The sequence below is a fragment of the Oreochromis niloticus genome, linkage group LG8, assembly GCF_001858045.2.
Source record: "Oreochromis niloticus isolate F11D_XX linkage group LG8, O_niloticus_UMD_NMBU, whole genome shotgun sequence".
In the NCBI taxonomy this organism is placed as follows: Eukaryota; Metazoa; Chordata; class Actinopteri; order Cichliformes; family Cichlidae; genus Oreochromis; species Oreochromis niloticus.
The window spans coordinates 20,638,787-20,746,327 of NC_031973.2; the positions used below are offsets into that span (position 1 = coordinate 20,638,787).

The window sequence follows — 107,541 nt, forward strand, 5'->3', positions numbered from 1 at the left end:
ATGTGCTTTACACTACAAGTCGTGTCCAAATATTTACATATATCCATTTTATTCTATGAATTTAAGCTTCTTTGTCTTCCTTTTTCTACACCTACAGCCAAATAATCTAACAGGCATGTCTTCCGGACTTTGAGCAGCACATGGAGAGGCCTTTTCTGTACACAAAGGCTGACATTTGACAGGTAAATTTAGACCCACGAACGTCTTGATATGATGCACCAGTGCTAAGCCCTGCTTTATGTATAACTTTATCATCAAAACATACTAAACACCATAATATGAGTTCGTTTAATATATACGCAGTCAGTTCACAAGTGTGTGTGCGTTTCCACATGTTTATTTACCACATTCATTGTCAGGGGAGGAATGCTACAGACGAGAAACCACAGACCAACATAGTGAAAAGACACATTAAGTTGTGATGCCTTTAAAATAAAAAAAGGTGTTTTTAAAACAATTTGTGCACACAGACATTAATAGAAAACATCTTTAATCCCTGGAAGTGGAAGTTGGGATCAGAAGACTCCAGATGTGGGAAAGTGACCAAAGGACCTGAATCCTTGAACTTTTTTCATCTGAAAACTCAGGATAGGACCATGGATTGGAATTCTGGGGAAAAGAATAAACAAATAAAAGAATACTCAGAATTAATCATAGCTCTGCATGTGCCATGTGACAAAAATCAAGAAAACAAGCAAATTTAAACCTTGTGTCAATTCCCTCCAGGATTAGGGAAGAGCTGGTAAATAAAAAATAAACACAGACTAAAGCCGTCCATTTTGGATTGCCTAAATCCTTTATCCTATTATCTAAGACAACTCTTTTGTTTGCAAGTGGATAATGGATAAAACTGGGGCAAATGATCCAGCATTAGCAGACGATGACCTCAACATGTGTGGTTCACACATGGCATAATGGTTAAATAAGAATCAGAAAATACACCAATGAAACATTCCCAGGATTTCAACATTATAGAAAAACAATACCTTCTCTCACCTCATAGATGTATAGTGCATTTAAGGTTTTCTGATGGTAACTTCTTTGTGAAAGATTTTTCCCCCCCACTAAATCTCATAAATCACCCAGTGCGTCTCTTTTGGCACAGCCTGTGTTGGTTCATTTCCACCAGCTGAGACTTAATCCAACTAATAAGATCATTTCTGCCCACATGCTGATTTTTGTGTGAGAAACCAGATACCAACCCTCTACTCCAATTTTGCCATCGCTGTCATCATCAGCTGCTGAGATGAAGCTCTTGGTTTCTGCGTCAGTCAGTGTCCGTGCACTGGGGATAAACCGCTGCAGAAAAAACCTAAACGCACACACAAAGATGATATTTATCCATGACTGATATTTATGGTTGACAATATACGGCATGTTTTAAAAAAAACCCATAAAATAATAAGAACACGGAGAAAGACACCACTTCCTAAATTGGACTGCACAAGTCAAACCCAGCTCTTGTCAAAAAAAGGATGAACTGTGTAACAGAAATGAAATAAAAACACCACTCACAGTGGATTACTGCGAGACAGCTTAACGTTCATCACAGTAATAGAGTACTACTGTGTAATTTAATGTACCACGCCTCCTTCTTTCTTTTTTTCTTTCTATCAGAGAAATACGAGATGGATTCACATTAAATATGAAGCCACACCGCACTGCGTCAGTTAGTTGACGAAGTAAATCCAGGTAAAGGAACAAAAGTGCATATTGAAAAGAAAAGACTAAGATTCAGCGCCTGTGGGAGAGCAGACACCCCGTATCCTTTTACGCACTTGAGCTCAGAGTGCTCGATGTAGCCGCTGTTGTCCTCGTCGAGGATCTGGAACACATCTTTGACCTCCTTGGGTGTCTTTGAGGACAGGCCGCACAGCTTAAAGAACTTCTTGTAGCAGAAAGTGTCCGGAGCTGAAAGCATATAAATGTTGAAAAAAAGAGAAACAAATACAGAAACAGAGCTGACCCGTGAGGTTCCCCGGGCTGGGAGGTGATGTGGAGATTAAAACGGCATGTGGCTGCAGCGAGGGAGGGAGGGATTTTCCTCTTTGTTTTTCTTTTTCTTTTTTTAAACTTTTAAAGCCAGCAGTCCCACAAAAAAACAAAAAACAAAAAAAAAACCCAGAAAAGATTATTAAAACTCCTTTTTTAAAATTCCGTTTTAAAGCGGGTGCGACTTCAGTAGCGAGGACACTGTACAATATTGAAAAGCTGTGGAGAAGATTATGCACCTTTCTGCAAAAACAAAAACAAAAACTCGACTACAGCAACCGTTTATTCGGCATTTTATGTATTTTATGTTCCATATAAGTCATACAATCGTCATAATTGATCATATTTAGTTACTAGGGCAATGTGTGGTGCAGTGTGCATGAGTTGACATCCTACCTTCACAGTCCTTGATGGCATTTTGGATGTCGTCAGCTGAAAGAATGGATGTGAGTGACATGTTGGTCCTGCAAAATAGAAGAAAAGTCTTTAAGAAACACACACAGGTCTTTATTTTTCTTTTTTCTAATTATCTTCACCTACATTTGGCTGTGTGATATCCTCTCAGCCCACTTTTGTATCACACTGGATTACCTTTTTTAATATCTGTAGTGGTATCTAGGTTAATATCATCATCCCATAAGACCTCAGGTTATGAGTTTTTGATGAGTGGGTTTTATGTGTTTTATGTACAATCTCTATTTTACAAAAAACCCCAAACATATTTTCTGTCTTATCGTTTATGCCAGGTTAATTGTGCTTTTTGATTGGATCTCCCCTGCGAGCTTGTTAATCGGCTTTTTTTGCCTTGTTTGAAGTGCTTAATTGGCTCTGTGCAAAAATAATTGGCACTTAGGGACTTTACAAGAAAAAAAAATCAACAGAGGGAGGGAAGGAGTAAAATTTGTGATACTTAAACTTCCATTGCAGAATGAATAAAAAAGAGAACTAGGAAAAGTTAAAACACCCTCTCCTGAGCGCTCGACAACTTGCTGTCTTTAAACAAAAAATAAACGTAGATGAAAAATGATCTGCAAGTTTTTATCAGGTTGTTTTAGGGGAATTGGTTGAAAGCTTGAGCAGAAACAGCCCGAACCTGTATTTTGGTCACCTTTCTGTCAGGTTTGGAGGATTTAACACAATAAAGCAGTGCTAGACGAATCTAAAACTTTGGTCACGTCCCTGAAAAAGTAACCCAAATAGTCTAAAGGCTGTGCCACTGCACCAACAGACCACACCAGACAGATACCACACCTGTCCACACCTGTACTGAGAGTTTACCTGTGCAGCTGTGGGCTACTCACCGCAGTTGCCTCGGTCCGGGTCCAAAAGCAGCAGCAGCAGCAGATAAGACTCTTTGGTGGCTGCCGACAGCTGGCTCTGCCTTATATACGACGAGTGCGATGCTTGAGTTTCCAATCTGTCCGAGGATCAAATTCTCCCGCAGCCAGCCGCCTCCGTCTCGTGTTCCTCACCCGCTCACCTGTCCAATTAACCTTTACGGTTTATATCCGCTGCACATTCTCCTACTCTCTCTCCCTTTCCCCCCTACTCTTATGACAGCGTGTGGTTTTCGTCCAATCAACTTTCTCCCCCCTGTGTTACACTGCTCTCCCTCTCTCCCCCCTCCCTTACATTTTCCCCATCCCATCTCGTCTCTTCTCTCTCTCTCTCTCTCTCTCTCCCTGCAGGTGCATTTGAAACCTTATAAGTATCCAAAAACAGTCTGGCATCATTTCTCTGTTTTGTTTTGTTTTTTTTTAAATAAAGAATCTCTTTGATTTGGATGACTCAAGCAGGTCGTAATTTATTAGAAATACCCCATTACGCATGCTCCGATAGTAAGAATTCAGAAGTCAAAACCTCAGTGTTTGCTGTAATTGACCCATCAACCTGCCTAACAAGTTAAAATGAAGATTACAAGTTTCTTTAGTGAGAATTGAGATACATGCATATGATTTGTTGCTGTCAGAGGTTTTGAAGCTCACACTCATGCACCTGTGCTAAAAGGTGAGAGGCTGGGTGGGGCCTGTGCTGAAGAGGCTGCTGGCAGCCTGCCACTCTAAACTGATGAATTTGTTTCCTGCAAAGGGGAAGCCTTTCAAACCATCTGACGCAGCAACGTCTCTGGTGAATCCAGTCAGCACTAATGGCTTTAGGAGAGAGGGGGAACGGGTGCTTTCTGTAACTAGAACCAGGGGGAATAAATCTAATTATTTTTTCAAACTTTCATTTGCTGCAAACCTCTGACTTAACACTTTGCAAGTAACAGCATTTTCATCAGTCTCACCTACTTGTTACACAAAAAGATTAACTATTTACCCCAAGAGTAACTCCAAAACACCACCTCTTTATCTCCAAGCCTCCAAGTTAGCAACTTTAGCCATGAAGCATCTGAAAGGCCTCTTTTTATTCATTTATTTTAAATGGCGACACCTTGTGGTTGCTTACTATTATTGAGATTATTAATCAAGTTTTGTTGTTGTTGTTGTTGTTGTTTTTTGTTTGTTTTTCCCCTTTGAAAGGGAGGTGGAATTTAAGCATTACCAGATACTGTAAGAGATAAGAGCTGGATTATGTAGGGCAGGAGTCAGGTGTGTGTCAGCGTATTTGTGGATCTAGATTAAGAGGTTATGTCAGTCTCATGTCAGCACAGCTGGATGTTACTTGTAATGCATTAATAGTGCAAAAGTCAATTAAAAAAAAAAAATGCGTTTATGCAACCAAAACAGGACCTTACACCTCACACAAATAAAAAACTGAGCGCATCGCAGTGGAAAATTTTGCATATATGTGCACTCAACTGGTCTGCTGCTACAGGCTTGTTTGGTCTGATATAACTACAGGCACTCAATAAAAAATAGATAATTTTGAGTAAAATACTGAAATAAAAAGGTTTGTTTATTCAAATAATGACTCATGATTTAAAGTCAGTTTGCGCATTGATATTTTTCAAGTGTTTTAGGGGGGTTTATTTCTGAATATTGCATATCATATCACTTCCATGAATTGTTCACAGAAGATACACGCTGTTGCAGATGTGCTTTAAACCTGCATTCTTCTGGATGTACAAGAGAAAATGCCCCTTCTTTTATGGTCTTAGCAACTGATTCAATAAAAGAACTACATGTTACAATCCCTCGTAACCCAGCCATCACCTCTTCAACGTTTGGCTCCAAAACCTGAGACGATGATGCAAAATTCTGAACTCATGACTTCAATACAGGACTTTACAAACCCATGGGGGTGACATCATGGTGGGTATGCTCATCATTTATACAGAGTCAATTACCTGTCTGTGTGACATTCCCCTACTAGTTTGGCATTTTAGTTAAAAGTTTAGCATACACCTTTTTTCTTAACCTCTTGTCCAATTTCAGGCACATCTGAGTCAGATTACCTAAAGAGCCGATTCACAGGCAGTGGGTGAATTGATAGGTGGGTGGGTGGATGTTAGATGCAGAAGTTTTCTCATGCATTTTAAAGAATGTTTTTGATTTTTTTTTTTTTTTAAAAAAGAAGCTATCATTGATTTACTACTTCACAACTGAATAGCAAAGAACAGGGTCAGACTTGTGTTACTGAAAAAAGAACCTTTATTGTTTTCTCATCGTCCGTCCGTTTGCCCTAAAAGTGCATCATCACTGATCTCACAGAAAGCAGAAGTCACATAGTAAAACGACGACAGAAGTGAGAGAGAGAGAGAGAAAGACACTAGTCAACCACGCTATACACTTAGTTGGTTACATTCATCGTGGACAGCATTGGGGTCTGCACTGCCAGAGAAAGAAAGAGAGGGAGCAGTTTGTCCATGGTCAGGGGTGAAAGGCTGAGTGTATAAAAGTGGTGTGGAGAACTGAAGAGAGAGAGAGAGAGAGTGAATGGGAAGAGGAGAAGAAGAGAGGAAAAGGATGTCTTGATTCAAGTTGTTCCTTTAGAGTTGTGAAGTCAGTCAGTTGGTCAGTTCATTCATTTAAGACTTGACCAAGGCAGCGAACTCTGCAGGGGGAGAAAGAAAGAAAGAAAGAAGGTTATTGTTTTGCTTTTGTTGGATGGCCTTTACATTGTTCTTCTGGAGGTAAAGATTTCCTCACCATCAACTCCGATCTTGCCATCGCCATCAGAGTCACCGGCCTTAAGAAATGTCTTTGTCTCAGCATCAGTCAGAGCTCTGGCACTGGCAGAGAAGTTCTGCAGGAACAGCCTGGAGAGGGTAATCAGAGACAAATGATGAGCATGCTTTTTTTTTCTTTTTAAAAGAGAAGCCTCTCTTTGAACAGTTGTTTTCTGGGATCACAGTGAATATTTTGTGCTAAACCGATCATCTTTCAAAAAGCATGCTAAATATCTCTAACTGAATCCTTCTATTGGATGCCGAGGTTTTTGGGCTTTGTCATGAAAAAAATGTAGGCAGGCTACAATCCCCATGCTTTGTCCTCTGTTCTACGTCACCCTACAGCGAGAGGCGCTGAAGGAGAGAACTGGTATTGAGTTACAGTCTAGGAGAACACCCAGTAGCCCGAGCTTCTCAGATGCTTTTGGGCCTCTGACATCATTCTGAATTCACTGTGAGCCAGAGAAAGATGATCCCCGTGCTTTGAGGAGCTTGTGGGTGAAATTTAAGAGAGGGTGCCTACTTCAGCTCATCCTCCTCAATGAAGCCACTCTTGTCCTGGTCAATGACGGCAAAGGCCTTCTTGATGTCATCGGCGGACTTGCCTGCCAGGCCGACCTTAGCAAAGAAGTCCTTGTGCTTGAAGGAGTCGGCAGCTGTGAAAAGATGGACAGGGGGAGGTTATAGCACAGACACAGGCTGTGGTGTGTTTTGCAGAGGCTGTCGTTTCTGCATGTAAGGCCTGGCATTTGGTTGCATCCACTTTCCCTTCCTGACCATCACTCAGCTTTTATTCTAACGTGCAGGTCAGCTTTTCTTACAGTAGCTGCACTGGTGCATGCTTTATGCTGAGACATACAGCCATTTAAAGCTCTCTTTACTACTGGTAGACACCTGAGATTTTTTTTTAGAATATTTTGCAACTGGATGCAACGTTTTTGCAGTCACAGTTTGGCTGTTGTCTAGGCTTTCCCTAGGTTAAAATGCTACGAGTTTCATCATGGGGTTTACCTTGGCAAGCTGCAAGGGCTGCAGTGATGTCAGCGTCGGTCAGAATTCCGGCGAATGCCATTTTTAACTGAGGGAGGAGAGAAGAGGACAAGTCATCGGTTAGTCAGTCAGGCTGTGGGAAAATCTGACACGATGAAGCAGCTTTACTCTCAATCTAAGGCCACCTTTTAACTTCCCTCAGTGCACTTTGTGGTGCACTGCTCAGAGTTACAGGGCTTCATGCAATACTCATTATGCCATGCAGTATAATTCACAGTCCCTCTCTGTGAGTCTTCCAAGCCACAAAAGGTAGTCCAATTTCTCCAAAATAAAGCCTTCCAAAAGGCAAAAGATTAAATCTCCTTTGCATCTGTAGTTGAATTTTTTTTTCTCTTTCTCCATTTGGTTCCTCTGTTAGTCCAAAGCTGAAATCTGGCCTTGTGATGTTCAAAATCTGGACATGATTTATATCCCATTGCATGAAGAAGTAGAAGCCCTGTAACTCTCTGAGTCAGGAAGTGGACTTGCCTACAGGTCTGCAACTCTTCAGTGAAACTCACCTTGGGGTCTGGCTAAGACTAGAGTGGATTCGCTCAGATGAATCTGCTGACTGCAGTAAAGCCCCCAGCGACTCTCACCAGCTTATATACCTTGTCTCACCCGAAATATGATGCATAGGCTGTGTAACAGACACTGTGTGCAAAGCAGTCAGTCAAAAAATGTGTCCAGTAGACAGAGCTGTTCTATTTATATGTACATAAATGAAGATGCTTAAATGGTAGGCTAAGCGTAGGCCTATGTGAAAGTGCTTGATATTGCATAAGGCTAATAATATATGTTGCTGATTTGGTTGAAACATACTCTGCAGCCTGTTAAAGTGTGCAGAACACCTCGGAGTGAAAGCTGGGGTAAACTTTTATATTATCTTTGACAGCCAGAAAGACTTATTCCAAGTCAACTGTGCTTAATACTGTTATTTTTTTTTTTTGCCTGGGTGTTTATGTAATTTCACTTGTTGACTGTACATTAATGAATGTAGTTTCAAACGCTGTTTTTTAATCATGTTTAAATGATAAATGCATTAATGTGAAAAAGCGTTGTTTTGATTATGAAGTCTTTAAATGACCTTAAATAGCTATCTTCGCCAGCTTTGGTTCTAAATAACCTCCAGAAGAGTCCCTTTAATAAAGCAATGTATAAATAAACACTCAGTACATTTTGCTAATATTCTCTCTGTGCTTTTACACCATCATTGCCGATCACGGTTTGGTTGAAACGGCGCTTGTGCGTAACTGGCGTGCGTAAAACGTCTGCGATGACTTTGCTGGCGTTCCAATGTCAGAACAGGCTGGTTGGTCTGATTGATCACTGCAGGTAGGGACGTTGTAGTCGAAAAGGTACGTAAGTTAAAACACTACGTTCAAAATGTGAACATTCATTTCTTTATTTGTTCTTTGGATTTTTAGGCCACAACAGCGGAATGCATTTAACACTTTTCCCTATTCCAGCTGTTCTTAGCTTAACATAATGGCAGCATTGTGAACACTAGGCTGATTAGCTATTATGCTACTATATTATGGAGAAAAACATTGTCCTACTTATCTATTCCCTTGATAAAAAAAAACAATTATGTGTGTATGATTATTATACGACTTATTAAAAATATATAAATCTACATCAAACTTATGGACTACGGTTTCTATGAGTCTTTATGATTTCTATCTTCCTAATTCGTATGTATGTTTATGCACATTGTGCCCCATTTTTGAAGTTTTATCCATTTTTATTGCTGTGAATGCGTAGAGGGGACTTGTATATAATAGCAATACTTTACTGAAACAATATTATGATAATTTCCCACGTCAAACTGTGAGTTATAGTCTTAGGACTAGGAAGACGTTTATATGAAGTGGGGAGCTCCAGGGATTAATTGAAACGCTTTAATTTAATAGTACATCACCACTATCATCATGTACCTACATACAGCCACCGGCTCTCATGCCAGAACTTATTTCTGGACCTCTTACATCCATTCAAACCATTTCTCCATATGGCGATGAAACTATTTGTAGTGCTATTTGGGGACACGCTGAAAGCTGATACCCACGGTATCATCGGACCCATTATCATCATCATCATCCTTTTAACTAATCCAGTTTGGCACCGGGTGGTTGCATAATGACACCGAGTTCTCACGCACTATCAAAACAAATGACAATTAAACGGGGATAGTCCGGGGGACTTTCCTTATCATGTTTGCTTTTTTTAGGGTAGCCAGGTGTTATGCCCTTATTCTACATCAGGTGGCAGTATTGAGATGGTGAGGGGTTTTATTGAAATACCAGCAGAATTGAATTGTGTGTACAAATCATAACAGAATCTATATTAAATATATTTAATTTCAAGCTCTGGACACGTAATAAGTTGTTAGTTTAGCTGCTGCTACAGTTCTCCACAAGTCTTTCACAGAAATGGTTTCAGGCATATGTTGTCCCAGAAGCCACAAATTGTACTTAAAATGTGTTTCACTGGGCTTTTTCTTTACTTTAAATCTTCTTAAAAGCTCTGTAAAACTAGTCTTTGGCGTTTAACATCTGCTGTGGTCAAATGAGGTCTCTCACCTCAAACGACTCAGCCATAGATACTGTAACTATTTCTGCCCTTCTTCAATATCAGGGTTAAATTACAAATATCTCACAGCAGGAATGAAACCCATCAAGCAAGGCCATGAACGCCTGTAATCTGAAGCAGCAACGGATGATCCTGGGACGTCTTCTGAAATGTACATTTCAGAAAATCATGTGAAACGGGTTTAGGGCGCAGCAGATATTTTGCCTTCTGTGTGCAGAAGAGTGCACGTATTGAATCAATATCTCCACCTGAGAGTAGAAGGTTGCTCTTTGGTGCTGCAGCAGAAATAGAAGTGACCCTTGTTTCCTGTCGCTCTGTCCTCTGCCAGGCACGTGAGTGACTCGCCATCTGGGAGAAAGTTGCAAATAAATGTGCATCATTGACAGAACTCCTGTAAATGCGTCGGATCAGAAATTTAATCCCGTCGCAGAGTTTCTCTGCTGGGTCACCGCAGGTACTCCGAAGCTCTGCCAGACACCCAGTCCCCCAAAGCACAGAGCCACTTTCCTGTTTGCCAGAGATCAGTTGCATGAGCCAACTGTGCCCTGCTTGTGCACCCCTGGTGCAATTTGCACCAATAAGCATTTTTAGTCTGTAGTGTTTAGAAGTAAGATACAAAAAAAAAAAAAGAAGAAGAAGAAAGAAAGTTGGACTGGTATTGATCCAGCCTATCTAGCCCTGGTGTCTTACTACTGCAGTGAAACAGTTTGGTGGAAATGTAATGCAAAAAAAAATCTTCACTATGAACAAAAGTTTAGTGAAATTTTCTATCTCTAACTTTTTAAAAGTGCAATTTTATTTATTTTTTAATTATTTTATTTTCTTTAGTCATGTGTCTGTGATTACACTTATTAAACAGCACTATCATGAAACAGTCACTTCAGTCAGCCCCAGCATGCTGGTGCTTATCTATTAAAGCATCCACAAAACACTGGTATATCTTACTTCCATTATCCACGATTAATGAGTAATTTACTAACAGCTGATGAACATTTTGCTGTTACTTACAAATAAATGCAGGACTTTTAGTGGTAATGCACCATTTTACACTACTATTTATACTCTTAACAATCTGAATTCCTTTTGGTGATAATGTAGTTAGCTTTTTTGTCCAGCATTCATCTATAAAGACAGTAAGAAAAAGAACCAAATAGATGTGATATGCTTTGGAAACTGTTTTCTAACTGAAGCTGGTTGCATGCTGGATGAATATCTTTTAATGTTAAAGTTAAACTTTAAGTGAAAATTAAACTGCACGATCCCCTCCTTAATTGTTAATATTCTCCACAGACAGTGTTGGGAAGGTTACTTTTAAAATGTATTCCATTACAGAATACTGAATACATGGCCCAAAATGTATTCTGTAACGTATTCCGTTACGTTACTCAATGAGAGTAACGTATTCTGAATACTTTGGATTACTTAATATATTATCGTGCTGTTTACAACTACGTGAATGTACTATTGCTGTGATTTATTACTGTTACTGAAGGTCCGCGGCTCCGAACAGTAGTAAAGGGACCTCGGGCTAATACAGTGGGTTCCGTGTCGGGCTGGTAGCCGAAAAATAGCTTTACTTTGTTGTCTGGGTCAACTTTGCTTGCCAGAGACAGAGAGAGGCGTTGAAAGGCTGCTCCAACGGAACTTATTTTTTCCGGAGGAAAACACGAACACAGTGTACAATTGAGTCTTAATAGCTTACTTAATAGCTTACTAGCTTACGCCCCACAGCTTACTTACTGTGGGGCGATCGTGGCTCAAGAGTTGGGAGTTCGCCTTGTAATCGGAAGGTTGCCGGTTCGAGCCCCAGCTTGGAGAGTCTCGGTTGTTGTGTCCTTGGGCAAGACACTTCACCCGTTGCCTACTGGTGGTGGTCAGAGGGCCCGGTGGCGTCAGTGTTCGGCAGCCTCGCCTCTGTCAGTGCGCCCCAGGGTGGCTGTGGCTGGACGATCTGATATCCTCGTGTTGGCGTTGTTCCCACATCATCATAATTAATGTTGTTCCAGGGTCCACATTACAAGTAACCAATCACCTTCTTGTGACGTCATACTTTTGCGACTTCGAAAAATACCCGCCTTAAAAAAAACAAATGTTCTTCGGGAAACCGCCTTTTGTCCGCCGATCCAGCAATTTCAATTCCTCTCAAGATACTTTTCTTTAATAAACGGTAAGCATAATACATATGTTTTCCTTGAAATGGATAGCTGTTTGTTTGCTAGTGATAGGCTACTTGCGAACCAGTGTTCTCCAGACAGAGAATTGCGTGTCAATGTATTATGATTTGTTATGAAAGTACAGGTGAATATAGCTCTCCCGTCAATATATTATGATATATAATAAATGTACAGGTGAATATAGCTGTCATAACAATGTCAGGCAAAATTGCAGTAGCTTCCCTGATCATTTTACAAACATAAGTGAAGAGAATTTGAACTAAAAGGCCTAGACTAATGGTTGTGTGCTGAATCTATGAATCAAACTATCACCTGGAAACATAATTAACTGGTCCATAGCCGTGAAACTGGACATGAGTTCTTGATTCTATGGAGATTAACAGTAATCCAGAAATTTACAAATTTGTCCTGGGCCATCGTGTAAATGTTGTCCCTGGGACATCGTGTTAAAGTTGTCCCTGGGCCATCGTGTAAATGTTGTCCCTGGGACATCGTGTTAAAGTTGTCCCTGGGACATCGTGTAAATGTTGTCCCTGGGACATCGTGTAAATGTTGTCCCTGGGACATCGTGTTAAAGTTGTCCCTGGGACATCGTGTAAATGTTGTCCCTGGGACATCGTGTTAATGTTGCCAGAGACATACCATATGAAAGTTTAGCCTCTTTTAGCCCCTGTTTGTTTTATATTAAAAGTCGCAGAAGTATGACGCCACAAGAAGGTGATTGGTCACTTGCAATGTTGAACCTGGAACAACATTTATTATGATGATGTGGGAACAACGCCAACACGAGGAAATCAGATCGTCCGGCTGTGGCTACTATGTAGCTTGCCATCACCAGTGTGTGAATGTGTGTGTGAATGGGTGGATGTCTGGATATGTAAAGCGCTTTGGGGTCCTTAGGGACTAGTAAAGTGCTATATAAATACAGGCCATTTACCATTTACTTACAAATGGGCTCGTCAGGCACTCTTCTTGGCTGCAGTGGTGATTATTATATTTACATGCTTCCAGCTCCCGTTTTTGCTCCGTGACAGCTCGGACTTTTCCTTTCTCTCCCTCCCTCGCTCACAGACACATAACGTGTATGGTAGTCCATTCTCCCTGCAGCACGGACTACACTGCCCATGAGGCTACATTCTTTAGGGCCATGCCTGTAGCATTCTGCCTTTTAGCTTAGCACAACAACAACAACAACAACAACAAAAAAGCGCTCTCTCACCCAGGAAACACGCAGAGAGAGAGCGCTTCACCCTGTAACCATGGCAACCGTAACGCTGCTGCCTGGAACAACAGAACATAGCTGTCAAACTAACCCAAATAATCCTGACCCGCGACAATATGAAACAGGAAAGTACCGCCGTGTAATCCATTTATTTCAACAAAGTAACTGTATTCTGAATACCACCTTTTTAAACGGTAACTGTAACGGAATACAGTTACTCATATTTTGTATTCTAAATACGTAACGGCGGTACATGTATTCCGTTACTCCCCAACACTGTCCACAGATACTAAAGACCCAGTGTAGGAATGAATGCATGCAGTCGGTCTGTTAAAATGAGAAGGAGTTATAGCCTTGTGCTGCATTAGCTGTACAAGACTGTAAACTGTAAAGGCAGAAGAAACCATTCCTTCTAATGGCTCATCTGTAGTCTTGATGAATTTTTTTGCATCTATCTCAGTAAATAGCAAATCAATCAATCACCTCTTTAAAATGATTTCAAGGAACACGGGATAAAAACTGAACACACGGAATCTAAATGTAAACATATTCACACCAGTTACTGCGCATGGAGTGTTAAACTGGGGCGACTTCATTTGCAGACTGGAAAATTGCACATGCCGTTAAGTGGAGAGTCAAAAGTCTCCTGTGCACCGCCATCCCCCCCAACCCCCCTTGGCTAGCCTGGATGTGACCCAGTGCTCAATATAACATCAAAACAGGAGGTGTATAACTACTCATCTGTGTCTCTCACTGGGCAGTAAAAGTCACACCATGAAGAAACATATATTCTAGCAGGGACACATAGCAGAGAGGCGAGATCTAACTTGGGGTTTACTGTAATGCTTTTATTGCTTTCATTTAAAAGTAAAACATACTTTAAAAAAATAAGAAAAAATTACCCCAGGATCATCCCCACGCAGTAAATCATTCAGATCTTGTGCAGACTTGAACAGAACTCTGAAAATTAAAAATATTAGATGAAGACACCAGCTACATTTTAGCTTTGCAAAGTAAAAGACAGTGTAAGGATGACAGAGCACTGACAAGAGACCATGTTATAGCTGATGATTGCCACTGATACCAGCACCAGCTGGTTTAGTGACAGTAAAATCACTGTTAGTTATGATTAATATTGCTTTCTCTGAGCAGTGCACCACATAGTAGCTTTTAGACCATTTCCATTTGATTTGGTATTTATCTGGGATTTAAAAGGACAACAGACATAATCAGGAAATGATTTTTCTTTGCAATCAATGATGAGTGAACTTTATTATTTTCATAAACAAAGAAACCACAAAAAAAAAACCAACCAAAAAAACCAAACATTTGAAATGATTTTTGTTTTTTCAGAATAAGACCTGACCACAAGGCTGGCGAATAAATATAATGGTATAATATAAATTAGAATTGAATTATATAATAAACCTATTTTTAAAGCTGTTCCTACTGTTTTCTATGGGAGTGCTTGTCTTCATTTCAATAAGGAGGGATCATTAATGATGGAACTGAACATGATTTATTAATATACAGAATTCAGTTTGAGGTATTTGGTGGTGAGAGTCTGATGGCCCGTCACAGAACGAAATCCCAGCAGTGATAGGGATTATGGTAGGACCCCCTGGAGTCTAGATGAAGATGAAAGCTTAAATGGAGCCTGAATGATGAGCGAGAGGCGATGATGGGGAGGAGGTGGGTTGCATGAAGGCATCTGCAAGTCTAATAGATAGACTAATGTGCAGTGAGATAAAGTACACAGAATCACAGCTGATTGTCCTGAAGAAGGCTGGCAAAAAGCTGATTGGACGAGACTAGTGATGTCACAATCAGCTTTACTCCGTGGGAAAGTGGAAGTATGTCAAGCTTAGAATAGACAGCAACACCTGGGAAGCAGACAGATGTGTGACTAAGGCATCAAATCAAATACACATGCCTGAAAAAGCACAAAAATAAAAATGCGAACTCTTAATCTTCGGTTTGTTGTGCTCAGACACACTGACCTTCCCAGCCGATCTCACCGTCACCATCCAAGTCTCCCTCCAGGAGGAAAGCTCTGGTGTCGGCTGGGGTCAGAGGTCTTGCTCCTTCACAGAAGTTCTCCAAGAAGAGCCTGACTGAGAGCAGTGCAGTGACAAGTGAACATCAAACACAGAAACAAGAGCCAAAACGAACAACACATTAAAAGTGTCCTGGCAAAAGGTGATTTTACATATCAGATCAGAATGTTTTCTGTGGATGTTACTCAACTGTAACTCATCCTGTTCTATGTAGCCACTTTTGTCCTGCTCCAAAAAACCTTAAAGACACAATCGATCTCTCTCTTTTCGGATAAACTCACTGTTTTGATAAAATTCTTTACACCAAAGGAATCTGATCAGATCAACTCAGATGAAATGATGATACAGACTGGGTGACAGCAGACCTTTTGTCCTATGGCAAACAGGAAGTATTCACACCCTACTACTTACACTACTATTTACTCAAGTTCACAAGTGCTCATTGGAGAAGTGATGTCTGGTGCAAAATTTGAACACTGATGGTCGAAAAGAAACAGCTGGTGACAGTGAACAAGCTTCAACCCACCCTAAATGTCAGAAACCACCAATTTCTGTCTGTCCACTGTCACCTGCAGCTGACCCCATCACTGACCCCATCACTGTGTGCGTGCGAAAGGGAGATTTTTTACCATCATACAGCTGTGTTTTCTTTCTCCAGGGGTCACTGTGGAAAAAAAAAGAGACTTAAACAGACCCCCAGCAGGTAGAGCGTCTGTGTAAACAAAACAGCAGTCAGTGAGGTTATATTCGGTGCATCTGGAGGGAATCTGGCCGGCCTGCATTTCCTCTTCACTCGTGTTTCCAGCCACAGCCACAGTTGCTGCCTGCTTGTGGTTGTCCCTGGCAGGGCTTCCGCATGCTGTAAACATCCTGTTATTATGGAGTCTGTCACTTTCAGGCTCTGCTCCATGGAGCTGTCTCCGCTCACAGCCACACTGTTTCCAGCAATACTACATTTAGCATTTAGAAAATGAGGAACATACAATAGACATTCATACTAGACTTACAGTTAATATAATTGCATGTAGTTTTGTATGGATCGCGGTGCCTTTTCTCACAAGCTTGGAGAAGTATGCCCCAAAAAGTTGGGCATATTTGGATAATTGAGCATACATTGGAGAAGTATGGTATGTGTTTCAGAAATTCTAGCATATATACTGACACGTCACATGAACGTTTTCTTACTGTGTTCAGGGAATACAGAGAGGCGCAGATCTTAAAGTAAGATTTTTCCCCTCCATTATACTCACACAGTATTACTCCGGTAAAACACTGCAAACATTTGCCAAGGCAGCTCACACTCTCTGCAGTAATTGCTTTTAAGGCAATAGTAATGTATTTTGTATGCATAATAATTTTGTTTTCTTTATTTGTTTTAAACTGACTATAAGAAATTTGCAGTGTAGTTAATATAAGAGCAAAGTTCAGGCTTTTGTTATTTGCCCTGTTAAAAAAAAAACCCCATTAATATACCTTAATATACTTGAGAAAATTTTGAGTACTATTATTTTTTTAGATAACACTACGACACATTAAAGGTGTAATTCCCTGTAATGACATGGAATTACAATGTATTAATTTGCAGATTACAACATAGTTATAGCTGTTACAAATACTTAAAAGTAGGTACATTAGATTTTTACAAAGACATAAAAAATAATTATACTGTAAACAATTTTATTTAATTTCCTAGTAATTGGTAAAAGCAATATTTTCCCATCTTACTTTTCTCTGCATGCGGTGTGTCTTAACCTTGCCTAACTTCTGGGTATTATACAGGAAAGAAGAAGCAAATGATATGTAACTTATTTATGTATATGCAATTTTTATAAGTATTTTAAGTAAAGAAAAGATCAATTAAATAATACACTATTCATCGTGCACATCTACATAATAAATACTAAATACCAGTATAAAAAATTAAGATATAAAAAGGCAAGGTTGCTCCATAATACAACCTGAAAAGTACAGTGTACTTACAATGTAAGATCATTGTTCTTCTGCTAAATTACACTCTACTTGAAATGAATTACACTGTACTTTAAACTTCTTTACAAATAGTTTCTTTAAGGCAGATGTGAAATCGTAACGTAAGGTCAGATGTAAATTGTGACATGATATTTGGATGCAATTTATAACGTGATTTTTATACAAACAAAGGAAGTAGAATTTTAAGCATAGTTTTCAAAATAAAATGCTTTTTAAAAAGTTTGACCTTATTCGACCTTGAAGAGGTCAGAGGTCCAAAGTAATGTGATATTTAGAATCCCATAATATTATTTTCTATATGTCTATATGTTGTCAGCATAAACAATGGCTATAATTTTACTTTTAAACACTCTATATGGCATCATTATCACTTTGACTTTCAGCTCAATCTATTGACATTGAATGAGAGGTCACAGGTCAAATGTGTCATGATATTTTAAATCTTTATATGATACTTTCTATATGCTGACAATGCACACTACACTTACAAGAATCATAATTTCTAAGTTATAAGGCTTTCTGTCAATTTGACATACCATAATTTGACCTCGAAGACTTTGGTGGATGTAAGGCAAATGTTATTGGACTGTTAAGCTGTTACTATGTGTTACAGACAGAATGACACACACACACAGGCTCGTAAACATTACCAAAAACACAACCTCCTTCGCAGAGGTAATAACTGCAGTAATGCGGTACGTTTGTGCTTCTAAATATGTCTTCTTTTTCTTTGCAGGCTGCAGATTTCACTTACATTTGTGGATGCAGAGATGAAGCAGACTCACTGACGGAGGTGTTTCTGTGCCCACTCTAGGATTTCTTTAACGACCCTAATTATTTCCAGCTAAGCGTTTTCTTTTTCCCTTTATCACTTTAATATGTCGCTCAAATGATTTGAATTGTTGCATTTAAAGCAGCCTGACTTCTCTGCAGCTTTATTATGCAGCTTTTTACAAAGCATGAAACGTATTCAGTTTTTTCACTCGAACTGTAAAAGCATAGCTACATTAGTAAATGTTGCCTGACTCTGAATTTTTACTTTTGATCGCTGAAGATTTTTACTAAAACTTCCCATTTTGGACAATGTGTCCATTTTTTTTTTGTTACACTGTAAATCAGTCAGTGGGACTCTGTGGAAAACCATGTGCAGATAAATTCCCACACTTGCAGGTGGCTTGGCAGATTGCAGTGATTACATACAGGAAATGGAGGCTGGATAGATGGCGAAGTCTTCGACTTTTGTTCTGGCAAAACACTGAGCCTCACCACACAGCGTTGCTCTGTGCTACATTTGATCGTCTACTGTGATTGCTGCTGACTTTTTCCTGCTTGTTCAAGCTTTTATGATTTTTAAGAAACAGCATTTGTTTGGAGGGATTACTCCAGCGCTACAGTTACTGCGTCACACCGGCCCTACGAGGGAGCACGTGTGGGCCCAAGGCCTGGCCAGAGTGACGCGGGCTCGGCTTCCTCAGGATGGACTACATTGAGGCTTGCAGTAACCAGAGGGGCAGTGGAATGACAAAAACATCCTCTGCGCCCCCACACGTACCTGCCCCCCTTGTCCTTGTCCCTTTCCATGCTCGGAGACTTGTTTTCAGGAAGACCAGACTTCCTGCGTGATGGAGCAATGGATGAGAGGAGGAAGAGGGGGATGGGATAGACAGGAAAAGACAGACACAGAGCGAGATAGATAGGGATGAGGCATCAGTCCAAAACACATCATGATTTGGGGCATTTTGTTTCTTTTTTCTTTTTTCTTTTCCTGACAGACGGGCAGCTGTAAGGGAGTCCGAGCAGCAAGAGAAGAAAAAATTACGATGCAGATCTTTTGCTACGTTTCATGCTTTTACCTTTTGTCTACTACACCTGCAAAAAGTCTTATCTCATGTAAGGCAACTTAGCAGGGAGTGGTCTGATGAGCTACAAGGATTTATTCAAGGCAAGCAGTTCTCACGGGTACTAACAAGTTCGTTTTTTGGACTTGGATTTGAACATTGTGCACTCACAAATCTAAAAAGCAATATTTGCCTTTTCCTCTTTTCTCCCTTCAAAAATGAGAAACACTGAATAATGGGACACCAGCAAAAGGACTGGAAACAAGAAGAGGTAAAGCTCACATTAGCAGAAGGTAGGTTGCACTTCACCTTTGATAGGCAGAAAAACTGCATTTTCTCTCTCTGTATCTGCATCTAATTTATTAGCATAAACAACCACGGAGATTTGGCATCATGATTTAAATGAAAACCTAAAACTATACAAATATGAAACTTTTTAAATGGGCATTTGGAAAGTTGCATCCTTGGGTGCAGTCAGCTGACATGTAATGCTCATGATTTTCTGTTTTTTCTCTTTGTCTCTCTCAATATTTTCTTCTCACTTTCAATTTACCAGCATCCCTGACTCTCAGTTTCATCTCATCATTGGCTTTTTCTGTGAATCTTGCTCATAAAGTATCAGTATGAGTGATTTAATGACTGCAGCATGGGTGGATGAGTGGGCTTTTGATTGATTTGTAGGGCAGGTGCTTCAAACCTGGGCTCCTTCGACATTCATGCACAAGTATCCCTGAGTAAAAAGCTTAACTGAAGATGGGTGGTTTATGGGAGCCTCTGATGCCACTGGCTGTGAAAGTGGAGTCCATATAACATACAATGCTTTTCCTGAACAAATCTGCAATAGTCAGCTAATTGCATTTAGCAGGCGAACCCTGCCACTAAGACTCAGGACCAACACCAGCTGTTTATTTACAGCTTTAGCCATAAGCTGTCTACCATACACTTGAATAATAATAACATATAAACAGGTACATATAAGGATCTGTAAAGATCCTTTATATTAAACATGTGCCATCACCTTGAAAATTGTAACACTTGCTTTTTATCAGACGTGAAGTGTAATAAAATGTACTGCAGCTGTTTTTCTTTACAATTTTTCGTTACAGAGCAAGAACATTTTTTTCCCACCCCCCATTTTTAGTGTCTCATGATGACATACTACAAACAGCTTTATGTAAAGTTTGCAAATCCGTGACAATAAGCAGTCATTTTGACATCTGCAGACGTTTGCACTTTCTGCACCACCGAAGAGTGCACAGGTTTACCCAAAACAGACTATTTCCACAGTTTTTCTTTCCCAACAACAGACTTATTTCCATCATGGTCCTGGCTTATCCAGGTGGATGCATCAGATGATGGATTTTTATGATGACTTTGCAGGAAGGCTCTCCACAGTGCAGGTGGAACAATGCGCTCCCTGCTCTTCTACGGCTTCCTGCACATCCCGCAGGACCTTTGGCTAGTTTCCTTTTTCTTTTGGCCCTGGACACATTTTTTCTTGATGTCATTTTACTTTGTTGTGAAGCCTAATTTTCAGTTGTAGTTAGTTGTAGTATAATTCTTGAATGTTACCAAAAGGTTTGAAGAGTCAGAGGATTAATCAAATCTGGACTGATCAGTTAAGAATCACCCAGTAAATGTACTATTAATCATGTTTATATATTTTATTATGCACTTTACAGTCTTGATATCACATCCTGATATCATTTATCTGCTTTATTTATTTATGATGGCTCATCAGGTTAGACTTGATGTCCCACTGCATGCTAAACTAAATCTTTAAGTCCCTCACTAATGCCTGCAATGCTCGGCCTCTCAGACATAGAGAAAGACAGGCAGGCAGACAGTAAGAGAGCGAGAGAGGCCCCCTGTTCGTCCTTCCGTCCAGGGAAAGTGGTCGCTCCTCCTCTTTTTGGGCTCAGTTACACCTTCGACTATTTCTATCTGACCAGCTGCGGTGTGTGCATGTCAGAGACACTCTGAAATTCAGCCAAAACCAGCCCTCCAAAAGCACTCTTAAACTCCACCCTCCAGGACTGCTCACCACCCTCTGTCTTTGGAACAGTTTAGTCTTGTGCTTCTGTTTTGGCACCTGTCTTTCAGCACTAAATGTGTGATTGTCTGTGGCATTCAGTGTGCATGTGCATGTGTGCATGCCTTTCTATTTCATCCATGCACTGTTTTGATGCACTCTTGTGCAACCGGTTAGTGTGCGTATGCAGTACAATGCGACAGTGTGTGCAATTTTGAATGAACCCAAAGCATATCGCTTGAGTGTGTGTGTATTCATGTTGCTGTCTTTAAGTTGCTTAAAGCTATAAAACTCACACATACATGTAATGTGTTTATAATGAAGAAAAAGACTGATATCAAGAACAAGAAAGGTACCGTGTAGGGTAATCAGTAAGTAAACTGTGATAACGCTTCTTGACATTTATAATGTACGTATTGGGGTGTCACCCTGGTCTAAGCACTGCAGTATGAGCTTACTCTAGCCCATGTTAGTACACCTAGCAACCACAACCAACTCCAGTGTGGATATTATATAAGAGTGTTGCCTTTCTCAGGCTTCAGGTGAACGCAGACCAGAGCAACCTGAACTTGATTTGCCTCCTGATTAAAGTAGGTCTATGTATGGATGCACAGCACTACATAACATACCTATTGTGTGACACGTAAATAATTACATTTTAAAGGGGACATTTTTTTAAATAAGGAAATGACATAAATGACATATCTTCAGGTGGAAATCCTTTATAAATTGTCTGTTATGCCGTCTCTACAATGTCCCTGGTTTTAACCCCGTTTCAAATCAGCTGTTTTACTGCTCATGAGCTGCCCACGCCCTGTTAGGAAATGTCTCAGTGACAGCGAGTGGCAGCCTGTGGGAACAGCCCAGGTCATGTGGGAGCAGACATGAGACACTCTTTTGCGTCTGTCTTTTTGTCTGAGGAGCCGTTTTACATATAATTTTGGCCAAAGCACAGCCCTTGACTTTCAGTTACATGTTGGCAGTTTGTGTCGCGTGGTGTTCGTTTTAGTGCAAAGTAGCAACCTAAAAATTGCTTGGAGGTGGTAACTGGTTAACACTGTAGCCTTTCAATGTAACAGTGTGTCAAGTGGATTGAACAATGCTTTATAGTCTATGGTAATATAATTATATACAAACAGAATTCAAAAAAAGTAGAGACGTTGTGCAAAATGTAATTAGAAACAGAATGCAGTGATTTGCAAAAACCCATATTTTAGAAAACATCTCAAATATTTAAACTGAGGCATTTCACTATTTCCACTTTGCCTCAGTCCATTTTAAGTGAGGTTTGTCTCTGAATCAGCCAACACATAGCTTCATTGCATTACAGAGCTTTAACCTGCATTCGTGGATGGCACGGTGAACTGTATTCACAGACAGTGATTTATGTAAGTGTTCTTGAACCCATGCAGTGATTTCCATTACAGAATCATGGCTGCTTTTTACTTAAAGAGCAAGACTTTCTTTAAGTGTCTAAAAGGGGAGAAGAAGAAGAAATGCGAGGGTATCTGCAGCAAAGACAGGGGATATAGAATGAAAGATAATATACTGACGAGGTTTTATTGTTTGCTACAGGGTCCAATCAACAACTGCCGAGAACTACAGGCCAAAACAAGCCACTATATAAAAGGATTCATCATGAAAGCATAGTGTCCTGTTTCCTGTTCCTATAGTGTGAGATAGAGGATATAGCGCTGGGCAGAGCTTGATTCCCAAATAAAGATAGTTATGTATATTCCAATGCCACAAGCCCCTGTAAATCTCATCACATTTAAGATTAGCCGCTGAAACAGATCTGCTCTTATCTGATCAGGGCTGTGTGTGTGTGTGCGTGCGTGTGTGTGTAAATAAGAGCTCTGTCAACGAGTGCTTAAACTCAGCTCCTTCAAAAACACTTCAAACCAGTCGAGGAGCACCACAGCTGTGTTCAAGTATGTGAGTGTGTATGTAGAGGTCAGAGGTCACAGTCACGCCTTTCAACACTTTTTCTCTCTGTCTTTGGCCCGCCAGCGGTCCTGACAGTTTAAGGAAATTCCCTGTCACCTGTATGAACTCTGCATGTTCACCTTGTTTTAATGCTGAAGTATCACTTTGCTCTGCTGAGTTGCCCCCTTAGCAGCGCTTTGATTACAGCACTGGATGAGGTAAGCGTTTACATGGATAAGTGCGACAGCCACCAAGTGACAGACAGGTGCAGGCCTTTCACCACTTGGTTCATTGGTTGCACCAACCGGCTGATGTAGTGGTTTAAGTGATAACAGCTACTCTCCTCCTTGCTCTGAATGTCTGCAAAATCAAATATTGCACATGTAGCATCACCAATTTTCCCAGCTAGGATGCTTTACAGTTTGTGTGTTAATGTGTGAAATACAGTACTCAGCAATTTTTAATACGCCACTTGAGGCTAACTTTTACACTCTACTGCCACCAAGTGGTAGGAGGCTGGACAAACCCAACATGTCAGCACTATTCAGTATAGTTTTTCTTTCTTTTATTCTCCTGTTTTCGATGTTTCTTATGATCTGTACCAGCATTAAAAAAACATTTCATAAGGTGAAAAAAGTTTTAAGCCTAAATCTGTGATTTTCTTTAATCAATAACAAAAAAAAGGTTAAAGGTAAAGTTTATTGAAATAAAGGTCAGCTCCTTTGCATCAGCAAACTTGTGTTTTTATGTCATTTTCCTTAAATAAAGTCATTCAACTTTGTTTCACTTCATATTTTTCACTTCTTCTTTTATTTAGTGGTTATGGAGTCAAATTCAGAGGCCAGGTCTAATTAGTAATCCCAAGGAAGTAGAACAGGGATGTCAAAGCAATTCTGCACCACGGGCCACATTTGACCTTAAGTGGGCCAGATCGGTGAAACACCCCTGCTTTCAGTGTAAAGAAGTTTAACCACACATTTAATCCATCAGAGATCTCAATATGAGATAAAGCAGTTCAGTTTCAACAGTATACATCAGTTTTTCCATATGACAAAGAAATGCTTCTGTAGTAAACAAAAGAAATATCTCAGCCCAACTATTTGAGCTTAAAAAGGCATAAACAAATGTGTAAAATTACAGAAAAAGCTAGAGCCAGATTGGAGGCCTCCAGGCCAAATGTTTGACCTGCCCAAAGTAGAATAATAATGGGCTTGTGGCTTAAAATTATATATAATTAAAGTATGGATATATTAAAATGATTCAACCTCATCCCTACCCAGCCGACAAAGACCCGAGCTTCTCATACACTCCTGTCTGATCCTGTATCTGTCTGTCCGCTTCTTTTTTATTCAAACACACAGTCACGGTATGCCCCCTGGCACTGGCTAGTTCAGACAGACTGGCAGTGTTCTCAGAGATCTGGACTGGAGAAGAGCAGGTGTGCTGCTGTCAACAGACTGCCCATGATCTAAGACAGATTACACACTCATGTGTTCATATAAAAGCCACTATTAAAATATTTTCTCTCTGCAAAGGGAGCTGTGCGCTGTACAGCTGATGTGAAGCAGCTCAGTCATTCATTTCACAGATGCAGAGCTGGCACACCGGCTTTTCCTTCAAACAGTTTTCCAAAAAAAAGAGGGTGTTACTGTTTTATTACTGCTCAGACTGCACACCTTGAACCAACAGGGTGACATATTTATTACGCTTTATGGTGTTTTTTTAGTGTAGCCTTTCACTCCCTCTCAGCTTCTCTCATCTGTGCCCATGAGACCGAGCCGTGTCCAAATAAAGGCTGCGAAGAGCACCAGCGGCACTCTTACTGGATGCTGCTGTACGTTACCCACAGTGCTTTGCTGTGCCTCATTCCACGGCTGCCAAGACAGTGGCTTTAGAGACCGGAGCTCCATATGTTTCTCTCCGGTGCCTTGAGCACCGTGTACTTGGCACGCTCAGAATAAGCCCAATGATCTCCAATTACCCTCCTCTCACGGATTGTTTGGTGTCACTTGCCGTCTGCCGGCTGGATATGATGATTCTGCGCCTACAGTGTAAAAGGATAGTCGCACAGTTCTCTTGGCATGCACTGTGCTCCTTACAACTCAATTGGAGCGGTGACCCGAAGCCAGTCCAAACTAGCCAATTATGAATTTCAAAAGCTGTTCAAGCCACACATGTCAAGTCAGTGTTGTACTTGTGTTCCCCCTCTTGAGCTTAACACAGTTCTAATTCTTGTCTTTTATTTCCTTCACTTCTTGATGCCTGCTTCAAACGATGTCAGGGGTTGTGCCATGATGAGTTGGCCCAAAATAAGCCAGCTTGACTATCATCACTTCTCCAGTAATTTAGAGAATATAATAAACTACAGTAGATAATAAAATACAGCTACCGGGCTTCCTCCTGTTTGGTCAGAAGGCCCGAAACCAAAGCTGCATCATACATCTGATATTTGGATGCAGAAGCTGTCAACATATCCGATTATGGGAAACTCAGACAGGACACATTCATCATTGCTCCAATGTGAAAATAGAACGTGAAATAGACCGGAACAAGCTCGCATTTTGTGCCAGTGAGAAGGCTTTCAGCTCTGCCACTGTATCACATCCTCATATGTACTGCTAAGTCCAGTAAAATAAAACGTCGACTGTACTGAAACACTGTACTGTAAGCATTCAGGGTGCCCTGGCTGACCTGATATGGGTGAAGGTTGCCATCAGACATGATGCCCGGGAAGACGACTCTACACTGGTGAAATGAGAGGAAGGAGGAGTTTGGCAATAAGCAAAAAGGAAGGATTCTGTATGGAAACACCATCTGTCCGTCTCTTTGGCTTCGTTCACGTCTTTTTTTTCCCTGTTGAAAAGCAGAGATGGACTGAATGGTGAATGCTGTTTCCTCCCGGGAACAACATCCTGATGCTGTTTGGGTGTGTAAAGCAGAACTCCAGCATCAGTGATTTTGTTGCCAGGGGGAGGACTAAGTCAACAGAAAAGCTGTATGGTGATAATAAAAAGTAAAACCAGAAAAAAAGGGGAACAATGTGCAGAAGCAGTGTCAACAGCTGTGGTAAACGTATTATTTATAGCTGCAATGATCCAGCAGAAGCAGCTTTAATATTATTTCCATCTGTAGGTGAAACATATTATAGCCTACAGCAACATTAGTAGTCTAAGATGTATAAAGTAGGACGTGTATTTCATATTATTATATCAGGGTTTGAATGTATTTATTTTTTATGCCAGGTCTGCGCCTAAAACTGCCTGCTATTCTGCTTCCAGCCTCTAGAGGGAGCGCTATTCATTGTTGAAACAATACTCATGAGACTGTCGGCGTCTTTCCAAGTATTTGGCCTTTCAAATGCGTGGAATATATACTCTTAGGACACCAACTCACTGCTAAGGAGACAGTTTTTTATCTTCAGCAGGTCAGACACAAACTGGACACTTTGCTCTAATGCACGAAGTTATTTTTGGTCATGTTGTGTTTTTATTTGAAGCTCCTTTTTCAAGGGAAACACTTTTGTTGGCAAATATGCAAATATTAAGGTTAAACTGTAAATGTTTGGTTCTACTTCTGAGATTTGACTGTCCTATTTTGTGTGCATGTCAACAGTGTAGTGTGTCAGAAAATTACTTCTCATGTACTAAAAATCTTGGAAAATGCTGCACTGCTCTTTTTCAGGAGAGAGGAAAGTGAGAGGTACAGCCATGTAAAAACACTGTAATGGTTTGGAGTTGCATTTTTGCTTTTTACCAGTGATGTTGAAGGTCTTGTTAAAACTGGTGTAACTGTGAACACATAAAAGTACCATCAGGTTTTGATCCACTATTCAATACTGTAATACATCTTAGAAGAGTTTGACTGAAAACAGTTTCATAGTTTCATTTTTCAACATGACAGTGGTCGCAAAAACCCTGCCAGTGCATTAAAAGCACACCTGGATAAAATGAATTGGCATCCTCAGAGCCTGGACATCAACATTATTCAAGCAGTGTGGGATCATCTCGACAGAGGACAGAACAAAAGGCAGCCAAGATCCAAAGAAGTTCTTCAAGAAGAAGCCTGCAGAGCTAATCCAGAAGACTACTTAAAGAAATTACAGGAAAGCTCCCCAAGAGCGTTCAGACTGTGCTGAAGAATAAAGGTGGTCATAACCAAATGTTGACTTTCAAACTTGTTAAAATCGTTTTCTCTTTATGTACTGTATCTCCATGTATGTTTGCACATAATTCAACAAATCATTGCACCTATCTTCCATTTCCCTAGGAAAACATAAACAAATGCTTTATCATTTCATTTTAAAGTGTAAAGAAATGCTGCCAACACACATGTCTTAACGTATTTTATACTGTAACATCTTTGAGATTAATGTAACAGCCACACAGTGTCACAGATTTTATATAAGTCATGTCACTGTGACATTCACGCTGATGCTATTCTCCATCAGCAAGGACAGATGTGTTACATTAGACGGGATAAGTTATTGATCCCTGTCCTGCACTCTGCTGCCGGGAATTCTCCCGGATGAGTGTACTGTACATCCAACCCCCACCAACTGCTTTTCTGTGCATCTCTCCTTCTCCTCTCTCTCTCTCTCTCTTCTCCGTATGCTTAGCTTATCTCTTGTTTTCCTCGATAAGGCTCCTGCAATGCATTAAAATCAGGGGACTGAATGCAAGGTAAGAAAAGAAATGTGCTGCTGCTGTGCATGCCTGCTGCTGTTGCTCAGAGATTATGGTGCAACACATTATGCAGTGTCATGATGCAGCAACGCATATGAATCGATAAGCAGGTTCTTCTCTTTATTTTTACAGAGTGAAAACGTTTCGGGGGCGGAGCCGCACTGGTGATTTCATTGGATAGTTTGAACTTGCTTTCTAAGAGGAAATGCACTAAAAAAGGAATAAGGAAAAGGTATCATTTGCTTTTTAATTATGCCTTGGAGTCTGTGTAGTATTTGGAGACACTAAGGGTGTAATGTGCAGTGTTTTCCTTTTCTTACTTGTAGACCTTTGAGGTATCTGTTCATGGTTTGGCTGGTTGGAAGTTTTATAATCTTATCCCGAGTCTGTCCACCTGTTACACAGTGAGGTGTTAATTTACCCGAAACAGGGCAGATTACAGGCTTTACGGCCTGCTGCATACGTGTGTGTGCGTGTGCGTGTGTGACCATGAGAGTGTGTGTGTGTCTTTTCACATCGTTTACGTCACAGCTGCTGTGAGTCAGCTCCTCTCTTCCTTTCCTGAGTCACTCATCCAGTGGTTGCTTGGTTACTGCAGAGCGGTGAAAGTTTCCTATTGCGTCTTTGTCTCCGTGGACGGATGGGCTTCGATATTTATTCAGGCTCAGGAGTGAGTGGTCAAATAATGTACGTGTTTGTGTGCATGCGTGCATCTGCGGTCGCTGCTTCAGCCACCGGGCAAAGGCTGACAAATCAGTTTCAGCACATCCTGTTATTGAGAGACACTGAATGGATGTCTGGGCACCGCAACTGAACCCTTAATAAGCTGACACTGCCAAGGAATTGTATTTAGAGGACACACAAAAGGGAATCCTAATTAGAAAAAGCATGCATGTCATTTTTTGGTCATATTTTTAAAATTACGACAGGTTCCATCCTCACACCATCAACATCCAAGTGTTTTTGGCCAGGCGATAAAAAGTCCATTTTAATATTTAAGCTACTGGGGCATAATTTTTAAAAGGCAATTTGAGCCTGAGCACTGACAGCTTAATTTTAAGTGGAATGTGCCATCGACACCGTTAGCTGGTAGGTGATGAAACTGTGGCGTTTGGTGACATATTAAAGGAAAAACCAATGTTAAGTGTGCCAGCATGACCCCCAAAACAGCCTCATTCTTCCTTGCAATTGATTTTCTTTGTTTCTGGAACTATCCAGAAATGACGGAGCGCCATTCTTTAAAAAAAAAGAAAAGAAAAAGTCACCAGTTGGTGATGGTTGTGGTAGAAAACTGGCTAAAAACACTGTCATGGGTGTTCATTTGGGTTGAGATCTGATGACTTCAAACATGTGATTCACATAATTTTTTAGACTCATCCTTTGTTACATGCCTCTCCAACCTTACTGGACTGCAGTGACAGTCCAGTGTTGTTACATGGGCTTAGTTGGAGGTGTAAATAAAGGCATGCATGTTGTAGCTTGGTCCTCACACTACTTTTCTTGCCGTCTTTATGCTGTCATGACTGCAGAAGAACTTATTTGAAATCCAATCTTTGATCATGCTGCATGAATTGGGGGGTGCTTCCTTTCAAAAATATTTGCAAGGGTGTAAATTCAGTATTTAAATCAATGCACCATCCCAAGTAGGTGCTATGTAGGAGTGTAAAGTCTTCTAATAGGATAGAAATATTTCATCATAGGATAAAGGTAAATCACTTTATGATGATTTGCAGTGGCCCCTCCCTCTAATACTGCAAGTAGAACTCAAACATGCCCTCAGAACACAACAAAGTGGCTCAACTCCCTCACTTAGGGAGTCACAAGTTCAAGATTTTGTTTTATTAGTCACATGTCTGCATTTTTAATAGTGTATGCTAAATATACAAAATATAATAAACTGTTCCACTCCCAGCTACCATTTCACTATATGCATTTTAAGATTCTCACTAGCAAAGATTTGTTTCAGAGGTAAATAAACCTGTAAATATTGGAGTAAGCGGAACAAACATTGGCACTCTGCAGCTGGTAAAATCAGTTTGGCTACAAGACTTTACAAAATGAGCAAACAGTAAAATTATATTCAATATAGATTGGGTTTTTTAATTATAACTATAACATAGTGAGTGTATTGGCCTACATAATGAATTTTATATTATTATAACTTGTATTATCTCTGTATTCATTCAAGTATTTGCCCATTTGTGAGTATGCTGATAGCACAAACATCACCATGACAACAGCAAGGCAAGAAACACATGTAGGTGGTCAGACAGTAGGTTAGTGCGTTAATTAGTTTGAGGTGAAGCTGTTTGAGTCATTGTGAATCATTCGTACAGGGATGACGAGCTTCATTTGTGGATGTCCTCAGGTCAGATGATACAGGATGACGAGGAGGGACTACCAGTCACCTGCTTCTGTTTTCAAAGATGCAGCTCAACCTGTAAAGCGTGGAGGCGCACTGACTCCAGATCAAGCTTGGTAACAGCATCATCATCCTTCTCCCTCTGTCGCCAGCGCCGATGGATCAAGCAACCAGCGTTTGTTTTGCTTGATCTTTTTGATACAGATTCCCCACTTGGACAAGACTTAGTTTAAATGTGTGGGACACAGTTTGAACACAAAGAATTTAAACATGGCCGCCCGCCAAGATCACCAGTTTATCAGTTTCAGCGATGACTGTATGCCAGCACAAGGTTTTAGTGACATTTACTCCTTGCAGAATTGCAATACTTTTCTTGGGAATAGTGATTGTCTTATCAGTGACAACAACAATACGACAGCTATGAAAAGCTCCACTGCCCAATGGCCCTTCTGTCCGAACACTAACTCTGAGAATGACCAGAGGGAAAATGTTGACGGAGACAATTTAAATGCTGCCAACCACAGAAGACTTCCAGCATCCTCTCAAAACTACAATCATCCAGGAGAATCATGCGGACGGGACAGGAAAGTGAAAATAAGGAAGAGTGTGTCTTTTGATGATGATGTCATTGTCTACCTGTTTGATCAGGTACTGATTTCCTGTTCTACTTTAACCTTTATTTTAATGCATTTTGAGGCCTTTTATCTTTTTGTAGCCAGTAATGTGTTTATTAAATGTTTTTAACAGGACTATTTCAACCATGTTACTTCCTCGCTTACGACTTATTCTTGACTGAATACTTCCTGTTTATTCTTAGGAGAGTCCAACTCTGGAGATGCACTTCGAGCCTTACACGTCTCTGATGAGCAGCTATTCCTGCAACCTGCCAGGTGTCACATTAGAAGATAATGGTAATGTCTTCAAGAATTACACAAGTGATTTTGTAAATTGTATGCCATTATTTAGAAAAAGAGCAAAACACACACCTGTACCAGTGAAAAATATTACACTTTTACGTAACACATTCATTCATGCAGTAATTTACATTTAGTAGTATCATCATGTAAAGGCTGAGGCAGGGAGAGCAGCAGCAATACCTCGCTATTTCAGGTATCCATAGCAACAAAATTGGGTTTGGCATGAAAAGAAGGAGCTGGGCTCGAGGTGGGTTGCAAAGTAGCTTGCAGATGAAGCTGTAGAAAGGCTGGCGTGCATGACAGTTATCAATTTGACGGAGATAAGGGTATCAGCTATGTCATCAGTTTGACCGAAGTAATGCTACACTTAAGTTACTGCGTTTTTTAGTTACTTTTTCCTTTTTATTTACAGAGAGACGGAACAATGAGCTCATAAAATATGATGGTGATGTTATCACCATCAGCAGCAGCAGTACAATTCTAAATAATATTTGAAAGTGTTATTAACAGTTTTATCTTTTTATCTGTATCAAACAAAAGGCTTATGACAATGTAACAAGATCAAGGGTTGCACCATGCACTGCAGGATATCACACGGTTGTCAGTGTGGCTAATTATGCATGTGGTTGGTTTTGCGTGCAGCCTTCGAATGGGAGGATGACTTCTCGGCTTTGGAGAAGAGCTGCCATTTTCAGTATGACAGGCACTCTCATCCCTACAGCCTACTGCAGACACATAACCGGACCCCCCAGTCCAGACCAGAGAATGGCTGTCTACCCCAAACCTGCCTTTTCCTCACCTATGTCACTGAGTCAGACCTGGAGTGAGATAAGGGTGAGTGACACGCAAATGCACACACATACTGAGCTGCATGTGGTGATTTTTATGACACGTGGTAAAGTAAAGACAGCCTTTCTATCAGAATGTCTGCCTTCAGCCTAAGGCCATCTCACTGTCGCCGTGGCCTTATGTGACATCCACACTTGTTTTTCTTTCAGAGAGCCAGCCTTGGCCTAATGGAAAAACTGACTAATCGTCCAGATCTCTCCTCTTCACCCTAACTCATCTCCTACCCGCCCTCCCCCTTTTATGATGACTCAGGGATTTTAATAGCTTTTTTTTTTCACTACGTCTTTGCTCCAAATAGATTCAGCGCACTTGCCATTCATGACATCACGGCCGAGCAGGACTCTCTGACAGCGCATTCAGTTTTCACAGTAGTTGGTATGACAAGATTACTGCCCATGATGTCAAATAACGGCAAGAAAGAGTTGCATAAGAGTGCTGGTGCCTTTCCAGCTGCAAACTGCTTTGGAAGCTACTCTTTATGCCAGGTTGCGTCCTTGGACCTGATGTAGGAAACAGAAACACGGCTGCTCAAACTTACGTGAGTTTAACAAACTCCTGTCTGCTTCTGCAGTCGCACTTTATCTTTAAATTCTTGTAATTTTCAGGCGAATCTTGGTGTTGAAGAAAATACGTTGTTTATACGGTTCGTTTTGCTCAAACAGAGCATGCTTGTGGGGGCCCTGTTTGCTTGCCTCATTACTGAAGTGTATTGAGCTCAGAATATATCAACAGCTGTGGTAAAATAAACAGTGTAAGCCTTAGGGCCAATGGAAGCAGAAACTGTGCACACTAAAGCGCAAAGATAATATTTCCACAGAGGCAACTTCAGCAAGGTTTGGTTGATTAGATACAATGTACCTGAGGAGGGAAGGAAACCTGGCAAGACCTGTCTTACTGTTCACACACACACACACACACACACACACACACACACACACACACACACACACACACACACACCTCTTTAGAAGTCATCAAAATAAATCACATTAATTTATTAGAGACTTATAGTAACCTTAAGCCAAGCGTCCTCCTAAATATCCTCTAATGATTGACATTATGTGGACTTTGGGGGCTTTTGTCCTTATATGGGAGGCGAGTCCCCACTGTGTGACTGTGTAAATAGGTTTATGTTCCCACAACACGAGTAATAGAAGTACACAAACACACACAAGCTGCCCAAGGGCATCAAACGCTGGAAGTGTTTGCTTCTAAAAGCTGGGAGCTTCACACCTGTAACGTTGCTGTGTCTGTGACATCCCAACACTGTGCTAATGTTGCTAATGCTCAGATTAAGAGGTTTGGAGAAAAAGTTAGAGAGGTGAGGCTGAGATGGTTTGGGCATGTGCAGAGGAAAGATTGGACCAAAGATGTTGAAGATGAAGCTCTCAAGCAGGAGGAAAGGAGGAAGACCTCAGAGAAGATTCATGGATGGAGCAAAGGAAGACAAGCAGTGGGTTGAAGTGACTGAGGTGGATGATAGAAATAGAGTGAGATAGAGGCTGATAATCCACTGTCGTGACCCCTAAAGGGAGTAACTAAAATAATAAGAAACCCATTAGCCATAAACTTGTTGAAATAGAAAAAATGTATTGACCAACTGCCATGAAGCTGAACTTTCTAATCTTAAAAGTCAAAAACATGAAGTTTTGTATGTTTTCTAGAGTTTTGTTTCGTCACAAACAGCAACACCAATGTTTAGGCCTTGTGAGTGTGTAGGTCGTATAGTCAGAACCACAACAGAGGCAATTTTGAGAGCCCCAGCAGAGGTTTTCATGTTTTTTCTGATTGTGGACAGATTTTGTCAGTGCCATAAGCAGAATAAGCACACAAAGCTGTATGTGTGCCGCCGACACATAACCTGTTCATAGCGTCCAGATCTGAAAAGTGAGGCCAATGTGGATGAGTCTTAAACCTGGTTTTTGTTTTTTTCTAATCTTCTTGCCAGTCAGGGGCAACTCCTGTGGTTTCTAAAAGATAGATACTGTAGAATACTGTACTGATACTGTAGAATTCTATGAGAAAACAGCCCATGGGCACTCCTGACCTTTGACCTCAGTAAACACCTTTCTAATCAGATTATGTTCTCCATCACTAGTTTCAAACCTCCCCAAATCAAACGTGATGTTAATTCTGGAAATTATGGGTGCCTTTAGAGTCAAAAGGGAGGATACAGCAGGGTCAGTCTTATGTCTGACAAATTGCTATCCCAAGAGCGTGCATTGTGTCTCAGATTCACAGTCAGAGTCACCTCTCATTCGCCACATTGAATTTCAAAACACCAAAACTCAAATGTCAAAAGCAGGTAGCTTGAAACGACAAGCCCATTGCCCCCCTACTTTAAGCCCTTCCCCAACAATTTTTTTTTAAATTTTTATGTATTCGTACCTACCCAAATGAGGAATCATCACGTCCATATATAAACATCCAATATCTATGCACTGCAATAGCATAACTGCAATCATTTAACCTTGTGAGTCTCTCTGCCTGTGTATATGTGTCACTGAAGCAAAGTGTGGAATTGAAGACCATCAGTGTTTGTCCCTAATCTTCCAGATGTTTGCAGACACAGCAAATGCAGTCACTGATGAACAGACAGTACACCTCACCGCAGTGACTCCTCCCTGTCTTTGTAGTCTTGCTACCACAACATAAAGTAATCCTAACTGCCAACAGCTGCATTAGGCTGCCAAGTTAAACAGTTGGATTACTGCAGATCACATTTCCATGTGAAGAAGGAGCGTGTTAATAATTGCAGTTGTTCTGCTGTTCTTTTATGGCATGTTTTTTTGTAATGTGTGTGTGTTTTTTTGTGTTTTTATAGTTTTCTAGTGGCCTGAGGCTGTCCATGTAATGCAAAAAGCTCAAAAAGTTTGTCTGTTGAAAAGCAAATATTGGAGCAAAGTTTAAATGAGGCCTACATTCAGCTGTAGCCTGGAGGACTGTATTCAAATGAAGCAGCAGAAGGTGATAAGTCACAATGGAAAATATGTTAACTGTTCAGACGAACTAACTTTACTACAGTTGTCTTAAAGGTAAGAGCACCTCAGCAGCTTAGCAGCAAAAGAAGAAGGTTCACTTACATTCATCTGAATGAATAAAAAGCATTTCACAGTTGGAAATGCTGCTGCTGAGCGTGTTAACGGCATATCAGTATGGAAAAAAGAGCAGTTTTTGTAAGGGTACCATACCATTCAATTCCACCACTGCAATCTCATTATTTTGCCTTAATTGTTTAAAAAAAAAAAATGAAATACAGTAAAGTAAAACTGCTCAGTTACATTAGTTAGCCAGTAAATCCTTAACATTTTACTTGTCAACTGCAAAACGGCTACACTTTGTAGAAATGGGAAGCAGGAAACGCAAAAAATATCACATCAAAATATACCTAATTCAGCAGGTAAACTGGCCAAACTAACAATGAAAGGGTTTCAATTAAATATTTTATTTTATTTTATTAAATATTTCTTTCATCACTGAACTATGGCACACAAATTTTTCCTGTTCTCAGAATCTATGCAAATATCAGCTATCAGCTGGAACTTGTGAATGGTAAGTATGCATATTCAACTAATTGTTTAGTTAATATTTTATAAAAGTACGCCACGTATTTCACTTTCTGAACTGAATAGTCATGTTCTGACTGCTACTTGTGCTTTTTCTCAAATGAACAGTTGCACAGATATTAAAGCGCACAAGCCTGCAGGACACTTAGATCTGTCTCCCCAGCCATGTTTATATAAGATGATCCCTGGATTTGAATGCTGCTTCCACCAACTACTAAGTATCGTTTGAAAACATTAGTGGGAGCCAAAGTTAATCTGAATCCCCCCAAAATAAAAATAAAAAACATCCTACTATAAATGTAAGTTCAGTGTAAATCTTGCACATCTGTGACTTTGTGCAGCAACAGCAGCAGGTTGTTGGGAGGTTTGGGGTTGAGGGCGGAGCTAGCGGGGGAAAGGGCTGTCTCTCTGATTGGCTGCACAGCGCGACGTGTACATCTGTTAGCAACAGGTAGCCGTTCACATGTGACAGTTATCTGTGAGCCTCGCGCTGATGTGCTGCTCTCGCGCTCCCTCCTTCCCAGTGCTCCTTTAATTGACTTTATGTCGCTGATCATGGCCGGCTGCATGCTGACGCTTTTTCTGTAAAAAGAAACAGGAGGGAGAATATTAGTGTAACTTCCCAGGTAAGGCTTTTAGTTCCCTTCCATTTGTGTTGTGAGTGACTTTCACTTGTGTCTGCTCATCTTCATATCGGTTACAGCACTGCCGTTGGTGTGATTAAGCTGAGGTTAGGGAAATAATGACGATGATGGAGAAATACCCGTAGTTTTTTTTTATTGTGTGTACTTATCTATGTAAAACAGCTCTATCTGACAGCGTGTGATAGTATAGTTTAAACTGTCACTGTTTGTAAATTTACATTTAAAATATATAATAGTAATAGAACCTCTTCTTAAATAAGTTTAGGAGCTGATGGTTTGGTCTTAATATGTGAAGCCAAACTATGCAGTGAGTTAAAGTGAAGTTAAAGAGCTTTGCTGTTGCTGAGAGCTGCCAGGTCTGTTTTTGTGAGTGTAACCTTGACATGGGCATTATCTCTGAACTGTGGGGTAAGAGGTGTGGAGTAACAGACCAACATCATGGAGTTTTCACACTGCAAGAGTCTGATTAGATACAACAGGATGCCACGTTGTTTGAACTGGAGCTGACTGAAGGAAATCTATGAAGCGGGCCACTTTATATCCTTTTTTTCTTTTCCTTAACACTCCTGTCTTGTCTTCCAGGTTTGTTGAAGCTGAAATCTGTTCTGTCAGAGATAAGAGGAGTAGCAAGATGAAATCCAAAGGGAAGGCTGTGAAGCCATCCAGAAGGACCTGGTCCGACCCGGAGCCGGAATTCGAGCCAGACACAGAGCCGGGCTCCAGCGAGCAGGAAGGCTCAGAGGCCTCGGTCCGGATCCGTGGCTCCTGGAGGGGCTCTCTGAGGAGTGGCGATGGCAAGAGGCAGGGAGGAGGCCGGCGACGCAAGCACGGCTCCAGCACCAAAGAGCGCAGCATCCGTCGACTGGAAAGCAACGAAAGGGAACGCCAGCGCATGCACAAACTCAACAATGCCTTCCAAGCGCTGCGTGAGGCCATCCCGCATGTGAAAACCGAGAAGAAGCTGTCCAAGATCGAAACGCTGACCCTGGCTAAGAATTACATCAAAGCTTTGACCACCATCATCCTGGATATGTCAGGGGGCTGCCTGCCTGCTGGCGGGGTCCCTTCAGAGGCCAGCGCTGCCAAGCTCCTCCAGTGCTACCAGCAGCACCTGGAGGAGGAGGGGGAGGAAGGTCTCACCCAATACCTCACCAGCATGCATAGCTTCAGCCAGCAAAGCTAACAGTAAGATTAAAGCAAGGGGATCCACCAAGAGGAGGGCTGGACAAATCAAACATTACCCACTCCCTACAGTCACACTGCTCTTAAAGACGTTCAGCTGTGTTTCCTGTAGGAAGTGGGCTCTTTTCCCCCCCAGATCATAGACCTCTAATAAATGCTAGAAAGAGGTGGGCTGTGCAGAACTCCATGCAAAATATGGAAGGATTTTATACAGCAGACATGAAGACTGCAGACTGGAAAGTGAAACCAAATGGACCATAGTTGTGTAATGTTATGTGCCCAGGAAAGAAGGGCTGCTAATTTTCCACTCTTATTTTTTTCTTCTTCTTCTTCTTGCGTGTTGTGGTTTAAACTGGGGAAAGGGATTGTTCTCTTTTGTGTTATCTTGCCATCTTCTTGTATCGACTCTTGAGAAACCTGCTCCGTGTAACCTTGAGCCATAACTGTTGCATCCACGAAAGCAAGACAACCAAGCAGAAGGCTTAAATTTTGAGGTGTTGTTGCAAGAAAGCGCTCACAATGATAATCCACCCTTGATCTGAACGCGTAACTCATTTCTCTTCTTCTGCACACAGAAGAGTTCTTAAAGGCACAGAGGCTATTTAACGTGTATGTTACTTGCTTATCCCCCCTCCCTGCTGTGTTTCCATGTGTGTTTAAGCTGCAAACTTTGTGTGAAACATCATAATGGGGGAAAAAAAACATTTGAGAAGTTATTAATAAATACATTTATTTATTATTGACACAGACTGTTGCTTTTTTTGACGATGCACAAATGGACCACACACAATGTTCAGTAGTCACAGATAATAGAGATCTCTGTACACTTGCAACATTTACAAATAGTTCAGCAGATTTAGACAGCGAAGGTGCATTTAAGCAGCTATCGACATAAACTGATGCCCGTTCATGATGTTTAGTAGTCCGTGTAATATTACAACTGCCACGATACTGAGTAGATACTAGTATTTTGCAATTTTGCAACAAAAGATAGTGTTTTTTTTTTTTTCTTCCTCACTGCTCAGTCATTCTACAACCATTATGTCAAAGGAAGTAAACAGCATGCAAATGCAGACACTCCTGAGAAAGAGGAAGGTTCAGTTTGAGCGTTTCAGCTATAAGACTACAGTAATTTTCCCCTCTTTTACAATATTCACCAGTGTACACGCTTCATGATAATGATAGATTTTTTTTTTTTAGGTAATAACATCAGAAGTCTTTGCACAAGCCATGTGTAAGTTTAAACCAGTGTAGGTGTTCTAACAGCTGCTACATACTGGCTCCAAAAAGCAGTCAATGGGTAAACCTCTACGATCTGTCTAGAAACAATACTTGACTGATTAGAAGTGACTAATGCTAATTACAGAGCGTGTTTTGGAGTGTATTTTTACAATTCTCTCAGCCAGTGTCATTCAGCTAACAGTGGGTTCAGTTTACCTCACAAGCTGACTTTTTACATGCAATAATCACCCCGATTCTTGTCTTCAGAATCCAAAAGATGATGACACATAGATGCACATAAAAGTATTCAGTAGTGCCAACGGTGTGTCAGGTCAGCAGACAAAAGGAGCAGACAAGTAAACAAAGATAAAACTTGCGTCAGATTAACTTGTTGCTCACAGGATAAAATGCAAAATAGCACTCACTCTGAAGCTAGTGGTCCAGCAACTATTCAACTACAATTCAAGCACATTTTAAAAATATACATCTTTCATAAAAAAACCCTACTGTCTTAACCTTAACTTGTTGTGGTAATCTATACACAGAAACCACACATATCATGAACATCACATCCTGATTAATAAATAAGGACAAAAATGAATTAAGACCACTAAGTTCAATGGCAAAAGAATAACCACACTTACAGAAACATACACAGAAACGCCCTTACCATCACATGAATGCCTAGTACAAATGAAAAACAACACAGGGACAGATCAGATCAGTATGTTTGTCATCAGAGATGGCTCTGATTGTCTGAAATCCATTGCTCTGTTTCACCGGCTCATAAGGTGTGAGAACTCTAACCTAAGGATTTAAGGATCACCTTGCTATTCCAGTGTTAAAATAAGCTGTGCTTTAAAAAAATACTACAAAGGTAATCTGAGTTTTTTTGTTTCTTTTTATACAGTTTGTGTGCACAAATTTGGGTTTGTCTAACATCCTGAAGTACCGCTGTCGACCTCCGTGTTCCTGACTTCCAGCAGGCTCCGAGGGGATGAGGTGGACATGTCTGTTAGAGAGGGAAGACGGATGTGGGGCGGTTCTACAGAGTTCCCTCTCACTGTGATATGGTCCCATCCACCCTAAAAACAATGACACAGGGGTGATAATTATTATTACTGAGGATAAGCTTGTTTACCATCTCAAGCACTAAACAAAGCCATGAAAACTGGGAGCCACACCTTTCTGTTGTTGTTCTACTGCAGTTTGCACATGAAGACTGAAGTGTTCCAGCGATGAATATTTACTCTACTGATGTTGTTTTTTCAAACAGCAATAAGCTTGATATACATTGTGTTGGTAATTGTAGTTCCATCCAACTCATATTAAAAAAATTTCCCCCGTAAAAAACTGCATATATAAAATTTGACCCCTCTTTTTTTTAATAAAAAAATAAACAAGCCAAAAGAAAATAATATTACAATTAGCATGTTGAACACACCCCAGATTATGTACAGCGTTTACTTTACTTGAACAAGCTGCACAGGATGCTTGATGATGCTTTTTAGCATTAAAAGACAAACTTCAGAAGATTTAAAAAAAATCTAAGTCTGTGGGAAAATGTGATGTATAAATATATCTGTTGGAGACTGCCGTGCTCAAAATATCAACAACTACCAATAAACTGCAGCACTACTGTGATAACAATATGCCTTTATTTAGTTGGCCCATTGCATTTTGGGAAGGACAGGATCAGTACAAAAAATGGTGACAATTTCACTCATGACACATATACAGTAGGGGAAATTATTGGACCTCATGTTGAGTAAGTTTGCTCACTCACAAAGAAACAAGTAGTTTCTAATTTATTATGGTAGTTTTACTTTACTGGAAAGAGATATATATCAACCAAAAATCCAGAAAAAACATGTTACATAAAAAGTTATAAATTGATTTGCAAATCACTGACTGAACTAAGATTACAGATTACAATCAGTCCAGTCAATCGCAAAATACTCCTGATCACCTGGATGGAAACTGAATCGCTTTCATATTGGAGCTGTTTTTCTGCAATGGGTACAGGACAACTTCAGCACACTGAGGAGCTGAACTGTAAAATCTTGGATGAGAATCTCCTTCCCTCAGCCAGACTGCTGTAGATGGGTCGTCCAGCATGACAATGACCCAAAACATATTGATTTATAAATAAATCAAAATCATGTGTTTTTGGGTTGATATTCTTTCTTTCCACTAAAATGAAACTAGCATAGAAGTCAGAAACTGTTCAGAAACTGTTATTTTCCACCACTGTACAGTCATACTGTTCGGTTTCTTTACCCCAATGCCATAGTCCCAGGACTGTCCTTTGGGCTGCATGGGTTGCACTGCGAGTCGATGGCACACCGTCCCGCAGCTTAGACTGTGGCTGCCCTGCACCTTGTCTGCTATGATCCATACCTGCAGCCCCAAAACAAAAGCAACAAAATCACCCACAAATAAACATGTGATTTGGTACGTACAGACAAGAAGTCTGAACTTCCATGCCTGGAAATATGTGAGATAAAATCTGTTAACTGCATTCAGCTTTTAAAGATGAAATGGATGAAGGTGGTGCCATAATGTCCTACCTGGTCCAGAGGACCTACAGAGACTTTGCGGACATTGTTAGATACGTGTTCCCAGGAGGAGCCCTGAGGGTAGCTGGGGGTCACACCCTGTCGGTACCACAGGTTACCTTGATAGAAAAACACCCACATCAGACATCTCGTAAAAAATACATACCAGGAACTATAAACAGAACACACTACGCCATTCATCTATAAAAGTAACTTATAAACCTAAGTTGTAAATAAAAATCTGGGCTGCGTTTTGCGCTTTACCATTCTCATCTACAGTGAAGACCGATGTTCTTCCCACAGATACCTGCTTCAGCTTCTGTTTGGCTGGAGACGGGATGTGGTACCAACAATCTCCTGCAGAGGGAGACACACGCACACATAAAACACAGGTAAAATGCATCTGCTTGAGTAAATTTTATTTCAATATGCAGACATGACAAATGTAATTAAAATTTTCAGCCTTCACTTTCAGTTTTCATTTTTTCCCCACTGACCTGCTGGGTTCTGTGGTGACACAGATCCCCTGTAGAAGGCAGATCCGTCCCTGGCAATGGCCCACACCTGGCTGGCAGCCCCAATGGAGATGGACTTGAAAGGCTGGTCTGTTCCCACGTGGAGCCATGAAGATCCCTGAGAGAGAGCAGATGGAGAAAGGACTACCTCTCAAAAACCTGCTTCTCCATATTCAGATGTTCATAGTAAGAAACAGAAATAAAAGAAACTTTGGACGTTTTTGGTCCGTTGATAAACATCATTTCGATTTTTCTTTTTCTGTCTTTTTTTTTTTTTATCTTGTCTTTAGAAGCACTAATAAATTTAGCATAAAATAATACAATAATTCTCTTTCTCCAAATGAGAAATTAAGCCAAATATAGCTACCCTAACTCTGGCAAATCTGCATGCTGCAAGCCACCTTTCAACCCACAACCAGCTCCTATTCATGGAACGTCTGACTTAGTCAGTCATCATTATCATCACATCATATTTTTTGTCATTAATGCCTGCCCTGCTGATAGAAATTACAATCTTCTTTTGACTGAAGTGGTTGTATTTGAAATAAATGCAAATATCTCTCAAACTCTCCACACTAGAAGCCCACATTAGAACTAAAAGAACCTCCACTGTAAAAATAAATGACAACGTGCTAATGCACCTCTCTGTACTTTGTGTGCATTTGTTATGCAAGCGGAAAAAATGACAATAAGCTTTAATGGTGGCTCTCCAAAGATGTTAAACCAGTTCATTTGGTGTCTGCTTGCATATTATTAATGACTCACAGCAGGCGTCAGGGCGGTGACTCCCAGTCGGCAAAGCACGTCGCCCTTGTTACTGATCGCCCACACAGGAACCATGTCCACAGTGCTCTGAGCTGCACATGGCAGGATGGTTACATCACTTAGTGCGATAGGGGGAACTTCTTGCCAAGGTCCTGTAGTGGTCAGTTTACACTTCCTGCGCATGAAGGACAAATAAACACTCAAAGGTGTCCTTGACAACAAATCTCTTCTGTTAAATACCTTCCTGCACATTATTTCAGATTTTCTCCAGAATTTAAAATTCTACAGTAACAAACTTTATATGATTAGCACCATAATATATTTGGCTGATTGCTGATTTGATGGCATGGCAACTTTCAGAGTGCTGTGTACCTGCTGAATAAATAGTGCACAGACCAATAAGCCAGTGATGCTTTTTATAGTACCTTGCCCATCGCCTACGACGCACAAAGTCCTTCATCGTTTTATAGCCATGATATGACCTGCACAGACACACGGGGAAGCGAAAGAATGAATTACAGGAAAGATAAAGAAATCAAGATCATAGTTTGAAGCAAGTGAAGCAGCAGGTGGGGTTTCAGGAACGGCATATGAAACCTACGCTGGAAAATCAGCTGCATATTGCCAGCCTTCTCTGTCCGTCCCGCCAGACACGCTGTAGTCGATAGCCCATTCTGACACCTGAAAACAGCAGACAGGGGAAGTGAAACACTCAACACACCTGCAGGTCTGGCCACACCCCTTATCTGTGATATATTTAAGAACAGATAATAGTATTTTTCAAACTAATGGTTAGAAGGCAAGAATAGCAGCTAATGTTATTATCACAGAGACGGTTACAGATCAACACGGGGAATCTCCCACTGTGGGTGTGTCTGCCTACCCATGTCCACTGAGGGGAGGGAGGTTTTGTATTTGCTCTTGTGCACTCGTGTAGTCCTGAAGCATCACTCCACATGTAGCGGTCTGTTGGTAAGCCTCTAAAAGAAAAAATAGCAACGTTCAATGACAGAAAACACACAAATCAAAACAACATGTGATTCAGCTGAAATGGCTGTTTGTCACACCAGAGTGCAATGGCAAAGTTTTAAATGTTTCTACAATTGCTCAGTTTATGTAAAAATAATAATAATAATAAAATAAAATATAGAAATCTCAAATGGACTTGATGAGATGTTGGTTTTTGGTGTAGCTAGGCAACCTTTCAGTACACTGTTAATCAGATGGTCATTGTGGAAAGTAGGATCCTGTTTCTTTTCTGGGCTCTGTCTCCCAGAAAAATAAAAAATTAAAATAAAAATCACACATATATTAATGTAAGTAGTATTAAAAAACCTAAAATCCCCTGCTGTAACAGTTAAAGTGGAGGAGAATGGGATCAGAAATTCTGGATTAACTTATTTTTAGTGAAACACCTGCACCTGCTGGTGTTGGCAGGGAGAGGCTTATGTAAAAAATGACACCTATTTTTCCCCCTTTTCTATATCTCTACTGCGTCTACTGCAGCTTTAACAAATGTATGAGATTGCATTTATTACATGTGAAAATTTCCCCTCTTTACAGTTATATTTGTCTGAGTGCAGAGGAGATAACAGGAGATGGGCCCTAAAAGAGCATCAACACAGGAGCAGGACAAGCATGAGAACAGGTGCCACTAAAGGATGAAACCGTTACTGAGTCTGTTTTTGACAGTTTTGCTCAGACACATGAACATGACTATTACAAGTACTTTTGTAAGGTTCCTTTTTCTAATAGCACAAAGGTGCAAATACCGGTCCTGCTGCTGGGTTGACGCTCCGTCTCCTGATGTCTCCTTCACACTCTTAAAACATTCTTGCAATTTTACTTATGTGTGTACTATGTTAGACAAGCTGTACTACCGGTGTAATGTAAATGCCAAAAAGCTAAACTAGAGTAAATTCAGTCAGGAGTGATCACATAAAACAAATATGTAGAACTGTCTTCATACATTTGTGCAATCACTAAAATTATTTCATGCATTTTTTTCTTCTAGGCTGGACTATCGCAATTCATTATTATCATGTTGCTCTGAAAGCTCCCTGAAAAGCCTTCAGTTGAACGCTGCAGCGAGAGCACTGACAGGAAGCAGTTAGAGAGACAGCATATTTCTCTTGTACTGGCTTCTCTTCATTGACTCCCTGTTAAAATCCTTTTCTAAAATTCCGATCTTAAAGACTTCACAGTATCTCAGTATCCTAACAAAGCACATCACTCTGAGACTGCTGGCTTACTTGAGTTTTCAAGTAAGCTTTCAGGCCCCTCTTCTGTGGAACCAGCTGCCAGTTTGGATTTGGGAGACAGACACACGCTCTACTTTCAAGATCAGGCTTAAAACGTTCCTTTTAGGTAAAGCCTGAACCATAACTTAGTTGCAATAAGCTGTAGTGGATGAGTATTTCTTCCTCACTCACCTCTTTGTGTTTATATTCGACGTTGCATTTAAACCATTAGTAATCATTAAATTATTTTGTCCTGTCTCCCTCCGCTCACCCCCCAAACTGTTATGGGAGACGGCCGCCTCTCCATGAACCTGATTCTGCTGGAGGTTTGAATTACTTACACATCTCTATTATTGCTAAATTATATTGTAATATATCTATATCACGACTAAAGCACTTTCTGGATGGATGCAAACTGCATTTCGTTGCCCTGTACCTGTGACATGTGCAATGACAATAAAGTTGAATTCTATTCTATTCTAATTGAATTGTCGCTTCTCCAGTGCACCTGCTCCTGTACTTGAACCGGTTTAGATTAAATTAATTCTTATGCTTTCTAAAAGGACAGATTGGTATCCCTGGAGTTTAACTGACTTTGTGTTACACAGTGGACATATTGTACAGCTAGGTATTAGACTGGATATTTCTGTGTCCTTGACATAGCAGAATTACTCTAAAAAACAAATTATCGCATATATTCTGACAACACTTTCCAAAGCGACAGAAGCTCCACTCTTGCACAGTACCTGTTGGTGTAGCCAGTGACGGGGTTCCACCGCTGATTCTCATAAATGTAAACGCTCTTAACGTCCGTCTGGGTGTAAATATTATCTGTGCTGCTTGCCAGTCCCTGGAATAACCCTCCTCCGTAGCCCCCGGTGTAGATCCAGGCTGTGTGGTCAAAGCCGATCCCCCACACTATCCCAACACTGTTACACTCCACTATACGCAGATGGCCTCCAACCTGCCGCCAGAACCTGCAGAGAGGAAAGAAATATAGCTAAGTCATTAGAATAGAAAGTCATATATCAGAAGGTTAAAGCAATCAGTCTGGTGACGTGCTGCTCGTTCTTACATCTGGTCGCAGGGTGTCGGGTAAGGCACAGCCTCTATGCCAGGTGAGGGCTCACTGACAAAGATGTCCCCTTTACAGGTAATGGACCAGATGGCCTGTTTGGAGGGAGGACCCTGGATCCCCCTTGAGTCACAGCATGACACGCTCAACAATGCCAGCTGAAGAGCAGGAGAGAGCAGACGGAGGGAGCCAAAGATGGAGAAACAAATGAGGAATCATTAGAGAGAGCAGAAAGAAGACTACACATTTTTAGATGATATACATGAATAACTACATGCATAGTATTACATTATTACTTTCCACTGTGCTATTTTTTCTTTCTATACCCACCCAATCATGCATTTCCAGCTCTGTGGCAGCCGCCAATCTAATAGGCCACCTCTGTTTGGTCCGCTCAGGAGTGTAGATGGCAAAAGTGTGTTTGGAGTCATTTAGCACAGGAACCAGGATGGTAACTTCATTGATAAAGGCATGCAGGTACTGAAAAAAGTGTTAGCAAAGAGAAGTTGAAATATACAGTAAGCCTTTAGTAAGCCAGTCTGCTTTGGTGTTATGTCGCAGCCAGCGGTAAATGATTATTAAAGAAAATTTAATACATGAAACTTAAGGAAGACACTTTTTTACTAAACAAACGCACACTTCCTTCTAACCTTCTTTTCCTCGTAATAGTTGTAATAGATGAACAGGATGCCGTCCTTGTTGCCCTCCGGTCCTGAGAACTGCTCCAAGGCAAAATGAACATCTATCCACTTATGTGGCTTCCAGTCTCTCCACCACTGCATGCTTCCCTTTTTCACCCACACAGACTGCAACAGGATTGGAACAAGTGAACAATTAAAATGACATGCTAATGAATGAAATGGGTGGTAAAGTGCATGGTTGAGAAGGTACCTGTTCTATGGCTTGTTCATAATGTTTGAAATTATCAATCTCTCTCCTGGTCCGCTCGCTGAGTTGTTCAAAGATTTGTTTTCGCCAAGCTGCCGTCTGGGCTGGACTGACTGACAAACTCATGGACTGGACTGACTGGACTAAGGCTGGATGAAGAAAAGGACAAAAATAATGACGTCAGCGCAGTTTCCCTGAAACTGAGCATAAGCATTGACTTTACATCCTTTTATACAAGTTACATGTTACTTAAAGTTACATAAAAATCTAAGCGTTCAATCAGTCACCGGTGAGTTAGCTCACTGAACTCACATGCAGTGTTCACAGAGTTAAACCAGCTGAGCTGGGAGTGACTGTCCACAGAGCAGCCTCCTCCACTGACCCAGGCCCACAGAGGGTGCTCGTCTCCACCATAAGGATCCTCCATGGCAAGGGTGTAGGTGGCTACTGAGGACAAGCTGCAGGTGTCAGCTGAGTCCAGCACTGCTCCAGTTTGAGCCTGCTGGCTCTGTGCCTCCTCCAGATCCACATTACTCCACTGGGTATCAAGAGGGCCGCCAGACTGGCTAGGAGAGAGAGCAACACCAGCGCAGGGGGCTTTGGCATCTCCTTCATGTGAGATGGTGTCCTCCTCTAGGACAGTGGGAGTGGCTTTTCCAACATCTCTCGAGGTCTTCCCCGATTCTCGATCAGAGACGAGTTCAGAGATGAAGCTGTCGCTGGTGACCTTGGGGATACGAGGTTTGGGAGTGTCAGCGGGCGGGTCAGATGGGGCGTCGACAAAGGTATCCGGGGAGGTGGAGGTGACGAGGCAGCCGGGCCCATCTGCAGATCCTTTCTCTAGGTCTGATTCTGCATCACTTGCTACTGACGGAGCACGCACCTCACCACAGAAAAAACATCCGGCACTGAGAAACACAGACAGAGAGAGAATTAACTTTATTATAACATTTTTAAAAAGCTAACTAGAGTGTGTGTCCTCTGAGGCGCATCCACCTCTGCAGGCTGTTTGCGCTGGCGCTGGACTGGGATCGGTCTCTGTCTCGGGGAACGGTGATAGCCTTCCAAGTTTTCCCACTCAGCTCACTTGAGGTCACGCCTTGTCTGAAGTACACAGCTCGGTCCTCAGAGCTGATAGCCCACACCTATGAACACCAGCAACTTTCAGAAAACCTCAGCATGACTACATCACTTGCAAACATGCAGTAATAAAGCCATGTAGGAATCCTTATAAGATTCCCAGCAGTTACACTGAGGACACACTGAATCACCTGGTCGTTCTGTCCTACGTTGATCATGATCATTTCTCCAACCATGCTGATCCAGCCAGAGCCACACGGGTTGTGAGAATTCACGCCACGCCTGAACCACACCTGGTAAAGCAGGAGTGTAGAGTGAGAGGTATTCTGAAGACGCAGGTTTAATCCCTGCAGTTTTAACAACAAGCTGTTACAAGCCTGTTTAACTATGTTTAGCCATTTTTCATGTTGTGTCAGTCACAGTGTTGAAATTAGGAGTGAACTGTGACGTGCCAACACAGATTATTAAAGTAACAAGATTGGCAGAGCAGCTCCTAATATTTGTTTCTGTTCTTTTACTTTGCATTTGTTGGTCTTATGCTCCACTTACTGAGCTGAGGAAACAAATAAATCTTCATTATAAATAAATAAGTGAAACATTTGAAAGCTTTTAGCTTGGTCACACCGCCATCTTTGCACATTCAGCTAGTGCAAACTGGCAAACAGAATTAGCCACTGACACAGGAAAATGCAAAATCTTATTTGCCAACAGGCAAAGATATTTAATGTATTGGAAGTACTTCTGCTGATTAAAAGCAAACTTGGTAAGAGTCTCAGTTGTTTGTTTTTTTTACGTGCTTGCAGCACTTTCTTACTTTATTGTCCTTCGTCACAACCCAGACGACGTTGTTTCCCACGGCTACGTGTGTCGCTCCCACATCAGAGCTGGGAGACTCCACTATTGCCCAAGAGGCACCTGGATTGCAGGAAATATTATTCTCAACACATTCAGTCAGAAACACCACGTCACCCTACCACCAGTGAGCCTATCTGTACCTTTAGGGCAGTCTCTGCTTATGCCCTCCCTGACAATGAGCTGCCCCTCCCAGAGCACAGCCCAGACCAGGTCTGCTGGGCCACAGCTGATCTGGACCACCTCTCCAGGTAGAAGCACCTCCTCCCATGAAGCGCCCTCAGGATTTTGGTGATAGATTCCCTCTCTAAACCACACCTGAACAGACACAAAGACAGACTCTGGAAATTAAGAGCTGGTTTCAAGCAATTTTGGTGTGACACGATTGTATATGTGAGACCATATCATTTTAAAGTAGTTAGTTAGCATGCTGCTAACGTCTAACTCCTCTTTTAATAGCAAATGATTTGAAGCATACACAGTTAATAAACACACATTACTTTCACAATCAAGAAATTCTCAATCTGAGCCTCTGATACCTAAAACAAGGTGCTGCCCTGTATATATAATCTATACCTTGCCCTGCAGGGACACAGCCCACAGAGACAGCCGGCCCCTGGGTTCCTCACTAATCTCCCAACCTCCACAGCTGATGTCGCTGAAGGGATCTGGTAGAGTTGTGTGCTGTGAGGGGATCTGCCATGCACACAAGGAAAACAAGAATTTAAAACGCACATTCACACATCAGCACTCATTACATGCATACGTTATGCACTAACACCCACCTTAGCCCAGGTGTCCATTGCTTTGTACCTCCTGTAGCGGAGCCATCGCCTGCGACGGACACAGGAGTTCCACTTCTTGTCTTTAGTATAGGTGGCAGGGAAATCGATGGCGTAGGTCCATCCCTGGAAATACAAACATCTGAACAGGTCACACGAGAAGCGGAAAAAAGAGCAGTAATTGAAGCAGACACACGTTTTTTAAACTCACCCCTTTCTCTGTGGGCTCTCCCTCAAAGTTTTCATCCACATACCAGTCACCCTCCCACTCCCAGCTGCTGGAGGGCAGCTGGAAGCTGTCCAGAGGTTGGTGCTGCAGACCTGTGACGTCGCTCCACTGCCAGCGGTCGCTTGGCAGCAAACGTTCAGAGAAACCGTCAACGGGATTCCAACGCTGACAGAAAGTCGGGCAGAGAGAATGAACTGTGTTAAAGCCGGTGGTGTTGCCTTTTATTTCATATTAAGGGAAAACAACAGCACTTTTAGTGAGATATCCCATGGAGATGTAGCCACAAGAATGAAAATGACTGAGTGTCGACCTAATGGGGATAGTATGACAGAGCAGTGTTATAAAAGGTCTTGTGATCCTGCACTGTGAGAATTTTTTCCCATTAAAAACTGGTTTAGCGTGCTTCTAAGGTTCACTTGTTAAGGCACGTAGCCTAATGGCTTGTGGACTTAGCAACAGAGAAGTAGGACTCTGCCATATGAGGATGCTGAACATATAATGGGGAACTTTAACTTTCAATTTTACTTGTGCAATAATAAAAAAAAGAAAAGGTATTATAAACTTGCTTAAAGACAGACGAATAATGTGGGTTCCTTATTACATATTTCTTGGCTTTTACAAGAACTTATTTTAATGTAAATAAAGTCATTAAAGAATGACACCCCCCAATTAGTCACAGAGACCCACTTGATTTTCATAGGTCTCCTCTTGGTAGCGGATGGACAGGTCGGAAGCGTGAACGTTCAGGTAGATGTTGTTGTCACAGGCGATGCCCCAGCAGCACTCCTGTGCCGCCGTGACCCGCTTGAACTCCATCTGGGCATCGCGGCACTGATCCCACTGCTGCCCCACCGTGGACAGGCCGTAGACCCGCCCGTAGACGTCCACAGCCCACAGCAGGGAGACGGGCATGGCTGCACCTGGAACCTGGCGAAGAAAAGGGTTAATGCTGATAATGTGGCTTTGAAATTACATTGTACATTTTCCCACAATGAAAGGCTATAATACTGGGATGTGTACCTAATCATTTGGCATCAGCTGCTGTGTAAAGATGCTCAAGTGTGTGTTTAAATATACTGGACCTCATAAAAATGTTTTGGACATGGCAAAAATAATTGAAATTGGCTCAGAGATAGGGTTGGACACTCTATTTAAGCAGATCAGTAAAAAACTATTTGAATCCTTCACAGTGGGTCCATGCGTGGACATACGTGGAGCCAGCAGTCTAGAACTCCCACTTCCGGGCCGCCTCCTCTAGCTCTCTTGGGGGACACCACGGTGTTCCCATGCCAGCATGGGATTTGTCCCTCCCTTTTAGACATGTGTGAAACATCATCCTAGTCAGATGGTTAAAACACCTTAAATCCCCTTGTAAATGAGTGAGTTCCTGACACTTTCTCTAAAGCTGAGCCCAGAGACACTTTGGAGGAAACACGTTTCAGCTGCTTCTCTCATTTTTTTAGTCACTCCAAACCACACGTGACTATATATAAAAGCAGGAACATAGATCAGCCAGTAAAACTGACAGTTTTGCTTTCACAGTAAACTGTCTCTTTATCACAACAAATGGATACAGTGATTCTACAATACTGCAGAAAATATACCAGTCCATCTGTCTCCCCCGACAATCTCCCCTCACTGTATCGCAGTGCATTATGATTTTATCACAAGTGATTCTTTTCTTACTCAACACTATATTTTATATGAAAAAGTGGAATGGTGTTCCCTAGCAAATCGCAGAGAGCAGCATTGTATGGTGTTTGTTTACAAGGCTCTGCTCCCAAGATTCCCTTAGCTTACCCCTGCTCCTTGATTGAATTTAAACCAGTACTTACAATGTCAGGTCATGGGACATTTTAACATTAGCTGTACCTCCTGATGAGTCTGAACTTAGAAAACCTGGATTGAAATACTTCACTGCTGATAAATGGAAAGAGCTACAAAAAAAATTAAAAATGCAGCTGTGTCTCATTTCAGTGGAACATTTTAAATAGTTGCATCTGTCTATCTGCAACTACTTTTGCATATCTTTTTCTTAATATGTGATCATGTCTTTTATTATTTAGCTGTCTCAGTTTTGGAATGTTTTCTGTCCTCAGGCCTCTCGCATTATCCTGCTGAAAGAGACCACAGCCATCAGGGAATACTGTTTCCATGAAAGCATGTACATGGTCTATAACAATGCTTAGATATGCGGCATGTAAAGTAACATCCACATGGACCCAAGGTTGCCCAGTAGAACATTTCTCAAAGCATCACACTGCCTTGCCTTCTTCCCATAGTCCATCCTCGTATCAGGTGTTCCCCAGCAAACCACCCACATGCACCTGGCTGTCCACATGATATCAAATAAACATGATTCATCAGATTAGGCACATCTTCTTTCATGGCTCACATGCTCACTGGTGGTGCTTTCAGGGGTAGACAGGGGTCAGCATGGGCACCCTGACTGGTCTGCAGCTATGGAGCCCCATATGCAACAAACTGTGATGGACTCTGTTTTTTGTTTGCTTGTTTGTTTTTTTCCAGAACCAAACCAGGATTACATTATTTTACAACAGTAGTTCTTCAGCTGGATCAAACCACACAGGCCAGACTTTGTACCCCAAGTGCATTTGTGATCCTTGGCTAGTTCACCATTGTTCCTTCCTTGGACAATGTTTAGTAGATACTGAGCACTGCAGACCAGAAACACCCCACAAGAGCTGCAGTTTAGGAGATGCTCTGACCCAGTCATCTAGCCATCACAATTTGACCCTTATGAAACTGACTCAAATTGTTTCCTTCCCCATTTTTATTGCTTCTAACATGTCAACTATAAGGACAGAATGTTCACTTGCTCCCTAGCACACCCACCCACTAACAGGTGCCACAATGAAGAGATAATCAGAGTTATTCACTTCACCTGTCAGTGGTCAGAACGTTATGCTTGATTGGTATAAATATATTTTTCATGAACACTGCATATCAAGCAAAGCATACTACACAATTTAAAATGAGCAGGAGCCTAAAGACATAACCCACCAAGAGTACAGAAGTAAAAAGCAGGCCACAATTACACACAAATATGAACAAAGTGTGTTTGGAAAATAGGGAGATAAGGGCCAAATGGTCTCCTTAGAGAACAGTTGTTTACCTATCTGTAAACATTAGTTGTTTGGATCATGCGCTGTAGTGGCGATGACCCTTGCACTGCGTTGCTCCATGTCTTCTCAGCACAATTTGCTGACCCACATTTAACACACTATACGTGTGGCATTTGTAATAACCAAGCCTGTATGTGAAACGCACACAGATCACAGAGTGAGCTCTGGGCTAGCTAAGTGGCAGTCAGCTGTTTCACAGCATCTCGTAACAAGTAGGGACGCTGCTGCTGCTACAAGGCGTATCCTGTCAGTCACAGCTGTACACGCAGCACACATCGGGTTGATGGTAACAATAAAATACATAAAGATGTCACACGCACACATGTTTGGAGCGACTGCGCTTGTTCACCCGTGGGGCTTACTACCAAGTAATAAAGTACGTAGCTGCCTATTAGCAAGGGTGTAAGATTAGCCTGAAATATTGGACTATTTACTGTAGAGGCGACTGACAGGAGAGGGAAATGTGAAATAAAACGAACGTGTACAGTAAAGCCAGCTCTATGATTTAACGACAATGCTCAGCTTGTTTTGGTACAGGCTTACGGGCTTAGCCCGATAGAAATAGCAAACTGAAAGAGTTCAAGCAGCCAACCTTGAGCCTCCTCTCATAAAGCTGCTGTCGGCGGTGGTGAGAAGTCACAGCTGTTCATTCAACCAGTGGAGATGGATGGTAAGCCGTCCAAATCATTCTGTAGCTGCTCAGACTCACAGCAGAAAGAACTGTTTGAAACAGGAAGTGCTGTTTCTTCTATTCCCACTGGCAGTTTCCGTGGCAGCCGGTGATTGTAGAGGTGCTGTTTAGCAGACAAGCAGCAGAGGGCGCTGCAAAGCTATAATTCATGTTCAGGCTGTTCAGGAGTAGTACTGTGCAAATGTCCCGAGCTCTCTTTTCTGTATATTTTGCTTCTAAGGAGCCAGACTTCATTGAGCAATAGTTCCCCAGTCTTTCTTTGGACATTGGCTGCTTTTTCACTTGTTTTCACTTCAGTCCTTAAGTTATGATTATAATCACTTTCTTTCATTTCAGCTAACAGACAGTTCAATTAGTGAAAAGAAAACAGAAAATGAACATTCAGGCTTTATGATGTTTTATTGAAAAAAAAAAAAAAAAAAAGACTGTATCGGTCAACACAGTGGCAAGGTACTCGGAAGAAAAGCATGTTTCATTATGGCAGTGTGATGGTTTCACTTACATCAGTGGGTTAATACGATTCAAAAAACTGTCTTATGAATCACTTGCTCATCATACAGCTGAACTCAGAAAAGCAAATTCATGGGGGGAAAAAAAGTCATTTTCCTCACAAAATAACACTTTGAAGATTTCAAACAATGAGTTATTTTACTTATGTACATTTCAAATGATTGCCGTTTAAGTACATTCTCATTTTGCATAAACTGTTGTGCACAGAAGCTACATATAACAACTACGAAACAAACAATGAGGAGTGAAATAATTCCCTTCATCAAAAGGTCATCTTATCCATTTAATATGCAAAAGCAGCAGTCAGGCCTAAAAAAAAGAAAAAAAAAAAAAGTGGCATCCATGGCTCGGACTGAGCGTGGTGACTGCTGTGTCTGACTTTTGTTTACAGGTTTATTAAATATTTCATACAAACTTATTTTATATATAAATACCTTTGTCATTCAAAACTGTGACTTAGTGTTTTTGCCTTTAATCCAATGACAAACCCCTTCTTTCCCAATATCACTCTCCCTTCATTCTCACAACTAAATACCTTGACAAAAAAAACAAACAGAAATAACTAGTAAAAAAAGAAAGAACTAAAGATAAAGATATTTTGGCAAGTCAGGTAGACAACCTGTATGCTTGTCTGTTTCATCAGTATCAGGTAGCAAACGTTTACATCTGGATCTCATCATTTTTCATTGAAACAAGCCTGACCGAGTGTCTTACAAAGCAATAAAGAGACCGGTTCATTCCAAAATGAAAACAAAGACTTCATCTACCCTACAGCATATCAGTAATGTTTTGGTTAATAAATGGAAATCCCCAATAATTTTACCTAGGCCTTATAAGAAGAACAAAAGGCAATTTATATATTCAAATACATAGAGGAAAATTAGGCAAGTAGAGCTCCTAATGTTTTACAATTGTTAGTACCCAAAACGCCGGGAGTAGGTGGAAGACTGTTAAAGGAGTGTGGCCAAACTAGAATATAAAGGATACCTGGCCTCTTAGTTCTTCTGTCAGATTGAAAAAGAAAGCACTGATCCCTTTGATCCTCTCCAAAGAAGCAAAGATAAAGTGCAGAAAAAGCCCCAAAATTCTGGTGGCTGCCTGTGCCACCCCTCAGCCTCCTAGTAGACATTACCCCCGTCTTCACCTAGAGAACTTCTCAAAGATTTTTATAGTAGCTGTGCCTATGGGACGAATTTCAAACTTGGGTGTCCATTCCCTGTCCGCCCAGCAGGGTGACAACAATACCCCATCAGCCTTTTACGACTGAGGAGTAAAAAGCAGTGGTCGTTCAACCAGTTTACTTGGTGTAGCTGTGTATGTGCAGTTTTCCCTGGTAATGACAGAGGAAAAATCTTCTGCTGGATTTCTCTGGACTGTTTTAAAGACGCATGACTGCAATTCAGTGCAATTTGATTACTTTGATAACAGCCTCACTGTTTACAGTTTTCTGTCTCCGCTCAGTATCAGGAGTCATATTAAGTTCCTGGTAAACAACATAAAGCAAATACTTTCTAATGGCACTGCAGATCACATGGCGGCTTTCACTGCAAAGCAGCCACAGGAAATGCAACACGTTCGCCAATTTAAATGCTACTTTTACTAAAACGACAGGGATCAGAGTGAAGTCTAAATGTTCATTTTGTTGTGAATGTTTACTTGTTACACAAACTCAAACCAGAAGAACACACCAAACATTTTCTTTGTCCACAGTTTTTCACAATTCCCGCGTCTCCAAATGTGGGTTATCGTGTGGTGGCTGATGATAAAACACGCGCTGGTACTGAGGAAAACAAAACTAGCATGCAGGCTGGTGAGATGTTGGGTTGGGGAGATAGTCAGTGTGTCGCAGAGGGGGTTGTATGATTCCAGTACAAGAGTCCCCTGAAGGCATAACAGCGGTGAAGAACCCCCCCCCACCCTAATAAGCTTTGAGTTAGATGAGTGGTGCAGATCTGTCATTTGTGACAGTCGGCTTCAGCTTGACCATGGCAAAGGGGTTCCCTCCTCTGCAGGAAGAAAATTAACAAAGATGTATGAGGTTATTGTCAAATAGAGTTTTAATTAGTCATATAGATATGTGAAAATCTGCCAGCTGTGTCACTCACGCAAGAAAAGGAGCCTTTGGAGTCCCATTAACTAAAGAAACCTGTTATTGAAGAAAAAGCAGAAGAGATGAGTCTTTAACTTCAAGTCACCAAAATGGAAACAACACAAAGTTCAACAGGCATCAGTGCAATCTCCAAAAACTGCCTTCAGCTATTAAGAAAGCACTAGTTGTCAGACTGGTTTGATCAGACTTCCCATCAACAGTTGTCCCCCCCCACCACCACAAAACTCAGAACTCACTGAACCTGGAATCTAAACAATCTAGAAAGGCTGGCAACTGAAACACTTTTTTTTTTTACCCCCTCTCACCTTAGGGTGGTGATAATCTTACTGCCTGCAGAGCGAAAGGTGAGCATGGAAAACAACGAAGTTCAGGAGCAGAAATCTCTGAGCTGCATGCCCCGAGGGCTGCCGTAGTCACACAATATGTCCCGTGACAAAATGTTTTAAAATGAGCCATCATTGCCACAGTGGTTTCTGTTTGCGGGTTTATTTTTTTCATGGTAGATCACATCAGCTCATGCAGATAATTTTATTATGTGTACGAGAAGGCCTTTTTTTGTTGTCGTTTTTTGTAGGAAACAGACATTACCCATCCTTTCCCCTAGAGAGCAGGCAACACCCAGATGTCACCAAAAATGTGACAGTTCTTAAAGCCACAGACGGGCTTTTAAGGCATTACGTTCATCATTCATTCGTTTGACACATCCTGGCTTTTTTGTAGTTCTCAGCAAACTTTTACTTTAATCACAAATAAATAAGCACAGATTTGCTTCACAAAGAGAAAACCTCAATCAAAATTGTGTTAAAAAAACAAAAAACAAAAACAGAATTTCTTCTCCAGCTCAACTGATTATGTCAAAAAAAACTTCCCTAACCCTGCTTAAAGGTGTGTCCTGCAATTTTTCCCCTCAGGCAGCACAGAATATAATTGTGTCCAACACACTGATCAACCATGATGTAAAGTGACCCCTGGTCATTGTGACTGTGCACTGTTAGAATAATGCACAGATTTTCCTTTGTCACATACCAGGTAATGTACACACCCCCATGGCAACAGCACGTCCTTGCAGTGGATCTGGCCAGAAGGAAGGACAATGTGTTCCTTGAGACACTCCTGAGTTGCTTTTGTAGTGGAACACAAATAAACCCCACCTCGAAAAGCCCCAGATCCCAAATGAACTGATCGTTTTTGGGATGTGCTGGAAGAGGTCCCACCTCCCACAATTCACAGGACACCCATGGGGTTCTAATATTGTAACTGATAGCTAGCTGATGGGGCTGATCTGAACATAAACACTTTTTTGGTGGTAGATTTGTAGCTCCTACTTTCTCAAACAGGATGTAAAAATTTGGGGTACGCTGGGTTGGTATTTTCCCCGCTGTCGTATATTTCATAGTGAAACCCTGACGCAGCAAACTCAGAGGACAGTACAGACAGTCCAGAACAGAAAGGAAGGTGATGAGAAAGGAGTGTGCCTGGGCTTGCCTGCTGGCTCAACAGATAGTTCATTTTCAGTCAGGCAGCACAGCACAGTCACGAAACTAAATTGAGACTGTACTCTCTCATCGTTTATGCTTCCCTCTGTAACTCTTCTCCAGTCAAAACCTGCCTGGGAGTATTTTACCACCTTTTTCTCCTCTCCGATTTGTTTTACACTTTTCTTCTAGATAAGTGTCAAGTGTCAAAATTACAAACAGGCCCCTACTGAATGTGACTTCTTTGAAGATTAAACATACTTCGGGGAAACTATAGTCTTGATAAATATAGTGCATTTCCTTGAACCTTGTTTATAGAACACAGGTGTGCTTCTAGCTGTGCCGTTTCAAGGGCGTGGAGCCGGTGACTGCGCACTAAGGAGATGTTGATAAGACGCGATCAGTTCGACTTAAAGGTACTGCCTGCGTGATGGCATTTATGGTGCAGGTGTGGAATGACGACTCAGCCAGGGCACATGTCCCATCAGGAAGAAATAACCTTGTGTGAAAATGATGACTAACTCCACAAACTTCAGCCATTAAACTTCGCCAACGAGCAGCAGCCGGAGAGAAATGCATTTCACATTATGGAGCAGCTGCAGGATATTAGCTTTTATAATGTCTCTACAAAGTGCAATGTTTGCTGAGGACTTAAATATATCAAGACTCCCATGCAAACTTTACAGAAATTCATTTTTGTGAATCACAATGACTCTGGTAGACCCAAGTAGCCTAGAGTTTGACATGTGGTTCAAAGTGGTCCAAAGTGAAAAAGACAACCACAGCCGACTAAAAAAAAGACAGGAAAAAAAAAAAAAGAGATCTGACTGAAATCAGTAACTAAAAACTTGCTTGTGCTTGAGGCACAGCTGTTCTGAACAGCATACCATGTCGTATTTGACAATCCTTTGACAAGTACTGCATTTTGGATTTTTCAGCAGACTAACTCCTTTCTGTTCACAGACTGGGTGTCAAAACTCAACAGAGGGAGGGGAGGGCATGTGTGAGATATGGGGCTGCAGTTAGCTCAGACCTATTTCTAATAGCAAAGAGGGCCGAAGATGACGAGCAGCTACTCTTTTCGCTCCAAGCTTTTAACCGTCACTCTTAGCTGTTCTTTGTTTTGGTGCCTAATATTAAACTTAACAGCATGTTAGTATCTGATGGAACAAGGCCCATCAAAGAAAAGCCCTGAGGGGAGGCATGATTGGTGCAAACAGACTACTTTTATTGGCCTGGAAATCGACATTACCTCCCCGTTTTTAAAAGGTGGCTCAGTGAGATGCTGCTTGAATGGACTTGAATAGCAAAGGCAGGTTTGCACCAGCTTTCAAGGCACCTGGAAATGATTCCTGAATTTGCTGGATAGATCAGGATCTCAAGGGGCTGTTTTTTGCCTATTTGCTTATTTGTATAGGTCTTTTTTCAAAATAAAATTTAAATGAAATATTTTTAAATGCCCAGCATGTCAGCATAACAATATTAGCGCTTAAAGGAGACACATTATGCTCATTTTTCAATAAAGCTGTTTTAGCTTCTCTTGGCTAGCTTTCCTGCAACTGGCTACCTCTCACAAACAAAAGGTTTCAACAGCAGCTTCTGTGCTCACACCAAGAGATGTGTGAATTAGACGACCGTATCAAGGATAGCTGCAGCCATACAAAGCCAAAAGCAGAAATGATAATGTGAAAGATTGTTAGAAGCAGTCTGAAAAATTATACTCCTTGTTTTACAATGTAATGGAAAACTACAGAGCAGATTCATAAAAATGCTGAGTAACACACTCACTGAACAGCTTCCCTAAATGACAACCCCTGATCATCCTTATAAATCAATCATTTGTGAAATTGCAAAAATTCCATACATGCTTGTTGTGTTACAGCAAAACATCCAGTGTAAAGCATGTTGTTTACCTGTTTTCTTCTAGAGCACGTGTTCTTGGTAATACCTACAAAACTGAAATTGCTTAACTGCAGCTCTACTTCAAAGCATTTCCACCTAAAGATAGGTCATATCAACCCAAATTATCAAAACATGAGGAAAAAAGATACCAGGTCACGCTCTGTAAATGCTCCTGATACAGCTGATGACAGGTGGTTTACTCAGTCGAGTGCTGATACTGACCGTGTTTACTGGCGAAGGCATTGAGAGGACGACCGGGCTGGAGGGGGCGTTGTCGCTGTAGTCTGGTGGTGGCAGCAACACTGTTTCGTCGTCGTCCTCCTCAGTCTCTGGCAGGCTAATCGTACTAAGACGATGCACCGGCGTGCCTAGATTACTACTGAGACACATTACATAAAGCTTCAGTTATCCAACAGCAGCTGTGAAATTTAAAAAAAAGTTATTGATTCAATGCTTGGCATGCTCTGACACCTCTTACCTATTTGATACCACTGACTCAGTGTAAGTTCGACAATAGGATGAGGGAAACCAGCCCCGCCTGCGAACAGAAGCACATCGTTTCATCTTTAAAAAAAACGTCAAAATAACATTACATAACGAGTCATGCAATTTCTTAGCCGTCATCTGGAATCCATCACGATAGAGAATCACCGCAGCAGACAAAACACTTGAATGAAATTCTAACATCAGACACAGAATAGAAGATTTTGTTCACTAAGACTCCAAAGTTGTCTCCAAGTCACGTCTGGAGAAAACGATGGCTTATCAGACCAGTGCAGTGGATTTGTTGCTAAGAAACAGAAAGCACTGATTTCTCCCAACATGGCCTCTTCTTGGGGGAAAAAAGAAAAGGAAAAAAAAGCCACTGACTGCATTAAAATCACTTGAAATTAAAAAGGCCGCTTAATGACAGGCACAACAAGCAGATGAGGCTCGTGTAAATTCTTTCAAAGTGGGACAAACGCAAACTGAAAGCACTCCATAATCCTGCATGATGAGCCCTAAGTGATCTGGCAAGGATGAATATGAACGTAATTATACACAGAAGGAGGGTAATGCTGCTGCAGCCACATATGCAAACACAGCCTGGTGTACATAAACAAGCCTGATCATTTGTACAAGCGGATGCAAAGCTAACAGGTGCTATGTTTGTCTAGGGGAATAAAAAGCAGGGAGATATTTCATTTAGCACCTGTGAACATTTTTCCTCCTTCTCTGGAGGTGACACGTAATCACAGCTGCTAAAAAGATGTGACTTCACTGGAATTTTTAAAAGTTCCAGCTAACATATTTTCCTCCCTCGTGTTTGGGGAAGGAAAATGTTGTTGAGTAAAATCTACATGAGAAGATGCCCCCCGGTTTGTTTTGTTTTGGGGTTTTTTGGGTGTGTTTGCACCCGTATTTCTGCATGTGTACGTGAGCGAGCCAGATCAGGCTTCACGACTGTCATGTTGAACATACCTGACATACTCTGTTTTGAGGCATGTGGTACTAGCACGACAAAGCAGCAAAAGCACAAAAGAGAAACTTGTACTGCCAGCTGAGTTATGTGGGCAAAAAATTACCCGTGTGCCACGACTGCTACGTCTTTCTTGTAACAGAAGTATCTTTCCTGTCTTAGGTGTACCAACAAGTTAAAAAAATTTTTAAAACGCTAAAGCGCCCACCGTAGCTAAGGTCATGCACTTGAAAGGGACCGGGAGGGACAAGAAAACAGAATTCAGTTGACTGCAATCTGCAATTCACTGACATCTAGTGGTGAGATTTTACAAACTGTACCTTTAATGTTTTGATATTGCCTAAAAATTAAGAATAAATTAAAATAATATTCAACTAGAGGTATTTGGGATTTGTAGACAACAAATCTATTGAGTGAATAAAATGAACAACACCCAGATTACAAAATGTAACTGTAAATGAGACTGTGGAGACTAAGCTCGGGTTTTCTTAGCCGTCAACACAGCCCTGAATACAAAAGCAGATGAAGACTCACTGCTGAGTGTTCTCCAGCTCTCCGTACAACCAGCCGTCCTTCTCTTCCTGGATGAGCAGAGTGATGATGTCGCCTTCATCGAAGCTGAGGAGTGTGTTGTTGTTGCCTGCTGTGTGAGGGAAAATGGTTCTAACCCGGAACTTCTTGCTCACGTTCAGACCAGACGACTGGGATGTAGATCTCGACAGACTGCCATCTCCAATACTGCCCTGATCTGGAGGCAGAAGAGATTAGAAATGAGACTTGATTTCTGTTGAACCGTTGCAAAAGAAGAGCAGTTTTTTATTTTGGGGAATGTCTAGCTGTTTTTGCAAGTATTTAACGGACAGATCTGGCATGAGAATATTTCCTTTACACTTATACAGGAAATATGAGAGAGCCTGGCTATTTTAGACAGAAAAATCACACATCATGTAGATAACAAAGTTGATTTAATCTTCACCAATAAAGCTTATATATTTATTTATGCAGTTCACATAAGCCAAAATTACCTGAGTTGTGGTCTGAAGAGGAGTTAAACGGAAATGTGGGCTCTTGATTAAACATGTTGGCAAGTGGGCTGAACTGAGCTTTGAGGGGTGGTGCTGGAGGAGGGCCAGAGTCCACATTGACCTGAAGAGATCACAAAGACTAATTAGCAGATGCACCAATATGACAAAGTGAGTTGGCATTATTCAGATCATAACAGGTCCTTAGTGCTATAATCAAACAGTCACACTGTAAATGAAGTTTATTTTCTTCCTCCGTACGCAGCACTAAACAGCTGTTGCCTCACTGGACCTTAACACCACACAACAGCAACAACACATCTGAGATTTCCTGCTGATAACAATCACCCATGTCCTACTACTTTACACAACAGCTTTCATCTGATACAACAGATTTCATCACTTTAACAAGATAAACTACAACACAACAACTTGAGAAGAGAAAAAACCCACAGGGCCAGTCTTTTACAAATGCTTTGTTCTCGTTATGCACTACAGCATGCTCTATCTCAGTTTTAATCTAAACTACCCCCACAGTACGATAAGAATATGTGATCGAACAAGGTAATACATGACAGAAGAATGCTTAACATCTACAAATTTCACACTTACAAATCAAATAATAAAATCAAACTCACCCTGTTATAGTGATCAACCAGCGGTGATTGTTGTGGAACGACGGACAGCCCTTCTATCATGCTCACCACCGAGTCTGGCACCTTGGTGATGTCGCTGCACTTTTCCTGCCAGGTGGGGATCTTCACCGACAGTATTTCTTTGGCCTGGAAGCACCGGAGAATGAGAGCAAGTTAAATGATCCATTATAGAAGGGGTGATGCGACTGTGCCGGTTGTTCATCTCCGTCCTTGCTTACGTTCTCGTAGAAGTTGCTAATTTGACAGGAGAACATGCAGTGTTTGTCCGCCAGGAAACAGAAGCGTCGCTTTTCTTCCAGCAAGGCCTCTCTGCAGCCGTCAGCAATGAACTTCTGCATGTCCATCTGGCGTGATGAGATAGTCTGCAAGTACTGCAGAAGGTGGTCACAGGACAAGAGGTTACAGAATAGGGTGAATAACAACAGTAACAGAAAGATTGCATTATATGTAGAAGGAAGATTTCTCAACAGGAAGTGAACCAAAGCCAAACCATACAGTGATTTAATCTGTGCTTCATTGGGTTCATTAAATGCATCGATGAGCTTATAGTTAAGAGGATCTATTGTGCCAATTTTCACTTCCATAGTTTTGTTGTTTGACTGTATTAGAGTAGCTTTGCATGATTCACAGTTCAAAATAATCTTTATTTATCTCAGTTCAAAAAATGTCTGAAGAAAGGCTATGACAAACAGGGTTTAACCACACATGGGTGGAGCTATTAACTTAATTATCATCATTATTATTGACGTCCATTTATTTGTAGTTTATTTAATGTAGTGTTAATATAGGTCCATTTAATTATGTAAGTATTTTTGCAATTTTTAAAAATGTATTCCCCCCCCTTTTTTTTTTTTTTAAAGATTTATAAATAAATATTTTTTCAGTCACATCTGTATCAGGCCATAATTGCGACATAAATAAATCCTTTTTTTAAATGGAGTAAGGCGACTATTGAAAATACTTGCTGTTTATTTAGTTATTTATTTATTTTTTATTTCTTTGCTACCAGGTGCCAACACCTCTGATCAGGGGGCTTTTGTTGCTTTAACACCCAAGACTGGGAAAACTGACTCTTGATGGCTCCCTGTGAGCAAAAGCTGTTTGGGTGCTCAGGTTAGATGCACAAATCATGCTCCTAATGAGCTTTGTAGTCAAAGTCCCTGCACTTAGGGACAAGTTTATTTGAGTCTCCTGCTGCTCCTGGATCAATCTTAGCTCAGCGGGAGACCAAATCAGTCTTCCCCTTTCCCACAGAGAGCCTGAGACTGAGTCTACGTGTCACGCCGCACACACGGGCAACTGGACCTTGACACAAGGCACATCGAACCTTTTAAAATAAACTTCTCAACCTTCACTCCATCCCTTTTTTATTCTACGCCTACTCCCCCAATCTTTTTCATTTTCCCCAGGTTGTCATGGTGATGGTAAAGCAGCCTATCTCTAAGGGCTCTGTCAAAGACCCTCCCCTACTGTCTGGTCTCATTCCCTCTATGTGTGTCTCTCTCTCAGACACGGAATCAAAGCTCTTCATTTCCCATTTTCACCACTAAAATTGCCCAGACGTGAGGTGGAAGAGCAGGCAGACAGGGCTGAGCTCATTACTGGCCCCTTACTCAAGCCCTACACATTATTAGAAAGCTGGGCAGTTACACTCGTCTCGCATGTAGCTCACTGGTGTCATTTTTATCAGATAATGAAAAAGTCAATTCTGAGGAAAGAAAGGCCCCAGTTTCAACCCGGCTTGAGAAACAGGATCAGGCTATCAAGCTCCACCCAGACAATATGGCTTATTGTATGGGTGTCTTTTAAAAGGTGCCATTCAAATGCAAAGATAAACAGAGGACTGATACAGAGTTTAGCAGCAAGAAAACACAACATTTGTAGAGGCAAACCTAGAACACTTAGATCTCTTTTGCTCTTTGTTTTTACTCCTTAAAGAATCTCATAATACACAAGTTTTAGACACTATCCATCATAGAAGCAGGGCCATGAACTCAGTAAAGTCAGAATAAACAGACAGGAGTTACTTTGTCATGTTTTTCATTTTATGATGATTAAAATGTTTTCAACTTGTGAAAGATCTGGACTGCAGGCATGTAAGTTTAGCTCCCAGACTCTTCTACTATGAAGCCATGCTGTCGTTATAGATCCAGTTTAGCATTAGCATTGTCTTTATACAATGCAGATGAACAACACTGTACAGTACCAACTATGAAGCATTATGCTAACGATAATAATAAACGCCTCAGTGAGCATATTTGAATAACGATCATAAATTCAACCACACACTTTCTAATGCCTTACATTACTGTGGACTTTGAACTGACATTCATTTTAATAATTTTCACTTTTGGTGTTGGTTGTGAACATTTTATTAAAAAGATCTTCAAATACTTAAATTTAAATAGCTTATACCTGTAGACACTACTGTGGACTCTACTTTAAGTTTTCATACTTAGATAAATGCATCATATTACGTTTCACAATAAGCATATCAGTCCACTTTTTCCAGAGTGGACTGAAGGTTTAAGCGCCACAGAAATACATTTTCTTATAACAACAAAACAGAAGGTAATTACATGATGGAAACTTTGAGCAGAATGCAAATCAATGATAAGAATGATAGAGGGGTAGTATTTATATTACCAACACGGCACCCATCCACACACACCTGAATGCATTGAAAGTTTATCAAATTAAAAGAAACATGAACACAATTAAAACAGCTTTCCTTCTAGTCCATCAGTTAGTAATAACTTGATATATAAAACAACTGTATTTTGACTGTTTTTGTAGGTTTTACTAAATGGAAATGTATTTATTTAATCACTGCTTATATTTGTGGTTTACATGAATGAAACTTATTAGTAGACCAATCTGATGTGCTGCATCCAATACAACCTGTATCTCAACAGGGTTTGAATCTGTGCCTGCATGCATGCTTTCCTTTGTACAAAAATGGGTGTGTGTACCTTCTATGAAAACAGTCATTTAAGCCATATGATTGTTCTATTGTGCACCATGTAAAAACAGGTGAACTGCACGCAGCTTTGACCACGGTGACTTCTTTGATAGTTTTATTACTACATGAGAGGTTTTTAAAATGACCTTTTATCCCACATAAGTCAAAAGATTTGAAGACACTAAGGGTGTCCTTTCTCAAACGCCTGTCATCAGTGGCGCTATTATGTAATACTTAAAAAAAACAACAACTGGAAAGCAAACGTGGAATTTCATTCCAATGAGTTGCCCTAATATTACAGGCAAACTAATCCCTATCATGAGAAGCCTTGGCCACATTTCATTACCCTGTCAAATAAACGTTATACTCGTCATCCAGTCTTCACAGGCAGCCAAGTGTGAGCATTCAAACCCCACATACTTAAAAAAAAACATCCAAAATATTAGTACACAGTCCTCTTTTAATGTTCAGGAAAGATTGGAGCTGGTTTTGTGTCAGGCTCACCTCGTTCTCTCTGAGCTCATATTTGGATGAGTGCTTTCCCTGACTTTTCCTCCTGAGCTTCTTCAGGTCTGTCTGAGAACGGTCTAGGGATTCCTGTTTCACCTTGTGCTCTGACTGATAGCGCTTGAAGGTGGCCTGCAGGAGTCATTTAACAAGAGGACATGAGAGGATATGAGAAACAGCCATTTCACTACACAAACAAGAAGAACGAAACCATCATCAATGCTTCCCCTGGGGACGCCAAGCTTCCATGAAATGTATTTGCATAAAGAAGATAGTTGTTGTATCCAAGAGGAAACTTCTGGAAAACTGAAGTAGAAATGCCTAAAACTGCATTTGTTGAAATAATCACTTTAGCTAACTCCAAAAGTGATCCTTCCAACAGAACTTAACATGTGGTATGAAAAGGCTGGTATAAAATTCTTTTTATACCAGCCGTGGTTTTTAACTTCCAACCAAAGCTTTATTTGTAATAAAAGCGTGATGTTGTGCACTATTAAAGCGTGGCCACATGAAGTACATGTAGACCTCTTGACAAGTGCTTGTCGCTAGTAGCTTCCTGCTGGGCTTCTTCTCAGATCATTAGAACCACTGAACTCTCGACCTGTGTTTGTGATTTTGGAAGATTTGTAATGCAGTTATTATACACAAATATGCCTTGCACTGTGATTATTTGTACTAATAGACCATCCAAGCTTAACCTCTGGTACACATTTCTGATAACATAGCAGGCTACCCTGTGTTCCAAACTACTGGTTATGATCAAAATGTTAAAATTAATGGTTCAAAATGTGATATCTAAAACAACTTGTTGATGTCAGGGTCGCCATGCCCATCTTTCATACTGTGACTGTGTTTGGATCAGAGATAGAAATATGCTGTATTTTATATGGAGACACTTACGTTCATGTATTTGACATCCATCTCTGTCTTCTTCTCCAGCTCGATAATAACATCTCTGTGGAATCTCTTGAACTGCAGAGAAAAAACATCACAAATTTGTTGCAACATACATCACAGTTACAGTTCAGTTCAGTCACAACACTCGTTGTGTATACTAAGCGTGAAGTGATCTTCTGGAATATTTGATAATGGGTTTCTGAGTGGACGAGATTTCACCCACAGCACATAGTTTATCAGCTTATTAAGGTTAAAAATTCCCAATGTTGGCCCCTCCCAGGCAAATTAGGCAGTTAAGAGAAAAGATTTTTTTAATGCACATGCATTGATTTTGTCACATCATTTTTAGACTTTTGTGCTTCAGTTGTTGGCATATTTCATTTGGGAACACTAGTCTTCCGTTTATATATTGTCACAAGGTATCTGAAGCATTTTACCCCAAGGCATCAGGTCCTGAAAATAATCATGTGGCTTTTCTACTTTGTCGGCAGTACTGTCACTTTTGCTTACAACGATATTAAACTCAAAAGTTTGTAGAGGCTTGTGATAGCGAGAGTACAGAGGAAAAAAAAAAAGTTCAGCATTTGTTCACAAACATTTAGAGATAAGCATTTGTGGCCATAAATACTTCAAGCCAGTAATTAATGTAATTAATATCTATCTAGGATAAGGCCAGCACATGTTGTGCTTTTGTCCTGCAATACTTCCTTACTTTGTGACCCTATCTTTTATACTCATGTTTTAAAAATGCTATGTGAGAGACTTGACAAGAATTATAAAAATATGACTTCTTCTTTAAAAAGGTACTTACGTTATCTTCCAGGTCACTATGGACCTTCTTCTGGGCTTCTGCAATCTCCATCAGAACCACACCTGAGGAAAAATTAAGGAGAAGATTTAGTATTTCAATAATTACATCTAATCATTGATTTGTGTATCATGTGGGGTTCCGCAAGGTGCAATCCTTGGTCCCATTTTGTTCAGCTGGTAACAAACAAGGTTTGTACATATTTTTATAAATGATTTACTGACAAAAGGTTTACTGAGCTTTAAAGTTGCTGGCAGAGATTTATTGTTAGAACACTCTTTGACAGGATTATTTTGCTCTACACCCACAAAAAGGTACCTTATTTTTATTTTTTACTATAGGGACACAAGAAGGTAGCCGATCATTTAATTAAAATTTGTGCAGGAAATCCTCGAAGATTATATTACCATGAATCTTAACACGTTTCTTTATGAGGGGTAGGAGACAGCATTGGAAACCAGCAGGCACAGATCCAAAAACATAGTATCAACACTTATACTTTTTCAGAAATTTTGTGTACAAATCCTTCGAGCCTGTCATACATTTGTTACAGTCCATATTTTACAGATGACTTCTCCCTTTTTCAATATTTGAACAGCTGTCAATAAGTAATCTCCTATGAAACATTCTGGTATTGTGCAGTCGGATACAGAACAGTCTCCATTCACAGACAGGCTACAGCACAGACCGAGCAGCATATGACATGAAACAATGGGAGTGACTCAATACTATAAACAGAAGGGGACAATCATAGCTAAGCAGTTTATACTGCTACCTCTATCACAATTGGGTGAAATCTAGAGTCGAGGTTTACTATAGGGCAAAAATGCTCTGGTGAAACCAGCAAAACATGCACAGCACACCCCACCCCCCACCCTCTACCTCATTTCTGAACATGTGATAGTCAATATGAGGGAAAAGAGCAAAGGTGAATGACCTACATGGATTTCAACACCTTGTGAAGAGAGCGTAGAAAAGCACAAGCATCAGTTTCACTTTGAATTTTTGGGTGAAAACAAAAAAATGTCTATAAGTCACCCTGGTCAGCACACTCCACCTTTGAACACCTACTCATATACATTTGATCAAACACCTGACATTCCTCTTCATATGACCCCCCCGCCAGCTCAGAGCAAACAAACGTAACGATACAGAAGTGTACGTCTGTGATCCAGCAGGCAGCATCCAGCTACAACAACATTGCCCTCTGAAGGTCACCAGAACGTACTGGTAAATGCTGCCTTTGTGTTTCGACCCGGGGGTTGGTGGGGGGTGGCCACTGGATGTTGAGCTGTTTGCACAGCCTCAACAACAGACCACATGGGGTGGAAGGGGGAGGCTGAGAAAGGCCAGGAGGGGGAGGCGGCGGGGTTCAAAGAGGCCATTGTATACCTGCCAGTTTCACCTTTGGGGTGAACAAGGTGTGAAAGCCTGCCTCAGTGAGGATAAATGCTACAGAAAGTCATCACAGGGTGCATGAGCCTGTCACATGAACAACTGCCGGCTGAATCCGAGTAAAGAAAAACAGCACAATGTATGACTTCTGTGATTTTTTTAATTTTTTTACGTTGCAAGTAAAGAAACAAAAAGTCTTACTAGCTCGAGTGCTAAAAATTGAAAAAGCTGTAACTGGCTACATAATTTTAACTTTTAACAGAAAACAGGGGGCTTTTCACTTCATCTGAACTATATGTGTCTGTTGCTTGTATTTGAGGGCTGTAAGTAGACAGTGCAACTTCCCCTCAAATTTTTCAAATGAACAACTCCACGTTCACATTTTTTTTTGCAGGTTAATACAAGTTTGATAAAAGATCCTTGTGGAAAAAGCACACATGATTCACACCTGTGATTCATTATTATTAATGCCGAACCCCTCATTCAACACCCGCCGAGTCCATGTAAAATTTACTCTAGCCTGTACATTACAGATAAGGTGTCTTATGACTCCATTAAATGACCTTTGGATTTTAATCAAACACATGTTGTTTGGAGGATCTGAAGCTTAAACAAAGCAAGAAAAAAAACATAACCCAACTGCACTGTAGAACAAAGCAAAGGCTGAAATGAACCCCTAAAGAGACATTTCTTTTAGATTATGTTAAACTTCAAACAGCACCATGTCTCCACATTTGGCACTTTTGAATAACTGTTGATAAATCGCAGAGTAGACAACGCCTTAGACACTGCCAATAGGTGACTCTTTTTATGAGACGGATATGCCCTGTGCCAACAAAAAAAACACCCCCCCCCAAAAAATCCCGCCTATGTGGCGTTAGATAAGGATGCTGTCCAACATGAGGTGATGTTGGCATGGCAAACAGCGGCAATGACTTCTTTGTTTGAAAGTTTGATCAAACCAATGTTTCACCTATTCAGCGAGTGTACACAGCAATCAACTAGCTCAGGAAGTGTCCCCAGTCATCGCAACGCGGTTTGATCACTGAGACGCATCACTGGGCTTGTTCCAGCAAGCATGCAGTGTCTGCAGTGAATCGTGGCCGCCTCCTGTGTGAATCAGGATCCAAGTTATAAACATCACAATGAAGGTGGGACAAGGATTGTGTTTGGGGGTTGCCATGGAGGAGCTACTCCCTTAATATCAACATAATGATGTCACTGTAATCAATGATATCTATGGCCGATCTCCCACTGGACTTCCTTATGACAGAGATTACTTATAAAAATATGACTGAAATCTTGGATCGTTCTCTTTTATCTGTTAATGAGAACCGCAATATGCAGTTCATCCATCCAGATGACTTCAGGAACAATGTGCAACTGTAGACTACATTAAATGGAGTATGTCTAATGTTTCACGTGATTTCCCTTCACACTGCCGGCTGGGTGTTGGCATAATCTGCCAAGGTAGATTCTTAAGGCACTGCCAGCTGAAGGTTTGCCAAAAACAATGAAGACAATTTTTAAAGTAGTAAGTAATGAATAGAAAGCAAATAGTTGCATTACAACTAACACAGACAGAAAAAAAAAATTATAGAAAATGTGCTTACATTTTTTCTCCTCAGGAAAATACAGATACGAAACATATAATATACTTTTTTTTTTTTTAAAAGAGATCAAAAACTTCAGAATTACTAAACAAATGGCACTTAAAGTGAGGCAGTTTTGTCAAAAAAACAAAACAAAACAAAACTAAAACACAAAAAAAAAAACATCTTTTGCATAAAATCAAACAAGCATTCTCCAGCCGACATGTGAGAGATTTCTTTAATGGAAGCTTGATTTTTAGATGATTACACTCAGTTTACACACACATGCATAGTAGAACTGATTTTCACACATGGACTTTCTGACCAGACATCTTCCCTTCCTTTAGCACACACTGAGATTTCAAGTAGCAGGAGCAGTTCTGAGTTTGACTCATTCCTGCTGTGTACTTAAAGCATATCCTAGTCTGACTCCGCTAAAATTCTTCAAAGTTCACACGTATGAAGGTGCTTATCTGCTTATTGCATTATGGATTGAATCTTTCTGTCATCGTCATCATTTACATAAGGCAATTTTGGGTGTTGATTGTAAGTTTATATTCAATAACAATAATCCACAGTAACATTTTTTGGTTGAAGGTTGTTTAATGGTTGGAGTATTTACAGTGAATAAATATCTACTGGGTCTGTGGTCAATCAATACCAGTGTAAGCTGGCTTGACAAAGAGCAATGACTTGCCGTCACATAGAGTACAGAATATAATTTATTAATACCAGAGCCAATAATACCCTGAGCACAATGAGTCTCAATTTTCTTAATAGATTAAATTAAACACCAGCTTCAAAGGACTTCTAAAGGTTAGATGAGGTTAGTTGAGGTTGTTACATAAAAACAATAATCAGTGTTTTACTGGCTTTTCTGTGAAAAAAAAAAAAAAAAAAAAAAAAAAAAAAATCTAAAGTTGTGTCCGTAAATACATGTGACGTTTTATATCGAGCACAATGTCAACTGTTTAGTTTCTCATAAGCTGCGGTATTAGGTTTTAAAACTTTAATTTGGATGACTCATTATTACAATCATACCCGTGGTTAGACAGTAGGATATATATCATGCCTGCAAATAAATGTAAAAACTTGGAGCCTCAATATCTCAGCTTAGCCAATCTCTGTATGAGAGTAAGAAAGATAACACAAATAAGATGTTATGTAAAAGTAGTCCAAATGTGGTTTTGAGGTGTAGGCTGGTAGATTTTTTTAACCTCTTGACAGTGTTAGCAATGTTCTCATTTACAGTGTTTAAACTAAACTAAGTTAACGATCTCCTGCTGCTGCATTGTAAATTAATGGTTCAGTCACACTAGAATAAAAATAGGACCGCATTCTCCTTGTCTCCAGGGAAGAAGAAAAAAATAGAAAAAAATAAAATAAAATCACTAGTTATCCACTGATTGCACTGGAAATTTCTACACTTGGGGACAAATTGCAGGTACATGTATCAACTAAATTGCCAGAGTGCAACAGCCTCTGCCTCTGGGGGACTGCTTTTGAAGGCAAGGTGATTCCACAGGTTTCCTGGGGTGAAGCAACCCGTCGCCAAACAATTGCAGTCTGACTTGGACTGTCTGCAGTCGCTCTCACAGACTGGCAAAGATTTGCAAATAAGTGCTGTCAAATTTAGAAACACGGACAGTTAGCCAGCACGCTCCAGTCTCAGTCAGTCTATGCCGATTATCACAACTCATCAGCCAAATGCAATGAGATTGCAAGTTCATTACACGTGGTCACTATAAATTTAGTTATGCCATCTCCAACCATTTTTTCCCAGTTATAGCAAATGAGTTAAAAGAGGACGTCAACTCCCAGAACGAAACAAACATATTTTCCCAAGAAATACTAAACATTTGTTTTGCCTTGACTGCTATAATTTTCTATTATTACTTCACAATCATGATGGCGATGATTTTGATTTTTAAAATGGGCATAAATAATGCATCACAGCACCACTATTTTGAGAACTGCACCTTTAAAACACCGCTGACCTGAAAAAGCCAGGCTACAAAAGAAAAGCCATCACGAATGATTCTCCACAGGAAAGAAATGTTGGTATGTCACCACAGGAAAGACACTGGTATTACTAATGACGTAAAAATGACTGCTTCTTTTAAGCTGATCAGGTTCCAGGGTCATGGTAAAGTGCACGCTAACTCACCAGCATACCTTTCTGAGACACTTACAGAAGCTCAACCATCACCTCCAGCTGAAACGTGTGTCATAAAAATACATTATTCGATAAGGAGAAACACATTTTTACTCATTAAAGCAGAAAATTGCAGTTTCAAGTTTGCAATGTGATTTTTTTCTTCTCCTTTTTGGGGGGCAGGATTTCTTAGAAACAAAATATAATGAAACAAGGTACATTTGAGTTCTCTGAATCATTTCTGCCTGTTAGTAAATATAAACCGCTTAATCACACGCTGATTACATAGGCTTTACCGAGTGTCATGCCTAAAGATTAAAGCCATCCTCTGAAACAGCTACAAAAAAGATATTTGAAGTGCCGGAAAGCCTTATTCACCATAACATTAACCAGCCTCCAGAAGAAATGGTGCCTCTCAAAAGCAGAAACTTGTTACAAAAGCTATCAGCAGGACACACTCAGCAGACTCCCAGCTCAGAATCCTCACTCTCTAAAGTGAAAGAAAATCATTCTGGCTGACATAACCATTTTTCTCTTGCAGACAGTTTACGTCAATATAATTTTTTTTTTTTTTTTTTAAAAAGAACTAAGGCTTGACAAACAGTGCAGAGAAAAGGTGGAAGGGGTGCGGTTCGTGCTATTCATTTGCCTGTAACATTTTCAGCCTTTCGATACCTGCTGCTTTTCAGAGTGGAATAGCTCCCTGTGGAGTCCAGCCATTTGCTCATGCATAGGCAATTTCGAAATGTAAACCCACTGGATATGACATTCATCAATCAAAAGAAAACTTTTTGTAATGACCCGCTGAAATGTAATTTAGGAGTACCAAAAAGCAGGCGACAGCTATAAAAGTCTGCAACCAGCTATGCAGAGACAGACAGCAGTAGTTAGTAGTAGCAGTGCATTAAATGGAAGGAGATGTAGGACAAAAAGGGTGCATGGCTGAAAAGCTCATTATCCAAGGAACTTACTGATAAAGTGAATTCCCTACAGTGCTGCCTTTTATGAAGCCACTAAATGAGATTAAAAGAGTGCAAGAAGAGTGACACAGGTTAAAGGCTTTCACTCATCTGAGCACTTAGTGTTTCTTCAAAAAGAAAAAAAAAAAAATCTTTTCTTACTCCTAATAAGCTTTCACATCCGTCACAGCAAGAATCTGAGAAATTGAGCAGCACCCAAGTAAAAGCCTCGGGTAGCTTTCAGCAAATACCTGCTAACCTCTGTGACGCACAAGCTGTGTGCCATTCACTGAGGGAGGAAGAGAAAAAAAAAACAAAACATAACAATCTATGACTACAGAGAAAAAAATCTTTACAGGTGTCTGCAGCAGAGAAGTCCAGAGTAATCTATCGGGCGCCTCATTCAGAAGAGTCGTGCTGCTTAGAGTAAATAAAGATTAAACACTCGCTCTGAGCCGCGATAAACAAGTAGAAATCCTGCAAAAGTCAAGGCATCCTCTTTTTCAGACCGTTTGGAGAGGCAGATGGAGGGATAGGGGGATGAGGATGAGGATCAGCAGTGGGTAGACGGTTTCCTCTGTCTATCTGCCTGTCTGTCTGTTTGTTCAGCACGTTTGCAACTCTACGTGCTGCAGCGGGTGAGAGAATTCACACCATCATGTTGTCTACGCCAGGCGGTGAAGGAACGGCCACGGAGCCTGGAGTTCAACACTTCACCTGCCATTTCTGTATTCATTCTTATTCAAAGTCGAATTGATTTTTTTAAGACTGAAGTCACATAACGTGATGGGAGTAGATACAGATGAATGCACCTAAAGGAAGAATACACAAACTATGTAGCACAAACTCGAGCTTGAGCATTTGTTAACCAGAAGGGGTCTGTTTCAATAAGGCTAGATTTGGCTACCAATTGAAAGCTCAGAGTCACACCTCCCATCTGTGACTTTCCACAACAGGAAAGAGAACAAAAAAAAAAAACAAAAAAAAAAGAAAGTAGAATTTAGTGTTCGTAAAGCAGTTTCACTTCAGCGGTTTTGGTATGCACAGACAATGCTACGTAACACCAACATACTATTAAATGAAGAAATGAAAACTGCTATTGTTCGCTGACAAGAGCGCCTTAACAAACACGGGCAGCATTTCATAACAGCGCAGTATGAGACGTCTCCGATTACATTAAAACATTTCAGCTCTTGTCAGATTGTCAAAATACAAATTTCCATTGTGTACGTTGCCACTTTGTAACTAGACGGGCTGCACTATTTTTTTAGTCTATGCTGTAAGAAACCACATTGGGTAAGGAAAAAGCCTTTATTTTTTTTTTAAATATCATTCAGTCTAACCTGTTTGCTCATTTTATGAGTTTTCCCCTCAAATTTCAGAAAAAGAAACTGAGCAAGAAAAGACGGAGAACCCTGTCTGGTCGTCTACTTTAGCATTAAAAAGCATTTTTCATCTCTGTGTTTTACCATGACTCCTTTTGTCCTGCACTGAAATTTTCATTTTCTTCTAAAAATTATTTGATTTTTAGCCTAAAATCTTATCAGAAATAACAGCAAAGAAGTCAAAACACAGGAGACACTGACAGGGCATCATCTTCTAACTATCCTGCTCTGATTTCCTGTCACATCACTCTGATGCAGCAGAATACAAAAAGCAACTTAATGAATTGCAATAGCGGGGAATTATGACCCCCACCACCCCCCACCCCCGAACAAAGCAGGTCGGCTCCAAATTTCAGCACTAATAGAATAATTGGAGATGACTCACAGGATGGATGAAAAACAACCTGTACGTGCTTGATGGCAGCCTCAGAGAGGAGGCTGAAAAGAGAAAGTGCTTCAGTTGGAATGAGAGATAGACAGGACATAATAATGAATTCCTGCTAAGTACCTCACCCCCAGGGTTGAAGCGTTGTTATTTTCAGACGCTTGTATAATTAACTCGCATATTGGGTGATGCAAGCGGAACGTGTCACTATTACGTTGAAACTGCAGGAAAGAGCATTTTGATACGTGTCCAGCTCACATTACACTGTCTGGATGTGAGAGAGTTCAGCATCATTTCATTAGAAACTTAGACTATGTGGAAAATATGTGTAAAATGTTTGGGAACAAACTGGATTCTTATCAAATGTTGTCAACTTGTACAGGTGTAGGGTTTGTTTTTGTTTTTTTGCATAGCTAATGCAAACAGAGTAATCAAGAGGAAAACAGGAAACTACATTTGTTAGCTTGCCCTTTCCCAAGCTAACAAAATAAATCTGTCACACTGATATTAATCAAAGCACTAGTGTTAAACTTCAAGTCTGCAAAGTCAATTCATTGCTGCAGTACTTTAAACCTACATTCTAGCCACCAAGGGGCGACTTGTCTGGTTGCTAAAAAGAACTGGCTTGTATATAGATTTATGAGAAAATGAAGTTACTTCTCACTTGATTTATGAAATGACTATGCACTTTACTAATGGGTTTAAGTTCTCAGTTACTAATTTTAAATCTTATTTAATAGAGCACAATGCTTATTTTGAAAAATTATAATTTAGAGCAGAGGCCAGAATCAGCCCTGGGCCTTATGTTTTACAATGTGTTTACAGTAAAATACATAAATAATAAAGGACATTTCTGTGAATTAACACATTAACAGTATTTTTTATCAATTACAGCACAATCTGGGCAACGAGCTACCAGAAAATTTTATGTAATTTTACACATTTATTTCATACAATTTACTCCTATATAGTATTTATCATGTAGAAAAACTGAGACGCGCACTTCTTTAGCATATATTAAGTCAATTCTGGGATTAAATGTGCAGTTAAACTACCAGAACACTGTAAATGTAAAATGCGTTCGACTTCCCCGACTTAGATGAATACTCTGACAACTGAACAAGGTATGATTCAGGGTACAGGTATTATAATCTGTTAAACAGATATTTTCAGGCTAGTTTCTACTGTATGAGTACACAGTTTCAAGGTCTTTCATGATGACTGTAAAAATACTCAAACTGAGGCTTCAAAACGGTCTTTCACAAACTAATTGTTGACAACAGCGAGGCACATAACCCTGCTGTAAAGATACAAATTGGTGTTTTTGCACATTAGTAACAGAATAATTGTGAATTGTTCTTTGGGGTAGCAAAGTGGATTTTGTTGGTTTAGTTTAGTTTTCAAGGTCTACAATAAGCTGATGGCTTCAGGCTTCAGAGACATTAAATAAATTTTAATAAAAGAATTATTCCACAATGTCCAACTTTTCCTTTAATTGTATTTAAACAGAAGAGGAAGTTTGAAGTCACATTCTTTTTAAAGCTTCAATATCACAGCAGAGACATTTCTAGCATGGATATCAGACAGACCCTCTTGAGAGCTCCCACATTGCAGGTAGATTTAAAGTAGACTTGCATAATACTCACCGAGCTCTCTGGAGACTGGAGACACGATAGCAGTTTCTCCGATCTTTGACACTGCATCGAAATAAGCCTTTCCAGCAAGAGCCATTGCTGTGCAGGGAGACAGACAAGACACTGTTAAGCTCCAGACGATTTCCAGGATCATTTATAGCTCTGCTTTGACCATTTAAAAGTGCTGCCAGTGTAAAAACAGCTGAGGTACACCAAAGTTCATTGTAGCGGTTACGGACCATTACATGCTTATGCCCTTTTGTCCCACATGAGGGTGAAAACTGTGTTTACCTGTGACTGATTTCTCATAGCTCTTTCCAAGGTTGACCAGGTTCCTCAGGCCTGGGTTGAACTGGTCCATTACATTCTGGGGTAAAGACCAGAGTCTTATTAATGTGGATAAAAGCAAGAAAAAGCAAACAAACAACTTTAACTTTAAGACTTGTTTTTCCCTTTTTAAAATAGGGAGGTCTCGTCATGAACAATAATACCCTCATAGGGCTATTTTTGTGGGAGTGGGTGGAGAAGAGAAATCCATGAAAACAAGAGCAAGTGTTTGTGCTGTTGCTCTATAAATATCGCCATGTGAGAACAATAAAACTTTCAATCTTTAACTTGACCCCTCACGTATGCCATGCAACTCCCTCGAAAGAGCGAAGTCCCACACAAAGTCCCAGCTATTTGCAGCACCAACTTCATCACTCTCACCAAACCACCCATCCCCCCCCCCCCCTCTCTCTATTGAAATCTCCCAATAATCAAGCACACCCCTGCCTCTATTCCCCTGGCACACCCTCAATAGAACAATGAAGGGGGGCAGGTATGGCTTTACATGAGTGGGGGGCAGCTGAGAGGAAAAACAGTAAACTACAGGTAGGACTAGTTCAGTCTCTTTTTCCCTGCTCCTCAAACCAGAGAGGTCACTTCAAAATGCACCAAAATCCAACCCAACTGTCATACTTAGACAACAGTTTAGAGTAAAAGTTTATTTCTACTTCCTGTCAGAGACAGTGAAGGCTCCCTGCTTATCACCATCGAGAGGTAGAAGTATAATGTTGATTAGATTAGCCAGGAACGACCAATCAAGAGTACACTCAAATTATTGCTCCAGTGATTTCAGATGTTCTGATAAAGCCACAGCAGATTGATTGAGCTGTGAGAAGCTTTAACAGGGCTGTGGTTCACTGTGATTTACGAAATTATTTAATAACAGGGAGTGTCCCTGCTGTGGCATTGTTGAATTTTCTTTTCCCCTGGTAAACGACAAAGTTTCAGTTGCTCGATCAGTTTCTCTTTCTCCCCCCCCCTCACAAAATAGGTCCTTGAAACAGGAGGTAACAAAAGGTAAGGGAAACAGCCTGTAAAGCATATTTAGTCCCAATAAAACAAAAGCACTTCAATTATTTTATGGTACTTTACCTGTGGTTTACAGCCACTGTTGAAAAGCAACAAAGCAGACTCGCCGAACTATAAATTTCTGATTACCCCTGAAGTGAACTATATTAAAAAAGCGACCCCTCCCAAAAAATAAAAATAAATATAAAACAAAACAGGTATTTCCTTAAATGCTGAATGCATCACTCACCTTAAAGGTACTTTCAGTGAGCTTGCTCACATGTTCCGGATCTCGAGCCATCACGGCAGGTTGTTTCTTAAGCTCAGAATTTAAAATATATATATACACAATATAAATATAAATAATAATAAAAAAAATAATAACAACAAAGCGGAGAACAAAAACGACACTTGATAATCCAGGAGTTGTCTCGGTCCGAGTAATAAATCCCACAGTGAATCCTGCTCCGTGTCTGTACACTGTGCACGCGAGCAGGCTGAAACGCTCGTGCAGCCGGCGGCGGACGAACTGACTGGGACACCGAGAGACTTCCCCGTGCCTTTAGGGGCGAAGAGGGCGGGGGAGCGCGGAAGGGTGGTGGTGGTGGTGGAGGAGGGTGACGTCACGCGGGGTGTTACACAGGTCAAAGTTCTCAGCTGGTGAGTTAAAAAGCTGTGGGCTGGTGATTCTCATGACTGTTAGCGAAAAACACCATGGAAATGTGACGTATTTTGCCAGTGGGTTTTAGATATAATATTGCTTTTGGCCTGGAGAGGGCGCTGCTGTACAATAATTAGTACTGTCACAGTGACGAAGGACGTTTTGGAACATGTATAAGTGGTAGAGGGTTTACTGGAAATCTGTACTCTAACGAGAACTCGTATTATTTCTCAACTCAAACTAGTCTTCTCTTTAAACTTTATTTAGTCGCAATTTTTAACCTCTAATGCTGAATACACCATCAGTAGCTCTCAACAGGTGAAATGCATTAGAATATTATCTTTGTACATGAAAGGTCAGTGGCTATATTTCTTATGTTATGTGGGCTACATATTTGTGATTCATCATCAATATCCCATCAACCCATGAGTTCTTAAACGATTGGCTATAAGTTTGGGGATTTTAATGAGTAATTAGGAGGACCTATCCATCCAAAGCAGTAGTACAAAACACTAGGACTTTATTAGACTCTGAAAAATATAATGAATCACAAGCCTAGTAGTAGTAAATCCGGACTGATTTACAGTTAAAAATACACTGCCATATTATACTATATCAATGTTCAGGATCAGCTTGTAAACCTTCAGGTAATGTGCATATTATTTAACAATGCAATTTGCACCACTCTCTTGCATAATATATTTTTATTTATACACAATATGTGTATATTTCATAAACCAGCATGCTCTGTTTAAGTGCATGTATGTGCTGTTGATATATTTACTCCCCCATGACCCTGAATTGAATTAGTGGAAGAGGATGGATGCATGGAAGTTATAAACATGAATACTAAAAGGTGAATGCAACTGTCACACTCCAGCTGAGTATTCACTTCATGTGCAGTTAAGTTGAATCGAGTTAAGTTCGATCTCCCACACTAACAAGCTTTAAAACTATCTGAACCTTCTGTGAGGTAATCACAGCAATCTCAGTGCCAGTGAGTTGCAAACCACACCCATCATTGAAACTAGCCTTCATTTAGATATCAGCAATGGACTTGTAAAGTTGCGTAACTGTATCTTTTGTCATGATAAAATGTGTCCAGAGACATGCAGGACTACACCTGCAGATGAACTCAAACCCACCTTTGTAGTAGTTTCCAGAACAACAGGCCTCAGCAGCATGTCATCTTGCTACACATTAGTGATTTTTTTTTATGTAACCGCAAATTTAAAACACAAGTGTTTGAAAAAAATGGACAAGTGAAAAGTTCAATTATTTTCTATACATTTTTTACATTTTATTGCAACCTTAACAGGCCAACTGCTACTGGTGGCAAAATGTGCAAAATAAAGAAGGAAAAAGTGAAGCAAGACCTTTAGCATTTAGCATTTTATCTATAGGGGAGTTCAATTTTATGCCAAAGAACTGATGTTTTGCACTCATAAAAAAGTCAAACGAAAGGTTTATGTATTTGAATATTTAATCATTTAGGAAAATAACCGAGCATGTCATTTGACCAGATGTCATGTTTTACATTGCATCCTACATTGCATGTAGGAGAGATTAGAAAAAAAAGAACAATAATCTAGTGCGTCTTTGTGATTTGTTTTTGTAACCGTAACCCTCTTACATGTTTTTGCGTGTTTCAGACAAACTGTGAGCAATAAATTGCAAAAAAAAGGGCCAAATGAAGCAAAAGTGATACAAATTAATTTCTTTCTTTTAAAAAAATGTCAGAATGTTTGATGAACACTACAGTTTAAAAAAATAAAAATGAAAATTTTCTGGCAATTATTTCATGCTTCAGCCTTCTTTTGGGTTAACTCAATTTAAGTACTGTCCCAGTAACAAGTCAGTAGTTGTGCAATTTTTGTTGAGCTGATGATAATTTCCAGATCCGATAAACACAGAGATAAAACCACCACATTTAAGAAGTTGTCCCATGTAACTAACAGTAATGTGACCCAGGCCGGAGCCACCTACTCAAAAGCCGATTGTTGCTCATCATCCATGTGATTGAAACGCATGGTTATGATTTCAAGCCTTTACGGCTCTTATCTCTGAATCTCACTGACCAGAAGTAACAGCCTTCCATCCTTTCTCCCCAATGTCACTCGACTCCTGTTTTCAGAACTAACTTCATACTGTGAGAGGACGAGCAGATATGGACGGGTAAGTCGAACATCCACCACATTAACATCATTAACTGACACATTTTCAAACTTTCATACTCGTGCTTCCAGAAAACACATCGTGTGGATCTTGATGCTTCCCATACTGGTTCTCCTGGGCGGAACAGAGGCTACAGAGTCTTTGATAGATTTGAGTATGTCATCCATTATCTATCTGTCTCTCTTTTACTGTTCATTCTTCTTGACTCCACAACTAAATACAGCTTCTCTTTTGACTAGAAAATATTGAAGGGAAGCTTGTTTTCTATCAAATGGAGGGAAATGCCACCTATGTGAGAGACAGAGGTGAACTGGCGTCAGATGTTCCCACAGAGACGATGTTTGAACTCTTTGATCCCCAAAAGAATTTCAGCTCAGCAAAGTTCACCTATACTTGGGACCTAGGGAACGGGTATGATTTCTTACACTTTTAAATATAGATTTAAAAAAAATGTCAGAGATGATTTTTTTTGTCTCATATTCTTGTTTGATCTTTGATACAGACAAGTGATTAACGGCACTGAGCCGGTTGTCCGCTATTATTACCCAGAATCAGGAAACTACACAATGTGGTTGAAAGTGGGAGCGAATGTGACCAAATATTCACCTCCGGTCACCGAAGTCTACTCCACAGATGTTCAAGTGCTTGGTTTGTGGCTTTGAATTCATATATGCATTAATATATTCCAGTATAACTTATTTTCAGTCATTTTCAATAGGAAAAAACAGTCTGCTGTAGGCTGAACATTCCTGGAAAATTTAATTTGAACTGTGACCTGATGACCTGATATAACTATCAGGATTCATAAGAAAGCAGATTTTGTAGCAATTCTAAGTTAAGGTGGTTACAAAGTAGTACTTCTTAAACTTGAGGGAGGGAGTTCATGATGCACAAGGGGCGTGGATGGAGTGAAATGAAGTTGAATTAATGTGATTTATGTCGGGAAAAATTTCCAAAATACTATCATCTTGATCTTTGTGGCCTTTGAGTGGGGAAACCAGAAAATGTCTGTAAAGTTTTCCCACTAAAGAACAAAATGACTAATAGCTAAAACTTATTTGTAGATGCCATCAAGAACATCGAGCTGAAGGGGCCATCAGAATATGAAGTGTCACAGGACGCCAGTCTGATTTTTCATGTTGATGGAAGGTGAGCTGCATTTACATTGCTATATATTAGATCAATGCAAGTTTAAAATAGTGTGAGCCTGAATAGTGCCCTTTCTTTTCCATTCAGCTTTTTATTTAATATTAATTTTGTCATTGTATTATAAAGAAAAGCTCCTCACCCCTATGTGTGTGTGTGTGTGACTTTAGTCCTCCCATATGGGTTTGCTGGCGTTTTCTCCCCAACTGCATGCCGGACGTGACGGAGGGCTGCACGCTGACCATGTTGTATGACAACATGTTGAAACTGAACCACACCTTCACCTCTGCCGGCTACCACTGTCTGGACATCAGTGTCCGTAACGAAATCAGTAAGCTGCAGACCTCCTTCAGCCTCTACGTCAGGAAAAACAGTGAGTATCCACCCACCCACCAGCAGAAATACCTGCAGGCTAACATGTTGCTTTCTGTGACATTAAAGCAGAGGACATAGGGAAGAAGAGAAAGAAAAGGCATAAACTGACGTGGCAGCGAAATGGTTTTAGGGCAAAGGATCGTTTAGAGGAAACCTTGTTACAAAATGTGTTGGATAACGTCAAAAAATACACTGTCATGATATCAGAAAACACAGCTGAAACTCACACGGGAAAAGTTTATGTTCAGTGCTCCCTGCCAGACTTGCTCTGCTGGATTTGATCATTGTTTTTTAACTCAAGCAGTAAACTTTTCACACCCTAACCAAAACCAAAACCTAATCAAAGCCTAACCAAAGCAAAGCTGAAAGATTCTAAAATACAAAATAAAGAAAGAACAGAAATAAAAGTTAAAAAGTTGAGAAAGCCAGAAAACTTTGGAAAGCTAGATTGGCCCCATTCATCAACAAAAGACTGCATCTTCCTAATAGCTTCATTAGTACTACAGAGTACTGAGGAGTCGGGAGATGAATTTATTGGGAAAGTTAGCGGAACCAAGCTACTTGATCATAAATGACACAGAGGAGCTCACGATTCAGCAGCATATTCAGCTTTGAGTGCTGAGAATGGATTCTGCTTAATGACTTCTAAATGCACCTAACAGGAAGCCAACTGACTGCTGCTATAGGTAAACCTGAAGGCCCAACCTGGAAAAAAAGGGGACATCCAAGGTGTTCAGGCCAGCTTTACTAATCTAAAACAAGGGAGGCAGGTTGAAGTTTCACATATGATCAAACCATAAGACTCCTTAATTACTCCCATAACATTTCCAAGCTGTTTATGCTGCATGACAAATCACTTCACTCTGTGTAGAAAACCATATTTTTACTGTTCAAAAAATATAACGTGGAACACAAAATGCAAAAGCTGCATTTTTCTCTCTGTTGCATTCTTCATTTCATTATGTGCCAAATGTTTTCAACCGGTGAAAAGTCTTGACTGCAGACAGGCCCATTCAGCACCTGTGCTCAACTACTACAAAGCCATGCTACTGTAAGAGATGCAGTAAGGGTTTAGCACTGTGTTGTTGAATAAGAAACGCCTTCCCCAAAAAGTACACCTTCTGGATGGATCATATGTTACATACCTTTCAGCACTGATGGTGCCTTTCCAGATGTGCAGCTAACAATTCCATAGGCACTAATGCAGCTTCATCAGAGATGCAGGCCTGAGTGCTGATAACAGGCCAGAAGGCCTCTTTCTTTTTCAGCCCAGAGAACGTGAAATCCATGCTTTACAAAAACAGCTGCCGACTTTGATTCGTGTGATTGGCGACACACCGTTGCCTCACTGATGCAGTTTGGGACCTTTTGTGTGTGGAGTACGCATGTTCTCCCTGTGTTTGTCTGGGTTCTGTCCAGGTATTCCAGCTTCCCCCCAGAATACAAAGTTATGCTTGAGTTTAGGCTTACTGATGATTTTAAACTAATCATAGGCATGAATGTGAGTGCGAATGGATATTTGCTTCTCTTTGTTAGCCAATTAGTCTGTGACAGAAGGGCAACCTGTCTTGGGATGTACCCTGCCTTCTGCCCCATGACAGCTGGGATTGGCTCCAGCCCCCAACAACCCTGAATCAGAGAAGTGAAAGAAAATGGATGGATTTGTCTGATAACGAAACACTTTTTCACTTTGCTTCAGTTCATTTTAAATGGCTCAGAGAAGATGGCAGCATTTCTTGATTTGACTTAATTTGTACATACGTTGTCTTCATGCATCATGGAGCTTCCTGAGCCTGTTCAAAGATCCTGCCTGTTTTTAATGCAGTGCCGGCCTAAAGACAAGATTCACATTGCGCATAGATTTCTCCAGATTCTCACTATCCTTTAAAGATATTGATGATTCAAAATGTTCACAATTTTACATTGAGGAACGTTCCACAATTTCTTGATGCAGTCTTTGCTTACTGGTGAACCACTATTAAACCAATTAGTTGCAAAATGTTCTTCCAGCGGTTTCTTTTATTACCACTTACTTTTCCATTCTGCGATCAAATTCAAAATAAGGCAGTACTTTTAATGAAACAGTAAAATATCTCAGTTCAAACTTTCGATATGTTTTCTGTTTTATTATGAATAATATGTGGGTTTATTAGATTTTCAAATCACTGCATTCTATTTTTATTCACATTTTATCCAGTATTGCAACTTTTTAAAAAAAAATTCTGTTTGCACATTTATTAATTTAATTAATTTATTAATAAAAATCCTTAAAAAAGTATTTTTGCTTTATTTATTTTTAACGATTGCTCCTTTAGCTCATAGAAATTGCAGAGAAACTGGACTTTTAATGCTTCATAGTTGGTCCAAACGTTTCAGGTTGTAAACACATTGATAAGCATATTTGGACAATGTTCATAAATTTCAGATGAATACTTTCATATGCTTTACCTTACTGTGAATTTTGAACTGATGTTCGCGTCAATTATTTGCCCTTTTAATGGTTTTTTCAATGCAATCTTGGTCTTGAAAGTTCTATTAGAAAGATCTTTTAGAAGCTTAAAGTGAACTGCCTGCAGACACCACATGCAAAACCATTTGAAATGTTAATGCTGCTTATTGGTCGTCAGCATCAGAACTTATACACCCAGTAAGTTCCAAGCATTATTGCATGTGGAAGCATACACATGCTACTGAACACAATGAAACAAAACTAGTCCAGCAGCTTTTTTGAAACTGGAGTTGTAAAATAAATGAGCAAGTTTAAGGCCATTTGCAAAGTTCTCTTGGCTCTAAATATTAACTATATTTGTTTAGTCATTGTGTACCTTCTGCTTTAATAAAGTTTGACTCAATCACAATAAGTCAAAATCAATACAGCAAAATATTTTGAAACAGCTGTGCTGTGTCATGAGGTGTTTCATGTGCTGTTTAGCTGTGTTAGTTCCACAGACACAGATGAAAGAGTGAAAATGGAGGAATCCAAGCGTATCAGAGTAGGCTGAACTGACTGGTCCGAACATGTCTGCTGTGCTCAATCGATTCGTTGTTGTGATTTTACTAAGTTTCTATTGAGCCAAAATTAGCGTCCGCTTCCTACTTGCTCAGAAACACAGATTTTCTGGGACAAATTTGTAACTTTAGACTCAGTTTTAGAGTGTGGTCTCTGTGTTGTGCTACTTAACACACAACAGAGTGCCTCACTTTCTTCTATCGTTATACCGAACAGGGTCATAAAGCCACTAAGAAAGTTGTACACTTGCTAAAACCACCATATTCATTTGCAGTAAAGAGCCAACACAGCATTCTAGCTACAGTGTATAGCATGGAGAGTAGAGACACATAGCATAAATATATGAGATATTATTGTATCAATTGCTTATAATTGTTTTTTATTGCATCTTTAACAACAGACCCACACTCTGTCTGCTTCTTTCTACCTTAATTACAGATGGTGCTCAAATTTTCTTCATCCTGTCATGTGCTGCCATTCTTATGGCAACGTTCTCCTTCATCGCAGTCATCGCCTGTCACCCTCATTATCACAACAAACTTAAGGTACACATGTTTGTGGTTCATTAACCACGTATTAACAAGATAAAGGCACAAAAAAATTTAAAGGCCATATCAGTAAATGACTATAAAATTGTGTACTTCATTAATACTGTATATCCCAGTGGTTAGAGTTTAAGCAAATAGCCCATTATCCTAGTTTTCAATAGCTCAATGAGTGCCAGTGATTGCAGTTAAATGCTGTGTATGACCACAAGGAGGCTACCTATTTCCAGAAATAAATCACACTTGAACAACAACAAACTATGAACCACATAAGCTCAGACATTTGAACCTACTTAACTGTGATACTGCATTTTTATCTAAAAGCAACTTTGAAGCTGGCTGACATTTTTCTGGTAAATGTCATTTTGCAGATTGCTGCTTCCAGTAATGGTGTATTTCTGAAGAACCAAGACTCTGATGGTCAAAGCTTAGTTCTTTTAAAGCTCTCCAACATCGAGAAAGCAGAGAAAGAGCCACTCCTGTTGCAATATGGGACTCAAGGCAGCTCTTAACCAGGACACTGCTTCTCTTTCTGCCCTGTTATTGTGGCTGCATCCACATGTATTTGGCAAAGGAAAATCTAAAACTACTAATAACTGTGACCCTGCATATCTTGCATGTGTGATTATAGATATATATTGCTAATATGTGCATGATCAGGTAGCTTGATATGGCATTTTGAAAAAAAAAGAAGAAATAAATTGCTTGTATGTATTTAGAACTATCCTCTAAGCTGGGTTAATTGGTGGTTTCACCGCCAATGTTCAGTAGGCTAATAGGTCAAACACTGTATTTGTCATAAAATAATGATGGCGATCAATTAATGAGTCACAGAACTCAGGCTGACATTCAAATAAACTCATAAAAAATTTACAGCTCAAGCGCAGGTCATGTTTAAACAATGAGTGTTAATAATCATGCTGTGAATGGATTGGACCACTCATTTGTTCCATGTTTTTAATTGATGTATGAATCTAGGCCTTGCTTCGGTGTTGCTTTCCAGAAAAACAATTAAATATTTGTTTTGACGTTCATCCTGCAGTCCTAAACGCTGAGGCACAGCTGCAAAAGATTTATGTTTTTTGCAGAGAGCTTATACTTGACTCTGTCCTGTCATGCCTGATGCTCAGGTTCACAATTCAGATGAGCCTATTTATCTGAACATCTTCTACTTAGAACTTAACAGAAAGTACATGTGAAGCTGTTTATCTTTTACAAACCTTGTGTTTTGTATCTGTTCATTTTGATACGATTCAATGTACTATGAATGAATGTTACATTGAAATTCGGTTTCAATAAGGTTGTGGTAGGTAACATGTTTTTGGTGTCACTGGACACGAAATCCATCTGTTCATCCGACCAATTCAAGAGTGTCTATCACAGCTGTCTTAGGGCAATAGGCAGGCAACACCCTGGACAGGTTGCTAATCTGTCAGCTGCTGTAGTGCTAACACGCAACACATCACTCACGTTCACACCTGTGGTCAATTTAGACTCACCAATTAACCTAATGCCATATGTGTCTTTGTACTGTGGGAGAAAGTAAACACGGGGAGAACATGCTAACTGCACACAAAAACACATTTTTTGATACAAGTTCTCCTACTCTTGAGGTGGTCTTCAAGAATCATTCTCTAGGTTTCTTGAAAGACATTCAAAGCCCTTCTTAAGCTTATGGCTGCCTTTTGTTCAGTTCTCTGTCAAGATGATTGCACGCTGCTTCAATAATGTTCAGGTCCGGGCTCTGGACTCTGCGCTTCCAACCCGTTTTACAGATGGTTGTAGACACTCACTGTTGTACAGCTCGGTTTCCTTTCTGTATGAATGACTTCTTTACAGCTTTCCAAATGTATCTCTAGGTCCTCTTTTAGGTCTTTGCTCAATTTTTGTCATATTTTTAAGGACATGACATTTAGATCATGTTCTTCTGCTTTAGATAGTTGCTGCTACTTCTTTTGTCTTCCACTTGTTTGCTTTACTTAGATTTTTTTTAAATGAGAAAACTGGACAAGTGAAGAGCTGCTGCAAAGAAAAGTGGGCCAAACTTCACAACAATATGAGATACTGATAAAGTCATACAGAAAACCATTACTTCATTAGCTTGTACCAGTAAATCATGCGGTGAGGTGTACTTAGTTTAACATGCACACAGTGCTATTTTATTAAAAACCTAATATAATATGTCACAGCTTATTCATCTGTCTTTAAGTAGTTGTAGAACCTGATAAGGACCAGATTTGTCACAGCCGGGGCAGGCCGGTGTGTTTGAAGTGTGGACCAAAATGCAGACAAGGGAGAAAAATGAAGTGTAACAAAAAGCGAGCCGTTTTATTGCCATGATGTCAAAACAAGGCAAGGCAAACTGGAGAAAAACTAACCTGGAACCTAAACTGAGAAAAACTAAAACATGTAAACTGTGACATGAACATGAAAAACTCTAATGTGAGATAATCAGGACATGAACGTGAACAGGCGCTTGAGAGAAAACCTGAGACACGAAAAGCCGAGACTCACAGAAACACGTAGCAAGACAGACAGACGACCCAACGCTGAACAGAGGACGACAGAGGACAGAAGGGTAATGAGGAAAGTGGAAACACCTGGGGAGACACAGCTGACACAAATGATCATGACGCCACAGGGAAAAGTAAAACCTAACACACTAAACATGGAAACTCCAGGCCTTTCAAAATAAAACAGGAAGCATGGAGAGAAGTAGACGTAATAACACAAGCTTGACAACATTAAACACACAGACAAGAAACATGACAGACTGGGGAGACATGAAACACAGGCAGATATAAGGGAGACGCAAGCATGGGCATAACTAAGCGTTAAAAAAAGAGGAGAAGACTAAAATATAGCAAAAGAACTTTGCGTTATTACAATAATGTAAGAAAATCAAAAATAAACTCAAGACACTGGGTCACGGACCGAAACCCTGACAGAGATTATTTTTGAGTGACGCCTAACATGCAATATTTTAGAATAAAAAGAGGGTGTACTTTGTTTTTCATATGGCTCTAGACTCAATCGCCTCCTCTGGCTTTGTTTTTAGGCTTAGCTCACAAGGCTTGAGACAATCACAGGTCTTTCAGGCCAGATCTAATGAGCACAGCAAAAACTTGTTTAAAAAGCAAAGTGGTGATACGGCATGGTTAGACAACAAAAGACCTTCACCTGGAAAGGCAGGGTTTGAGTCCTGTGTAAAACCAGAACGCAGGTTTGTTTGTTTTCTCTTTATTACTGATTAAGCCATTACCCAGTTGATGTTGAGAAATCAATACCACAAATATGAATGTGGCATAATCAGCAGTTACTGGGCTAATGACTGACCAGTCCTCCACAGAGCCATCTTAGCTTCTTTTAATAAGACTTTATCATAACCAAAACAAATCAAAATTATTTAAATTCAACTTTGTGATAGAAACACAAAAAATATAAAGCAATATTGTTTCTAATTACTGCAAAATGAAGCATCAGGCTGAGATGAAAGAAAGGATTGATTCAAATTCAGTAGAAAAACAGGAAGAGTTGTAAAAGTTGACCTTACATAAACTCTTTGAATCTTTTCTAACTCCTCTGGCGTCAGTCATGTTATTTTTATTCAGTTTTTTACCTTGATGGTGTTTAATGATAGTGTGTTCTCTGTTAGAGACGTCAGCATTATTAATTGTGAGTGTTTTGATGAATGCTGGTTGTCAAAGACACTGCGGGGAGATGCAGATGCTAAGATGAGTATCAGGATGACCTTGAGCTAAAAAAAAGCTAAAGTCTGCAGCTGTTTGCATATTTTAAGAGAAAAATCTGTCATTAAATTTCAGCTCTGTTATATTCACTCATATCTACTGAAACTAACGTTTGAGGTTTTGATGTGGCAATGTAAACATATGAACATATATGTAATATACATACAGTATGGATCATATCTCTGATATGTAAAAAAATTAAATTGCTTAAATAAAGGAAGGTCATTAGACATGTGGGATTTGTTTTTTGTTTGTTTTTGCTTCTTTTTTTCTCTTTTCAAATTTCAAACTTTGATTCTTTTTTCATCACCAATTGCTTTTGGAGTCCATCTTTTGAAACTTCAAGGTCTGCGTTTTAGCTGCGAGACACAAAAGTGACCAAAGAGTGAATTGCTCAGTGATAAACTAACACGACCAAGCTTGATTGGCAAGGTGCCATAGCTGATATGGATGCATGCACAGATGCAAGCATGGTAAAATACAAAGAAACCAACAGAAAGCAACAAAAAATAAAATAAAATAAAATTCCCCTATCTCTACGGCTGTCTTCCTCTGCTTATCTACCACTACTATGTCCGGTTTGTTAGCCATCACCAGTTTGTCCGTCTGTATCTGGAAGTCCCACAGGATCTTACCTCAGTCATTCTTGACCACCATTGGGGGGTCTCCCATTTTGACTTCGGAACTTCCAGGCCGTATTCTGCATAGATGTTCCTGTATACTATGCTGGCCACTTGGTTATGGCGTTCCATGTATACTCTGCCTGCTAGCATCTTGCATCCTTCTGTTATGTGCTGGATTTTCTCAGGGGCATCTTTACACAGCCTGCACCTGGGGTCTTGCCTGGTGTGGTAGACCCCAGCCTCTATGGCTCTTACTTGGTTGTTCCTGTGCTGCCATGATTTTTGCCTCTTTGGTGTCTTTCAGCTTTGTCTATCCACTGGTAGGATTTCTGGATGTCTGCTACTTCCTCTATCTGCCAGTCGTACATATCATGCAGGGGCCTGTCCTTCCACGATGGTTCCTCCGCTTGCTCCTCTTCTTTCTTGGGTTTCTGCTGCCTGAGGTATTTACTAAGCACACAGTGAGTTGTGGCCATCTTCCTGATGTACTCAGCACTGCACAGTCCTGAGAAGATTGGCAGATAATGAACTTCAATCTGTTGGCCTTATAACCCCTCCCTGACTGATGGGCAGCAACAGTTGTTTCTACTAGGATCCTTGCTTATGTTTTTCCTCCTTGGCGTTGTGTTACCAAATACCTGAATGCTCCAGAGCAGCGAACTGCAAAAGCTTCTGCTTTCATAGAAATGGCCGCACTTTCTGATGATCAGTTAACCAAGTGGATTTGATTAGCAGCATCTGGCTGATACTTACCCTCTTAATTCCTGTGGAAGCAGGAAGGGTGTACTTAGTTTTTACACACTGCTTCTGTGTGTCAATTACATTTTTAAGACCTGCTAAGAACCAGCTTATTTTTATTATGTCCTGAACCTTTAAGGGTTTGCTTTCTTTTGACCAGCCTAAGCTTCTTAAATGCTTAACTCTCCTGAAAACAACCTGTGTGAATTATATAAATTATTCTTTGCTACGAATCCACTAGAGCACAGTTAATATTCCCATCTTCAAAGACCCTTAGAGTATAACAGGTTTTGACAATTCTTGATTTTGAGAAATGCAAAAAAATATTTTTCACCTGTAAAACTTAACTGATTGCTTTGTTTTGCTCAAGCTGGGCAGCTAAGCTAACATATAAAAAGACGGTATTCTATATGATTCCATCATTCTGGGTTTTAGTGAAGCTTAAACTTAAATAACTACAAATAATGAATGTGTGTCATGTAGTTTCAGGGCTGTGGCAGACTTGTCTAATAAAGAGTGTCCGTGATGTCACCCATGACCTTTCTCATCTGTTAAGAGTTGCTAAATCCACCTGGGACATCTGTTGCTGTTTGACTGAAGCCATCAGAGTCTGAACAGCCGTAAGACAGTAAGTCTGTCTTACTCGTGTGTCCCTAACCGTTGTCACAAACAAGGTTTTAAAACTGGCATATGAGATTCATATGATTTTTTTTTTAAGTCTCACAGAGATTAAATTCATTTTGCAGAGTAATTATCTTTATTTTCCACATTTTCTGTACATGGTAAACATTTGGAAACACTTAGAAAACATTTAATGGCACTTATATGAAAAGGCCACAGGACAAGGTGGAGAAAGCCTTACAAATGTGCTAAAAACAGACCACATTAAAAAAATACATTTTTTTTCTGGACAGAGACACTACATAATGGAAAGTTACATTCAAATTTACATTCAAGCACATGTTATAAGGTCTTAATTGATTTTTTTACTCTTCTTCTTCACAACACAGAAGCTGTGTGTATGTTTTCAATATGAATCACCGTTTCCTATGATGGAAAAAGCCAGGAAGAGAGAACAGTGATAAGCAGCAGCACTGGTGAGAGATACGCATTGAGATATGCATCCCACTTTTGTTTTTCACTACGTAAGCTATAAAATGAAATCAGCAGCATGTCTTACAGAGATTTAGTTCTATCACAGATGTGCTTCATCCATCAGTGCCACATGAAATATGCTCTTTGGGTTTTTCTGTTGTTTTTTTTTAGTATTATCCCTTTAAAAGAGCCAAACATGTGAGGATCAGATTGCTGTTGGCTCAGTGCTATTGCCTGGTTAAAGAGGTGGCATAACATTAGCCACCCTTTTAATCTTTCCTCCTACACAGCACGCAACACTCGCTCACATGTTAATGGCAACGTCGGTCTGGACCTGAATGTGCTTGTCTTACTACAAGCGTGCTGCACTAGAATGGATTTTCATTACTTCAGAGCTTCGGAGTGAGTGTGTGAGTGTGTGGGAGGGGGGGGGGGGTCGTTTTACGTCTTAGCACCAATACCTGCGGGGACTATGTTACTACAGCTGTTGAAGTCAAGTATCCTAATCGTGATGAAGAAACTGCTGTCACTAAGGAGCGCTCTAATTGCCACTGGAAACAGCGAGCAGAGGTGATTGTGACCAGGCTGGCCGAAACAATACACACTTAGATGTGCGGCCCTGAACGCTGGATCACACCAAATGGTCAAAATGTTACAGCTGTAATCTCAGTGGGGTCTTTTTTTGTCCTTTTTCAGAATCGGTTCAGTAATCCCAAAGCTGTACATGTAAACCAGACTACGAAAAGCATCCATCTATAAAAAAATAAAATGAACAAGCTGCCTCACAGTAAGAACAGACTACTTAAAATAAAAAACAGTTGAATGGATGGAAACATTAACTAATCAAATGACAGGCTGAGAGGTTTTTTAAGCATTGGGCAACCTCTCCTGGCATATCTCCAAGGGCCGTTTGAACGCTCCCCTCCCGAAAACTTCGACGTTGCTCGCCAGCCAGGAGACGATATTCCCGGGGACGTACGAAGTGCAGTTGGCCATAGACTGGATCTCGACGGGCTTCAGAACGCGGTCCCAAATGTTCACCTGACTCAGCTCGCCCACGAAAGCCTGTCCGGCATCAAAGCGCCCGCCCACCACGTCCTAGAAGAGCCATAAACAGCAGGATGTGAATTTAAACCGCATCGACAACAACATCATCAAACGTAATTACCTGTTCCAGCGCGGAGGAAGAGCCAGTCAGTGGGAATGAACTGCTCATTAAACTTTTGTACTGTCTTTTAAAGTGCTTGTAATGGAGGATGTCACGTTAAGAGGGATGGACTTGACCTCCTGACTATGAATAATGAAGATGATAAGGTGCTGACTCTATGAATCCACAATCTCAACAGGGTTGTCCGATAAGAACGGATGGCTTATCCACAAATCCACTGCCACTCAGGTATCTGTCGTTCACTCATTTATTTAGCACGAAGCCGAGGTACACATCCATAATGTGAGTGAGGGGATTAACAGGCTGTAAAATGCTATATGCCGTGTGGTGAAGTGATGGTGTGGTTTAGTCCCATGGACGCACACCGCTAACAGCATTAGAAGGACGAAAATCCACACGGTGAGTGAACTCTGCTGACTCTCCACACCTGCAGCTCCGACCGAACTCTCTGCGTCGACGTGTGTGCGTAATGATGAGGTAGAATTGTGTCTTCTGATTGGTGAAGAGGATGGGTTGCCTCACCGCTCATTGGCTGGTCGGCAGCTGTATGCTGATGTATTTACTCGGCAGATGTGGCTCTGTTCGTCAGGTCCGCCAACTGGCGGGCCTTTTGTACAGCCGCCCCCAACTTTGCGGAGCAAAGGTGCACTTCACTCAGGAAGGTCAGGCAGTAGACTCCGGTGGAAGAGCTGGAAGTCTGATAAGTCGTGCCACTGGTCGTGTATATGTCTTGTCCCCAACCTGTATCTGAACGGTCCGAACCCTGCCATCTGCTCCAGGGGTGACTTGGATGACCTTACCAACTGGCCAGAGGGCACGAGGGAGCTGCTGGTCCACAATGAGAACGATAGTGCCAACAGTCAACTCATCTCTTTCCTGCTGCCATTTGTGCCGCAACTGGAGTGAAGGTAGATAATTCCGGATGTAGTGGATCCAGAATTGATCCGCCAAGGCTTGACACTGCCTCCACCTACGACGGCTCAGGAGTTCTGCTTCTGGGTAGACGACCTGTGGCGTACTGGAATCGGGCCGCCCCATCAACAACATGTTGGGAGTAATTGGATCAGCATCTGCTACATCTGAAGAGACATAACCTAGCGGCTTTGAGTTGATTATGCTCTCTACCTCACTGAGTATTGTTCTGAAGACTTCCTCGGTGACATGCTGCGAGCCTAGAATGGTATGCAACGCAGACTTGATGGAACGAATCTCCCGTTCCCAGGAACCACCGAAATGTGGAGCCTGTGGAGGGTTGAAACGAAAATGAATCTGCTGTCTGGCCAACTGTGACTTCAGAGCTGGGCCGAGTGCGTTGAAAGCCTCCTGGAGTTCAGAACTACCACCTCTGAAGTTGGTACCTTGATCTGACAGTAGTTCGAAAGGCTTCCCACGTCTCGCGATGAAACGACGCAGGCTCATCAGGAATGAGTCGGTGTCCATGCTGGCAAGCAGATCAAGGTAGACTGCGTGGGTCGTTAGGCATTTGAAGATGATCCCCCACCGTTTCTCTGTACGCCGCCCCATCTTGACAAGGTATGGGCCAAAGCAGTCCACCCCAGTCGAATAGAAGGCTGGGCGATGAAGTCTTAAACTGGATGAGGGAAGGTCAGCCATCTTGGGAATGACCGGCTGGCTGCGCCACCTCCTGCATTCAGGACAGTCGTACTGGTGCTTCCGGACGGCCTCTCGTCCCCGAAGTATCCAGAATCTGCGCCGGAGCTCAGCAAAGACCCTCTCGGAGCCCGGGTGAGCAAGCTGGCGATCACAATCCTGGATGATGAGCTTTGTGATAGGATGATGAGGGTCAAGAACAACAGGATGCAAGATGTCCTGACTGAGGGCTTCACATCGGCGAAGCCGCCCCCCTACACGAATCAGTTGAGCCTCTGGGTCATACTCAGGAGCTAAGGCAAGTAGGCGACTGCTGGCAGCTACCGGTTTGTGAGATGACAGCCGAACAAAATCTTCAGGGAAACTGTCCTCCTGTACCTTCCGGAGGAGTGCTAACTCCGCTTGCTTGTAATCCTCTGCTGTGGGTGTCGAGTCAGCTGCTGTCCCATGGACGGCTCGAACATAAGCTTCCAGGAAGGCCTGGAAGCCACTGAAAGAACCAACATCAGGTAGATGTGGATCAGATATTCTGGTGATGTTTCCACAGAAGCTCTCCTTCCGCAGCTCTGATGAATCATCAAGGGAAACGTGGTTCGGGAGCTCTGGGCAGTATGATGCCGTCTGCCAGAGAAAAGGTGGGCCCCGGCACCACCGATGATGAGTGGTGAGCTGCGAGAGCATTAATCCTCGAGTGATGTCGTCGGCAGGATTGTCGCCTGATCTGACATATCTCCACAGGCCCCCTTCAGTTAGCTCTTGAATATCTGCGACTCTAGAGCCCACAAAGACCTTGTAGCGGCAGGATTGGGATTGGAGCCAGTTCAGGACTGTAGTGGAGTCGGTCCAATAGACAATGCTTGAGATACGAAGGGTGAGTTCCCTCTTGAGAACGGCAGCAAGCTGGGCTCCCACATGAGCAGCACAGAGCTCCAACCTCGGAATGGACTGTTGACGGACGGGAGCAACTCGAGATCGGGCGGCTAGGAAGGCTACCTGGATTCCCCCCTTATGATCTTCTGTCCGAAGGTAGGCTACAGCTCCATATGCCTTCTCAGATGCATCGGAGAAGATGTGGATACTCTGCTTGCAAAGGGATAGGTCTGTCTCTGGCTGCACATAACAACGTGGCAGGGAGACATCAGGGAGCTGAATCAATTCACCTTCCCATGCGTGCCACAGCTGCAGCAGGTCGGTTGGCAGATTCGGATCATCCCAGTCTCTCCTTTTCCGCCAGAGATGCTGCACCAGGATTTTGGCCCGAGTGGTGTAAGGGATGAGGAGGCCAAGTGGATCATACTGCTTGGCCAGAACCCGATAGATGTTGCGCATTGTGGCCTCCCCCGACTGCTCAGTGTGCCGACTCTGATATCTGAGCTCGTCAGACTGACAGTGCCATTGCAGGCCCAGCGTCCGCTCTGGTACATCAGTCCCATCAGGGGAAAGCCACAGTTCACTGCTCTGTGAGACTAATCCAGGTGGCATATGACTGATGAGTTCTGAGTAGTTGGAAGCCCACTGTCGTAATTCAAAGCCACCGGTGAGTAGCAACTGCTGGATTTTGTTAACCAGTTGCTGGGCTTCGGGAAATGATGCAAAGCTCTGGAGGAGATTGTCAACATAGAAACATTTCTCCACTGTGTGACGGGTATCTTCGCTGGGGCTGCTGTGATCCAGAACGTGCCGCTGCAGAGCATAGGTGGCACAGCAGGGGCTGCATGTCGTCCCGAAAGGCAACACCTGCCATTCGTAGACATCTGGTTGCCTCGTGCGATCCATATCTCTCCAGAGGAAACGGAGGAAAGGCTTGTCCTGAGTCAAGAGGCGGACCTGATGGAACATCCCCTTGATGTCACTGCTCACCGCAATGGGATACTCCCGGAAGCGAAGTAACACACCCAGGAGCGTCGAGCCTAGGGTAGGACCTGCTAGGAGATGCTGATTCAGGCTGGTTCCACTGTGCACAAAAGAACAGTTGAAGACAATGCGATCCTTTCCATTATGATGAACCATGTGGTGTGGTATGTACCAGGTGCTGTCATCTCTCTCCATGTCTGCACTGGTCAGTTTACTCACATAGCCTGCATCCACCAGCTTCTGAATTTCCTGGTTATAGGTGGCTGCTCGGACAGGCTCCTTCAGGAGGCGCTTCTCTGTGGCTCGCAGGTGACCCAGGACAGAGTCCTTAGTGGAATGAAGCGGGACTGGTTCCTCTTTCCACAGCAACGGGGTGGCATATCGGTTGATACCATCCACCTCCACTCTAATGGTCTTCTCCTCTAGTGTCTTGACAGCCATGGTATCCTGTTTTGAACGTGTGGCCACCTTCTCATTCTGGTATGGGAGAACATCCATCTGCCAGAGCTTGGCTACATTACTGAGAAGTTCAGCACTGGGAGTCAGGGTGTTTGTGAGTAGACACTGAGGAGTGGAGGCTTGATGTAGAAGAACCTTGGCTGGACCCTGCAGAGTCCAACCCAGCCGTGTCTTGAGTGCAGCTGGTCCTCCCCGTGGTCCCAGATGTACAGGCTCTACTGGAGTCAGGAGATGTGGGTAGTCAGAGCCAATCAACAATAATGGCTGAGCTTGGTGAAACGAATGAAGTGGAAGACTTCGCAGGTGGCGGTAGGACCTTTGCAGTGCATCAGCTGGATGTGAGTGTTTGGCGAGCCCAAGCTCAGTGGCAGTGAATGCTCCTTGGATCCGGAACCGTTTCCGAGGGTCAGTGGCGGAGGCTATAGAGAAGGAAACGGAATGTCCTTCCACCGTTCTAATGTCTTGTCGGATGGTTCGAAGCGCCAACTCCTCCCTCTGTCCCTGAAGGCCCAGCTCTTGGGCAGCCCTGTGAAGAAGGATTGTGCGCTCTGACCCATCATCTAGGATGGCGTATGTCTCCAGCTTCCTTTTGCCGTTATAGAGGCACACCCTGACCATTTTCAGTAGCACACAACTGGTCCCCAGGTTGGATCAACGTAATACGTGACGGGTTGGACAGCTTCCTCCGCCGGTCTGTCAGATCCTCTGGATCGTGATGCATTAACCTCATGGAGTATCTCCAAATGCACCTGATTGCATTGCTGGCACCTAGCTTTCAGGTAGCATTGCGCCTCGGGATGGTCCCTTCCGCATCTCCAGCACCGCTTGCCTGTCTGAATCCAAGACAACTTCTGCTCCGTATTGAGCTTCTTGAAATCTGTGCACTGATTGAAATAGTGCTGAAGATTATTACAGAAGGGGCAGAATTTCTTTGGCTTCCCCGATTTGGAAACTGGATGTGATGCCTGTTTTGGAGGCTCTGGGCCTTTAGCGGGAGGGTCGTAGCCCAATAAGACGGTTGTGGTTGCCGCTGCAGATCTCTGCTTGGGTCTGGCACCCTTCCCACGATCCACACGTGGCTCTCGAGGTTGCTGAGGATGATGGAAATACACATCATCATCTTGGATGCGGACTTCATATTCAAGCCACTCTGCCAAATCTGCTAAGGTTGGGATGGGTGTCTGAAGAGGATTGATGAACCGCTTAAACTGCGCTCGAAGACTGTGTGGTAGTTTGGACAGCAGTCTGGTGACGTGTGACCCACACTCTAGTTCTGCTCTCCCCTCTTTCCCAAGCTGTTCCAACATTCCCACAAGAGCCCTCACTTTCAGGGCGAAAAGACGGAAGGCTCGGCTGTCGCCACTCCGTACCGGAGACTCCGACAACACGTCGGTGATCCGCTGCAGGGCAAGTTTGTGAGGTTGACCATACAGCTCTATCAGAGATGACATGGTCTGGCTGTATGGGTAGCGGCTATTGCTGTAGGAATCGGCAATCAGGAGGGCATCTTCCAACTTGAGATGATCAACTAGGATCTGGTACTTGAAACGCTCAGTTGCATCATGAGGCAGGATATTGTCAAGGGCCATTCGCAAACGAGCGAACTGGCTGGGGTCATCAGACGTGAAGTATGGAATGTGTGGTTTTGGTCCCCGGTACACGGTCTCTGTACTTGGTAGAGGTTCGTGCTGACCATATTTCCTCCAGGCTTTGGAATCAGTTGGAGGCCAGCGAGGTGGGTCCCCAGTCATCTCCCGGAAACTTTCTGGTTCTTGGTGCTGAAAGGTGTATGGCTCGGCATATTCAGGGGTGTCCTGCCTCCTCACACATGCTCCATGGCCATACTCGTCCGTCACCTTAATTTTCCTGACCTGTTCAGTCACAGGAAGTTGACTGTACTGATAAGGTGACGTACATCTGAAAGGAGCTGAGGCTGCTGCACTAGCAGGAATTTCTGACACCGGAGGTGGTGGAACAGGAAATGGCTCAGCACTCTGAGGATCAAGTGGAAGTGATGCCTCTGGCCAAGGTAAATCCTGTATGTCATCCTCGGGTATGTGAAAGGAACGTACAGTGCGTGGGTAGTGCCTGGAGGCATGGTCAGGATGAGGAGAATGAGGCATGGAATCAGTCCACAAGGACTGCCTCTGGTCCTGGATACTGGGGCCTAATGCAGAAGGTTGGGGAGCTGGCGACGTCTGGAGGGCTGAGGACCGGAGAGAGAGAGCACCAAGCAGAGTCTGAACCTCTCGTCTGAGCTGATTATTATCTTCCTGCATTTCTCTCAGTGCTGATAATACCACGTCTGAGGTGCCATGCCGAGAGGTCTGGTCAGCTGGAGTGGCTGAGGTGTTGGGATGTGCCCCATGGTCATCAGGGGAGTGGTTGTGCGACACATGCACCTGCGGTAGTGACCTCCTCGGCAACTGCACCAAGAAGTCATCGAGGTAACGAGGGCGATGACCATCGCGACGAGGACGAGGAGTAGATGAGAAAGCCATCTTGCCTGTGAAACTGAAGATCCGGCTCGAAGGACCATGTAATGGAGGATGTCACGTTAAGAGGGATGGACTTGACCTCCTGACTATGAATAATGAAGATGATAAGGTGCTGACTCTATGAATCCACAATCTCAACAGGGTTGTCCGATAAGAACGGATGGCTTATCCACAAATCCACTGCCACTCAGGTATCTGTCGTTCACTCATTTATTTAGCACGAAGCCGAGGTACACATCCATAATGTGAGTGAGGGGATTAACAGGCTGTAAAATGCTATATGCCGTGTGGTGAAGTGATGGTGTGGTTTAGTCCCATGGACGCACACCGCTAACAGCATTAGAAGGACGAAAATCCACACGGTGAGTGAACTCTGCTGACTCTCCACACCTGCAGCTCCGACCGAACTCTCTGCGTCGACGTGTGTGCGTAATGATGAGGTAGAATTGTGTCTTCTGATTGGTGAAGAGGATGGGTTGCCTCACCGCTCATTGGCTGGTCGGCAGCTGTATGCTGATGTATTTACTCGGCAGATGTGGCTCTGTTCGTCAGGTCCGCCAACTGGCGGGCCTTTTGTACAGTGCTCTTGCTTTGTTTTCTAGTGTCAGCGCCACGTGACCCCTGAGGACACGAGGTCAAGTCCTTCATCTGTTTTCTGAGAAATTTGTCATTTTGTAAAGACTTTATGTTTCATAATTTAATAACACTAACAAATATAAGCAATCATGTGAGAGCATCATGGGTATTCATGTTGATTTGAATTTTAGATTCATGGTTAATATATTTGGTTTTTCTTTGGCTTTCATTGTTCCTCTAGCATTTGTAATCTTGATTATGTGTTCACTGAATTGTTGAATTCCTGATTTGATTAATTTATTATTCGAACAGAAGGTGAGTTTTGTTTCTTGTGATATTATTGACTCTTTTCTTCTATTTTAATTTTCAGTTTTACAGTTGCGTGTTTTTTGGTTCGTGCCTTTATTTTTATTCTTTTAGTTCCCACTGTGTTCCCTTGTTCGGCCCTCTTTGTTTATACAGTCCTGTTTTTCCTATGCCACTTTGGCAAAGCATCTATCATGCTTCCCTGTGTGCCACCTGCTGTGATCTCCTGTGGTTTTGGAATAAAAGGCTTGCCTTCAGTTATTTAAGCCAGCCTCTGCCTCACATTCAGATTCTCACTCAATCTCTCTCCCCTGACAGATAAACTGCTTGAGAAACAAAACTTAGGAAATGGATTTTAATACTGCTGATTTCAAAATGAAAATATGAAAAATACTTAATATTTATTTGTCATGTCTGGTAGAAAAATTTGTGGTAGACAGATAAGAGTGCAAAGTCCTTAGACAAACAGTTCTCCTGACCTTGGTACTTCAGGCTGGATCCTGTTACAGCTGAAGCACCTTTTCACACCATCTTCACACAATATTAAGAAGCTTGACCTGAAGACCTGAAGCAATCATCGGACACAATTATCTGTCTGCGCTGCAGTTGCAATCCCTGTTAGGCGTAGTCTATAAAGTCCAGTGGTTTTATGTGTTTGCAATCAAGAGTATGATAAAACTACCAAGCCAAATTTCATGAATCCTAGTGGAGATGTCAAGATGCATAGGCATATAAGGAAGATAGAGTGCAAGATAGAGAACTGACATTGGCTTTGGTGATGTATGTACTCTTCAAGCGCCCATCTAGTGGCTCAGATATTTCAGTATTGCTCAAGGTAGCAAAATGACTTATCAACTAACAGGCCGAAAATTATAGGTTCAATCTTGATGCATATATACAACATATATACAGCATTTGTGCCAGTAATCCCTGCTTCAGAGGGCTCCAAATGCTCAGAGTTACACTGTTTTTTCTAGTCTTGGATCTGTATGATGTCAAAGACAGTGGATATCCTAAATATGGTCATTTCAGACACACAACTCTCGCTGTGAGAATAGCAGTCCCGCCCAATCTACTGTACAGAGTGCGAGGGGCAGCCAATCAGAAGAAAGCTGGCTTAAAAGGAGGCTGGTTATATAGGAAAAGGGGTGAAATGGCTCATCTCAGGTAGAAGAGAAACTGAGGGGATGTATCAAAACCCAGCATGAAATAAGTAGGAGTTATTTTGTACTGTGAATCATGCAAAGCTACTCTAACAGAAACCAAGAATATAAATATGGAAGGGAAAATAGGTTCCCTTCAATGACATAAATATTCTGCATGCTGCTTTGTAAACTTTGACTAGCAGTGATTTGGATACCAAATATTCCCCACAGAACTAAACAGTAATATGATTTTTTTTTTAACAATAACAGCACTCAAAGACCACGGCCATTCATGCCTTTTAAAGAGGGATCTGGATGCAAACCAAATATTTAATGGCTTCTTCCCTCAACACGAAGTGTCACGAAAATAGACTGGGCAGGTTTTGTGTAAAGCCATTAAAAGAGACACAAACAAACGTCAATAAAAACATGCATTATTACCTGCTTGGCAGAGGTAATAATACATTGATTCATTTAGCGACAGACCTCAGCATCTGTGGGCAGTGATAGATTCACTGTTGTTTCTGTTAATTGTTTTGTTCTGATAATCAGCCTGGATCTAATTTGTGCCGCTTTAAATCTGGGTAATTTTCTTCTTTCCATCTGCAATTTGCAGAGACACCTCATAAATAGCGCGTCTTATTAGTCGAAGCGCTTGGTACAGCATTTTCAAGTTTTTTTCTTCTTGCAGTAATGTGAGCGTGTTGAGTTGAGAGCACATAGCTGCAACACTTTCTTTTTTTGACGATGAATTTAAAAATAGACATTCATCAAAGATTTTACTGTATCATATTACCTGCTCCTGCCCCAGGATGATCACTCCTCCAGGCTTGATGGGATGCCAGGCCGCCAGGTTGTCACCAGCTCCCAGCTTCTCCCCATCTTGGTAAGCCTCCCACTGACCGTCTCGCGTGGTCCAAGAGATGCAGATGTGGTGCCACCTGCCGTCGCGTACCTCCAGGGGAAGCTGAGCAACCTGGGGTCAAAAAAAATTATGATTTTGTGTTTTGTACCAAAACACAAAAATCATATTTGTGTTTTGGTACAAATATGATTTTTACTAAATCACTATTTCAATACAATTTAATTACTTGCCTTGTCATTAATGAGAAGCTCAATTGGGTTGTTGCCCCATTCAATCAGCACAATCTCATTTGCTTGCCCTGGTACACCGTAAGAAAAAGGCGTGCCTATGCCAGGGCTGGCGCTGGACTTGATCCACATGCAGAGAGTGAAAGCATACATCTCTGGCAAGCTCTTGGTGATACGGCCATACAAGTAGTTGGTACGCTGGGGCAGGGACAGCTTAAACTGCTCTGGGGATATGAAGTCACCTCCGCCTGTAATAAGATCGGCAGAAAAGACCCGTGGTGTAAGGAGGGAGCGATGACCCATGAGGCTAAATCTTCTCACCTTTATTTCACCTTTGGTGATTCATAAGATCACCTTGACTATTCTGAGTCCTGTCCTCTGTTTCACAGTAAACTTCAGAGGGCAGCAGCCTTTCTCCACTCTCGTAATTTTCCTTTTGTGTGGCACTATTCTCTGTGTAGTCATCCAATCTGTTGAATGCGCTGTATGTCACTGAAACCTATTTATATCTCAAAATAACATTTCCGCTTGATTTGTTCTCTACAGCTATTGTAATGTAAATATGTGAGTTTGTGCTTGGCTGTACCTTTCTCCAACTCATTGATCCTCTCCACCAATGCGTTTAGAGTGCTCTCTGTTTTCAGCCTGTAGGCAGCTGTGGCATTGGACAGCATGCTCTTTTCCGCCTCCAAGGTGCTGACTTTTTTCAGGAGCTGTTTCTCCAGTTCTCCAAGACGTTGCTGCAGCAGGTCACGGAGCTCACTGGGGAACGAGGCTCCAGATATGTTGGCCCTCATTTGCTGTTGCTAAGGAAGGATCAACATCACCAGTTATCATAAGCAGGATGTGCACTAAGCCCCCCTGAGAGCTGTGAGCTTCTGTGTAACTGATTGGCAGGTTTACAGATTGAGTTTAAATAAAAGTTTTTCAGTCAGTTTTCCTCTCCTGTCAGGATAATCCACTCATTTATTTTAATGTGGGAGGCACATACTGGGCTTGAAACAGAGTATTTTCATACTGTGTGGTAGTCATGGTAAGACTATGAACAAAAGACTCTTCAATTTATTGAAAGCACAAGCAAAGTGAAGGCAGGTCACACGAGGTCCTGCATCACAGGAAATTAACCAATTAGCTGTATAATCTCTTCCCACATACTGTTTTGATTCTCCACGATAAATTCAGTAACAATTCTTAGAAGTCACGCTCTGCTTTTGTGCGAATCGACAGTTTGTTTTAATCCCCTTAAATCCGTAATCCGTAAGCAAACTAGGTTTTTAGGTTGGCACAATGCTTTGCGCAATGATGCTTACCTCAAGGTTTTCCAGCCGGTCCTTGAGCCCCTGCATGGTTTTTCCAAGAGTGTCGATAGTTTCATTTGGATCCCCGGGAACGTCCCCCATCGTGTTTTGTTTGTCTTTGCCCCATGTTCCCCCTTTGTCGTACTTTCTATCCGCGGTGGCTGACGCGCACAGAGACAGCTTGGTGGTAAGCTCGTTGATGGTGCCAATCTGTTTGGAAATCGTTTCTTTCTGTTGTAAAATCGTCTCCCTTAGCTGCATGACCGTGTTTCTGAGCTCTTCTTCTTGACCCCCGGCATTTAACTCGGGTAGCAAAGTCACAGGGCAACTGGCATCGCCCGTGAGGGGTATTGCCCGGCAGATGTAGCGCTTTCCATCGTCCGCCTGCCTGTTTGTTAGCTGACCACATCCCAGAGCACAAAAACATAACACCCCAGACAAGAGTGAAAACATACCGGCGGCTTGTGTCGCTCAGAGAAGTGAAGAAAGAGGTGAAAACCTCACAGTTAAATTGTCAGCACTCTAAGTGGAGCCCGATGCTGAGTTCAGTGCGTAAAAGTGTACTCCAAACGGCTCTGCGCAAAAACCATCATGTATAACTATCTCTACAAAGTAGCGACATGATGTCCGACCGGCAAAATCGGGAGTGGAAAATCCGATCAGGGGAGTGTAAGCCCGTTAATGTGGCTTGTGATAACGGAACTATTCCTGGCACGAACGGAGCGCACAGTGTGGTGCTGATCAGACAGCTCCTCTCGATAAAGAGGATTACCAAAAAAAGGTGTCTGTGAAAAGTCCTGGATGTGTTGTAGTAGGCTGACGTCACCGAGTCTAGGTGAACTGTTTGCTTAAATGATGATTTGTTAAGCTGATTAAGACTCTAAGACTCTAAGTCGTTGTCGGAAATTGATAGGATTGAAAGGTGTGGTCGATTAGAAGGCGTGGTTATTTTCATACGCATGCCTTATGATCCAACACGTTATCATGCTTTATTTTTTACTCGGTTCCCATCCCCAGACATATGTGCGAGTGTGCGCTGTATGTGGTAGAATTTGAGGTATGTATGGATAATAAACAATAGAATAACTTCAGAACACATTTATGGAAGTCCTGCAATCAAAAAAAATAAATCGATTGGATGCATCAATTTTTCAAACATTGCACCAACACACGTGGCCTCAAGGCAATTTAGAGACGGAATTGCAGCTGTGAAAAAACATAACAAATGATTCCCAATGCAGGTGAGTCTCTTCAATAAAGCCAACGGTGGAGAAACAGGATGTGGTGGTAAACAATTAGCAACAGTTGCCTGCCTAGTTGCAAAAGGTCAATAAAGCCTGTTGTGCTGACTGGAAGGCCTACCACTGTGCTTTGAAGATGGCATCCAACCATGATCCAAACCACAAAGTCAATCAGAGCTGTTTTACACTCGGGGATGATAAAATGGAAAGCAGTCGAGTGCTGAGCAAAAACTGTTCAATTCTGGGATTTAAAACAGCAGAAATGAAGCTCGTGGAGATTTTGATTTTCTCCAAAGATATGATCAAAGGTTTAGATAATTGCACGCAGAGTTGGTGCGTGCAAAAAGACTAAACATTTTACAGTTATTTTCATGTTAAATAAAATGAAGGCATCGCATCTTCAAGCTGTCACGTCTGACTCATCACGCTCTCTCATTAGGAAGCACATGAATCAGAGAACTCGTGGCTGTCATCCAGCCAGATTTGTGAAAATTGTCATTAAGAGCAACAATTATTGTCACTCTTGGAACTTTAGTTGGAACAATTTTTAATTGCCATGCAAGCTTTAGTAAAGTTAGGGGTAAAGTTACAACATACAGTACATAAGTACGGTTAGATATACTCAGGTTTCCAACCAAGATGCAACTTAACGTTCAAAAAATCAACATGGAAGTGAAAACTGTGGAGAAAAAATAAGTGTGGTTTGTCTAGAACATTTTTGAAATCACTGGGCTTGCTCCTCTTCTTCTTCTTCTTTTTTTTTTAAAATAAAACATCTAACACCTCAGACATTTGGACTGTGTCACGGAGGTTTCAACCAGTCCAGACACAGATTCTTTTTATAAGGGTTCATAGACCATAAAAGTTAGAATTAAAGTTTGATACTTGGCACCTTTCGGAGTTTTAGTTCATGTCAGTGCAAAGCTCAGCAGGACGATGGCCCAAAAACCTTCAGAGAACATTACTGCAAATCTGCTTGATGATTTAAGCATTAATGGGCAGCAGGGACTGACCATCAACGCTGTTAGTTTGCCCAGGGGGTTCAGTTGCTTGTGCTCGTGCACACGTCTTGATTAAACACAAACGTTTTAACGCTGACTCTCACTATCTACTTTTTGTTTACTATAGGACAAAGACATAACCTACCTACTGGCAACGGCCAACAAACTGGGGACGTCAGTGCCGTTACAAAATTATGATTTTCATTAACAAGCATATTCACCGTGGAGGAGATTCTGCTGTGAGTGTTTGCCTGTGTCACAGAGAACATGTCCTCTTATTCATACAGACCTCAGGAGTGATATTAAAAAAAAAAAATAAATGAGTGAATGTCCACAGGCGCTTCAGATGCATGAATAGATTTTTGGGTATTGTTGATGATTCAGACCCAGTCTCAAGGAAAGTGCACTTCTTTCTATGGAAGAAATAATGCAGGGGCGATGCGGCTTCATCATAAGGGCATCGCCAGTCGCTGCAGAGCACTGAGAAAAACACATATCTAATGGACAGATGAGTGGTTTTGGAAACCAGTGTGTCATCCACTCTTCCCTCTCAGGATAAAGCCCCCATCAGGGAGAGAAAGAAAAAAAAAACACTGATGAAACAAACAGGACAGCGCAATAAGCCTGAGACAAACATCTTTTAGCAGATCATTATTACTTAGGGAACATAGAGTGCAAAGGAGAATGAGAAAGTCACATTATATGTCAGATTAACTCTTACATCATATGGGGCATTCAGTGAGAGGGATATCTCATTCTGCAGTCTTTGTGCCAGTGGCTCCAGTCTATGGAAGGAGGAGGAGGAGGAGGAGGGCTGTGAA

The 107,541-nt window shown here is 41.3% G+C and overlaps 7 protein-coding genes and 1 long non-coding RNA gene across 18 annotated transcripts; 3 read left to right on the forward strand and 5 right to left on the reverse strand.

Annotated features, from left to right (window-relative positions):
- Positions 1-317: 317 nt before the first annotated feature.
- Positions 318-4,368, reverse strand: pvalb9 (parvalbumin 9). The gene is made up of 6 exons (XM_005448131.3): positions 4,312-4,368; positions 3,294-3,472; positions 2,389-2,456; positions 1,779-1,911; positions 1,203-1,312; positions 318-609 (listed from the first exon to the last, which is right to left on the reverse strand). The coding sequence occupies exons 3-6, from the start codon at positions 2,447-2,449 to the stop codon at positions 584-586; spliced, it is 330 nt and encodes a 109-aa protein (XP_005448188.1). The 5' UTR covers positions 2,450-2,456; positions 3,294-3,472; positions 4,312-4,368; the 3' UTR covers positions 318-583.
- A 1,197-nt stretch (positions 4,369-5,565) lies between these two features.
- LOC100707505 (parvalbumin beta) lies at positions 5,566-7,779 on the reverse strand. The gene is made up of 5 exons (XM_013274026.3): positions 7,654-7,779; positions 7,115-7,181; positions 6,627-6,759; positions 6,084-6,193; positions 5,566-5,988 (listed from the first exon to the last, which is right to left on the reverse strand). Exons 2-5 carry the CDS (start codon positions 7,173-7,175, stop codon positions 5,963-5,965), a joined length of 330 nt encoding a protein of 109 aa, XP_013129480.1. The 5' UTR covers positions 7,176-7,181; positions 7,654-7,779; the 3' UTR covers positions 5,566-5,962.
- Positions 7,780-11,553: 3,774 nt separating this feature from the next.
- On the forward strand, positions 11,554-23,753 carry LOC109203273 (uncharacterized). Of its 2 annotated transcripts, none has more exons than XR_003221316.1 (3): positions 11,554-11,891; positions 17,903-19,297; positions 22,612-23,753. It is a non-coding gene; the product is annotated as an uncharacterized LOC109203273 (long non-coding RNA). The 2 variants fall into 2 exon arrangements; XR_002063198.2 differs by lacking the exon at positions 22,612-23,753 and adding an exon at positions 19,561-21,385.
- Positions 23,754-27,458: 3,705 nt separating this feature from the next.
- bhlha15 (basic helix-loop-helix family, member a15) lies at positions 27,459-37,752 on the forward strand. 3 transcript variants are annotated; one of them, XR_002063200.2, is made up of 7 exons: positions 27,459-27,641; positions 27,777-27,876; positions 30,013-30,654; positions 30,824-30,917; positions 31,566-31,757; positions 31,922-35,964; positions 36,565-36,605. XR_002063200.2 is itself a non-coding variant. In XM_025909662.1 (4 exons), the coding sequence occupies exon 4, from the start codon at positions 36,614-36,616 to the stop codon at positions 37,163-37,165; it is 552 nt and encodes a 183-aa protein (XP_025765447.1). In that variant the 5' UTR covers positions 30,038-30,654; positions 30,824-30,917; positions 31,566-31,757; positions 36,565-36,613; the 3' UTR covers positions 37,166-37,752. The 3 variants fall into 3 exon arrangements, 2 of the variants coding, with proteins under 2 accessions (XP_025765447.1, XP_005448185.1); XM_025909662.1 differs by lacking the exons at positions 27,459-27,641; positions 27,777-27,876; positions 31,922-35,964 and having other exon boundaries at positions 30,038-30,654; positions 36,565-37,752; XM_005448128.4 differs by lacking the exons at positions 27,459-27,641; positions 27,777-27,876; positions 30,013-30,654; positions 30,824-30,917; positions 31,566-31,757 and having other exon boundaries at positions 35,729-35,964; positions 36,565-37,752.
- A 125-nt stretch (positions 37,753-37,877) lies between these two features.
- On the reverse strand, positions 37,878-53,309 carry tecpr1a (tectonin beta-propeller repeat containing 1a). The gene is made up of 24 exons (XM_005448130.4): positions 53,108-53,309; positions 50,057-50,296; positions 49,352-49,534; positions 49,144-49,266; positions 48,935-49,054; positions 48,502-48,676; positions 48,321-48,421; positions 47,698-47,799; positions 47,423-47,571; positions 46,739-47,334; positions 46,430-46,575; positions 46,189-46,344; positions 45,869-46,018; positions 45,539-45,696; positions 45,210-45,440; positions 43,107-43,203; positions 42,825-42,904; positions 42,649-42,705; positions 42,224-42,398; positions 41,441-41,576; positions 41,208-41,300; positions 40,956-41,062; positions 40,666-40,785; positions 37,878-39,470 (listed from the first exon to the last, which is right to left on the reverse strand). Exons 2-24 carry the CDS (start codon positions 50,279-50,281, stop codon positions 39,321-39,323), a joined length of 3,630 nt encoding a protein of 1,209 aa, XP_005448187.1. The 5' UTR covers positions 50,282-50,296; positions 53,108-53,309; the 3' UTR covers positions 37,878-39,320.
- Positions 53,310-53,899: 590 nt separating this feature from the next.
- baiap2l1a (BAR/IMD domain containing adaptor protein 2 like 1a) lies at positions 53,900-78,876 on the reverse strand. Of its 2 annotated transcripts, none has more exons than XM_005448124.4 (14): positions 78,605-78,876; positions 77,311-77,386; positions 77,032-77,118; positions 67,518-67,579; positions 66,710-66,781; positions 65,807-65,941; positions 62,559-62,711; positions 62,323-62,466; positions 61,688-61,808; positions 61,197-61,410; positions 59,682-59,741; positions 59,426-59,582; positions 55,822-55,862; positions 53,900-55,722 (listed from the first exon to the last, which is right to left on the reverse strand). In XM_005448124.4, exons 1-14 carry the CDS (start codon positions 78,653-78,655, stop codon positions 55,650-55,652), a joined length of 1,446 nt encoding a protein of 481 aa, XP_005448181.1. In that variant the 5' UTR covers positions 78,656-78,876; the 3' UTR covers positions 53,900-55,649. The 2 variants fall into 2 exon arrangements, with proteins under 2 accessions (XP_005448181.1, XP_003438773.1); XM_003438725.5 differs by having other exon boundaries at positions 59,426-59,579; positions 78,605-78,875.
- Positions 77,804-92,004, forward strand: tmem130 (transmembrane protein 130). Of its 7 annotated transcripts, XM_019362775.2 has the most exons (10): positions 77,845-77,892; positions 78,338-78,363; positions 81,150-81,190; positions 81,262-81,344; positions 81,430-81,601; positions 81,693-81,838; positions 82,255-82,339; positions 82,507-82,709; positions 86,160-86,266; positions 86,638-87,139. In XM_019362775.2, the coding sequence occupies exons 3-10, from the start codon at positions 81,183-81,185 to the stop codon at positions 86,776-86,778; spliced, it is 945 nt and encodes a 314-aa protein (XP_019218320.1). In that variant the 5' UTR covers positions 77,845-77,892; positions 78,338-78,363; positions 81,150-81,182; the 3' UTR covers positions 86,779-87,139. The 7 variants fall into 7 exon arrangements, with proteins under 7 accessions (XP_003438613.2, XP_019218320.1, XP_005448182.1 ...); XM_003438565.4 differs by lacking the exon at positions 78,338-78,363 and having other exon boundaries at positions 77,804-77,892; XM_005448125.3 differs by lacking the exons at positions 77,845-77,892; positions 78,338-78,363 and adding an exon at positions 78,884-79,014.
- A 270-nt stretch (positions 92,005-92,274) lies between these two features.
- On the reverse strand, positions 92,275-105,389 carry nptx2b (neuronal pentraxin IIb). The gene is made up of 5 exons (XM_003438564.5): positions 104,491-105,389; positions 103,767-103,986; positions 103,184-103,428; positions 102,885-103,064; positions 92,275-93,569 (listed from the first exon to the last, which is right to left on the reverse strand). The coding sequence occupies exons 1-5, from the start codon at positions 104,929-104,931 to the stop codon at positions 93,339-93,341; spliced, it is 1,317 nt and encodes a 438-aa protein (XP_003438612.1). The 5' UTR covers positions 104,932-105,389; the 3' UTR covers positions 92,275-93,338.
- Between the last annotated feature and the right edge of the window lie 2,152 nt (positions 105,390-107,541).

Coding starts and splice junctions, on each gene's coding strand:
- nptx2b (XM_003438564.5), bottom strand. CDS start 104,931: ATGTTTTCACTCTTGTCTGGGGTGTTATGTTTTTGTGCTCTGGGATGT. Junction 103,065..103,183: donor AGCTTCTCATTAATGACAAG/GCAAGTAATTAA, acceptor TTTTGACCCCAG/GTTGCTCAGCTTCCCCTGGA. Junction 93,570..102,884: donor TCATCCTGGGGCAGGAGCAG/GTAATATGATAC, acceptor TGGCTCTTCTAG/GACGTGGTGGGCGGGCGCTT.
- tecpr1a (XM_005448130.4), bottom strand. CDS start 50,281: ATGCCCGTCTCCCTGCTGTGGGCTGTGGACGTCTACGGGCGGGTCTAC. Junction 48,422..48,501: donor AAGCAGAGACTGCCCTAAAG/GTACAGATAGGC, acceptor CCTGCAATCCAG/GTGCCTCTTGGGCAATAGTG. Junction 41,063..41,207: donor CTTCACTGTAGATGAGAATG/GTAAAGCGCAAA, acceptor TTTTCTATCAAG/GTAACCTGTGGTACCGACAG.
- LOC100707505 (XM_013274026.3), bottom strand. CDS start 7,175: ATGGCATTCGCCGGAATTCTGACCGACGCTGACATCACTGCAGCCCTT. Junction 6,760..7,114: donor AGCCCTTGCAGCTTGCCAAG/GTAAACCCCATG, acceptor ATCTTTTCACAG/CTGCCGACTCCTTCAAGCAC. Junction 6,194..6,626: donor ATTGAGGAGGATGAGCTGAA/GTAGGCACCCTC, acceptor TACCCTCTCCAG/GCTGTTCCTGCAGAACTTCT.
- bhlha15 (XM_025909662.1), top strand. CDS start 36,614: ATGAAATCCAAAGGGAAGGCTGTGAAGCCATCCAGAAGGACCTGGTCC.
- pvalb9 (XM_005448131.3), bottom strand. CDS start 2,449: ATGTCACTCACATCCATTCTTTCAGCTGACGACATCCAAAATGCCATC. Junction 1,313..1,778: donor ATCGAGCACTCTGAGCTCAA/GTGCGTAAAAGG, acceptor GTGTGCGTTTAG/GTTTTTTCTGCAGCGGTTTA. Junction 610..1,202: donor TGGCAAAATTGGAGTAGAGG/GTTGGTATCTGG, acceptor TCTTTTCCCCAG/AATTCCAATCCATGGTCCTA.
- baiap2l1a (XM_005448124.4), bottom strand. CDS start 78,655: ATGGCTCGAGATCCGGAACATGTGAGCAAGCTCACTGAAAGTACCTTT. Junction 61,809..62,322: donor TGGTTGATCACTATAACAGG/GTGAGTTTGATT, acceptor TGATCTCTTCAG/GTCAATGTGGACTCTGGCCC. Junction 59,742..61,196: donor GAGCTGGAGAACACTCAGCA/GTGAGTCTTCAT, acceptor TTCTGTTCGCAG/GCGGGGCTGGTTTCCCTCAT.
- tmem130 (XM_003438565.4), top strand. Junction 81,345..81,429: donor AGAGTCTTTGATAGATTTGA/GTATGTCATCCA, acceptor TCTTTTGACTAG/AAAATATTGAAGGGAAGCTT. Junction 82,710..86,159: donor CCTCTACGTCAGGAAAAACA/GTGAGTATCCAC, acceptor CCTTAATTACAG/ATGGTGCTCAAATTTTCTTC.